General features: G+C 38.4%; 3 protein-coding genes across 3 annotated transcripts; 1 reads left to right on the top strand and 2 right to left on the bottom strand.

Annotated features, from left to right (window-relative positions):
• Window positions 1-23,536: 23,536 nt before the first annotated feature.
• Window positions 23,537-24,520, top strand: LOC306854133 (olfactory receptor 52K2-like; the record flags this gene model as incomplete). The annotated part of the gene is made up of 1 exon (XM_079391959.1): window positions 23,537-24,520. One exon carries the CDS (start codon window positions 23,537-23,539, stop codon window positions 24,518-24,520), a length of 984 nt encoding a protein of 327 aa, XP_079248085.1.
• A 21,965-nt stretch (window positions 24,521-46,485) lies between these two features.
• Window positions 46,486-83,562, bottom strand: LOC306853842 (beta-arrestin-1). The gene is made up of 16 exons (XM_079391494.1): window positions 83,127-83,562; window positions 58,386-58,416; window positions 57,688-57,748; window positions 57,295-57,339; window positions 56,715-56,911; window positions 56,522-56,581; window positions 54,905-54,972; window positions 54,237-54,372; window positions 52,982-53,066; window positions 52,823-52,895; window positions 52,594-52,731; window positions 52,425-52,508; window positions 50,557-50,580; window positions 49,833-49,903; window positions 49,507-49,558; window positions 46,486-49,012 (listed from the first exon to the last, which is right to left on the bottom strand). Exons 1-16 carry the CDS (start codon window positions 83,144-83,146, stop codon window positions 48,901-48,903), a joined length of 1,257 nt encoding a protein of 418 aa, XP_079247620.1. The 5' UTR covers window positions 83,147-83,562; the 3' UTR covers window positions 46,486-48,900.
• A 2,841-nt stretch (window positions 83,563-86,403) lies between these two features.
• On the bottom strand, window positions 86,404-138,136 carry LOC306854228 (protein Atg16l2-like). The gene is made up of 18 exons (XM_079392065.1): window positions 137,880-138,136; window positions 136,808-136,877; window positions 136,498-136,549; window positions 135,898-135,971; window positions 134,218-134,469; window positions 133,391-133,456; window positions 133,157-133,246; window positions 131,665-131,718; window positions 129,140-129,245; window positions 126,469-126,574; window positions 125,978-126,048; window positions 124,131-124,202; window positions 123,119-123,239; window positions 122,873-122,978; window positions 110,845-110,994; window positions 93,429-93,476; window positions 89,849-89,950; window positions 86,404-87,128 (listed from the first exon to the last, which is right to left on the bottom strand). Exons 1-18 carry the CDS (start codon window positions 137,998-138,000, stop codon window positions 87,035-87,037), a joined length of 1,755 nt encoding a protein of 584 aa, XP_079248191.1. The 5' UTR covers window positions 138,001-138,136; the 3' UTR covers window positions 86,404-87,034.
• Between the last annotated feature and the right edge of the window lie 6,043 nt (window positions 138,137-144,179).

Genomic DNA, 144,179 nt, shown 5'->3' with positions numbered 1-144,179 from the left:
TATAGCGGAAAGATCTGGGGCCTGTACCATGATGGTAGATGAACAAATTCAGAGTTATAGGATAAGTTTTGAGTTGATAAAACCAAACCACTCCAATCTGGCTTTGTTGGTACCATGAAGCTGATCATCAACTTTCTCTATCAACTCAGGCTTGATCTTGAGTTAATGGAGCGCGTGCACATGAATGTGTGACATCAGTGGTGGACAGCCAATCACAACACAGAGCAAGTGTGATTCACTTCTTGCAAGAGAGCCAGTGCGATTCAAAACTCTTTTGTTAAAGGTTAAGAGTTTAAGAATGAGGAATTTAAACATTTCCACTGAAGTACTTGTCCATGAAAGAGGACAAATAAAAGGAAATTATCTAGCTCTATCAGTGCAGTCACAAGTGAAACTTATAGTTGGAGCTGGTGATGCTGTTTGTGGGGTCTGTGCAGCCACAGTATAAAGGGGCGCCGGGAAAATACGTCATTCACTTCTTCGTCTGAAGCTTGCGTCCGAAGCGTCTCGTTCTCTACTCTGAGGGAACCATGGTTACATACGTAGCCTGAGAGGTTCCCTTTAGAGGGACTTCGAACTGCATCCTCTAGGGGTTGCTATGGGGAACGGAATACCCACGCCACCATGCTGAGGGGAGTGCAAGCAAAGCACAAAAGCCAAGCACTAAGTACCAACTCTACTCCAGGAGTTGCCCCTGGGACGGTACGATGGCTCTCAGTGACATTTTCCCCTTCGGCCAAAGGCCTGAGCTGCATACCCCAGAACTTACCTGTTAGGGGCCAGGCCTCCCGGACCCAGGGTAGAGCTCAAAGGCTTGGAATCAGAATAAGAGATTCCTTTAAGGGGATACGACCAAGCGCTTAGGATAGTAACTAAGTCTTGGCCTGTCATCCAGTGGCTACTGCTTGCTCTGCAAAAGCTCGCTGAAGGAACTGTCTCAACAGATCCTTGGTAGCAACACCCTGTTCAAGTAGTATCACTGGGGATACATAGGTAGAGTGGGGCCCAAGGTGAAACCGGGGCCTGACCGATTCAAAGAATGGGCACGAAGCGCAGCGCGTAACCCATACCGTACAGGATTTTAGAAAGACAGCAAAACACTTGGTGTACGATCTTACCACAACGTGGCTTTCAGAAAGTGCACAGAGACATGCACTTACCATATCATAGATTTGAAATATTCTCGGGAGGGAGCAGCATGCTCATAGGGGACCCTCCATGCTGAGGGGAGCAAAGCTAGCTCTAGCAACAAAGAGAGCAACTTTACAGGGAGGCAGAGAGAAGCCTAACAACCTGAAGTTGCTGACTCACAGAGCTGAATTCTTTTCAGATGCTCCTCTCAGCATGAGAGGGCACTCAGCACATACATAGGTAGAGTGGGGCCCAAGGTGAAACCGGGGCCTGACCGACTCAAAGAACGGGTACGAAACTGCCGCGCGTAAGCCATACCGTACAGGATTTTAGAAAGACTGCGAAACAATTAGTGTGCGATCTTACCACAAAGTGGCTTTCAGAAAGTGCACAGAGACTAGCGTGCGCACTTACCATAACATGGATTTGTAAACACCGTCTTTTCAAATGCTCTGGAGGGAGCAGCATGCTCATAGGTGACCCTCTAAGTTGAGGGGAGCAATGCCAGCTCGACCAACAAGGAGAGCTTGGGAGGGAGCAGCATGCTCATAGGTGACCCTCTTTAGTGAGGGGAGCAATGCGAGCTCTACCAAGGCAGAGCTCTGGAGAGCGGAGAACTTAACTCTCAGCATGAGAGGAAACTCAGATGCTCAGAAGGGAGGGGCATGCTCATAGGTGACCCTCTAAGTTGAGGGGAGCAATGCCAGCTCGATCAACAAGGAGAGCTCGGCAGGGAGCAGCATGCTCATAGGTGACCCTCTGCTAGCTCGTCCAACAGTGAATCACAGAGCTCCGGGGATCAGAGAACCTAACTCTCAGTATGAGAGGGAACTCAGACGCTCAGAAGAGAGCAGCATGCTCATAGGTAACCCTCTATAGTGAGGGGAGCAGTGCTAGCTCAACCAAAAAACAGCCTACCAGGGAGGTAGAAGGTGGCCCAACAACCTGGCATGACTGCTAACCGGAGCTCTAGAGAGTGGAGGCCTAACTCTCAAAATAGGAGAGGGACTCAGACGCTCAATTTTGGGAGCGGTGTGCTCATAGGTGACTCTCTAGGGTGAGGGGAGCACTGCTGAGCTCAACCAACAAGGACAGCAACCTGACAGGGAGGCTAACACATACCACATTGTTCACTATGTAGGTGTTCCAATAGTGTCAGCACCATGACACGGCGTTGAAGTTCCCTCAAAAGGAATCCTTATATAATTGTTGTGTGAGCAAAAGAACAAAATTCCAATCTTAATCCAATGATTCTCCTCAGTAGCAAACTGTTAAAAAAAATTGTCAGTAAAAAAAAAAAATCTAAATTTGCCGCCTCAAAAAGTGTCATGACAAAGGTTTTACATTAGTGATATCAAATTCTCACTGAAACATGCTTCAACATGTCATGTTTCAGCTGATGTACAAGTAAGTAGTCAAGTGCTGTGTTAATGCTTATAATAACACCAATTGAAATCACCACAAACATTTCTGAGGAAACATATTAACTATAAGTACATTTAAAAAAAAAAAAAAATTCCAATTTCTTTTTTACAGCACTTCAAGTTAAGCCCTTCCAGGTGAAAACCACTGGATCAATGTTAAAAACAGTTGATTTATCAATGTTAATGACACTGAATTAATATCACTTTGGCACCCGCAATTAATTTTGAAAAAAAATTGAAGTTTCAACAAACCACCATTATTGTGATCCGTGTTTGCTTTAGTTGGGCTATTGATTTTTGCTTTCCATTAAGTTTATTCTCTTTCTGTTTAAAATAGTGTCTCAATATAAACACTTATGCATTAATAAAGAAAAAGATGTTTTAAATTGGAGTATAAATTGCTTTTAGCAACGAATGTCAAACTGTAATAAAGTTGAGAAAGAATACTGAAAAATGTTGAAGATGATCTTTTATGAAGTCGGGGAAGTCGTGGCCTAATGGTTAGAGAGTTGGACTCGTGATCCAAAGGTTGCGGGTTCGAGTCTCCGGCCGGCAGGAATTGTAGGTGGGGGGAGTGAATGTCCAGCGCTCTCTCCACCCTCAATACCACGACTGAGGTGCCCTTGAGCAAGGCACCGAACCCCCAACTGCTCCCCGGGCGCTGCAGCATAAAATGGCTGCCCACTGCTCCGGGTGTATGTTCACGGTGTGTGTGTGTTCACTGCTGTGTGTGTGCACGCGTGATGGGTTAAATGCAGAGCACGAATTCCGAGTATGGGTCACCATACTTGGCTGAATGTCACTTCACTTTTATTATTAATGTAAATGTTACACAAATGCAAAGACACTGTGGCAGAATATTCAGAAAGTAGGGATAGGTAGATCGACACCTAGTGTCGAAACGCGTCTCGAGTTTTCAACACACTACTGCTTCGAAACAATGTTCTGGAGCATTGCTTGAATTGAGGCGGTCACGTGACCTGTGTAAATGAAGCTTCGTTACCTCACTGACACGTCACGCAGGGGTCAAACACAAAGCGCATCGATTGCGCTGTCCTATATCCATTTATAGTAATATAATAATTATATCCATCATGTCATGCCTATATGTATATAATTGTTTTATTACGAGGTGTATTACTGTTGATAAAAATACACAACTTTGATGTGAGTACTTATGAACAACAGAAAGTCTGTGTCATGTATAATGCAAAAAAGAAAAAAATTAGGAAACACACACGCCACCATCTTACTAATGACATGTTTATATACAAATAAACCTTACAATGACATCCCAATTAACAAATCATCTGAATGACAGTTGGTGTAGGAATTGTTATTGACTACCAGATGGTGCAGTACAGCACTATGTCAAAAGCTTAAAAAAAATCTACATAGTTTGTTGTAAAAACCTCACTGCTTCAGAAGTTTCATTCGGCACATCCTGATCAGAAAGATTTAGACATGAACACTCATCATACAAACCTCAACAATGGTGACAATCATCAAACTAATTCAGATAAACAGATCAACTGCAATGCATGTTGGGAGTCATGAATGTGTTTTGTAGTATGTTGATACCCAGCATGCATTTCAGCATAAAATTTTATTTTGTTGATTGTCAGCATTGTTGAGTTTCATACACTGATTATTGATGTTTAATTGAGTCAGCAATTTCATGAGTCTTTTTTGGGGGGTATTTTCTGTTAGTTCATAGAAGTATGTTAGCCACACCACTGCTTTAATCTCACACTGTAGTATCACACAGAGGTGTAAATTCCAGGGGTCAGAAAGTAAAAGTCCTGCCATATGTTTATTCTAACCATGAACCCAGCAGCTGATTTCACCAGAGGTGGGACCAAGTCATTCCTTTCAAGTCACAAGCAAGTATCAAGTCAAATCCCAAGTCCTCAAAGAGTTAATGATATAATTAAGTGACTAATTAAATGATGATTGTGTATTGATGTTGATTGTTACCAGCAGGTGTTCATCACTATTGAAGAAAAGAGAAACACAAGAACTACAACTGACTTCAGCCACAGCCTTGGATGGAATCAACTGTGACACACACACACATGGTACTACCATAACTTTGGTCAAGGTTTGCTTTCGTTTGTCTCTTGACCCTTTTAGTAATTCATAAATAAGCTAAACCTGCTGGGCCTTAACAATTCCCTCTGTAACTGGATCCTGGACTTTCTAACTGGAAGACCTCAGTCAGTCCGTGTCGGCAACAACACCTCGAGCACTACAACACTGAGCACAGGTGCCCCACAAGGCTGTGTGCTCAGCCCGCTGCTCTTCACACTGCTGACCCACGACTGCACTGCCAAGTTCAGCTCCAACCACATCATCAAGTTTGCTGATGACACAACAGTGGTAGGTCTCATCAGCAACAACGATGAAACGCACTACAGAGAGGAAGTGGCACAGCTGGCTGAATGGTGTGGCACAAACAACCTGTCCCTCAATGTGGAGAAGACAAAGGAGGTTGTGATGGACTTCAGGAGAAACTCCGTTGACCACCCCCCACTGACCATCGACAGCTCGACTGTGGAGAGAGTCAGCAGCACTAAATTCCTGGGGGTGCACATCACAGAGGATCTCACCTGGACCACCAACACCATGTCACTCTCCAAAAAGGCACAACAGTGCCTACACTTTCTCCGCCGGCTGAAAAGAGCAAGTCTCCCTCCACCCATCCTCACCACATTCTACAGAGGCACCATTGAGAGTGTGCTGACCAGCTGCATCACTGTCTGGTACGGGAACTGCAGTGCTGCTGACCGCAAGACCCTCCAGCGGACAGTGAACACAGCTGCAAAGATCATCGGTGCCCCTCTCCCCTCCATCCTGGACATCTTCCTTACACGATGCTCCAGCAAAACCAACAGCATCGTGAAGGACTCCACCCATCCCTCCCACAGTCTCTTCCAGCTCCTACCATCAGGAAGACGGTACCGGAGCATCAGAGCCCGCTCCGCCAGACTGCTCAACAGCTTTTTCCCCCAGGCTGTGAGAGCCCTGAACTCAAACCACCCCGCCCCCCTCTGTAACCTCATGCAAACCCCTACCTCCTGAACATGGACCACCCCCCACACCAAAGAAAAACTGTATGGAACTTTTATATATTTTTTTATTTATTTTATTCTTATTTTTCTTTACACTATGGACACTCTCCTCTATGTGCACTATGGACACTTTACACTATGGACACTCACACTTTACACTATGTGCACTATGGACACTTACACTTTACACTATGTGCACTATGGACACTCACACTTTACACTAGGTGCACTATGGACACTTACACACACTGCTGCGTGTGCACAATCTCACAAAAAACTCAGCAATATATGTATGTTTACATGCTCTTGCACTACAAATCATCCTGCACTGTTCCCCAACCAGCTGCTGACTCAAATGTCTCTCTTTGCACATGTACAGTTTGTATTTTTTGTCTTCTATTTTTTAGTTTGTATAGGGTAATATTTATGTGAAGCATTCGTATAGTTGTATTTTTTATCCTTTATTCTTTTAGTTTGTATAGGGTAAATACTTATATATAGTATACTTATAGTTAAATCTGTTAGTAGTGTATAGGTTTATAGTGTTTTTTCTTACTTCATTGTTGTATGTCTGTATTTATGTAGCACCGTGGTCCTGCGAGACACGACATTTCGTTCCACTGCATGTCCCCACATGTAGCGGAATGACAATAAAGCTCAACTTGAACTTGAACTTGAACTTCAAAGTAATTTACTTCTAAGCAACTGCAATAGTGTTCCAAAGCAAACACTTGTGCTTTACTGAATCAAAAGCTTCAAGTAACAAGTTAGCTTATGTTTTCTGCTTGGAACTCATTTGAATGAACACCATGAAGTGTAGTGATGGGTCGTTCTTGAACGATTCGTTCATTTTGAATGAATCTTTAATGTGACTCGGGAAGAACGAGTCGTCTCGGGGAGTGATTCGTTCAGTCGCGCATGCGCATTGCACAGCATTCTCGGGTTTCGTTCGTTCATCACGTGACAGCCCCATACGCTTAACCAATGCAGCCTGAGCCGGAAAGAGAATTGATTAGTTCGTCTATATCGAGTCTCGGGTTTTTATTATTATTATTATTAGAATTATTAGTATTCAAACCCAAGACTCGATATAGACGAACTAATCAATTCTCTTTCCGGCTCAGGCTGCATTGGTTAAGCGTATGGGGCTGTCACGTGATGAACGAACGACTCAAACCCAAGACTTGATATAGAAGAACTAATCAATTCTCTTTCCGGCTCACGCTGCATTGGTTAAGCGTATGGGGCTGTCACGTGATGAACGAACGACTCAAACCCGAGACTCGATATAGACGAACTAATCAATTCTCTTTCCGGCTCACGCTGCATTGGTTAAGCGTATGGGGCTGTCACGTGATGAACGAACGACTCAAATCCGAACACTTGTCAGATAAGAGGTGGTGCGCTAATCATAGACTAAAGACCCAGGTAAACAATTAAGTAATATTTTCTGTTTCTTATAGCATAGTTTTGTATTGTTTGTAGTGTGATAAACGTTTGCATAAGTAGTAGATGTGTTTGGAAAGTAACAGATAACATTTGAATTATATTTTGCTAAAATGAACGAAATGAACGAAATGACTCGAAAAAAGATTTGTTCATTTTGCTGAACGAGACTCAAAGGTCCGAGTCGGTAAAACGAGCCAAACTTCCCATCACTAATGAAGTGGTCTATCTCTTTGATTTATTAACTGACAACCAGCAATTCTAGAACTGCAAAAAAGCAATTAAATCAAACAAATATTATGCTTCAAAATTTAACAAATAAATGAACTGTCTTGGCTCAGGCTTTTAGATGAACACTTATCATACGATCCTCAACAGTGGTGACCTTTTTTTTTTTTTTTTCACACTACAGTGCATGATAGGAGTTTTTACTATGGTGTTACCCAGCATGCATTGCAGCATGAAGCATTTTGTTGATTGTCACCATTGTTGAGATTCATATGCTGGTTCTAGATGGAAACCAGAATGATGTGTGTTATTGTGTGTCCAAATAATACTGAACATCAATTTTTTGTATATTTTACAAAGATTCAAAATTCACTCATAATTATTAGAACAGCATTTTGTTTGCATGCTGTGATTTCACAGAGTTGGTAATGCAAAATTTACACATTCCAATGTATAAAAAATAAAAAGTTATTTTGAGCACAACCAGGCCAGCGTTGATTATCTCATCATATAGAAACAGCTAATAGCCACTCACTGTAGAGCACTGATATATCTGCTCCACAACACCACATGCATTGCTACAGAGTGAAATCTAACATTGGAAGTCAAGGGTCCAGATAAAGAAAACAGTGATCTCCATGATGGTGGCCTCATTTTAACCAATAAAACATCAACATCTGACCCTCAATAACAGCAGGTGTTCATCACTAATGCACAATCATCATTTAATAAGTCACTTAATTATCTCATTAACTTTAACTCTTTGAGGACTTGGGATTTGACTTCAGACTAGTGATGGCCAGATGAATCATGAAGCTTTTCAGCCAAGTGGTTCACAAAAAGGTTAATTTCTGGATGCTTAATTTGCTCACAATACCACCTGGTGGACAAAGAGTGTAAAACAAGCAGATATATTACAGACAGAGATGTAAAGTCCAGTAAATCCAGTAAATTTCTGTCAAGCCATGCGAGACGAGCTGTGGTGTGAGTACATCCAGCTTCTGCAACTGGATGAGCTGCAGAATGTCATCAGAGGTTTCAAAACCCGGTGGGGGTTCCCTCAGTGCGCTGGGGTCATTGATGGGAGCCACATACCAGTCATCGCTCCATCTGAGGATCATACTGACTACTTTAATCGAAAAGGATGGCATTCTGCAATTTTGCAAGCTGATGTGGACCACAGATTTTGGTATGTACAGCATATAAAAGTAATTGCACACCATGGTGAAATATTGTCATCTCTTAAGCATCATCCTAACATTCTTACATTTACATTTAGCTATCATCCTTAGCATTGCCTATCCAGGTATATTATCTGTGCCTACCTTTTCATCTCAATAGTTTCACAAACATCAATGTTGGATGGCCTGGAAGTGTTCATGACTCCAGAGTCCTCAGGAACTCTTGACATTTATGATAAGGTAGAAAGCGGACTGCTCTTTCCCAACGTAAGTTACTTTTCCATACATGCAGTGACAGACTGATTCTGATGTTCTAACCATCTAAGACATAATTCAATATTTTTATAATTTTTTTATGACACTTCAAATTTCTATTAGGATTTAGATCATGATCTTCATATGCTATAGATATCATAATATAATTGTTGTTTATGTGCTAAAATACATTAAAAACATGAACATGAATTGTTAATGCTCATGATCTGTACATTGCCTGCAGTTAAGACATTTTCTGATATTTTCACTCAGATCACAGATGAGATCCAAGGAACACAAGTGCCCATCATGCTGCTAGGAGATCTAGCCTACCCACTAAGGCCATGGCTCATGAAGGGTTACCCTGATATGGGAAACCTAACTGAAGACCAGCGCTACTTCATCCAGAGGCTAAGCAGAGCTAGAATGACTGTGGAGTGCGCATTTGGTCGCTTGAAGGGTAGATGGAGATGTCTAGCCAAACGTCTTGATGTTGACATAGCTTTGTTCCCCACTGTTATCGTTGCCTGTTGCACACTGCATAACATTTGTGAGCAGCACAATGAAGCATTTGGTGAGGACCTCCCTGCAGCTGGCCCTCATGAAGCAACAGGTGAGGAAGGTGACCCAGTGGGTGCTGACACTCAACCATGGAGAGTTCGGAAGGCACTGACCCAGCATTTTGCTGCACAGCGCTGAACATGGCAATGCGCCGACATAAGAATGTATGAATACCTTGCAAATACCTTGAAATCATTAGCGTTCTTCTTCCTCTTCTTCCGTTTCTTCTGCCGGAAAATGAATGGCAGCCCATAGAACCGATTGCGGGAAAGTTGTAAAATTTGGCACATGGATAGATGATAATGCCAATAGTAACCACAGCAAATTTGGAGTCTCTAACTCAAACTCTCTAGCGCCACCACTTTTTTATGCTAATAACTTTTGAACCGTAAGCCACAAAATGAAAATTTTCTTCTCTGAATCCTTGGCTCAAGCCGTCAAATCAAGTCAAAAATCGTAAGGTTTAGTTTTTTCACTATCTTCAATTGTTCGTAAAACCTACTTTGTCTAACTCATCCTAGACGATTTGTCATATTCTCACCAAAATTGGCTCAGATCATCTACAGATCATGCTGGCAAAAAGTTATGGAATTCAAGTCGATTCGTCCAAGCGTTATCGAATACCACACTAACGAATTCACCAAAAAGCAGACAAAAATGGATCTGAGGCTACATCACCGCAAGAGTTTGGCGTATTGGCACGAAACTTGGTGTGTGTTATAACAAGCATGACTTGAGGCGACCTGCAGTGTTTCGGCACTGTGCCACCTAGTGGTCAGGAGATATGAAAAATGCAATGTTTTGTTTATAACTTGGTGAATGGTTTGGCAAAAAAAAAAAAAAAAAACTGGTCTCATTGGATTCGGTGCATCATGCTGAGTCGAACCATATCCAATTTTCCCATGTCAGCCATTTTGGGGGTCGGCCATGTTGAATTTTGTAGTAAAATGCTATATTTTACAAACGCATTAATGTATCATTATATTTTACAAACGCATTAATGTATCATTACGAAACTTGGTATAGGTAATCAGCATGATGCCCTGAAGGAGCCTCAGATGTTTCGAGGCAGCGCCACCTAGTGGTAAAATCAAATATTCAAATGCTTATAACTTTGGGTGGGGTTGACTTATTATTCAAGGGAGTCATCTTTTTAGACTCCTGAATCGTTGCCGAGTCCAGCGATACCAAACTTTCCAGATTTTGCCTTATGGTTTGTGCTACGTTCACACTAACTAATGATTAAAAGTGATATTATTAGTAAAATTAAAGCCAAAGTAGCCTTAAAAGACATAGTAGGATGACTACAGCACTTATTTAATTTCATATTAACAACACAGTCTCCGGTGGGGGATGCAGCTCTCGTGGGGTGCTCGCGTTATCAGCAGCAGAGAGGCTAGTGCATTTGATAGCACTGGATCCTGTTACTAACAGCACCTGCTAACATCATCGCCACTGTTACAACATTTAGGATGGACGCGTTTAAAAACATATATAAAAATATAATTAGTTGCACAAATGCCCTCAGTTATATTTTTAGATTGCACAGATTAAATTTTGGGATCATATGTGATACAAACGGTCACAATTTCGAGCCTTCAAGCAATAGTGCGGGCAAATAAGGCAAAGTAAGCTGTGGTGTTTTATGGAAAGCAGGCAAAACAAGCTACCCGTGTGCCTTTGACAGGACTCTGGAATTAGAGATCATGTTAGTGTACTTTTGCATTACTAAAGCAGATGCACAGATTTGACTGTAGAGATGTATGTTTAGTAGTCTGTCTGATTTTAGAGATTTGATCCACGTTTTTTTAATGCTGCATAGTCAGTTAATGACAGATTTTTGGTTGAAAAAACCCTAAAACTATTTCTAACCTATTACTTCAATAAGTTACATTTACCACTGATTTTTAACCTTATTCTAACATGCATTTTCCTGGTCTTTAGATACCCAAGCGCTTTTGTTACCTGGGGTCTTCAAGCTTCACATCCAGGTAAGAAAAACTTCAGAATAGATACAATTACAGCTATAACTATTCCCAGGTAAGTAAAACGTAGGTAAAATTGCAAACAATAGTGTGGGCTCCAAACAATTACATTTCTGAAGATGTTTTTATGTACCAACCACCAATAGAAGGCAGATATGATCAGCTTTCTGTCTCCTCCCCACAACAAACAGTAAAAATCACCAAATAGAGCAGTTTCTTATTATCAGTCAGTCTTTCTCTGAGGCAGTTTGGTAAGCTGTCAGTTGCCACTAACATTTACTCAACTTTTTTCTGTGATAATTTAAGATCCTGACATGTGATGACTAAAATCCTTAACCTAGTTAAATATACTGCACAACTAAAAACTACCAGGCTTTAAAAAGTGTACCATAAAAATTTTATTGGAGAAAAAGTCAATTAAATGTGGCTTCAGCAGACAACCACAACACTGACGCCTGCACGTAGGGGATGCTATAATTAACAGGTGACCAAAATGTAATGCGCCATTACACTGAATAAAATGACAGATTTCTTTAAAATTTGATCTTGTTGAAAACACTTGGAATAATGCAAGTACACAACTAACATATATATATATATATATATATAGAGAGTATAGAAATGTTTTTTTGTAGACATTTTAATACAAAAAGTTACATATTGCTTTAAATTATTTGTTGGTTAATAGTCTTGGCATGAACCTGAGGGGTTTCCTCCTTGTATCATTCTTATCCTTAAAATTTGAAAACAAATGGTGTGCCTTCACTATTGTAACGGCAAAGTTTACCTAAGAAGTCATTAATTTGCCTTTCATTTCCTCTCTAATTTATTTAGGCACAGGTAAAAATGAGTTGGATAGGCAAAAGAAGCAGTGACCACTTACCAGAAGTGACATTTTGAAACATTATAGACTCCATCATAGAACCTTCAACCATAGTCATTCATTACCATGCATATACTTGGAATGTAGAGGTGGAAAGATTACGAAAATAATTTACTCAAGTAAAAGTACAAAATCAGCAGTTTAAATCTAGGCTAAAGCAGAATCAGATTGTGCAAAGGACTCATCTGGTTCCTGTGGTCTTGTCCCGATTGTCTTGGAGACAGGGTCTTCACTGGGGATCAGTCTCTGCGGCTCATCTAGGTGTCCTGGCTGTAGAGGTCATCTCTAGGTGCTGATCCACCATCTGATCTGGATACAGTCTGGATCTAGGTGGCTACGGTGACCACGGAATAAGAAAGAAACAGACTAAAATTAGCATAGATGCCATTCTTCTAATAATGTAACAAGTACATCAGGTTTTTGGGAAGTGGTCCGGGTTCCAGTTGACCTAATTAATGCAGCCTAACAATCCTTTAACGGATTTGAATTATAGAAATGCGATAGTGTATTATGTGTGAGCCAGGTTAAAGAGATGGGTCTTTAATCTAGATTTAAACTGACAGAGTGAGTCTGCTTCCCGAACAGTGTTAGGTAGATTGTTCCAGAGTTTGGGCACTATAGGAAAACTATCTCCCGCCCAGTTGATTTTGATATTCTAGGTATTATCAAATGGCCAGAGTTTTGGCGATCGCAGCGGACGTGAAGGACTATAATGCAATATGAGCTCACTCAAATACTGAGGTGCCAAACCACTCAGGGATTTATAGGTAATTACACTGTAAACCCGGATAAGTTGAATAAAAAATTTGAGGAAACTGGTTGCCCTAAAAAAATTAAGTAATGTGAACTTAAAAAATTAAGTTGATTTAATTTAAAATGTTTTGTGATATCAATTAAAAAGTTCCGTTTATTTAACTTAATATGTTTTGCAATGTCAGTTAATTTGAGGTTATTACACCTAGTATATTTAAGTTCAATGTACTAATTTCCAAGTTAAACCTATATCGGTTGTTTTATTTTTCCAATTTGTTAAACTTGAAAATTAAGAAAAAAAAGCAAACAAATAAAAGGGACATTCATGCAATTTTCTGATTTATTTTAATTCAATTCCAAATGTTAATTTGAAAACAACAAAACGTGAATTTTTCATATCCTGAAAACATTTCCCCATAAAACATGAAAAAACTAAATAGTTTAACAAATTAACTTATTGGCAAGCACACAAACAGTCTATCTCAGAATCACAACAAACAACATCAAAACTACGTTTTTTTTCCCACTCTGCATTCACAATATTGGCAGTACTGAATTTTAGGTGCCAGCTCATCTTTTCCGAGGTTGAGCATTACGTGCTGAATGAAATATAAACTGCTTTTCATACACTTAGGGAAGTCCGGGTGCAGGTCATAAATCAGTCTGAAAACAATGGACATAGAAGGCCTGAGACTGGTCAGTTCATTCATTAGCAAACTTTCTTCCAAGATGATTCCCAGTCTAGATGGGTTGAGCTGTGAACTTTCTTGATCAACGCTGAGGATTCTTACTGGAGTCTGTCTTGTCAGCTGCATCCTAACAGAGGTAGAAACAGATCGACAAAGACAGTATCAAGTCAGTTAGATAATGCTGCTGTCAAATACTCCCCAGGTAAAAAAAAACAAAAAAACTACACTTCCATAATATACTTACAGTGCTATAATTTCACACACTAATTTTGTGCTTAATATAATTAACTTAATATAAATTTAGTATACTAAAAATTATTCTTTACTACTTCTTAAGATAAACATAGCGTGCGAAAATAGAGCGCTTTAAGTATATTATGGAAGTGCACTTTTTTGCCTTAGTTAATTAAGTTATTTAAATAGCTTTTCTAAAAATGCCTTAAAAACTTTACTTGTGTGCATCTTGATACAAGACAATGGCACTGACACATTTTAAGATGGCATTACAAGGTATTTTCAGTTAAGACAGCATGAACATGCATTTTAGTCTGGGACTAGCCTTAAGCCTTGTCTGTGAAACCGGGGGGGAAAATGTTAAAAATAGCTGGGCTCTCTTTTAACAGTTATGAGGGCCATACTTCCACAGCATCGCTTCCATTTCTTCTTCCTTCCAAAACAAGATAGTCGTTCAGAGGGCTCTGAACCTAGACAGAACAGAAGTATATTCATCCGTATTTGTATTTATACCTTAACTTAAATTTACTCTTTCAAAAAAAAGCCATGTCTAAAATTAAACATGGTAAATTATTGCACTCACCATATTAGCACATCGACTCTCCTCCGCTGGAATCGCAGCTGTTGTAGGACTACAACCAAAGACTATAGAATACCCATTTTTTATGATACCCATATTTGCTACAACTAAATTTGTTCATAGGTTCAAATATTTCTACAAATTAGTAGAATATACTTATATCTTATAAGTAATGCAGTAAAACTTAAACATTTAGATATATTGTAATTAAATGGTTTAAATACAAAATCCGGGCTTACAGTGTATAGCAAGATCTTAAAATGTATACAATGTTTAATAGGGAGCCAGTGCAGTGTTGACAGAACTGGGCTAATGTGGTCATACTTACTGGTTCTAGTAAGAACTCTGCATTTTGAAACAGCTGGAGTTTGTTTATTAAACGTACAGAGCAACCACCCAATAATGCATTACAATAATCTAGCCTCGAGGTCATGAATGCATGAATTAATGTTTCTGCATTTGACATTGAGAGCATAGGTCGTAATTTAGATATATTTTTAAGATGGAAAACGCCATTTTACAAATGCTAGAAACATGTTTTTTGAAGGAAAAATTGCTATCAAAAAGCACTCCTAGGTTCCTAACTGATGACGAAGAATTTACAGAGCAGCCGTCAAGTATTAGACAGTGATCTAGGTTATTACATGCAAAAGTTTTTGGTCCAATAATTAACACCTGTTTTTTCAGAATTTAGCAGTAAGAAATTGCTAGTCATCCACTTTATTATATCAACTATACATTCCGTTAGTTTTGCAAATTGGTAAGTTTCATCAGGTCGCGAAGAAATATAGAGCCGAGTATCATCAGTATAACAGTGAAAGCTAACACCATGTTTCCTAATGATATTTCTAAAGGGTAACATGTAAAGCGTGAAAAGGGGCCAAGTACTGAGCCTTGAGGTACTCCATACTGCACTTGTGATTGGTATGATACCTCTTCATTTACTGCCACAATTTGATGGCGGTCAGATAAGTACGATTTGAACCATGCCAGTGCACTTCCTCTAATGCCAACATAATTTTCTTGTCCATTTAAAAGAATGTTGTGGTCGATAGTGTCAAACGCGGTGCTAAGATCCAGTAGCACTAATAGAGAGATACAATCACGATCAGATGATGAAAGCAGGTCATTCGTAACTCTAATGAGAGCAGTCTCAGAACTATGATATGGTCTAAAACATGACTGGAAATCCTCATATATATAATTTTTCTCTAAGAAAGAACATAGTTGTGCATAGTGTGATGATGCTACCTTTTCTAATATCTTTGATAGAAAAGGGAGATTCGAGATCAGTCTGTAATTAAGTAATTATTTGGGGTCAAGTTGTGTTTTTTTAATGAGAGGCTTAATAACAGCCAGTTTGAAGGTTTTTGGGACATATCCCAATAACATTGATGAGTTAATCATATTCAGAAGAGGATCTATTACTTCTGGAACCACTTCTTTTAGGAGCTTAGTTGGAACAGGGTCTAAAATACAGGTTGTTGGTTTAGATGATTTAACAAGTTTATACAATTCTTAATTTCCAATAAAAGAGAATGAATGGAATTGTTCCTCAGGGGATCTATAGTGCACTATCTGATGCGATATTGTGGCTGACAGCTGCATGGTTACAATTTTATCTCTAATAGTTTCGATCTTGGAAGTAAAGTAGTTCATAAAGTCATTACTACTGTGCTGCTGGGTAATGTCTGCACCTGCGGATGTTATATTTTTTGTTAATTTAGCCACTGTATTAAATAAATACTTGAGGTTATGTTTGTTTTGTTCTAAAAGAGATGTAAAGTAAGCAGATGTAGCAGTTTTTAATGCTTTGCTGTAGGATAGGGTACTTTCCCGCCAAGCAATACAAAATGCCTCTAATTTTATTTTTCTCCAGCTGCACTCCATTTTCCGGGCTGCTCTCTTTAGGGCCCCGAGTGTGCTCATTATACCATGGTGTTGGACTCTTTTCCTTAATCTTCCTTAAGCGTAAAGGAGCAACCATATCTAAAGTACTAGAAAAGTTAGAGTCAGTAGTTTCTGTTACATCATCAAGTTGTTCTGAGTTATTGGATATGCTGAGAAATTGAGATAAGTCAGGAAGATTATTTATAAAGTAGTCTTTTGTGGTAGAAGTGATGGTTCTACCATATTTGTAACAATGAGTTGGCTTTACAGCTTTATCTATATGGAATATATACAAAACTAGATAATGATCTGAGATATCATCGCTCTGCTGCAATATTTCAACGCCACTGACATCAATTCCATATGACAGTATTAAATCTAGAGTATGATTTCAACAATGAGTAGGTCCTGAAACATGCTGTTTAACACCAATGGAGTTTAGAATGTCTATAAATCTGATCCCAACGAATCCCTTTCATTATCAACATGGATATTAAAATCACCAGCAATTAGAACTTTATCTGCAGCCAGCACTACCTCAGATAGAAAAATCAGCAAATTCTTTAATAAAGTCTGTATGGTTCCCTGATGGCCTGTATACAGTAGCCAGTACAAACATTGCAGGGGATTTATCATTAACACTTGTTTCTTTGGATAATGTTATATGAAGCACCATTACTTCGAACGAATTATACTTGAAACCCGACCTCTGAGAAATACTGAAAATATTGCTATAAATTGTGGCAACACCTCCACCTTTACCTTTTGGATGCGGTTCATGTTAGTAACTGTAATCTTGGAGGGCAGACTCGTTTAAAATTATGTAGTCATCTGGTTTTAGCCAGGTTTCTGTCAAACAAAGCACATCTAGTCTATGGTCAGTGATCATATTTACAAAAAGTGCTTTTGTAGAAAGGGATCTAATATTCAATAAGCCAAGCTTTATCATTTATCTGTATAATATCTGTTTTTTTATTTGTTGAACAATTAAATTGTTACTCTTACTTTGGTTTGGATGTTTTCTGTATTTTCTAGTTTGGGGAACAAACACAGTCTCTGTAGTGTGATTTCTAGGTGAAAGAGTCTCTATGTGCTGAGAATTAACTGACTTCTGTGACGTGAAGCGGCTAGCAGACGGTCGGTTTAGCCAGTCTGTCTGCTTCCTGACCTGGGCCCCAGTTAGTCAAGTACGAACTCTAAGACTATGTGCCATATTTCTAGAGAGAAGAGCGGCACCACCCCAAGAGGGATGAAGACCATCTCTTTTCAACAGGTCAGGTCTGCCCCAAACATTCTTCCAATTGTCTATGAAACCCATGTTATTCTGTGGGCACCACTTAGACATCCAGCCACTGAGTGACGACAGTCTGCTATGCATCTCATCACCCCAGTAAGCAGGGAGCGGACCAGAGCATATTACGGTGTCTGACAGCGTACTTGCAAGTTCACACACCTCTTTAACATTATATTTAGTGATCTCCGACTGGCGAAGTCGAACATCATTAGCGCCGGCGTGAATAACAATCTTACTGAATTTACGTTTAGCATTAGCCAGCATGTCAGGCTTGGACTATAGTGGCTGGTGTCTCTATTTTCCCGTTCCGTACAATAGAATCGCCAATAACTAGATCACTTTCATTAGGATTCTCAGTGGGTGAGTCACTGAGTGGGGAGAACCTGTTTTATGTTTTGATCGGAACGGAAGAGTGGTGTTTTGACCCACGACTAGGTCACCTCACAGTCACACAGTTGGCCTGCTGCACGGGCTCTACCGGAACGAACAATGTACAGGACTCCCTGAGCTAGTCGCATCCAAAGCAGTATCTAAAGCCCTCACGTTCTTACTGTCCTCAACTAAAATTTGCATGTCTCTAATTCTGAAATCTTCTGTCAGCCTAACTATTTCCCTGCATTTATCACATGTGAATCCCTTGTCGTCGACAGAGAGAGATAAACTGTACATGTGGCAAACAGTTGACTCAACTTAAAACATCCTATGCGGCCACTTGCCTCACTTTTTATAAGTTAGATCTAGGTGTTCACAGTGTAGAAGAATAAAACATCAGCACTTGCTAGTAGTGAACAAACAGAGTCACACTTTAAGCCAGGCTCACACTACAGGATTTTTGGCTTGATTTTGCTGTCGTGGACAGATTTCTTCAGTCTGCAACAAAACCCCTGGATCTTCACCAGATCGGTGCTCATTGCGGTCGCAGAATCTCGTTAAGTATAAGCAGGTCAGCAACGTGATCCGAACCGGTCTCGAGCTATCACAGAAGCTAGGACATTTTCAAACCTGTTTGATATTATCGCCACTGATCTCGTAATGTGAGCGACACAATGACAAGGTGGAACTAATCCAGCCAATCACAGTGCAGATGGTATAAACAGTCTTATCATGCATGTTTATGAACAGAAATGAAAAGCCACAAATCAAATCAACTAACTAGAAATAAATTTAACCAATGCATAGATTGTGTATATAATACCACGTTTCATTGTTCTGTTTAATTACCTGCAACTCTTTCTGCAGTACTGACAGTCCTTGTTGTTGTAATGAGGGTGAAGCTGAGGCTGTTAGAATCCATTTACAGAAGTTTAATGAGGAACAATTCAACAATCCAAATCGTGAAGCAAAAATCAGAGTCGTGGTCACAGGCAAAGAAGTCGAAATCACAGCATTCAGTCCAATCGGCAAGCAAACAAGAGGGTAATCCACAAGGCAAAAATCCATAAAAACAGGCGATAAATCATACACGTAGCAAACAAAATAAGACAATGGAAACGCTCGGTAAGGCAGTGAAACTGGCAATACTTCGCAAGGTCAGTTTGGCCTGGCCATGCTTAAATGGCTGCCAAACAGGAAGTGATCACAGAAGCAGCAGAGGGAGTGGTACCAGTCAGTACTCGGGCGAGGGCTCCCTCTGCTGGCGTGGCGTTACAGTTGTCCACATCTTCCAAGGCATATATATTCTCTACATTCTCTTTTGTTGTAGTTTCTTCTTTCTTTCGGATAAAATAACAGCACAGACCAATTGAAGGGCCAGTTGATCGTCCATGCTTGAAGATATGGCCTATAATTGCTGTAATTTCTCGCAAGGAATTATATGAGAAAACGTATTTTCACTGATGGTCGGAACGCCTCTTCACTTAATGTTTTGTAGTGTGCGCACCTGATTAGCATTATGTTGTGTAGTATGCACACAGCTATGACAAGACGACGACAGATGAGAAGAAATCTTGTGAGCAACACAATGATTTGGCTAGTCTTTCAATCATGTAGTGAGCTTGCCATTAGCAGTTGTAGTTTTTATGTGTGATGAAAAAAGTGGAAGCGGCAAAAGAGGAAGGGATAAGAGCTTGAGGTAAGCTGTTTTGTTTAAGCATCACATTTTTTTTCATGTCGCATTTTTATTGGTTGGTCAGTAAACGTGGATCGTAACAGCAAACACACTGTGCGATGATCATGCTGTATCCTTGACTATCTTTGGTCACAAGGCCCTGATAACGGGTGTCTTTGAACCTATCTCACTGTATGACACAGAACCACCGAATAGGAGCCACGATCACAGAATTTGCCACGATTATTTCACAATGCCAATCTTTTATCTGGGACAGCCGAAAATTGTGTAGCGTTTCTCGGGCTTTAGGTTATCTATTCTGGTTATTAAATATATGAATCAAGATTCATGTTTTGTATAATTGTTTTATTGGTATCCAAAGGCCAAGGTGGTATACTGGTGGCTTCAGTCCAGTAGGATGGTGATGGGATATTACTGCAAGTGTCCTAGTCTAGTTGGTACCTGAATTCAACTTACAAACAAATGGACGTTGTAGGACAAATGCCATGAATGGTTGTCTTTGTACATCCAGGTGCTGATAGCTTAACCAGAAAATTGAAGAGGCAATAGGACTGAGTCAAATCTGTTGCCAAGACTAAAAATAACTTAAAAATTTAAAACTTTAAAAAAAAAAATCTTTTAATACACCATTTCATTTAATGCATTATATTACAATTATTTATTTGTTGTGAACTACAAATATGGCCAAAAGTTTTGTCATTACAAACTTTATTTTTAAACACAATGTTGGTCGCAATCATCAGCTGACCTAAAACACAGGTATGATAATACTTTTGATTGGTCAAATTCTAATTACTATCTTTATATCTAAGATAATTGAGCCCTTATTGATGTCAACTGTGCCTCATGGTCCAATCTAATCTTAAACCTGTGCCCCCTGGAGTGTTTACTGGAAAAGTAGTATCTTTGACCTTTATAATAATAAAAAAAAATTGTGGCCAAATAAAAGTCCAGTTATTAGTAATAAATTAGAGCAGTGTTTCCAAACCTGTAGACCCAATGCTGCACATTATGCACGGCTTCTCAAATAAACACACCTGATTCAGGTCATCAGCTCATTAGTAGGGACTCCAAGAACAAAAATGGTTGTCAGTCAAAGGAGATATACAAAATATGCAGTGTTTAGTTGGGAAACAAAGAAATTAGAACTTTCTACATTTACATAACACTGTTTTCAACTGAAAATCGAAAACTTTTTAGTTTTGACTGTTCATTTACATGACACAGCATTTTGGGAGGCCTGAAAACGCATGCAAAAATGAGAATTTATGAAAACTGTGATGCCATGTGCTTGCATATTACATGTTCAGTCTATACATACGTGGACAGACGCATAGTTTCTTTACAAGTTACATTGCCAACTACTAGCCTGACATGCATAATACATCTTTTTTAAGTGTTTCATAGATCCATGTGAACTTTCCTGTTTTTAAGTACATCGTTGTTGTGTAAGTTTACATACCCTAGACTTATCTGCAGTGTTGCCAAGTCCGCGGTTTCCAAGTCCACGGTTTTCCCGCTGTAGTTTTTAGTAGCAATTGGGCTTCTTTTTATTAAACCTGGCAACCCTGCTTATCTGCTTTTCGTCATATATGGGACAAAGGTAGAGTTTTCAGTTCTACACAATTTCAAAACTACACTCAAATAAACTGAATTCTGAATATACTATATTTGCTGATAAACTCAGTTCATCTTCACCTCTGCATTTAAATCTGAAAAGGCCCACATGAAGGCCTTGGACACTTGTATTACTCGCAACATGATTTTCATCAAGTAGTTTGATTTTTCTCAAATTGTATTTGTCATACTAAGTAAGAATCACTTTTTGTACTAGTGAGTTGTTTTAACACACTTATTATTTTAAGACTTGTTATGGTTTCTACTAATACAGAAAACAATCAGAAAAGCACTTCCCTTGTATTTTTCCTCATACATATAATGTATAAAACATGAACACATGATGGCAGATTTATTTATTTATCTATCTATCTATCTAGCTAGCTAGCTAGCTATTTTTTTATATTCTTCCGGCGTAAAAGTAACTGGAGTTATTGATATGGCCTACAAAATACTCTCTAGAGAAGAAAAATATTCTACCCTCGTACCCTCTTTACTCGATTTAAGTGCTTTCCTTGTGAAAATACAATTATGAGTTAAATCTGTTTTCCATTAGTGCTCACTTACTGTAACCCCTTCTAATTTACGCAATTACAAATGCTTTATATTCTGTTTACACAGTAGTAAAATAGAACATAAACCAACCTGATGGCCCCCTTTAAATGATCCCCTGAATAAATTTGCCACATACTGTAATTAAATTAATGTCAGAGCTGTGGCACAGTGCTCAGAGAGGCTTACTCATGGGGACAACGTGTGTCTGTCCTGTGTTATGTCTCAGATGTTACATTTTATGTTATTAAAATGTTTATTGCATTATTTTAGTGTCATATGTGTTACTATGATGTTTTGTCTTTTTGTGTCTGACCCTGTGAACGTCTATGCACTAGTATTGGCCATATTTTATGGACCGGCCACAATGAACTCTGATACATTGGTATATTAACATTATATCACTTAATTAAATTTACAGTTATAAATTTTAAAATATACATGCATCAATATGTAATCCTGTAATACCTGAAACATTGTCACCATATTTTTACAGTGAATTTGTGCCAATCACAGAAACCATGACTACTGTAAATTTAAAAGGATTTCCTTCCTTTTTTTTTTTTTTACCGTTACTGTGTAATGTAAATGTAATGTTATATTTACTATTCATTAAAACTCCATTTAGAACACATATAAATATGCCAATGTATACATTAAATACCCTGGTAAGTATACGGTATGTTCATTTTTTATTCTCAATATTTATATTTAGATATTTAATACTTTTCTAGGTGTAGGACGATGCTTCAATGAAGCAATGGAGCTAAAATATATTTGTCAAGGATGTTGCAAGAGTTCAAGTTGCCTTACTGACCCTCAAAAGACCCTCAGCAGAACTAATTAACCCGGACAAAAATGATCAGGTAATTGCTTCATTATTCCTGGAACAATACTTCATGCTTGTTTAAGTGGATGGAGTGAGGCCATTAGAAAATATATGATGTCAGTGGCTGTATAGTTGTTTTGTCTTATTCCTATGGGAGCAGCGATCAAACTCAGTGTATATATGTTCCCATTCAAATAGCCTCAGGTCTTAATGGGGGCCCCTGCTCTACAGGTGAATGACCAAACGACAGAGAAACCAAGGAACTCGGGCACGTACGTTTCACCATGCAGTGGATTCTGAGCAATTATGGCCAAAATGAACAGAAAACGGACCATGTATTTTATTTTTTAATGTAATTGTAGGAATTAATGTATGTATGTTGAAAATAAACCAGTATAACTGAGAATTCTCAATGTTTTGGGGGTTTACTTTCCAATTTTAACTTTCACAATTACTTATTTATTTGTTTTGTTGAAAGGTCTTTTAAATCTAATTTACAAAGAGTAGTAAATGCATTGTTGTAGTTAATGCCTGTGCAGCTATGATGAGAAAAAGCTTGGGTACAAAGATGTTAAGTGCCAACAAGTATATGGTTCTAGAAAAGACTTTAAAATGCACCAGACAGTTGATAGATATTTCATAGATGATACATTTGCTGTAATTTCAAGTAATTGTGTCTAGTTTCCATGTCAACAATTTAGTGAAATGTGTGACAACGAACATGTAATATAGAGTTCATGATGTGTTGCTGAATTATATGGCTCACCACAAACATGTATTTGTTATGTATTTAATTACCTGATAAATAATAATCATTTTGTACTTACCCTATGAAATAGGTTGCTGTCACCACATTCAGAGTGCCATGATTGAGGAACTCCAAGGAGCAAACATCTCACATACAAAATTCTTATTTATGGGATTTCCAGAGATCTACAAATACAGACGTCTGCTTTTCCTGCCATTTTTTCTAAGTTACGTTTTGGTTGTGGTGGGGAATTCTTTGTTACTTTCTGTGATCAGAAATACCGAAAGTCTTCACAGTCCTATGTACATACTAGTGTCTGCTTTGGCGGTTGTCGACATCATTGTACCCACTGCCATTATCCCAGCAATGCTTCTCGGTTTCCTCTTTGACTTGAATGAGATATCTTTAACCGGATGTTTGACACAAATGTTTGTTACTCATTTCTTTTCTTCTGTAGAATCGACCATACTTTTAGCTATGGCTTTAGATCGCTTTGTGGCCATTTGCAAGCCATTACATTACACTGAAATCATGAACTCATCCATGTTTTTGAAAGTGCTTCTTTTCACACTGATCAGGAGCGGCACTATAATGTTTGCACTGGTCTCTTTGGCTGCACCTTTGTCTTTTTGTGAGTCTAATGTTATCCATCATTGCTACTGTGACCACATGGCTCTTGTTAGCTTGGCCTGTGATTCAATAAGCAAAAATAATGCAATGGGATTGGTTGTGATTATCTGTTTTGTGGGAATTGACATATCTGTTATTTTCTTCTCCTATGTAAAAATCTTGCATGTCGTGTTGGGGGCTGCAGCCGGAGAGGATCGTTGGAAAGCATTTCATACCTGTGGTACACACTTAATGGTTATGATGTGTTTTTACTTTGTCGGTAGCATTACCTTTCTCTCTCGAAATCTTAACATTCCAATCCCAGTTGATGTTAATACCTTTCTGGGTGTGATGTATATAGTATTTCCTGCAAGTGTCAATCCAATCATTTATGGTGTGCGGACAAAAGAAATAAGGAATGCTTTATTGAAGATGTTCAAAACAAATATTAATAGAATTGCCATTGAAAAGGTTTCAACGATAAAGATTTGAGTGTCTGGGCAGTCTTTAAATTTGACACTTTGTCTACCTAGTAATCACAGCTAATGAAACAGAAATGTTTGTAGTTCTATAAGTAGTCAGAAACCGATCGTAACCAAATACACCATGTTAATCGGCACTCTGAGAAATTTAAGTCCATTCAACTATGAGTTTCAGATAAACACCTTGTTAGTAAATAAGAAAACTTTTGTTAAACCACTCTTGATTTACTAACCATGTTTACATGTAATAAACACTGTAATAAATGGATTAAATAGATACACTGTAATATTTTTTTTTCTATGAAATGGGCATTTCTATGAAAATTAATAAAAGTAAATTCAAAGAAATGGAAACAGTGTGCTTGCACCTTTAAGATTAGATCCTTCCTGCTAACAGGTGTGTTCACACTTAAAATAGGATGACCCAGGTAAAAGAGGTACAAAGATAACAATCCTGTTTTATTACAGTTGGGTACATAGGAACAATCCAAAGATTAGGAGCAAAACATTATCATCATTCTCATCTTTTCAGCAAGTAATATATGTTTTTAAATCCATTTAATTTGCAAAATGTATTACGAAAATTAATATTTTAGGTATTTAGTCATTACTCTGATGCCCTGATATTGTGCCCTTTAGCAAGCTACTTAGTCCAAAGCTTTATCCAGTATGACTGTTTCTGCATTTGGTATTTTGAGAAAAAAAAACGTTTAAGTTATACTTTATAGTTTATATACTTTAAGTCCTAATAAAACAAACTTAATTAAATTATCATGAGACATTTTATATATTGTCACTGTTTGTTTACATGAGAAGGCACAGGTTGACAATTTGCTCAAACTTATTATACTCATTATGTTAACTCCAATGAAAGAGCTCTAAATTAAACAGTGACAACAGAATAAATGAGTTTAGGGATCATCAGAAATCCCCAAAGTGATCAAGTGTGCAAAGAGAGGAACACTTCTAACCGCTCTAGAGCTAATTAAATAAAAGTAAAAAAAAAGTAAAGTCGTGACGTATTGTCAAGTATGGTGACCCATACTCGAAATTGGTGCTCTGCGTTTAACCCATCCAAGTGCACACACACAGCAGTGAGTAGTGAACAAATGCACACACACACACACACACCGTGAACACACACCCGGAGCAGTGGGCAGCCATGCTGCGGCGCCCGGGGAGCAATTGGGGGTTCGGTGCCTTGCTCAAGGGCACCTCAGTCGTGGTATTGAGGGTGGAGAGAGCGCTGGACATTCACTCCCCCCACCTACAATCCCTGCCGGCCGGGGGCTCGAACTCGCAACCTTTCGATTACGAGTCCGACTCTCTAACCATTAGGCCACGACTTCCCCAATAAAATAAATAACCATCTACTTGACACAGCTGCAAATAATTAGCCACTCATGACCAAGTTGCTCAAACAGTAAATGTTAATGAATATAAACTGACTTACAAAGTAAACAAAAGGCCAATTTACATGAAGATTCCCATGTGCGCACGTTTTCAAGTTTGCATGTCTGGAAAAAAAAAAGTGGGAAGTTCATTAAATTGTCAAATTTAGGAAACCTTTAGGCAGGGAAACACCCCAGAGATGCTGCATGTCTTTGAATTGTGGGGCAATACACAATCAACACAGCTCAACCCTGAAAGGCTCAGCCATGACTTGCTCTGAGGTGGCAGTGCTACCCACTGTGCTACTCATGTATTTTGTATATTAATATGTGAAACATGTTAACGTTTTGATATATATGTGATATATATTTTGCAGAATGGCCATGCTGCTTTTACCATACAATGAAAGTGAATGAGACCAGAGATCATTGATTTGTTAGTGATTTTGAATAGTATCTAGTAAGCAGCCTAGTTCACCACTATTTTTCAGTTGTGTGGGGCAGAGCATGTTGGGAAACAAAAATCATTTACTTTTTCTTATTTGATTTAGTTAAATCTGAATGAATAATGCTGACAAGTATATTTTTTATATTTTTACCATGCCATTCATTTTCAGTTTCTTAATTCTTTATTATTTTATCCTGCGAAGCAATTAATTCATACATTTTAGTATGATTCCCAAATAAATTAATAACATTCTTTAATCTCTATTCATCATTGTGCATCAGCTACCCATATACTGAATGTATTTATTAACTGCAGCACTTACGTTGAATGTCGGATGATATATCTGTACTTCCAAACAATCTTTCAAAAAGCAATTTTTGAAAATATTTGTTGTGACTAGATGGGGGGGCGGGGCAGAACAAAGACAGATACTGTATAAGACATACTGTTTTAAGAGAAGACAGCAGAGCTTTACACTAAATATGAATAACAATAATTTAGCTGATTTCTTCTTGATGATTTTTTAAGCTTAATACATTTTATAGGTAACCATGTATTTTCTTTGTTTTGTTGAGCTATGCTTTAGATTGTCTTTAAAATGTTAAAATTGTTATGTATTTGAGAATGAGATTAATATATTTATTAAACATATTAATCATTAATATGATTAATAAATACATTCAGTACAATGAGATTAAATGGCTTACAAATTCTGAGGAATAACTGCTGTTTAGTCATGTTACTTAATTTTTGAAAGACGGCACACTTTTAAAAAGCGGAATGGGTGACCGATCAGTCAACTTCTCTTTTACTGAATTCCAGTTGATTGGATTCACAGACCTAAAAGGATACCGGCCACTACTCTTCATTCCTTTTTGCATCATCTTAGTGTATACGTTATTTGCTAATGGCAAATTTGATTTACCACAGTTTCTGTGAGCATACATCAGTTGTTAATCTAGCTTGTAATGATCTTACTAAAAAATATTTAGCTCTTACAGTAGCTTTCGGCATAACACCCCTTGTTATTCTCTGTAAATATTATCTTCAGTTTGTTCAGTCTTGTGTTTGTATATATTTTCCCGTGGTATTCATTGTTTCCTCGTGAGTTATCTTCATTTTTGTTTATAATAAAAATTAAACCACGTTGAGATCCACCTCATCCTCGTTTGTCTACCTGCTGTGACAATCAAAATGTGCATACATTGTATCGTCATTTCCCAGAAAACTGAATAAACAATAGATGCATTCATTACATTTTCAAATTATAAAAAATAAATAAATAAAAATTGATTATTGTCATGCATGTCTATAGATGAGACTATTGCTTGTGGTTGAATATGTTTAATCACTGGCAAGAGTCAATAAATCAAGTCAATATTATTTGTATAGCGCTTTTAACAATGCAAATTGTGTCAAAGCAGCTTTACATCAGCTTGATATAAAGCTGGGTGGCTTTATATCTGCTTTTCATTAGGATCAAGATGGCGCCGGTGTACGTGGCATGCCGTCTGGCCTCTCTGCTGTTTGGTGTTATCTCTGTTTTTCTATCCGTGTCGAACTGTTACTCCCCTCTGGTCTATGATCGCCAGTTACTTCTGGATATTAAAGACTCTGTTGTGACTACCTACACCTCAGAGTTAGCAAGCTCTGTGGTTAAATCACAATCGTGTTCTCCAAACCTTATCTCGGATATTCCGGATCATCTGCGCAGATGGCTTCCTGATATTTCCTGGAGAAAGCGTCGCAGGAGACGCGGAAAGCGCAGAGGGGTTGCTGTCAAACTGAAAGTGGAGTTACGCACGGGCCGTGTTTCCAGCTTTCTCCGTATGACGCGGACCTTAGGCGGTGGCCGCTGTGCTATCTGGCGTTCGCTGGATCATCCTGCTCGCTGGCTTCGACCCACTCACATGGACTCTCCATTTATGACCTCTTGCTACTCTCCTCTCCGTGTTTTCCGCGGTGGAGTTAATCTTCAGAATCTTCGCTCTCTGAACAGAGCCTCTGCTCCCATCATCTCTCCACAGCCTTCTAGGATGGCTCTGATTAATGCTCGGTCGCTTGTTAATAAGCCGATTTTACTAAATGACTTTTTCATTACTCATGCCTTGGATTTTATATTCATCACAGAAACTTGGATTAAGGTTGGTGATCTGAGCCCTTTCTCTGACCTGGTTCCTGTGGACTGCACATTTTTTTAATTTGCCCCGCTCTTCTGGCCGCGGGGGTGGTCTAGCGGTCATTTTAAAAAACAGTTTTAGTACCCACTTTAGCTCTGTTCCATCTGCTGCTTACAGTAGCTTTGAAGTACAGTTGTTGCGATTGGAATGGAATGATCCGGTTTTGTTAGCGTTGGTGTATCGGCCTCCTCACCTAGTTAAAGAATTTATAAATGAATTTACTGCCTTTATGGGTGATTGTATAACAAAGTATGATAATATTCTTCTACTAGGCGATTTTAATATACATGTGTGTTGTCAGTCCAAACCTCTGGAAATGGAGTTTCTCAGTTTGATTGAGTCATTCAATATGGTTCAGTGGGTGAAAGATCCTACACATACACACGGACATATTTTGGATTTGGTTCTCTCTTACGGTTTTTCTATTACTGATGTTCAGGTCTTTGACACTCTGCTCTCAGATCATATACCTGTATTATTTACGTTGCCTTTCTGTCAGTTAAGCTCTAATACTGCTCCTACTGTACAAATGATTCGTTCATTTTCTTCTCACTTTTGTGATGACTTCACAAACTCCTTTAACAAGGTGTGCTTGTCTCTGTCCTTGGAGTCATCTTTACCTGACTTGGATGCTGAACAGCATCTTAGTCTGTTTTATAATGCCTGCTCAGAGGTCCTGAATACCACTGCTCCTCTTAAACCCAAGAAGTCAAAATCTACAACAGATCCATGGCTCAATGATAACATCCGCTCTCTGAGGCAAGCTTGTAGAACGAAAATGGAAAAAGGACAAATTGCAAATTTCATATGATATGCTTAAAGACGGTCTTGCTGCTTTTCAGAAAGCAGTGAAATCTGCTAAGTCTAAGTATTTTTCAAATTTAATTGCAAAGAATCACCATAGCTCTAAAGCTTTATTTTCTGTTATAAATTCTGTGTTAAATGTGACTCCTGCAAATGTGATTTCAAATCCCTCAGTGTCATTATGTGAAGGTTTCTCAAGGTTTTTCTGTGATAAGATTACTACTCTGAGATCTCAGTTACAACCTTTTGTTGTATGTTGTTACTCTTCAGCTATATGGAGTGATTTTGATCCAGTTGCTCTCCAGTCTCTCAAAGAAACCATCGACCATTTGAAACTGTCTTTCTGCTCTCTTGATGTTCTCCCTCCACGTATTTTAAATCAAATTTTCGACTCGATTGGTCCCAGTCTGGTGTCTTTTCTGAATAAATGTCTAATTTCAGGGACTATACCTGATAGCCTCAAAGAAGCAACTGTGACACCTCTTCTGAAGAAATCTTCTCTTGATACTAGTAATTTTAATAATTTCGACCCATCTCAAATCTTCCGTTTATTACAAAAGCACTGGAGAAAACTGCTTTTTCAGTTACAGTCTTTCCTTAGTGCAAATCATATTTTTGAAACCTTCCAGTCTGGTTTTAAGCCTCTGCATAGCACAGAGTCTGCTTTATTACAAGTCCTAAATGATATCTTATTGGCGACTGACTCTGGTGACTCTGTTGTCCTAATTCTGTTAGACTTGACCTCGGCTTTTGATACAGTTGATCATAAAATTATTTTATCTTGACTACAATATTCTGTGGGAATCCAGGGAACTGTTCTTAGGTGGTTCAAATCATATTTAACAAATAGAAGTTTCACTGTCAGAGTGGGCAATTTCTCTTCATTGCCTGTTAAACTTTCCTGTGGAGTGCCGCAGGGTTCTATTCTTGCACCAATTCTTTTTTCTTTGTATTTACTTCCTCTGGGCTCTATTTTCAGAAAGCATGGTGTATCATTTCACTGCTATGCAGATGATACCCAAATGTATCTACCTCTGAAACGAAATAAACATGCTGCTCTGGAATCTCTTTTTGCCTGCCTGGATGAAGTGAAAACATGGTTTTCTCATAATTTTCTATTTCTAAATGAATCAAAGACCAAGGTTATAGTCTTCGGCCCTAGTGAAAACTCAGGGAGCAGAAGTGTTGATTTTGTCTACCTTGCTCCTTTTACTTCTTCCTGTATTAAGAACCTAGGTGTTTTCTGGGATCAGAGTCTTAAATTTGATAAACAAATAAATGCGGTTATTAGTTCCTGCTTTTTTCAGCTACGCCTTCTTTCTAAAATTAAATCGTTTCTTTCTGTGAAAACTTTAGAGATTGCTATGCATGCGCTCATTACAACTCGTCTGGATTACTGCAACTCTCTCTATCTCGTCATTTCTAAATCTTCCATTGCTCGTCTCCAATTAGTTCAAAACGCTGCTGCTAAATTCCTCAAAGGACAACGTAAATTTGATTCACACTTCTATTCTGAAATCGTTACATTGGTTACCTGTGCATTTTAGAATTGAGTTCAAAATTCTTCTCTATGTTTTTAAATCTATAAATAATCTGGCACCGAGCTATTTATCTGACCAACTTTATCTTTACAACCCTAATCGAAGTCTGAGATCTGGTGATCAAAGACTTCTCTTTGTCCCCACATCTCATTTAAAGCATAGAGGGGATAGAGCCTTTGCGGTTGCTGGCCCTAGGTTGTGGAACAGCCTTCCAGCCTATATCAGATCGGCACAGTCTTTAACGGTTTTTAAATCTTCTCTTAAAACCTATCTTTTTTCTTTGGCTTTTAATTCACTGTGAATTTATGGTATGAATCTGTGGGCTATTTTGTGTTTTATGTCTTTGTTTGTGCAGCACTTTGGTCAGCTGTGCCTGCTGTTTTTAAATGTGCTATATAAATAAAACAAACATGAAACTTTAAAGTATTTAGACGGGGAAATATTTTGTCGAAATAGTGTCATTCTCCTCTGGCCAGACAAAATCAGCAGTTTAAATCTACGCTAAAGCAGAGTCAGATTGTGCAAAGGACTCATCTGGTTCCTGTGGTCTTGTCCCGATGAAGAAGAGAAGAACTTGTGTTACTGTACCAGGCACTTCTCTGTGAATATGCTTAGTGTGTTATTACAGTGGCCATTGAGATTACCTTTAGACTAATGTAAACCATCTTTAGAAACACGTATAACCTCATTACCTTCACTGATAACCTCGCCTATAACTACAACTACTTATTGATGAAATTTTACAATGAAAGTACCCTCATTGTATCCATTACCATAATCTCTTTATTCTCACAAAATAAATATAGGCCCACTGTATGCCTACTATCGATATGTATTATGAGTATCAGAAACTGAACTGCATCACTGAATTTAACTTCTCTATATACATTATAATGCCTACATGATGCCTTATGATAGGCCTATGTTACGGTTTTTCATCTTCTGTGAATGAGGCCACGCACTTCAGACACTGTGGTATAACTGCTTCATCAAATGAGGGTGTCCCTCAGTGTCCTTAAATTAGTTTTTGTCAGATTTATCTCTGCTGGATACACATTTATCACCAACATATAGGTATACACACACACACACACACACTAGTCATTTTATTTCCCCCATTTCTTTTTTTCCTCTCTCTTATAAGAAAAAACACCAGGAACTCAAACTCCCAACTGTAATACCCTGTGCATGACTTAGACTGGGTTAATATTATAGGCTATATAGGATATAACATTACATGCAGAATTACAATTATAACACAATTTTAACACTTAAACAATAAATGGTCATATCTGGTGTTCTCTAGTGCTCGCGATCAGTAAAAGTGCGCATTCATTTTTAAATCACAACAACTTAGGCTACATTTACAGTGCAAAATACCAATGCAAATATTAGACCATTTTTACCTGTAAACGACTTAAATCGGCACAAAATAATAACAAAGCATTTATTCACCAAACAGACAGCATTTAATGAGAATTTTCTTAAATAACCCTTAATAAATAACAGTTTTATTTCTGCTCCTCCTAAAAGTAGGCTACAGTAAAAATGACTAAAGGCCCGTTCACACCAAGAACGATAACGATAAAGATAAAGATATAGTTCTAAAAATCGTTCTCAGTATTAAAGAATAGCTTCTACACCACAACTATAACGATAAAAGCACAAAGAAACGATATCATTGGAATCACTTCCAGAACGATTTTTTCCAGCAGATGAACGATAAAAACACTGACAGCCAAACAGAATCCATCCTGCTATAATGTGCTCGAGAATTTAAAGACGCACATGCGCTTGGAATAAACAGACGATATCGTTCGCTGGTGTGGACGCTAATATAGTTATCTTTATCGTTATTGTGCTTGGTGTGAACAGGCCTTAACGCTACGAGTTTTGCTGTGCAGAAGCCCCACCCTCCGGCCAAAATGGTCCAATCATGTAGCAGCTGACCAAGGCACTCTGGCAGCAGTGGAACGTTAATTAGATTGTGACGTCACAGATACGGGTTCATATTAATGGATCGCTTTGTATATTAATGGATGTTGTTTACTTTACTTTAGTAATTGCTTAAATTCAGAGGGAAAGGAGAAGTCCACAACACCGACTCAAGTCAAGATGAAAAAGTGGAAAAGAGGGATGTTCTTCCTGTGAGGAGTCCTGATGGTAAATCAACTGTCCATGTTATGAGAATATGTCACTCCTTTTGTTTACTGCAGTCGGCACGTATGTCTACACTTGTGTTTAATGGTTTTCTGGAGACACACACAGATTAAGTTCAGTTTTATAACAACACAAAACAAAATACATATGCATAAGCATGAATTAAAAATGGAAATGTACTACAGAATTCAGAAACATGACTCAGCACCATATCAGACATTACATAGTTTCAAATTCAAATTTTCATGAAGACATGTATTTACACAGAAACTGAAATGCATTACCTCATTACCTTCATTACCTTTTGCACATGAATATTAATTGTGTGACATTTAAATTCAATTTAATGACAGAGGACACCTAATTAAATGGCTCAAAGGAAGATTTAAGACAAAATTTAAACAATATGACCAAATCAATATTCACACATGACTCAGTGGGCCTTAATATAGGGGCTCTCAATACATTTGTGCTTGTGTTACAAGAAAAAAACAAAGAATTGTGAATATGAGTACTCATTAATATGGTTATGTAATATTTAATAAATGTTATTTGATTAAAGCAATCTTTTGGTTCATATCATTTCTCCCTTCAGGTCGAGAAGTCGATGATGATGACCTTAGCGTTGACCTTTCCCTGGAGGAACCAAACACCAGTCACTTTCAAGTCAGTGATAACTGGAGTGACGGCGTCTTCCAAGATGTAGTTGGTGATTTGTCTGAATGGACATGGCTGACGTCCTCCAAGCGCTCGATGGGTTAGCGTCCAAATTTAATGACAACTCCCTTCAAACTACAGTCCATGTTGCACCTGACTTGAGTGTCGACATCTCTCAAGCTCCAGTCAACTGCAACTGTTGACTGTAGAGTCATCGACCCCCAAACAACAGTTTGTGCTGTTCCTGACTGTTCAAGTTCAAGTTCAAGTTCAATTTATTTGTATAGCACATATACAACAGCCTCCAGGCTGACCAAAGTGTATTACAGATTATACCACATACACAGAAAACAGACCAGACAAAATTGAATATAACCCGATTAAAAATTAAAAATGGCCATATCACAGTAGTCAATACACTAAGGAAAACAAATACGTTTTTAGCAGGGACTTGAAAAACAGACAATGAAGGGGCCATTCTAATCTCTAGAGACAGGGCATTCCAAAATCGATGCCCTGCCACTGCAAATGCACGCTCACTTCTACGCTTAAGCCTAACGTGAGGGACTACCAACAAATCCTGGTCACAGGATCACAGGCTTCTGGACGGAGTGTAGAGATGAAGAAGTTCAGAGAGGTAGACAGGGGCTAGGTTGTGTAGGGATTTATATACAAAGAGGAGACTTTTAAAGTCTATTCTCTGACAAACCGGCAACCAGTGTAAGGATTTAAGAACTGGGGTGATGTGTTCATGTTTACGACACTTTAAAGGAAGTCTGGCCGCAGCATTCTGAACAAGCTGAAGACGTGCAATTTGACACTTTGATATACCGCAGTATAAAGAATTGCAGTAATCTAGACGAGACGTAACAAAAGCGTGAACAGCCATTTCTAGAGTTTTAGGAGTGAGAAAATATTTAATTTTAGACAGTAAGCGAAGCTGATAAAAACTGGATCCGATAACAGAAGAGATATGTTTATCAAATTTTAAATGCTGGTCAACAAGAACTCCTAGGTTCCGAACCCATGAGGATCTAAAAACGGATAAACTTTCTAACTCAGGGCTTATACACTGAGAGTTCTCATTGGTGCCGAAAACAATTACCTCGGTCTTGTCTTCATTTAGGAAGAGGAAATTTTGGGCTAGCCATAATTTAACCTCTTCTAGACATTGCAGAAGAGAAGTAATCGCAGTGGAATTTTTTCTTTTGATTGGTAAATAGATCTGAGTATCATCTGCGTAGAAATGAAAAGACACGCCATGTTTACACAAAATAGAGCCCAGAGGAAGCAAGTAGAGAGAAAATAGAGAAGGAGCTCAAATAGAGCCTTGAGGAAGGCCACAGGACAGAGGTGCAGGGGAAGAGGTAAAATTACCCAGCTTCACTAAAAACTTTCTGTCAGACAGGTATGACTGAAACCATTTCAGGACGTTAGCTTTTAGACCTACCCAAGACTCCAATCTAGATAATAGTGAGGAGTGATCTACGGTATCAAAAGCGGCCGACAGATCTAGAACAATAAGTGGAGAGGTAAATATCATTTAACATTCTCAACAGTGTGGACTCAGTGCTGTAAGCAGACTTAAAACCAGATTGAAAAACCTCATAAATACAGGTCCTTTTCAAAAAAATAGCATATTGTGATAAAGTTCATTATTTTCTGTAATGTACTGATAAACATTAGACTTTCATATATTTTAGATTCATTACAACACAACTGAAGTAGTTCAAGCCTTTTATTGTTTTAATATTGATGATTTTGGCATACAGCTCATGAAAACCCAAAATTCCTATCTCAAAAAATTAGCATATTTCATCCGACCAATAAAAGAAAAGTGTTTTTAATACAAAAAAAGTCAACCTTCAAATAATTATGTTCAGTTATGCACTCAATACTTGGTCGGGAATCCTTTTGCAGAAATGACTGCTTCAATGCGGCGTGGCATGGAGGCAATCAGCCTGTGGCACTGCTGAGGTGTTATGGAGGCCCAGGATGCTTCGATAGCGGCCTTAAGCTCATCCAGAGTGTCGGGTCTTGCGTCTCTCAACTTTCTCTTCACAATATCCCACAGATTCTCTATGGGGTTCAGGTCAGGAGAGTTGGCAGGCCAATTGAGCACAGTAATACCATGGTCAGTAAACCATTTACCAGTGGTTTTGGCACTGTGAGCAGGTGCCAGGTCGTGCTGAAAAATGAAATCTTCATCTCCATAAAGCTTTTCAGCAGATGGAAGCATGAAGTGCTCCAAAATCTCCTGATAGCTAGCTGCATTGACCCTGCCCTTGATAAAACACAGTGGACCAACACCAGCATCACTGACTGTGGGTACTTGACACTGGACTTCAGGCATTTTGGCATTTCCCTCTGCCCAGTCTTCCTCCAGACTCTGGCACCTTGATTTCCGAATGACATGCAAAATTTGCTTTCATCCGAAAAAAGTACTTTGGACCACTGAGCAACAGTCCAGTGCTGCTTCTCTGTTCAAAAGTGGCTTGACCTGGGGAATGCGGCACCTGTAGCCCATTTCCTGCACACGCCTGTACACGGTGGCTCTGGATGTTTCTACTCCAGACTCAGTCCACTGCTTCCGCAGGTCCCCCAAGGTCTGGAATCGGTCCTTCTCCACAATCTTCCTCAGGGTCCGGTCACCTCTTCTCGTTGTGCTGCGTTTTCTGCCACACTTTTTCCTTCCCACAGACTTCCCACTGAGGTGCCTTGATACAGCACTCTGGGAACAGCCTATTCGTTCAGAAATTTCTTTCTGTGTTTTACCCTCTTGCTTGAGGGTGTCAATGATGGCCTTCTGGACAGCAGTCAGGTCGGCAGTCTTACCCATGATTGCGGTTTTGAGTAATGAACCAGGCTGGGAATTTTTAAAAGCCTCAAGAATCTTTTGCAGGTGTTTAGAGTTAATTAGTTGATTCAGATGATTAGGTTAATAGCTCGTTTAGAGAACCTTTTCATGATATGCTAATTTTTTGAGATAGGAATTTTGGGTTTTCATGAGCTGTATGCCAAAATCATCAATATTAAAACAATAAAAGGCTTGAACTACTTCAGTTGTGTTGTAATGAATCTAAAATATATGAAAGTCTAATGTTTATCAGTACATTACAGAAAATAATGAACTTTATCACAATATGCTAATTGTTTGAAAAGGACCTGTACAGTTACCTGACAGAAAACATTGAAGTTGATTCAGCACAATTTTCTCCAAAACTTTTGAAATGAAAAGTAAGACAGAAATTGGCCGAAATATTTTTAGGACAGAGGAATCCAGTGAAGGCTTCTTGAGCAGAGGAGTGACAGTAGCGACTTTAAGACTGGCAGGAACAGAGCCAGTTTGGAGACACTTATTAATAAGAGACACCAAACCTGGCCTGATCGAATTGAAAATTAATTTTAAAAATCTCGGGTGAATGATATCGCTAGAACAGAATGAAGGTTTAAGCTTGCCGATCACCTCCTTCAATTCCTGGAGATTGATAGGTTCAAAAGCATCGAAAACAGCAGAGGCAGATGACATTATTGGAGAGACAGTTAAAGTTAAAGTGGCAGACGCTAAGTCTTAAGTTAGTAATTTTGTCACTGAAATATCTCAAGAAGCTTTCACAGAGAGCAACAGAGGCAACAGGCAAAGTATTAACAGAAGGATTAGTAACAGATTGAATAATTGAAAACAATACCTTAGGTTTAGAGTGATTAGTTTGAATTAAATTAGAAAAATATGCAGCTTTCGCAGACTTAGCTACAGTCTGGTAAGATGTCAGAGAGTCTCTGAACATTTGAAGAGAGATATGCAGCCTGTCCTTTTTCCATTTTCGTTCTGCCTTTCTACAATTTTGTCTTAGGAGACGGGTGTCAGAGTTAAAGGATTAGTTCACTTTTAAAAAAACTTTTGCTGATAATTTACTCACCCCCATGTCATCCAAGATGTCCATGTCTTTCTTTCTTCAGTCGAAAAGAAATTAAGGTTTTTGATGAAAACATTTCTCCATAAAATGGACTTCATTGGGACCCAAACGGTCCTTTGTTTGTCAGAAACATGGCTTTAGTCCTTGGTCCCGGACACTGCTGTTATGCCAAGTGATAACTTCTCTGTTTTTCGGACGGACAGAACAGCAGAGGCCGGTAAATCCAGGGGCGGAGGAGTGTGTTTCATGATTAACAAGAAATGGTGTGATCCCAGGAATATCTCCATTCTGGAGAATGGAGCTCGCCTCATCTGCTCGCCTGCTCGCTTCATCTGGAACATATTTCCATTATTTGCCGCCCATTTTATCATTTTTATCTAGTTTTCATCGATCATTGTTACTGCTGTGTACATTCCATCACAGGCAGGCACTGGCTTGGCTTTGTCTAAGCTTCACGATGTGCTCAGCGGCTACATTAACAAACATCCTGACGCTGCCTTTATCATCGCAGGGGACTTTAACAAAGCCAACCTCAGGCAGGTCATGCCGAACTTTCACCAACATGTATCCTGTCCAACTAGAGGACCAAACACACTGGATCATTGCTACTCTCAGTTTAAGAATGCCTACAAAGCCCGCTCACTACCGGCTTTTGGCAAATCGGACCATGCCGCCATTTTCCTCACACCGGAATATAAACAAAGGCTCGTTCAGGATCCCCCGAAGAGAGTAGTGACGCGCTGGTCCTCCCACTCAGAAGCTATGTTACAGTCGGCTCTTGATGACGTCGATTGGGACATGTTCCGGGCGAGTTATTCTGACGTCAGCGAGTTCACAGATGTAGCATTAAGCTTTGTAAACACGCTAACCAAGCAGGCTACAGAAACAATAACTATAAGGACATTCTCCAATCAGAAACCGTGGGTGGACAGAACTATCCGTGATGCGGTTAACACACGCACTGCCACTTACAATGAGGCTCTTCTGATCGGGAATATGAGCGAGTACAAAGCATCGTGCTATGCTCTCCGACGCGCAGTAAGAGCCGCCAAACACCGATACAGGGAGAGAATTGAGTCTCATTTCCAGCTCAATGACTCTCAACGGATGTGGCAGGGACTGAGGACCATCTGTGCCTTCGGGAAACAAATTCTCAGCAGAGGTGAGAGCAGATCCGTTGCTGGCCGACGAGTTAAACATCTTCTATGGCCACTTCGATTGCAACGGCGGCGGTGCGACTCTGCCGTCCAGCGCGTCAAGAAGCAGCAGGCAGAGCAGCGATGATCCTGTAATCACCGTGTCGGAGGATGAGGTTCGGAGGGCGCTAAAGAAAGTGAATATCAGGAAAGCAGCCGGACCTGATGGGATAACCGGCCATGTTCTGAGGTCCTGCGCCTATCAGCTCGCTGGTTTGTTCACTTCCATCTTTAATGAGTCCCTTGCTACCTCCGTGGTTCCCACCTCATTTAAAAAATCCGTCATTATCCCTGTGTCAAAGAACAATAAACCCTCTTGCCTGAATGACTATCGCCCAGTTGCCCTCACATCTATAGTCATGAAGGTTTTTGAAAGACTTGTAAAGAGCCACATTTGCTCCTCCATACCTGATACTTTGGACCCTCTTCAGTTTGCCTATCGCCCAAACAGATCTACTGACGATGCCATCTCTCACGTCCTCCATTCTTCCCTCACACACATGGACAGCAACAATGGGAATTATGTAAGGCTGCTATTCATTGACTATAGCTCAACTTTCAACACTATAGTCTCCATCAAGCTAGTATCTAAACTCTCAGACCTCGGCCTAAACTCCTCACTCTGTGACTGGATTCAAGACTTCCTCACCGGCAGACCTCAAGTGGTGAAAGTTGGCCAGTTCACCTCAAACTCCATCACCCTGAACGTAGGAGCCCCACAGGGCTGTGTCCTGAGTCCCCTGCTCTACTCTCTCTACACGCATGACTGCGTGTCCTCTCACAGCTCCACATCTATTGTCAAATTCGCTGATGATACTGTGGTTCTGGGCCTCATCTCCAACAATGATGAGACTGCATACTTGGATGAGGTAGAGAGGCTCACATCATGGTGCCAGGAAAACTGTCTCTCTCTGAATGTGAGCAAAGCTAAAGAGCTGATCATGGACTTAAGAAGAGACAGCAGCGGCCCTACACTCCTCTTATGATCAGTGGGACCCCTGCAGAGAGGGTGAGTAGCTTCAAGTACCTCGGTGTAAACATCTCAGAGAACCTGACTTGGACTACACACATCCAAACACAGGTTAAGAAAGCCAGGCAAAGACTGTACCACCTGCGACAGCTGAGGAAATTCAGGGTCTCACCAGCAATCCTGAAAACTTTCTATTCAGGGACCATAGAAAGTGTATTGACTCAGTGCATTTCAGTGTGGTATGGAAACAGCTCCAATCAGGACTGCAAAGCACTACAGAGAGTTGTGCGCTTAGCTGAGCGCATCTCAGGGTCTGCTCTCCCCTCTATGCAGGACATCTACCTCAAACGCAGCAAAAATAGAGCTGTCAAAATCATCAAGGACTCTAATCACCCTGGTAACCATCTATTCACTTTGGTAAGTACCTCATATTGCTGCTATTTAAATACCCTGTACAACTTTTTTGCACATTCTTTTGCACATTCCTCTTTATTACTATTTAAGTCAACAACATACTGACCTGCACATTTATATCTATATTTTTTTATCTTTTATTTTATTTTATTCTTTTATTTTTTCTACTTTTCTTTTTCTTAATATTTATATTCTATATAATTGCACTGTCCTTGGAGCGGACCTGACTTACATTTCACTGCTGGTTATACTCTGTATAATTGTGTATGTGACGAATAAAAAATATTGAATCTTGAGTCTGGAGGAAGACTGGAGAGGCACAGAACCCAAGCTGCTTGAAGTCCAGTTTGAAGTTTCCACAGTCAGTGATGATTTGGGGTGCCGTGACATCTGCTGGTGTTGGTCCATTGTGTTTTATCAAGTCCAGAGTCAATACAGCTAGAGAACTTTATGCTTCCATCTGCTGACAAGCTTTATGGAGATGCTGATTTGCTTATCCAGCAGGACTTTAGCACCTGCCCACACTGCCAAAACCACTTCCAAGTGGTTTGCTGACCATGATATTACTGTGCTTGATTGGCCAGCCAACATGCCTGACCTGAACCCCATATGGAATCTATGGTATATTTTCAAGAGAAAGATGAGAAACAGTCAATCCAAAAATACAGATGAGCTGAAGGCTCAATAGTGCCTCAGCAGAGCCACAGGATGATCGCTTCCATGCCATTCCTCACTGATGCTGGAGTTTGTGCTAATGGAGCCCTGACAAAGTATTTAGTGCATAAATGAACATACTTTAAAGAACTTGAACTTTTCTGCTTTGGAAAAAATTTTTTTGATTGATCTTAGGAAATATTCTAATATTTTGAGATACTGGATTTTGACTTTCATGAGCTGTAAGCTCTAATCATCAAAATTAAAACAAAAAAAACTTTTGAAATGTTTTACTTTACATGTAATGAATCTAAAATATATATGAAAGTTTCACTTTTTGAAATAAGCTTAAAAAATGCAGTTTTTCATGATATTCTAATTTTTTTAGATATGCATACCAAAGATGGCTTGTCACAAGGTGAGATCTGCATTTTAACATAGGATAATTGCATTTCTGAAGCTTACTAAATAGAGCAAAGTAACAGAAGGGCAGGAAAGGGAACATCTGAGCTTAATGTCTTAATTAAAGATGGTCGTTTTGATCATTTGACTGTTGATCGAAGAGATCAAGTGTGAGGTTCAAGGTAATAATCAGACATGTCTCTCTTTTTCTTCACAGAATGCTGCAATTTTACTTGCTGTTGTCTGCAGATCGACCTAAAGCAGCGGATTGAACTGGAGAAAGTCAGTCTCCACAACTGGTTTATGGTAAATACATTTTGATGATTTTGAAGTATTTTTGATTTGTTTTGGTTTAAATATCAGATTATAGACACAAGCTTTCTTATGCTACCTTTCAATACATGCTGCAATTATCATATAGTCAATCCTCATACACTGCACAGGTGACAAGTTGTAGCACTATATGTTTAGACTTTCTAAAATATTTGTATCTGTTCTTAAATTTCCATTTTTTAAACTTTAAGAATGTAGCCTCTCTTTGTTGTGCATTTGTTTTCTATGCATTATCTGTTTTATTTTAAGACCTAATAAACCTGATTTCTGTTTTAGATCGCAGACATGGAGAATAATAATGACAAGAGGACAGTTATTGGTTAGTTTGGTACCATAAGCCTAACATACAACACACACACTTTTGAGACAATTGGATAGATTAGGACCTCGCGTTTTTTACGTAAATACAGACAGTGTTATCTTTTCATCGAAAGAAGGCGAATGGATGCCTCAAACAGGCTCATATCTCAGCGAGCTGACGAACGAGCTTGACGTAGATGATAACATCACGGAATTTGCATCTACCGGCCCAAAATCGTATAGTTTTAAAACTGCAAAAAATAAAGTCATTCTTAAAGTGAAAGGGGTCACGCTCCATTCTTCAAACCCGCAAATCGTTACCTTAGAAAGCATGATCTGTCTGGTACATGGCTATGTGACATCACGTGACATGACCCCCCTGCTCACACGTACAGAAACCATTGTACGGAATAAAAAGAAGTTCACATTGCATAATAGATCAGTTTTGAAAAGATTCAAAGTGGTTTATGACAAACGGGTCCTTTTGCCCGACTACACAACTTTACCTTACGGATATTAACAATATGCCCAGATCACGCAATGTGTATGTTGAAGAAGGTTTTGACTTTCGTTTTCAATTCCCATCTCCGGGCCTTCGGACAGCGGAAAGACTGTCTTTGTAAAACAAAAAATTGTTATGTAACGCAGATAAGCTGATCGATGTAAAAATTTATAATGTTGTGTTTTTATACAGCTGTTGGCAACCTTTGTATGATGAACTCTTGTCATTGTTTGATATTAAATTTATTGAAGGTATTCCAAAATATTTAATGGATGAAAATGTATTACCTCCTAATAAGAAATCTATTTTAATTTGTGACGATTTAATGGAATTAGCATATTCGAACGATGAACTCTCACGAGTGTTCACGAAATATGTTCATCATAAATCATTTTCCATTATATTGATATCCCAGAATCTGTTTTTTCAAGGTAAAACCAGCAGAACTATTACACTGAACACACACTATATTATTTTGTGCAAGAGCCCGAGAGACTCAATGCAAATAATGATTTTAGGTCGTCAGATTTTTCCTGGGAATACAAAATATTTTATGGAATGCTATCAGGATACGACCAATCAACCATTTGGTTTCCTTTTGATTGACTTTAAAGCTAAAACGCCTGAGCGCTTTCGCCTCAGATCAGGTCTGTTTTCAGATCATCAGGTGGTGTACGTGCAGAAAAGAACGCGGTAAACTTTGGTGAAAAATAAGAAAATGAGCGACAGGCTTTGTAAAAATCTACCTCTTTTGAAACTGTTATATCAAGCTTCACCAAAGCAATGGCGCATCATTTTACAGTCGGCATCAGATCAACTGATTTTATCCTTGTGTGAGATGGCTCTTAACGTGCTCCGCGGCACCATACCTCTAAACAGTTCACAGTTCTGAAGATAAGAAAAGAGAAAAGAGGAGATCAAATACGCAGCGAGTAAAAAGATCAGTGTCATAAGAAAAAAATGGCTGATTAATCAAAGAGGCGGTTTTCTCGTACCCCTGTTAAGCGTGGCCATACCGTTTATCACAAGTTTAATATCATCATTAGGAATGGAATATGCTGAAAAGCATTATGTAATTCCACAGAACCAGTTGGATAAATTAAGGGCTAGGAATGTTCCCGAGACAATTCAACAAGTTGTGGAGAAAAATTTGAATGAATGAATGAATGATGCATTTATATATTTTGGACGACGCTATAAGAAATATATTACAAAGGACTGATTTAGATCCACATGGGAAAGCTAAACTTTATTCCAATGTCTTGCAGAGGTTTTTAACTATAGTAAAGCAGGGCGATTTGGAGAGCGGATCTTTAACTCTTATGGTCCCAAAACAGGATGCCGTACATAACGACGCGCCTGCTACCGCACCTGTCCCGCCGCCTAATAGCGATGATGGAGAGGATCAAATTGTCAACGAGATCTTAAACAATGTGCCACAAAGGAGTTTAAAAAACATCAAATTCATTTTGAACAAAATATCTAATGATAAGCAACTGTCTTCATGAACAGAATCTTGAGAGTTTGTGTTTAAAGGACGTGTAATCGCAGGATCACACATATTGGATTTGGTTAAAAGTATAACAGCTCCTCATACGATCCATGATGAGTACAGACCTCGTGGTTGGAGCGAATTTCTGGATGCCTTTGCCGATTTAAATATACCGTATTTAATCCACAAGTTAAACCCGTGGTCGAGGTCCAGAGAATTGTTCTGGAATGTTTTTTTTCCAGATTGAGCAAAAAACGTAGGACTAGTTCACAAAAGTAGGTTTTTTACATCTTCTCAATCATTTAACAAACTATTTGATTGTCAGCAGTGGTTCTAGAGGCAAAGTTGTCTGGAATGAGGAGTTTGTATGATATGAATATTGTGCGTATGTGCGAAAATACAAACGTTTATGCCCTTGAAAATGTGATATCGCCCCCCCAGTGGCTGATTTTTTTCAAATTTCTCTCAGACATTTGGGGCCGTGAGTCGAACAGGCCCACTGAATTTTGTTCCAATCAGCCTTCTTTAACCTTGTCATGCATGTGCAGACAAACTTAGAGCTCAAAGTTAGTCGGCCAGTGGCGGCCATGTTTTTTGAGATATGCAAATGTAATTATAGACACTTGTGGCACTTTGGACCAAGACTTTGCACACCAATTTTCATGTGGACAGAACAAATGGGTGCGCAGTTACAGCCATTTTTAAGTTTTTTTCCCTCTTATAGCACCACCAAGTGGCCAAGCTCCACGATTTTTTCCCTGTGACCTCCGATTGAGCTCTTACATAATTGTTCAAAGTGTGGCGAAGATATTTCATTTCGTTCAGAAGTTAAAGGCGTTTTACTAAAAGTGGCCCTGCCCCTTTCAAACATTTTGCCATCCCTTTCCGACTGTGAGTTGAAAGTTCAACTTATTATTGATAATTATTGATATTCACTATCCAGAAGATCTCTCTGCACTGGTTTGGTTCCAATCGAGCAAAAAAACTAGGACTAGTTTGCAAAAGTAGGGTTTTCAAAAAATTCGAAATACCCAAAAATTTCACCAGGCTCATGATCAAATCTGGTGTGCATTGTTCGGTGTGAGCCAAGGATTCCAACAACATAAGACACGAGTTATGAGCGATTTCGTACTTTTGATCACTGTAGCACCATGTCAGGCTGATTGGGACGAGCCTAGGTTACGTTGTAGGTGGTGTGAGTACTATTATCCATCCGTTTCAAGTCTCTACAACTTACAGTTTGGTCTGCACGATCAGTTTTATGTGGAGATCAATGATTCATGGTCATTCTAACAATTAAAATAGGGTTTCAGCGCTACGTGCTTGCACCCCTAATAAATTTTAAACATTGTAATGTATACAGTGAAAATTATAGTGATACATTGGTGATCTCCATGCACTGCATCCCTTGTGCATCCACTGGAGTGGTGTGGAGTGCTGTTACATCCTTCATGCTTGTGCCACAATGCAGCCTCTTCCATTTTTGGAATGAGCAATCACATTGTGCTCATACTCAACAATCTCACTCTGACTGTTTCACCATAATCATCACAGTGAAACAAAAAATATTGTCTCAGACATTCATATTTATGTATTTGACAGATGCTTTTATCCAATGCAAGATTGCATTCAAGGTAAACATTGTTTCACACAGTTCTTGCTTTCCTTGGGAATCATGCCCATGACCTTGGTGTTGCTGCAGTGCCATACTTTACTGTTCGGGCTACATTTGAACTGATACAAGGAATTTAACATTTAAAACAATGACACAATTAGACACAATTAACTGAGATTTCCTTTGTGGTTACAAGGACTGCAGTGTAGTGCAATACATTAACTGTTTGATCCACTGACGACGCATACCACAAGTGTCCAAATACTGTATGTTGTACCTATATTTGTATCATTTGATGTTCCATTAAATGTAAATACATAGAATATAAAGAAGAAACAAAGACTTTGATATATAGAGTATAATATATTTAATCTATTGTAATTTTGTCTTACATTGAATCATCAATACCATTTCTTGACACAACTTGCCTTATGCCGGTAATCAAGTTTATTTTATAATTGTGGTTTATCCAGCACATGGGAATTATATTATATCAGTTCACTTAACAATCTATTTTAATTTAATCATTCTCTTTCTTTCTTTCTTTCTTTCTTTTTTTTACAAAAATGTTTAATTCACAAAACATACAAATTTTTGACATTTCATGCAGTAAATCAAGGCCTCATTCATATAGAAAGCACAATAATCTTTGCAATGTATACATGGCTACATTTCCAATCAAATTGCGTTTTAGTGGCTCTCCAGTTCAGAGAATTACTGAATGGGTCTAGAGGAGTTTGGACATGAAACTAAAAGTTCGCCCAAAAATGTATACTCGTCATCATTTATTAACTGTTATTTTGTTTCTAAACCTGTACGACATTATTTCTTTCATGGAACACAAGAAAAATTTAAGGAATGTGCTGGTTGTTTTTTCAATGCATTTACAATGGGGACTAGAGCTTTCAAGCTTCGAAAAGGACCATATGAAGAAAAAGCGTCTTGAAAGTATCACAGAAACTTTCCATGTGAGTCTGTGTGATTTGTCTTTTTGATTTGTTAAAGTCAAATCAAGTCATCTTTATTTATATAGCACTTTATACAATACATATTGTGTCGAAGCAGCTTTACAGAGTTAAACAGGGAAATAGTGTTCCAATAATACAAACAAAATTCAATTCTGCTGTAAAGCAGCTCTAAAAAGAGCACAGAAGTAAACAGTTGAGCTAGAACTGTTCAGAGAAACAGTCCAATTGATTCTCCAATTCTCAATTCAACAAGTTGTTCTTTTGAGTCTGATCTATTCAGTGAATTGACTGATCCGGTTCACAAGACCGAATAATGAATTATTAAAGCTGCAGTCTGTAACTTTTTTTGGTTAAAAATAGTCCGAAATCAATATTTGAGAAATTACATAACCGGCCAGTGTTCAAAACTATCACTTTACTTTAGCCCGATTCACAACGTTTAGCTTATAATAATGTTTTCTAATTTGAGTGGTTTGAGCATGGCACTGCGTCATTACGTCACGTCTGTAAACATAAAGACGTTCTACGATCCTGCAGGTGCCGGATCATATATAGCCTTTTCTCACAGCAGCTAGAATAATTAAATTTATCATTTTGATGGCAGATTGTAATCCAGAAATAATTATGTGTTTATGAAACACATGTGAATTCAATTAAATTATATTCCAGTTTTAAATGTGCTTCTGATTACAGATTACTGATTAGCCAACGTGGGATTACACAAAATTTTGTATTTTAAATAGAACCAGTTTGAAGTAAGATTAATTTGCTTTTTGGATTAAAACTATTTCTTAATATGAAATGGTATGACAATTAGATATTAGACTGTACAAAAATTTAAATCTACACGCTAATACTATGCTCATAGTCACGCAATGCTGATGTTGTTAACATTAATAATTTGAGAACAAAGTATAACAATGATTATACTTTGCACAGTTAGATGTGATATGAGCTAACTGATCTTTTGATTTAATCACCATTAATAGCATGATTTATTGTAATGCGTTTTCCCTCAGTTGGTCAGAACAAACGTGGCAGACTTGTTCAGATGACAATATACGGTGAAAATTCTGATTTGGGTCATATGAGACATAGGCTAGAATCTGTGATTGCGAAGTACAGTAAATATCCACACCGGTGCGGTGACTGACAGCTAAACTTTCACCTCAAAACATTAGATTCATCCGCGCTGGAGCAGTGCCGGAACACCGGATCACAAACCTGCACACGAAAGATAATTCCGCAAGAAACTGCAATTCCAGGTTTTCAAACATAGAGGGCGACAAAGAGGTAAAAGTTACGGACTGCAGCTTTAAATAATTCATTCAAAAATTGATCCAGTTCCAGAGTGCTGGAAAGATTATTCATGAATGACAACTTAAATGTTGGTTTCTTCTTCAGACAAACCTATTAATTCAGAACAATTCATACAATATGTACATGGCACAAGTTGAAGGGATGATTTTTCATGATACTTTGGAGCTTTTAAATTAATTGTGATAGCATGGAAAAAAATATATCAGAACATTCTTCAAAAGTTATTTTCTGTTCCACAGAAGAGACAGATTTAAGCATTCATTTGCTTTATTCAGAATAGAGACTATAACTGGAATGTTTGTAGCTCATGACTATTCATAGGTGCTCTGATTGAGAAGCTTCATTTATGTAAAAATATCATATAGTAATATATAGTCCCCTTAAAGATATATAGGCATTGTTAATAATTAAATGATTTCATAGAAACCCACTTTTAGAAATAATAGAAGACTGTTAAGAGAAAAAAATAATTTTCATAAATGGTTGTTGCATTGTGTCTTTTTTATCAGTAGTGTATCCATAACTTTTATTACTTAAGATAGCTTTTAGATATAATTTTTATCGAAAAGTGGAAAAAAAAATACTTTCACTCTGCATGACTGATCCAAAAGCTCTCAGTTGAGACATTAGACATTATAAAGATTATTCAATTTGGCAGCTTTTATAATAAAAATACTAAATCCAGTTCCATTTACAGTAATTAAAACAATAAATTCCATACATTAAATATGATTCAAAACTAAATCACGGCCCTTAAAATCTTCCTCCGTTCTAACCAAAGGAAGAATCTATAAAACAAAGCAACAACAAAGGCATGCTACCACTGACGTTTGATTTAGCTAAGATTAGAAGCCATTGCCTCAACCCTAAAAGACCCTCAAATACCTTGAGGCACTCAGTGGCCGGCCTATCAACTAAAACCTCACCTTCTAATCGCTTCGACAACAAGGTCACATTTTCTACACTTAAGTTTTTACTGTACACCCTTGCAGGATGGAAGAGACAAATGTGAACAAGAACACAACAACTGCACCACTGTGATTGTGTTAAAGGGTGTCCCATTTTGTCAGGTTATCTCGAAAGGGTCTCTTGTATCGGCACAACACAGGAAACTCTTATCTGCAATCTATCTGTCATTCAGTTTGGGCGAATCGGCACCCTCCTCATCTTCGTCTTTGTCATCTTTTGCCCCGATCAGTCGTTGTCGAGCAAAGTCCTCGAAGATGATGTCATCATCACTAGGGAAAAGCAATTAGAGAAACATTCATCAGTTGTTGTGTTTCCCTGAATGCATTTTTGTGTTGTGCATTACAAGCGGTTATTTTTTTCTTATAGACATTTCTTTTCTTTTTTTCCTCTTCAATTAGCTTTGGTAAAATTCAAACAAAGAGATTTTTTGTAAAGAACGGGAATCACTTTAGTGGAATAGAATCTGAACCAGGATCAGGACCGTTTCTTGCGATTCCTCTCCCACGGTTCCATTGGGTTTCACTACAAATTGAATTTTCAGCATTATTATTCCAGTCTTCAATGTCACGTGATCCTTCAGAAATCATTCTAATATGCTGATTCGGTGCCAAAGAAACATTCCTTATCCTTATCAATGCTTAAATCCGTTGAAAGATCACGCGACACTAAACATGAGTAATGGAGCAGCATAACTATGTATAACCACAAGACTCAAGAGCAGTTTAGCAGGTTAAATTACACCAAGGAAAAGACTTTCACTTACTTTGTGTCAAATTCAATGAGGTTTGTGTCAATAGGGGCATCATTTTCTGGAGCTAAAACAAGAAGGTTGCAAAAAGAATATTGATTGGCACTCTGTAGTTAATGGGCATAATTGTCCACTTAAAGAACCCCTTATACCCCTTTTACAAAGGTGTCTGCATATAGATCTTTTCATTTGACAAAACTGTTATAATTTTTGAATTTCTTTGCTATTAAAATCTCACCCATTTGCAATCAAACAACCACAAAACATTAGTTGGCAGTTTTTAAAAATAAACCCTACTTAGAGAAATATGAAAGCAGATAAAAAGGCAATCTGTAACATACCATCTCTGTACATCGATTCCTCCAATGGTTTGGGATGCATTAATGTAAAGGGGAGCTCAACGGCAACATCACTGGAGAGGGAAACACAGAATATGAGAGTAAGGCATCCAAGAGGCATGATAACCAAATAAACCCTTACCATTTAGGATACGCTGCACCCAAACCTCAATCCCACCACTCATGAGGTGCTAACAGAGTGCTGGAACCACTGGCCTAAAAGCATCAGCACAAATGGTCCAGTAATTGATGGCCTCTTCTTAAGTGTCTGAGCCTGTCTGTGCTTCCAGCCAAAGGCTTGGCTACTTATAGGAATCTCTAATGAGCACAATTGGCTGGAGTCAGCTGTGTAAGACACACTCTTCAGTATACGGTCAGTCCTCGGCAATAAAATTCACTATGGAGCAGCCTTGAGGTCATTGCACACTGAGTCCGAAATTAGGTTAAAAAATAAATACGACCTCACGTTATGTCAATCATGTTTGCACACTGCCTCCGAAACTTTCATCCATCAAAAAAAATTCGGATCAGTTTCGATTTTCTGCATTTTCGCATCTTTCGCATACATTTTGATAGGAAAGGATGGGGAATTCGAAAAAAGAAAATTTCAAATTTCAGACTCAGTGTGCAATGACCTTCAATCCCGTTTTCAAGGGGAGGGTGTTAAACAATTGCACACACTAAAAAAATAAGAATTTCTGGTAGGAATAAACAAAGATCACAGTACCTTGACGCAAGATCTCCAAGCAGCCTGAAAAAAAATTAAAATAAATAAATAAAACATGATCTTATTATTGAATTACAATAATAAGCATTCCATATTTATTTAGCAAAGTAATTTCAATTTAACCCTGGAATGAATAAAGGGGGTTAAATCTATCTGTCTAGCCACCAGTCACCTAACTTATTTCATATACCTACAAGTCAAGCACACCAGAATGAATGTTTCTCATGATGCAAAAGATCATTTGTGTATATATTTTGTGTACATATATGTAAATCTTTCATTACACTGAAAATAAAGATAAACCTAGAATCTTCTCTTTTAAGAAAACAACTGAATCCAATATTGTTCATTTTGACCCCGTTAATACATTTGTGCAGGTTTTTGGGTGATGCACTCTAAAAATTCCCTTTTAACCAATTAATGATAATGATAACTAGATTTTTATTTTATGGGATTTGTGAATGGTCCTTGCATTTGCTAAACACTGCTACAAAGTCAGGGAGTTGTGGATATTTCTAGCATGTTGCTAAGCAGTCGCTAGGGTTTTTTCATTCTCACTTGCAACTCGTCACATATATTGACACTTGGTCAGGACCTTTGGGTGGCACATTTTAGCGCATAGGATTAGCGTTCATTTTTCAATGTGCAGGGTAACCCTTTGCTGTCAATATGCAGACGCGAAGGGCATGAGAATTATATCGTTATGATGAAATTGTATATTGCCTCATAATTGTTGGGGTATAATTTTCAATTTAAAAAGCCACAGCAATTTTATTTTCATTATATTACACTATTTAACATTTATGAGCGTGCAACCCAACCCTTACCCCTAAACCCAAACACATGTCAATCTAAAATACAGGATATAACAGGCAGACACTACAGTCACAATTATTCCAAGTCTTCTGGTTAAATGATTTATTATTATCTCCATCATCTGCCGTACAGCACATTCAAAAATTGCTATCAGAAAAAAATGTTACATCACCTCTGGTTGTGAAGTGCCATTGGCTCTTTGTGTGTCTCGTGACTAATTGCATCATGCCAAAGTTCGGATGTTAACAGTCCGGACCGTGTTAGTGGAGCGGGACCACTTTCAGTGATTAAAACCCTATGTTTCATTTTGTTCTTCACAAAAGATTTTGTTTGGCTTCAGAAGGCTTAGGACCAGATTTATTAATAGCTTAAAACTGTCTTTTAGCATTAAAAGAGTACTGTCAGGGTTCACAAAAGGCGCGCAGTGAAGAATAAGCACTGAAAAGGCATGGACACAGTTATTTTTGGGCCTGACCTTATTGAATCCCTTTCAGACACAAAATGTATGGGAGGAGAGTATTAAAATGAATCACGCAATGCAATTTACTAATGTTTGTGCTCATCAAATTACTGCTATGTGTGCATTATTTAATGCCCAAAAAGCATGTCTTAAAGCAGGCAGTAATTTGCGCTGCCCTTTGTGGATTGCAGATTTTTGGTTAGTTTTTGCAGTAAATACTTTTGACTGTACTTTTATTTGCCTGTTACGTGTTTTATGTTGTTGAGAAGTGGGTAGGTTTAGGGTAGGGTAGGGTTAGGTGCTCAAAATATCTGTGAAAGTACAAAAGTAAATAAAATCATTTCTATTTTTACAAATGCATGCAAAGAATGAAACATGTCTTGATCTGATGCATAAGGCAAACAACTGAAAGCAATGGAGTGTGCATTAAAAAGTGATGCCAAGGGGTCCTGACCAGGAATCAGTATGTGACAAGTTGGGAGTGAGAACGTGTTCCAAAATGCTTATGTGCTATCAGAAGTAGGACATTTGTTTAATTTTAAAGTTTATTCCAGCAGAACACACCACACAGATGACCAAAATGCACACTTACCCTCCACGAGACACCACCAGCTTCACTTTCACCTTATAAGAAACAATGATGCCCAGAATTTCCTTATTGGCTCCCTCTCTTAACCTTATGAGAAACAATGCCATGGAAAGGTGAATTAATAAACCTTACAAGAAACACAATCCACTTTCAAATGAGAGACTGTACTTACAATGTACTTGAGGCTAAATTTGTGTCTTCATGTTTGAGTTTGCCATCCAGAGCCAAGCCACGTTTCTCTCGGTTATTCGCAAGGAAAGGCGTGAGCGTGTATACTTTACAAAACGTAGCACTGGGGGCCACAATATCACTAGAACACGACACAAAGCAGAGAGCAATTATTCAGATGTCAACTTGTGTTCTCATACGGTAGCTGAATGTCCGGTTTGCAGAGGACTTACTCTGATTCCTCTATCGCCACTGGACACTTGTACTGGGCAGTGTTGAAGAGGCAGATATCAGCATACTGACGCACTACAATAATAGAAATAAGTGTTATTGTTTCTTAACTATACACTAGTGAAAATACAAAGTCTGTTCGCTGTGAATAACTGAATGACCTGAAATCTTCATTTTTTTTACTGTCTTGTTTGTGTTGTTTGTGACGTGGACGTTGACACTAATTGGTTCACCATGATAGTAAATCTGAAAGACATTAAGCACAAAGAATGTCATGCAAGAGTAAAGGGCAGTACAGGAAACAAAAATATCTGCACTATGTGTACGTGTTTGTAAAAAAAAAAAAGACAGTATGGTCTAATATCGTAATTATATTATTTCTACATTCGGCCTAAATATTTAAAATGCATGTATTTGAATTAAACCATTTTAAAATAACTTAATGTGATGCATATTTGTCAGACACGCATAAAAGAAACAGGCAAGACTTCTGTTACTGTACTAATGAACCAAATGTGTTGAAGACACAACAACCAGGTTTATATATTTCTCATCAATAAATCCCATTTCTTTCAATCTCATATATTTTTAGCTGAATATTGCTGGTTTCCCAGCTAGCCATATTTTAACTCTGTTCATACTGAAAACAATTAATAGTTTTTACAATGGACAGATTTATGCTGATTCTAACTGATTCTGAAAATATGATTATTTCAATAAAATAAAGAATTTTATACTTCATGAATATAGTTTTATAATTGTAATAATTTCTTACCTGTTACATTTTCATACTTAATGATAAAATTATGTAATCCAAATGGAGATCTATATATATATATATATATATATATATAATTTGTAGTTAATTAATTAATTCTGTTTCTATTCTGTTCAGTTAGTGTTCCCAGGTATTTCTATAAAATATGTAACAGTGTACAGGCATTCCATTTAATAACATGCCAAAAGTTATTAAGGACATACTGAGATCCCAGGTCTAAAATTATAACTAAATAAATCTAATTAATTTTCAGATTCATGATTTCTGTGAATGCATTGCAGATTGTAGCATTATACATTTATTATTATCTTTAGTATAAAGCGTCAATAATGTCTGCATGAGTTTTCATAAGGTCAACAGAACATATTTAAATTTTTTTTTTAAATGAGTAAGTTAAAAAACAAGTTCTGTTATTATAATTATTACTACTATTGTTATTATTATTATATACTACTATAAGTAACAATTGTGCGTGCAGGATTTCAGTTGTAATGCCCTGGTTCCATCACTAGATGTGCCCGTTGTCTCTGGATTAACTTGGGGTACTAATAAGCAGAACTCCATCTGTGATGTTGTCTTTTCTCAATAGTCAGATATTCAATCTTATTCAGACCAGCTGAGTAACCAGACAATCCTACCTCTTTGTCAAGTGAGGCCTCCAAGTGTAAAGGTTTATCTGACATGAGAAACTGCCTTGTGGTTTCAGCCATTGGCTGTGGGCCCGGCTTCTCTGGAGCATACTGCACTTTTCTGATGACAAGACGCACTGAATTCCTGTAAAATGGCAGTTAATGGGGCATACATATCATAATGTGTGACATTTATTGACTTTTACTAAATCTATGTTGTGAGTGGTTGCCAGGACAGTGTGATGTGTAACTAACGTGAGCGATTTTCTAGCATGTTGCTTCGGGTTTGTAGAGTGTCCTTATATAAGGACATTTTATCTTAACTCTGATTATTTAAGAGTAATAGCACATCATTCCTCAACAAAATACCCTGTTTAAATATTTCTATTCATGGCCCAAATTGTGTGAGGCTTGATGTGAGTGTTAAAACAGTAACAGTGATTGCTTTACAAAACTAAATAATAAATAAATATTACTGCCTGTTAGACAGACCACTCATTTGAATCTGACAAAAACCCAGACATCATAATAAGACACTTTCTCAAATGTATTCAATTGAAAATCTCGTTTCTCTCCCGTATTTTCCAAAAACACATTCCGACATATGTTTAAAAGAAAGGTTATGTTTTATGTGTTGCTTTGTGTCAGTTACTTGGTGCCATTGTGAAAGGCTGTACCTTTTGTGGATTTTTTCTTCAACGTTTTCTGCACAGAAAGCCTTCACTTCAAAGTCAACCCCGCAGGCCTTTGCAGATAGGAATAAGAAAATGTTACTAAAGCGTGTGAAACTCGGAGAATTCTGCAAAGCCCTTTTACTTACCGTATTGACCCAAACATAAGATGACCCTTATTATAAGATGAGCCCCCTTTTTCAAGACCTTTTGGAAAAGGCATTTGAAAACCAAATGTTGTGTTTTATTAAGAATTTTTTTTTCTTAAATTATTTTCATATTGCATATTTTTGTTTTGAATGTTTAGTAAATACTGGTAAAATGTACCAACAATCACATTTAAAATATACACTTTTTGATAAACCATAAAAATAACAGGTAGCCCATCTGAATTATATAACAATTAGTCCATCCATCTCATAGTAGCCTAGCAAAATGTCATTATCAGTAGAAGTGAAATCTTATTGTAGTCTTCAAATCTGGGTAGGCTACTACGGAAGCGTATTGCATTCACTTGAGGGAAAAAAATCTACTCTGTTTTTCTGAATTAACGACTTAATTATCTCAGAATTACGAGGTAATTTTTCATTAAAAAACTTTTTTGCTCTGTTTTTCTGAATTAACGAGTTAATTATCTCAGAATTACGAGATAATTTTTAAAGAAAAAAAAGTTTTTGCTGTTTTTCTGAATTAATGACTGAATTAAAGTCATTAATTCAGAAAAACAGAGCCAAAACTTTTTTTCATGAAAAATTATCTCGTAATTCTGAGATAATTAACTCGTTAATTCAGAAAAACAGAGCAAAAACTTTTTTTCATGAAAAATTATCTCGTAATTCTGAGATAATTAAGTCATTCATTCAGAAAAACAGAGCAAAAACGTTTTTTTCTTTAAAAATTATCTCGTAATTCTGAGATAATTAAGTCATTAATTCAGAAAAACAGAGCAAAAACTTTTTTTCATGAAAAATTATCTCGTAATTCTGAGATAATTAACTCGTTAATTCAGAAAAACAGAGCAAAAACTTTTTTTCATGAAAAATTATCTCGTAATTCTGAGATAATTAAGTCATTAATTCAGAAAAACAGCAAAAACTTTTTTTTCTTTAAAAATTATCTCGTAATTCTGAGATAATTAACTCGTTAATTCAGAAAAACAGAGCAAAAAAGTTTTTTAATGAAAAATTACCTCGTAATTCTGAGATAATTAACTCGTTAATTCAGAAAAACAGAGTAGATTTTTTTTCCTCAAGTGAATGCAATACGCTTCCGTAGGCTACTGCCTTACATTTTAAAATCACTTACAGAGGAAGTTTGTTCCCATCAGGCTAACATGACAGTCACGACTCATGCCGCTGTACGCTTTTCTTTTTCTTTTGTTTTCACTCGCGATCTTCTAACATTATTACAACACACATTACATTACATATTTCTTGGCACACGCGTTTTATGTATTTGGCGCCACCTATTGTTGTGGGTGTATTATTAAGTCTAGACACAGAATATAAGACGACCACGTTTTTTCAGATGCATTTCCAAAAAAAAAAACATCGGCTTATATTCGGGTCAATACGGTATCTATCAAAACCAACATCAAGGAACATTATTTGAAGGAAAATGTACCTTTCCTGTATCCTCTGGCCCTGGTTGTAACGTGACAGAACAGGGTAAGTTTGGAGGAATCTGTGAGAAAATGTTTGACATTTAATGTTGAGACTGAAATCGTAGCACAAATATGACAAAGGTGCCAAATGTAATCAAAATTTAACTCAATTTCACATACTTGGCATCATGTCAAGAAATTAAGAAATTTCACCTCAAAGGTGAAGGGGTAAGCATGTTCTCCAAGTTTCTTTATCAGTCGCTCTTGTAGACGTGTCAAGCTCTTTTTCTCTTCAGGCACAGGAGGAAATGCCTGGATGTTGGCCACAAAGAGGTCTTTGCGAAACGTCAAGCCAAGAACGTCCAAGTCCTCCCGTCCATAGCGGAAAGCACATGTCAAGGTCACAAAAACTGAGGAAGAATAAAAACAAACTTCTCAATAACTGTACGGTTAATGGATTTACAGTCAACTTTGTACTTCTTGTTCCTAATGAAAGAAAACCATCAACAAATGGGAAAATTATTGACATACGGTAAGTGTACACAGCTATATAATTGATGTAGAAAGCGCAGCTCGGATATTAGCCTCGGAGACAGATGTAATGAGTGAGGTTTGAGTTCTGAGATCTCTGATTTATGATTGCTGGTATCTTTCAAATCTGAGCACAGTTTGTAATGCAGAGATCTCTTCTGAAATTGTAGAGGGCGGGATGAGGAGAAAAATCTGTGAGGTAGGGAACTTCAGCAAAGGCTCTATTTGGTTATTACTATACTGTGAAAATAAAAAATCTCACCTTTTCTCTCTTTTAAGTACTCTGGATCAATTAAAACCACACCATCTGCAAGAGCAAAAAATACATAGCTAAAAAGTCAAACTTATACCTGCTTAGCTGTGAAATGATTGTTATATTACTTAAATTTTTAATCCAAAATATCAAACTCTATTTAAAACATGAAGTGATCAAATGAGTTTTCTTTGATGAATAATTTAAGTTTGAATAATGTAATAGATTAATTACATTAGTAAATTAGTCATTTTAATCAATTGTATTTGCAAGCAGCTTCATTATATAATTACAAAGTGCACATACATATTTATGACATGTTAATTACAATGTAATTACAACGTAACATGCTCACTACATAAAGTGAAACTATAAGTTAAGATTGTGTATCTTATTGCCTACCGACAGGCTCCACAAGATCCACGTGGTCGACGAAATCCCTCTTACCAAGGTACACGGTTAACTAAAAAGGCAATCATAAAATGACAGTATTAGCACAACACATAAAACAATTCAAAGACAGAACAGTTTGAACTGAGCTGAAATGTTCATTTGTGCCATTGTGCATTTATCTATCATTAACCCCTGCAAAATTAATGCTTTTATGAAGTTATGAGCGCTAAATTGTCTTTTTAGTGCATTTTTCTATCAAAGCCCATTACTGAGTTGTACCATTCGACTATATGTTTCTGTAATGATTGTGTTGTGCCGATCCTGTCCCAGCTTTGCAGAAGGCTGGGTGCTGAGTCACATGCTCCTCTTTCATATTCGCCCCACGCCCGCTTCCTGCTCAAGGACTGTTGCGGCACACCGCTCGTCTCCCTGCTAATGATACATATAGATTTGTGTCTATATGCTAACCGCACAGCCATTGCAAGCTGGGACCCATCCGCCTGGCTAACCGTGTCGCAAGCATCAAATCAAATTTTGGAACAAGAGGTACTTTGTAGCTCAATATTTGTGGTTATTCAGTCATAAACATTTCATAACAGGCTGTGCTGCACTCACTGACAGAAAACATTTGCAGGATCAGAATCAAAACAACTGACAGTAACACTGCTGTTAGAAATGAAGGAGGGACAAAATGAATGTAATATTACCTTTCCATTCGGACTAGCCTTCTTGAACACCCTGTGGAAACACAAGAGTATTTTAAGATGATAATATACACTCAATTTTGCTAAGATGTAGCTATTTAAGGGCACTCATTTCTGTTTTCTGTGTGTGGTTTATTTTTGATATCATGCAGAAATTTTGAGTACTTCAGCCATTATATCAGCAAATCAGCCAAACATGCACCCGTTGTGTTGACTGGTTTTCTCCCAAAGTTTTTTTTTTTTTTTTTTTCTCAATTATCTAACATCACCTGGAGTTTTTCATTCCTTGCCTGTGTATTGTACATTAGGGAACTAAAGATTTTATAAACCATGTACAATGTGTTATGCCATAACTTTCAATTGACTGGGGTGGGTGATATGATTAAAGTTTTAACCTTCTGTGCATCATTTAACCATGACAATGATACACATCACCAAATAGTAGGCTTGTTACTACACCAAACTGGTATTACTGTAATTTGAATAAAACCTTACAGGTTTCATAATCCTCAATACCACATAAATGAATAATTCCAACAACTACCATAAGTATATCCAACTTTACCCACATACATACTGTACGTATATTATCTCACAGCTCTGTATATAAATTATGATTATAAGTACAGTATATAACTTTACCCACAAAGATGCAGTATACTCAAAGCATAATATATAAAACTGCTTAATTGTTTATATTCATGTTCATAAACCGCTACAAATAGGCCACATTTTCTGCAATATTTACTAAGAAATCATTAGCAGTTTGTCTGTTTGTTTTCTGAGACTTTTTTTATACTAATTTGTTCTTTTTTCTCTATTTCTGTAGAAAGATTGGCTGCCTCAGTGGCACTGAAATAATAACACATCTCTTAGCTCCTCGTCCACAGTTCAGCCATTCCTTTCACAGACAGCACCCTACAGCAAAACAACAATAAATGAAGTCGTAAATCAGCCTTGCTGCCGATGTGATGGCCTACATTTTTAAAGGCTGATTTACGACTTCATTTATTGTTGTTATCTGTTTGTATATGGCCTAAGCGACACAAAAATGGATTTGTTAGTGGGCTAAACAAAACAAAATTAGATTTTTTTTCTTTATGCACAAAGACTAAGGGTGCCACTCTTTGTAAACAACAACAAAATAAATACATTTTCATTTCTTAACATTTTTTAAATGGATAAAAATGGACTAACCTAAGGTTAGACATAGGCTATGTTCATACTGCATACTGCAATACTTCCTGCACATGCTTCCTTTATTTAACTGATAAACATTAACATTGTAGCATACTATTATCAGATGCGACATGCACTTTTACAAGTTGTTTGAACTAACATGCATGTTGGCAGTGTGTGTACACAACCACCCTATAATGATAAAGATCCACCCAGTGCTTTTTTTTTTTTTTTATCTTGTTAAATCATTTCCTCTTTCGCATATCAAGCCATTCTCAGATGCCTGTCTTGTGTGACCTCACATTGTCGATTGTCGGTTGGCACTAGCGTTTTACCCGCCCTGAGTGAGCTGTAGACAGTCCACCATTGTTTCGACAACCGAGCAGATGTAAAGAATGGCTTCTAAGCGATTGAGGTGTTTTGTTGTCGGATGTAATAATGAACATCGCAGTCTTCATTTACTCCCGACATCTGAGCCGCTGAAAGTGCAGTGGTTTAGCTTTGTTTTTGATGGGAATGCCCCCCCCCCCCTCCGATCTACCTAAATGCGTTTATGTTTGCGCAAATCTTTGCAAATTGCCTTTCCTAATAATGTGCTAGTTAGCAAGTTCCGCAGCTAAAGCTTAGCTAAAGTTTACAGTCTCATGAGAACGGCTCATCACCCCATGGAAGAGAGGGGCAGGGTCAACAGAGCTCATTAGCATTTAAAGGAACATGCACTAAAACGGGCTGCTGAAAACAGAGCTGATTTTGACAAGGTTAAAAGGGTGTTGTTTTACACTATCATTGAGAAATTTTGAAAAAAAACTAAGTATGTTGTAGACTTTTCATTAAGACCCTAAAGAATCATATCAACTTGTGGAAAAATGGGCATCCGATGACCCCTTTAAATGAGAGATGTAAATAAAAATTAAAAAAGTTAATTTTGTTCAAATATACTTATTATTTATCTTGAAAGGACAACATCAAGCAAGCAAGTTTCAGCTTCCATTTGCCATAGTTTATGTGCTCTATGTATGTGCACTGATTAATGTCGTGTGAATAAAAGTGTAAAGTAAATCTGTTATATCGTATAAAGTGTTTGTGTTTCCTAAACCACTCAATTCAGATGATTTTCAATGTGTCTTTATGAACTTTTTGAAGCATCAAAGTTTGGAAGGAATGAACTTTCATTGGGCGAACAGAAACATTTCATTAAAAATATCCTCAATTGTGTTCCGAAGATGAAAGAAAGTCTCATGGTTTGGCATGACATGAAGGACTAAATGATGACAACATGGAAGTTTCTGGGTGCACTGACCCTTTAAATCTTGGCAGTGTGATCACATATAGAAGCAGATCAAAAAATATTACTCCCAGTTCATTTGTGACATTGGAAATGAAAAGTCTAATCAAGCACATTGCATTGTGGGATACAGTACTCAGTTTAGTGTGATAGATTGATTGTAAGAAGAAGATAGAACACTGTTAAACAAACAGTGTTAATATCATTCCTAAAGTTCTTGCTAGCCAAAGAATTCTTGCTCAGGCAAGACCTTGCGGTCAATGCTAAAGTTTGGCAGGTGAAGCACAAAAGCTTCTCAGCATTACACTTCTCAGTCTTTTCACTGCCATATCTAGTGATAGCCAACAGGCATGTTTGTTCTAGTTAAAGGGCTTCAATTAAATTACCCAGCTTTCCTCTCTGTTAAGTTCTAATGCTGCTGTAAATTAGCCGTGGTGTCTCCACAAATCCCGCTGACCACCAGCATATCCTCTCAACTTTACATCCTTATTAGAGGAGTGTCCTCATTAATGGACATTAGGCTTTCAGAGGAAGCATTTTGGTACAATAAAGAGAGTGTAATGATGGAGATCTTGGCAGTTAGCAAAAAGCTGCTTACTATTAAAGCAGTGAGTGTGAATCATTAACGTCTTCAAAAACACAAGTTTGTGGGGTTTTTATGGCTTGAGCATTAGAAGACAACATTTGAAGTGGTTGTAATGGCACTGATGTGCAACCTATTTTGCACAAAACAAAGAGTTGTTATAAACCACAGTATTAGCTTCACAATATTAACCCCAAAGGGGCCTTAAGATGACTTGAAATGACTTCATATAAAATAAAATAAACAGAGCTAAAACAAATCAAGTCAGTTCCTATTCTCTGAGTTATGGAAGACAATGTAAAAATAAATAAATAAAAATACTACTGTTCCTATCCCTAAATGTTATTGGCAATGACTTCTGATAAATTGCTGTTTTTTCCCCCTCACGTGTAAGCCAGATAACAGCATCTGATAAATGTATAAATGTAAATCAGTGACTGTCACTTAATCCTGCGCTTCATCCTGCAGCATCTGGACAGACCAGGGACTTATGTAAGGATCCTGTTTGTGGACTTCAGCTCGGCCTTTAACATGATCATTCCAAACCTCCTCCTGCCCAAACTAACTCAGCTCTCCGTCCCCACCTCCGTCTGTCAGTGGATCAACAGCTTCTTGACAGACAGGCAGCAGCTGGTGAGCTCAACATGCTCAAGACAGTGGAGATTATTGTGGACTTCAGGAGAAACCCCCCTGCTCTATTGTCAAAAAGGCCCAGCAGAGGTTGTACTTCCTTCGCCAGCTGAGGAAGTTGCCACAAGAGCTGCTGAAACAGTTCTACTCCGCCATCATTGAATCCGTCCTCTGCACTTCAATAACTGTCTGGTTCAGCTCAGCTACCAAATCTGACCTCAGAAGACTACGGAGGGTAGTCCGGACTGCTGAGTGAATCATTGGTACAACCCTCCCTACTCTCCAAGAACTGTACTTATCCAGAGTGAGCAAAAGGGCTGGTAAAATCACTCTGGACCCCTCACATCCAGCACACTCCCTCTTTGAACTGTTACCGTCTGGTCGACGCTACAGAGCTCTGATCACCAGAACGACCAGGCACAGGAACAGTTTCTTCCCTCAGGCAATCCATCTCATGAACATTTGAACTCTTAACAATAAACATGAAACACACATCATACTTTTTTTTTTAACACACTTATTGTATTTCAAATTTGCACCTAACATACCTGTACATACTATATTGTCTATTTTGTATATTGTGTTTGTGCTATTTTGCACATTGTCTATTTTTTATTATCTGTGTCCTGTCCTGTCGCTGTCATTCTGTTGCTCTGTGGAGCTTCTGTCATCAAAACAAATTCCTCGTATGTGTAAACATACCTGACAATAAAGCTAATTCTGATTCTGATTCTGATTCAGTGAAGTTTCTCTGTTTAAGTTACCATGGTACAGCTGGCATTGCTTAAATAGAGAAATGTATTCTGAAAGCACACTGGCATTCAGTGAAAGAGACCCTTTTTTTTAAATATAGTCAGCATGGCAATGAATGATGCCTTTTAACATTTAGTGCCATACCTCCAATTAAATTGCTTTGTAATGCAAATTACCATATTAGGGTACTGATGTTAGTAATATGTAAGTAGCACTTTATTCCTATGGCATATTTTCCAAATGTAACACAGAATAAATGTTTGTAAATTAATCCAATCCTATAAACACGCAGAAATGCAGTTGAAATGGGTTTTCCACTTGCAATATCGGATACAAAGAAAACAAAATGAACAATGTTTATTTATTTTGGGAAATGCAAAGTCACTGTATATTATATTTCAAAATATATGTGACCCTGGACTACAAAACCAGTCATAAGTTGCACTGCTATATTTGTAGCAATATCCAGCAATATTGTATGGGTCAAAATGATCGATTTCTCTTTTATGCCAAAAATCATTAGGATATAAAGTGAAGAATATTTTGTACATTTCCTACCGTAAATATATCAAAAACTTAATTTTTGATTAGTAATATGCATCACTAAGGAATTAATTTGGAAAACTTTAAAAGTGATTTTCTCAATATTTTTATTTTTTGTAACCTCGGATTCCAGATTTTCAAATAGTTGTACCTCGGCCAAATATTGTCCTATTATCATAACAAACCATACATCAATGGACAGCTTAATTATTTAGCTTTCAGATGACGTATAAACCTCAAACATTGACACTTGTGACTAGTTTTGTGGCCCAGTGTCACATATTTATAATTTATATTAAAAAAATTAATCTGTATAAGCATAACTTTACATACTGCTATGATTACCATAAAAATTAATTAAATATTCCTACTACTAATAATAATGACCCTGCAGCAATGTTAATTGCTAAATTACTGTAAGTTTAGCCTTCTGTGAGCTGCTAGTGAAAACTCTCTACAATTATCAAGTAAAAAGATTTTTGCAAGAATGATTGATAAGCAGACAGTCTTTTCACATATAGATACTTTTTTTGTTTGCTTGGGGGGACTAATGCCCCTTTGGTTTGAAAAAATTGACAAACAAAAATCCAGTCTGTCTGTTGCATTTGCAGCTTCATCTTGAATCCTAAGGGTTCCTCTTCAGTCAGCAGCTGGGAATGTTAGTCAAGAGCCAAAAAAGTCATGCCATACTACCAAATGTCTTTTGGAAAAGAACTGATTGGAAGCTACAGCGCTGGGAAGAGAAGCAACCGTTCAGCTGGCCTAGCTGAAATCTCCAGAGTCAAATTATCTTCATCTAAATAAATGCCTCATACAGTGAAGCCTCTTATTACAGTCCCTTAGCTCAGGAACTGACAGCATAATAATGACAGACAGTGATTTAGATCATTTACAGCAATTACAGTGAAAAATATTCAGCCTTTTCGCACCAAGCTTTCCTGGGAGAAATAATGAGGAAATGATCAATAGGAAAAAAGCAAAGCTCTTGAGTAACGAAATATTCATGAAGAGGAAAGGGCAGGGTGTGAGATCAAATGAGATGTGATTATAACTAGAGATTCTTCATCATAATAGTCTGAACATTTACAAAAGGTGTCTGTTTTTAATACGCTGGGGAAGCTATTTTATTTATTAATAAGGATAACAATTTATTATTTATTAATAAGGGTAATAATTAAGATGACAGCATCAAAATAAAAACCGCAGTAGGTAATATCTTGGCCACTAACGCCACCGAATGAAACTGCAAAAACACTTCCGAATACGCCCCCACTCCATCAACCACTGATCGATACCCTCGCCCCAAATCACACCAGTAGTTGAGTCAGTGTTGATTTGTAGGACTATACTGGTTGCTTAAACCAAATAGGGGTATTTTCATAGCAACTTAGAGACAGTGTTCACAGTTTACCAAAAATTAGCCTAAGAATGCCTTATTTAATGGGATAGTTCACAAAAAGAATTCTGTCATCATTTAGTCACTCTCAAGTTTTTCCAAACTTGTATGAGGTCCTTTCTTCTGTTGAAAGGATATTTTGAAGATTGTTTCTGATCCCATTGACTTCCACATACTGGACCACCAAATGCTTGGTTACCCACATTCTTAAAAATATATTTTATGTCCAACAGAAGAAAGCACATTTAATATTTACTTAAAGCATGAAATAAACGTGAATGAACATTAGAAGGTATTTTATTTCAACCACAGAAAGATGTCAATTCACACCATTTTTCAAGTTTAACCAAAGTTAACCTACCCTCCTGTCTGATTTGTTTGTCGGACAAAACGGCGGATTTGGCATTATGATTGGTCAGATCACCTGTGAATCAAGCTCCCTGTGAAGGGTCAATTGGGATGTATATCTGAGTGAAATGGGCATTCTCAAATTAGAAAAAAAAATGTTGTGTGGGATTTAACTCTAAATCTAAAAGAGTCCAAAGAGATTATATCAGTCATAGCTTTTGGGGAGAAAGATTAAACTTTATAATGCACATTTGATGACTGCATGTGTTTGCGCAGACAATCAAATCAACTACTTTACAAATACTTTAAAATGCATTGCAATCGCTGTATGTGCAGTAAGAGGTTGACCAATTGATTGGTTTTGCCTATTAATCGTCACAGACAGTTGATCGCTGGGACAATCGGTTATCAGCAAATATCCATACCCATCAAACACTAAGAAGGATTGAGTCCAAACAACACAGAACTACTGCAGCACAGTGACAAAAAAACTCAATATTTCACACTAAACACCCTGTTTCCACAAAAACCAACCACAGAGAACTTCACAATGCAAACATCCTGAAAGAACTACAATTACTACAACTTTAATCACAGGCACCAATGCTAAAATTATAATAATAATAATATATGATAATAAAACCTGGCAGCTGGACCAAGATGAACTCGGTGCAAACAAATCACCTGACTTGAATATTATCAAACCCCTCAGGACAGTTTTGGGGAGAAGTGTGAGAAGCCGATTCCCTCCTACATATCTGAAGCGACAGGCAGATGTTTTGATAAGACAGCAGTCCAATGGTGAATATTTATTGTATGAATCTAGACGAATAAAGAGGGTTGGAGAGGGAAATAATGATAAAATACTTTAATAAAGAAATATTGCCTATGTCACATGTTCACTTTCTTTTGTCCAACTTTATCTGCTTAATAAAAAGCATCTGATTCAACTTCTTAGGCTCTAAGTAGAGAATTGAAGTCCTGAAATCCAAAACATGTACCATTACTTCAAAAAACAATATCTTGCGGATTTAAATTTTCCATTTTTATTATAAAGAGTATCACCAGACGATAACAGTTCAAAGAGGGAGTGTGCTGGATGTGAGGGGTCCAGAGTGATTTTACCAGCCCTTTTGACTGCAGTGGAGTCATTCAGATTCCTGGGCACCACCATCTCTCAGGACCTGAAGTGGGATATTCACATAGACTCCATTGTCAGGAAGGCCCAGCAGAGGTTGTACTTTCTTCGCCAGCTGAGGAAGTTCAATCTGCCACAGGAGCTGCTGAAACAGTTCTACACCGCCATCATTGAATCCGTCCTCTGCACTTCAATAACTGTCTGGTTCAGCTCAGCTACCAAATCTGACCTCAGAAGACTACGGAGGGTAGTCCGGACTGCTGAGCGAATCATTGGTACAACCCTCCCCACTCTCCAAGAACTGTACTTATCCAGAGTGAGCAAAAAGGCTGGTAAAATCACTCTGGACCCCTCACACCCAGCACACTCCCTCTTTGAACTGTTACTGTCTGGTCGACGCTACAGAGCTCTGAGCACCAGAACGGCCAGACACAGGAACAGTTTCTTCCCTCAGGCAATCCATCTCATGAACACTCAACAATAAACGTGCAACACACAACACTATTATACATTATTTATTCACCACATACACTTATTTTATCTTTATTTTCTCATTTCTAATTTTCACATACTTGACCTGTATATACATATTTGTCTATATTATATATTGTGTTTTTGCTGCTTTGTACATTGCCTTTTGGTTAATTGTTGTTATTGTTTTATTACCTGTGTCCTGTCCTGTTACTGTCTTTCTGTTGCACTGTGGAGCTTCTGTTACTACAACAAATTCCTTGTATGTGTAAACATACTTGGCCAATAAAGCTCAGTCTGATTTTGATTCTGATACATGTATGATGCTTACATGATTTATTAATTTTTTGTGATTCTTTTTAATATGTCCTGGCTGCTTCTACAAATTGAACCAGGAAGGAATTAAAAATTAATTATATTAGCTGAGCACATAACGTTCTCATGCCATAAAACCATGAGTCATCTGGGCGGAAATTTGGTTCCCAGCATTCATGTCCTGTAATAATGTGTTTATGAAAACATGTGTGCTTGACATGCAAATCACCATTGACTGCAGTGACGTACAATGTTTATTAACAGAAATGTTATGGCTGAATTTTAAAGCCAACCACAGTGATTTCTTTTTTAATAATCAAGTTTTAATTCATTAGAGGTGATTTATGATTTCTAAAAAATGTCTACCAGCACCAAATGTAATTGCTAAATGAACGATGTTAATATAATGCCACAAACTCACTGTGTTTGAGGGAGTCAGCCAACAATGGATTACAGTAATTAATTGACAAACTGTTCACAAGGTGACCTTTAGCCTGAGGAAGGCAGGGACAATATTAGCTTTTTAAAGGTGCTGTGAGCCTTATTTCTGGAATATCATGCATAAAATATCCCTACTATCTGAAATTCTCTCTGCCTGTCAGTCATTCTGCCCATTCAAGTTTGCTGATACATCTTTGAAAATCTCACTGGAAGAAATACTCCTTGAATTTGCCAGTTTACCAGGTTCAAATATGTTAAACAAGACATTTATATTTTATGTATTAAAAAATGCATTACATTTTCCACAAAAAAAAGTGTTTATTATTAAGAAATACTACATTGTCACTTCTTTTTTCTTGAGCATCAAATCAGTATATTAGAATGATATCTGAAGGATCATGTGACGCTGAAGACTTGAGTAATGATGTTGAAAATTCAGCCTAAATAACATTTTAAATATATATTCAAACAGAAAAGTTATATTACTGTTTTACTGTAAAACTAATCAAATAAATGCAGCATTGGAAAGAATAAGAGATGGTATAAGTTAATATATTGTTGGGGTATAATGCATTTACATAAACCTGACCTTAAAAGGCATATAAAAACAACATCTTTTAATGGAATCTTTAAGTGTCTATGTTTCAAACTGCTCTTTTATTACTTAACATTTATTAATATTACTATACATTTCATATTAATAATACTGTAAATGTTGGTGAAATGTGACATTGTGGTGGTCTGGCAAAGGGGACACAGCTTCTGAAGATGCTCCCTACAACCACATAATGCAGATTCAAGCAAATACAACATGATTTATGTCCAAATTCTGGGTCACCGAAACACTGCACAATAGACCTCGCCACATGAAGTCATAAGTATTCAATATTTTCTCAGAATAAATAAACAAATACTGTCAGCAGTCTCTCTGACCTACATTTAGCCTCATTCAAATAAGGCAGATTAAACTCTTCTCCCATGATGGCAGAGGAAAGGCGTTTTGAGACGCATCAAAAACAATATATTTGTTCAGTGATTAACATTTTTACTAGAACTTACACAGTATTGAGAGAGATTATAGTTTTCATATATATAACCATGAGACCAAACAAATCTGATTCTGAGAATAAATAGAGTAACAAATATATATTTATATTGAGTAATAAATGAATAACCTTTGAGAAAGGTTCCCAGATTTGTGATTACCTCAATATTATTTTAATCGTATGCATGTTAAAACATCAGCAATGTGTAACCTAAATGTTATTTTATAGAAAGCTGTATTCAATTCCACACCCACCAAAGCTCTACAATGGCTGATTTGGCCATACATAGACACCTGGCGTTCCATAAAAGCATTAGATTATGTGTTAACATAAACATGTCACAGACAGAGGCTTCATGAAATTAAACCTGAGAGGCACCAGGAAGCTTTCAGCCCATAATGTGCTTTCTCACTCCAAGTTTTAATAGCCAGGGAACATACAGTAAGTGATTTCAAAGTGTATGTATGAATTTTTAAATATGGTGTATGCAAAAGTATATGCAATATTTACTGTACTCTTAAGCTAAAGCACCAGGACTGGCTACCGGTGTAGTTAAATAAGTTAATTATTTAGACCTTGTTCAGACTGAATTAGTTCATGTGTTTTCTTTATGAGGGTAGCACGTTCTGAAAAAGGATCTACTGTTTTCATACAATTATTCTGAAGGCTTACTAACTTAAGTAATACTGATTTACCTCCATGTTGTTGCAAAACTGACTTTCATCAGTTGAACACAAATGGAGAGGTTCAGCAGTTTTTTCCTCTTGAGAGTGAATGGGGATGGATGCTGTAAATCTATGAAAATGATGATGACTGTATAATAAAAGTAGTCCATTTAACTCAAGCTTTCTGAAGCCATACAATAGCATTATATGAGGAACAGACTGAAATGCAAGCCAACGCTCACTAAACATTGTCCATATTTCTCATCACTCGAAGAAAACGAAGTACTGGGCTGACAGAATAAAAGCTTTTGAGGGGGAAGTATTTGCCATTTTATTGGGTTCCGATGTGTTCATTTGATGATCATTTATATACACTATATCAGGGGTATCCAAACGTGTTCCTGGGGGGCCACTGTCTTGCTGAGTTTAGCTCCAACCTTTATTAAACACACCTGAACCAGCTAATCAAGGTCTTCAGACAGACTAGAAACTTCAAGGTAATACGGAGCTCACACTGCACGATTTTCCAAGTCCTCGCATCGCTGCTCTTCTCACACTGCACGACTGTCTGGATCGGCGACAGTGGATCGCACATTACACAACTTTTCAATAGGAAGAATCACAGACAAAATACTTGTATACAAACTGTGTTTCACAACCAAACACGTGAGAATTGATCTGGAAGATAACGTAAGAATGTGTGAAAGAATGGATTTATTTAAGCCAGCAAAAAAGCTTGCAATCCTTTTTGTCTGTACACTAATTTGCAGTGAAAAATAAAAAAATAAAGACAAATCTGAAGAAGAGAATGGTTTCTTGCTGATGTTCTGTTGAAGACAGATTACAGTATCTCACAGAAGTGAGTACACCCCTTACATTTTTGTAAATATTTTATTATATCTTTTCATGTGACAACACTGAAGAAATGACACTTTGCTACAATGTAAAGTAGTGAGTGTACAGCTTGTATAACAGTGTAAATTTGCTGTCCCCTCAAAATAACTCAACACACAGCCATTAATAAACCACTGGCCACAAAAGTGAGTACACCCCTAAGTGAAAATGTCCAAATTGGGCCCAAAGTGTCAATATTTTGTGTGGCCACCATAATTTTCCAGCACTGCCTTAACCCTCTTGGGCATGGAGGTCACCAGAGCTTCACAGGTTGCCACTGGAGTACTCTTCCACTCCTCCATGACGACATCACAGAGCTGGTGGATGTTAGAGACCTTGCGCTCCTCCACCTTCCATTTGAGGATGCCCCACAGATGCTCAATAGGGTTTAGGTCTGGAGACATGCTTGGCCAGTCCATCACCTTTAGCAATGCAGTGGTCATCTTGGAGGTGTGTTTGGGGTCGTTTTCATGTTGGAATACTGCCCTGCAGTCCAGTCTCCGAAGGGAGGGGACCATGCTCTGCTTCAGTATGTCACAGTACATGTTGGCATTCATGGTTCCCTCAATGAACTGTAGGTCCCCAGTGCCGGCAGCACTCATGCAGCCCCAGACCATGACACTCCCACCACCATGCTTGACTGTAGGCAAGACACACTTGTCTTTGTACTCCTCACCTGGTTGCCGCCACACACGCTTGACACCATCTGAACCAAATAAGTTTATCTTGGTCTCATCGGACCACAGGACATGGTTCCAGTAATCCATGTCCTTGGTCTACTTGTCTTCAGCAAACTATTTGCGGGCTTTCTTTGTGCATCATCTTTAGAAGAGGCTTCATTCTGGGACGACAGCCATGCAGACCAATTTGATGCAGTGTGCGGTGTATGGTCTGAGCACTGACAGGCTGACCCCCCACCCCTTCAACCTCTGCAGCAATGCTGGCAGCACTCATGCATCAATTTCCCAAACACAACCTCTGGATATGACGCTGAGCACATGCACTCAACTTCTTTGGTCGACCATGGCGAGGCCTGTTCTGAGTGGAATCTGTCCTGTTAAACCGCTGTATGGTCTTGGCCACCGTGCTGCAGCTCAGTTTCATGGTCTTGGCAATCTTCTTATAGCCTACGCCATCTTTATGTAGAGCAACAATTCTTTTTTTCAGATCCTCAGAGTTCTTTGTCATGAGGTGCCATGTTAAACTTCTAGTGACCAGTATGAGAGAGTGAGAGCGATAACACCAAATTTAACACACCTGCTCCCCATTCACACCTGAGACCTTGTAACACGAGTCACATGACACCGGGGAGAGAAAATGGCTAATTGGGCCCAATTTGGACATTTTCACTTAGGGGTGTACTCACTTTTGTGGCCAGCGGTTTAGACATTAATGGGGGGGGGGGGGGGGGGGGGCAGCAAATTTACACTGTTATACAAGCTATACACTCACTAATTTATATTGTAGCAAAGTGTCATTTCTTCAGTAATGTCACATGAAAAGACATGAATGTGAGGGGTGTACTCACATCTGTGAGATACTGTATGTCTCCTGGCTCCCACTGAACTTTCCCTTACCCTGTATCGTGCTCTCTCATTGGCTGTAGGTGCTTGTAGATGTAATTTTAAGTCAAAATACATTTCACATTGCAGGACTGCGAGTCGCTGACAGGTCAAGATTTGTCTGCGATTTCCACAAAACTATCATGATGTGAAAATTGGGGCGAAAATCATGCAGTGTGTGCCTGGCATAAGCTGGGTGGAGCTATAATCTGCAGGACATTGGAGCAAAAGCAGGATTGGACACCCCTGCACTATATGGATAAAGTACTGGGAAGCGTGATTCGTCACTCCACAGAAAACGTTTCCACTGCTCCAGAGTCCAGTGGTGGCTGCTTTACACCACTCCATCTGAAGCTTAGCATTGTATTTGACGATGTGAGACATGCATACAGCTGCTCAGCCACTGAAACTCATTGCATGAAGCTCCCGCTGCACGGTTTTTGTGTGGATATTAATGGCAGGGAAAGTTTGGAACTCTTCAGCTACTGTATGGAATCAGGAAACGCTTTGTGGCTTTGTTTCGCTGCTGTCCCTAAACACTTTCACTTACCAATAGTGCCATTTACAATAGACCATGGAATATCTAGCAGGAATTAAATGACTTACTGTAATGGAGGCATCCTATTATAGTACCACATTTGAATTCACTGAGCTCTTCAGAACGACCCATTTTTTTCACAAATGTTTGTGAATGCAGATTGTATGGCTAGGTGCTTAGTTTTATACACCTGTGTCAATGGATCTAATTAAAACAGTAATTGGCTCCTGAAAATTCAGCTGATTCATTAGCTGCTATAGGTAACACAGTGTAGTAACTGGTAAAACTATTTGTGCTACAAACCAGTGATTACAATCAAAATACTTTTATTAGAACAAATATCATTTTGCAAAATCAAGTAACATAAAGGAGAGTTTTTTGTACAGTTAAAATAACTGGAAGTGAATGACAGCGGAAAGCCTCAAACATTCAAGCTACAAATGACCACACATTAAAAATAAGTTGGATAGCTACAGTCAGGAGGAGACTGGTCTTGTTTTTGACACACCAAGCCTGCAGTAAATTGCATATGTAACAATTTAGTTTAGAGAAAAAATCTTACTATTAACTATCAGTAACATGCTTATTTCTAGCATAGATGCTGTTTATTAGTACTTATACAGCATATATTAATGCCTTATTCTGCATGACTATATTCTAGATCTCTTAATCCTACCTCAACTACCTTACTAACTATCAATAAGCACATCTGGAGTTTATTGAGGCAAAAGTCATAGTTAATAGTTAGTTAATAGTGAGAATTGCTCCCTAATAGAGAGATTTGTTTGGTCCTGCTTGTTTATCGTGGTTAATGCCAGTGTATCCTTTATACTGATGACCTGCAAAACTTAGCTGGTAAAGCTGATTAACCAAAGAAGATTGTTGGTTAAGCATGTTAAGAAGTCCCATGTTGGTTTTATCAGTATAGATTATTAATCTCCTTGAATCAAAAATATATCAGTTCGACTCCTACAGCGGATTGTCTTTTTCACAGCTAAGACCATTATTTAAATAGCATCAAGCATTGGCTCAAAGCTCAGTCACAAGCTGTACGTTTAACCACTAAACGCATTCTGCATTTCCACTGCGTCTAAGAACAGGTTAAATCTGTGTTCAAATGCATCCTCTTCATCCCAGGCTCCAGTCCCCGGCCTCTGAAGACACAGGATGTGCGGCCCAGGAACAAAGAGCATGGGTGGGATCGAGGCAGGTGGGGGTTGACTGGGGGAGGAAGCGGAAAGGATAGATGACAGGCCCTCTCTGTTTAGCACGCTAAGCATGACCGCCATGCTTGCTTCTGTTGGTCTTACGCATGCAAGTCTTCATTCTCCTGACTACATGGACATCAGTATCCATTCCCACAAGGAGGAAAGTGTAGAAAACACTCACACACCATCCTAACAATACAGCCTGGCCATGGTCCGTGATAAAATAGGCTGGAATGTTTTCAGTTCTACAGCACAGCAAGAAGCTGTCTCACACTGTTTGGCACGTTGCACTGCCTCACTTGTCTCGACCTTCTCGACTGTAACCAACAGTGAAAATTGTACAACGATGTAACAATATTGAAAAACTGCTGAATTTATTTTAATTCCAAAAACTAATTCTAAAAACTAATTTAAATTGAACTTATTTAATTGATCAAAAAAGTTATGTTTAATTGTCTCTCACATTTATAAATTGTCTCTCACATAAAATCAAATTATTGAAATATTCCTTAAAACGGTGACATCTAGAAAAGTAACACTGAATCCTTTTTACATTATGGTGGACAGACAGATAAATAATTTAATTGCATTTTGGCAAATTTTTCAATTATATAAATGTATACAGAGCCTTGTGAAAGTATGCATACCCCTTTATTTTTTCATGTTTTATGTTGCTGCCTTATGTTAAACTGCTTTAAATTACTTTTTTCCACATCAATCTACCCTCCATACACTATAATGGTAAAGCAAAAAAACATCTTTGCAAATTTATTAAAAATAAAAGACTTAAATGATTCCATTGCATAAGTACTCATAGCCTTATCTGGGACAGTTGAAATTTAGCTCAGGAGTGTTCATATTGCTTGTAGGTGTTACTAGACTTTGAGTGAAGGTAACCTGTGGCAAATTCAATTGAATGGGTATGGTTTGGAAAGGCACGCACGTCTTAATAAAAGGTCCAACTGCTGATAATGCATATCAGAGCAAAAAACAATCCCTGGGGTCAAAAGTGAAGTGACATTCAGCCAAGTATTGTGACCCATACTCGGAATTCGTGCTCTGCATTTAACCCATCCAACGTGCACACACACAGCAGTGAACACACACACACCGTGAACATACACCCGGAGCAGTGGGCAGCCATTTTATGCTGCGGTGCCCGGGGAGCAGTTGGGGGTTCAGTGCCTTGCTCAAGGGCACCTCAGTCATGTTATTGAGGGTGGAGAGAGCACTGGACATTCACTCTCCCCACCTACAATCCCTGCCGGCCCGAGACTCGAACCCGCAACCTTTGGATTACAAGTCCGACTCTCTAACCATTAGGCCACGACTTCCCAAAAGAACTGTAGAGCTCAGAAACAGGTTTGCATCAAGCCACACATCTGGGGAAGATTTCAGAAAAACATTCTGCTTCATTGAAGGGTCACAGAAGCATGTACTCTCTGTTGCCCTTAATGGAAGAAGTTTGAAACAACCAGGATTCTTCTTAGAACTGGCCTCCTGGCCAAACTGAGCAATTGATGGAGAAGGGCTTTGGTTAGAGTGGTGACGAAGAGCCTGATGGTCACTCTAGTTGAGCTCCATGATCATATGTGGAGATAGGAGAAATCTACAGAAGGACAAACATCACTGCAACACTCCACCGATCTGGGCTTTATGGAGGTGTGGCCAAACTCAATCCTCTCCTCAGTGAAGACAAAGGAAAACAGACTTGGAATTTACAAAAAAAGCACCTAAAGGACCCTCAGACTCTGAGAAACAAGATTCTCTGGTCTGATGAACCTCAATTCTAAGCATCATGTTTGAAGGGAACCAGCTCTGCTCATCACCTGCAGAGTACCATCCCAAAAGTAAAGTGTGCTGATAGCAGCCTCATGCTGTGCAGCTGTTTTTCAGCGGCAGGGACTGAGAGACTCATCAGAATAGAAGAAAAGCTCAATGAAAACCCAGTCCAGAGCATTCAGAACCTCAGACTAGGCAGAAGGTTTACCTTCCAACAGGACAATGACCCTAAGCACACATCAAGAGTGGCTTATAGACAACGCTGTGGATGTCTGTGAATGTCTTTGAGCCTGAACTTGAACCCAATCAAATATTTCTGGAGAAACCTGAAAATGTGCGTCTGCCCCCATCCAACCTGACAGAGCTTGAGAGGTGAAGAGGTGAGGAGACAAATGGCAGATAATTGTCAAATGTTGATGAGCAAAGCTTGTTGCATCAAACAAAAAAGACTTGAGGCTGTAAAGATACTTCAGCTAAATATTTAGTTAAGGGTATGAATACTTATGCAATGTACTTATTTGAGTTTATTTTTAATAAATTTACAAAGTTGTGACAATTCTGTTTTTGTTTGTCAATATGGTGTATGGAGTGTAGATTGATGTGGGGGAAAAAAGTAATTTAATGCAGTTACATAAGGCAGCAACATAACAAAATGTGAAAAAATGAAGTATGAATACATTTGCGAGGCACTGTATGTATACACAAAAATGGTCATTCCTGAGTCTATATGCATACAATCTACAAATGATTTTTCTAAGTTGCAAAGAAAACTACTAGAAAACTACAAGAAAATACTATTTCATTGTTTCCACTTCATAATTTCACATATAATTCAATGTTTTACTTGTTGTTTCTATGTTTTCAATATATATATGCTGTATGTATGTATGTATGTATGTATGTGTATGTGTATGTATATATATATATATATATATAGACAATTAAGTAATTAAACCATTTAAAATTGTAAACAAACAACCTCCTGACCTCCTGAAATTGATGATTAACATTTTCTTAAGGTTAAGCACCTCACTGACCACTGCTGAAAAAGAAAATTACTTTTACTTGTTTGTTTCAGACCCTATTTGTGCCCTATTCATGGAAAGTGTCATTTACATCATTCTTTGCAGGCCGGAGTAAAGCCAAACTGCCACGGCTGAGAGAGAGGTTAGTAGGTCAAGGCGATCACTGACTAACCTCTGCTGTAGTGAGTTGTGCTCATTAAGATAAGCTAATCAGATGGTAAAGATGAGAAAGCCGTTCTCCAGCGCTCCATGAATAAATAGAACAACAGGGGAAGACAACCAGTACATTGGAAGCTGCTTGAGACTATCTAGCTGTGGCAATAGATTTTGCTCACGGTTATGTCAGAGGCTTTCAGGCCGAATCAATAAATGAAGTCAGTGCTCTTAACAAACAGCGGTCGTGCCCTTTCAGATGGTGGGCTGAGAGCAAAGCCCCTCTACTCACACACCATTCACAGACTAACAACTTCCACCTTTATTTCAAGTGAATAGAGGTGCTTATGCTAATCATCAAATTAAATGGAAGTGGTATTTATTGTGATTAGAGCATCTAAAATCTGCAGTTTAAAGTGAAAATAAAACTTCCTAATGCTGTTAAAATGGACTGAAATGATATACACTATAAAAAAACTGGCAGCGGTGACTGCTAGAACTTTACTTTAACAAATAGAATGAGAGATTATGGACTGTACATTTTAAAGGGATCGTTCACCCAACAATGAAAATTCTGTTGTCAGTTATGATTCCAAACCTGAATGAGTTTGTTTTTCCTTCTGAACACCACAGATATTTTACAGAACGTGGGTAACCAAACAGTTTATGATAGCTATTGAATTCCATATGATGGTAAAAGTACTCTGGAAGTCAATGGCTACTGTCAACTAGTATCCACATTCTTCAAAATATCTTCTTCTGTGCTCAACAAAATAAGTTTTCATTTGTTTTGGTATGTACATGTTTTGTCTTATTACCTGTAAATTATAAACGATAAGCAATTTATCATTGTTTTACATAATTGTATTTTAGTATTTTATAGTGCATGTATGTGTATTGCCTTGCTAAATATTATACAAATGTAACACATATGGTAACATACAATACAGTTAATCACTTAACAGGCCATAGCATTTTTAACATTTTGGTGGTGTTGTTTTTTTCTGCTCAAAAAATTATTTTCTTGTTTTTTTCATAAGTACGTGTTTGTCTTATTAACATATTAGTTGTAAATTATAAATTACATACTTTTTTATATATTATATATTTTACTACATTTACACGTCTTGTTAAATATACAGTTTTGAACCATATGATAACTGATAGTATAGTTAACAGGCAGTTTTCAGTTCAAATTACCAATATTAATTACACCATACATTACCATTGTGATGTAAATAAATGATGTTTTGCTTGTGACCAACACGAAACACATCTGAATTCTGGGAGCAAGATACAGTACCTGTTTGCATTTTGCTGCATCAGCTGCTAATGGCTTCCTCATGTCATGCAGGTCAAAAGGTCAATAGAATAAATCCAGCAGTTTGACATATTTGATGATAAATTTGTGTCAGTCATCCTGTTCACAGCCAGACAGACATCTCCTGTCTGATACAGTTGTGTGTGGAAAAATACTAAATGGTGTGTTTTTTGTTGCATTGATTGTGCACACAAATTTATTACTGACTGAACTGAGTGATTGTTATTTTAGCAATAAAAGGGTTTCTCTCTGTAAGCTTTGTTTAGGGGTGGCTGAAATGCAACTTTATGCACAATATAGCAGTTTAGGTGTTATTCACCACGAAGAAGAGCGACATACAAAAATTACACAAACAAAAGCATTATAGGTTTAAAGACATGGCGTCTAATATTGGATTCCATATCAGTTTCATTTGCCTCTTAACGAATCACGCACAACTCATTCTAGACAATGAAACTGTGATTCAAGTAGTCAAGGGAGATTCAGATCGGCAGGAGAATTCAAAAGGTACTGCAATGATCACACTAAATGCACAAGCATACAAATCATTCAAAATGAACAATGGATCACATAGAATACTTACTAGATAATAAGTGTGGGCAGCACACATAGGATGCCCATCCTGAAATCACTGTATAGTAGATACATAACAGAACAATTGTAGGCTTTTGAAGTAAAAAGCACTTTAAGTAACAATAAACCATTAAAGGCTATAAAGATTTCAACTTGCTTACTGCTCCGGAAACTCATAAATCAACTCTGAATTTTAAAAAGCGCATCAGTGCTGATAGCCTGATACTATCGTAAATTAGATTAAGTTGGGAAAAATGAATTTTTATCTCGCAAAAAGCATGAGTTGCGGATACTGCAAAACTTTATCACACCAAAACTTCAACTACCGGAGAGGCCTGAAGCCTAGTTTCTAGAGGCCTAGTTTAGTAGTGTGTCGGTTCAAAAGTGAAACAAGGCTAATCAAGTCCATAGATTTTCAGTGGGTTGTATGTTTCTGAAATGTTTAAAGAGCAGAAGTAGAATTGATTCTTTCATGACATGATTTATTTGCAGCGTCTGGCTCTAACGGTCAAAGAAGTGACACAGGGACATTGATGACTCCACATGGGACTTTCGTTTGTACATTTTGTGTGATTAACTCTTATTTTCTTTCTTTCTTTTTATTTATGTCTCAGTTTTAATGTAAGGACTGTAAATGAGCTATCCTGGTCACTCCAGCATTGGCCACTAGCCACACTGAAAAAAAAAAAAAGTTTCAAAAAATAGTTTCAACTTAAAATAATTTGTTACCCCACTGACTTAAATTTTTTTGTTTAGTCAACTTGAAATTTTAAGATACGCAATGTTAATTTAAGGGACAACTGGAATATTTTAGTTGACTAAACCAAAAATTTTAAGTCAGCGGGGTAACAAAAGTTGACTAAACCAAAAATTTTAAGTCAGCGGGGTAACAAAAGTTGACTAAACCAAAAATTTTAAGTCAGCGGGGTAACAAAAGTTGACTAAACTAAAAAATTTAAGTCAGCGGGGTAACAAAAGTTGACTAAACCAAAAATTTTAAGTCAGCGGGGTAACAAAAGTTGACTAAACCAAAAATTTTAAGTCAGCGGGGTAACAAAAGTTGACTAAACCAAAAATTTTAAGTCAGCGGGGTAACAAAAGTTGACTAAACTAAAAAATTTAAGTCAGCGGGGTAACAAAAGTTGACTAAACCAAAAATTTTAAGTCAGCGGGGTAACAAAAGTTGACTAAACCAAAAATTTTAAGTCAGCGGGATAACAAAAGTTGACTAAACTAAAAATTTAAAGTCAGCGGGGTAACAAAAGTTGACTAAACCAAAAATTTTAAGTCAGCGGGGTAACAAAAGTTGACTAAACCAAAAATTTTAAGTCAGCGGGGTAACAAATTATTTTAAGATGAAACAAAAAAAAAATTTTTTTTTTTTTTTTTTTTTACAGTGATTACAGCAGTTAGCTACAGCCCCCAAATTCGGCATTCAAGGAGTGCAGATATTTGTCCCAAACACAATGAAATATTTGACTATAGTGATAAGTTGACTTAACTTAAAAATTGAGGAAACCCGTTGCCTTAAAATTATTAAGTAATTAATAATACTAAAAAAAAGTATAAGTTAAGTGAATTGTCAATTGTCACAACTTTTTTTTTCAATTATTATTTACTTAATAAATTTAAGGCAATGGGTTTCCTCAATTTTTTTAAGTCAGCATCACTTAGCATAAGATTAGCATAACAAGGTTAACTTAAAAAAAAAAAACGAGTACTATATGAATAAATATGGGGAAAATAAAAAAAAACATCATTCCTAACCTGGGGTTCACTACATGCGATTCACAATGATTCATATAGGGCATGTTAGGTTTATTATATATTAACAAATTTATTACTATTTATACAACTTTAAATTGTAAAAATGCATTAGTATACTCTAAAAAAAATGTAACAACTGTGTCATTCATTTAAAGTTCGTTATACAAATAATAAACATCAAAGGGTATATTTCACCCAATAATTTAGTAAACAATCGAAATGGAAAAAGTTGACTAACAAAAAAGTTTTTAGTTTTATCCTGTTGTATCCTGTTTATACTTAAGTGTAAATTCTACTTTCATATTATAGTTAATTTTGTATAAAACATAATACATAAAATATAAAACATATTTAATTTTGTAAAAGCCAAAAATTATTAATAAAAATAATTAAATTGATCTATATTAAGTAACATTTTGGCTTATGTCTAAAAAAAAACATTAAGTGTGTATGGTCTTTATAATGATTTTTTAAATATAATACATTTTTTACCTTGTATAATTGTTTTGGGGAAAAGAAATATCAATGAAAATGTAAGGTTTGAACCAAGCAGTAAATCTGAATAAAATAAAATAAGAAATGGCTGTAAAAAAGTTGAGTATTTTTAACTTACTATTTATTTTTTCTAATATTAACTAATTGAAATTTACTGGAAAGTATTACCAGAATGTCTTGTTAGTAATGTTGTCTTAGTTAAATCTTATAAAGACGTGGTATAAACAGAAATCATTTTTGATAAGTTATGCAAGGTAACACGACCATGTAAAGCAACAGAAGATGCACTTCTTGCAAATATAGTTTGTCATGAGCAGATTCAGATGGCTCATAACAGATCTTTCACTGATTATCTAAAGCATAGTGCACACAAAACTGGCTGTGCTTTGCTTTCTCAAAATGCCAAGCACCAATCTGTTGGGGTTTACAGTGTCATTTAATGACATAATCTGTTACAATAAGCACTTGCGAGGAATGACTAATCACTGTAATTTCCAACTTTTGCGAGATTCACACATTACATCTTTGTTAGATGTTTAAGAATTGTTAGCAAGTAAACAAGACATTACTAAGCACAGCTATTCAAGTCTTTGTATAGCGCTTTTAACAATACAGATTGTGTCAAACCAGCTTTACATCGGCTTGATATAAAGCAGGGTGGCTTTGTATCAGCTTTACAGTATTTAGACGGGGAAATAGTGTCTTTCTCCTCTGGCCAGACAAAATCAGCAGTTTATCTGATTGGAGTCATTGCTATTCCACTGTCCTCTAAGATTTACATTTTTATGTGTATCATATTACTGCGCTGATCTGATACTCTATCATATCAGTCGGATACGGGCCTTTTTTCGGATCAAGTATCAGTCTGATGGGACCGATCCAATATGATTCTGTGCATTATGGTTGTTACTGTTAAGTTCAAAAAAGTGAAGACTGTGAATTAAAAAAAAAAAAAAAACTAAGCATGAAGGTCCTCTAACCCCACCCTAAACATCACTGGGGCATGAGCAGATAATAAGAAAACACCAAAAAAATCATATGAATTCACACAAATTAGCCACCAAATCACCAATTCCGAATTGCCATGAGATTGTGTTGTTCTTCATTCAGCACTCAAACAGCACGCTGAGATCGGTGACGACAGTCAGCACAGAAAAACTCTCTCTGAGATGCTCCAAGGTTCCCGTTCTCTTGCGTAAGCGGATCATAAAGGCCTGTGCTTTTGTTTAAACAGACTGTATTTTGCTGGAGTTTATTGGTGATTCTGAATGGTGAAGTACTCAAATCAGATGTCTGTAACTGGAGTAGCGAACTGAATTAAATTTTCATCATGGAACAAGGTTCCACGTGACTCTGGTTTAAATTGTGAATCATCACGTGCCCAGAATATGCTTAAGCACTTTTGTGACACTCTGCATTGGAGAATTTCATATTGTTGCAATCGAAGATAATTAATCTTTGGCCTATTTCTTATTAAAAAAAAATCTACACAGTACATTCTATAGAAGCGCTTATATGTAGCAATAACTATTAAAAATTCAATGTTGTACTATAAAGAAACGGAAAGATTATGAAACAAAATGTGTAAATAACATCAGAATTTTCATTCAAGTAGATGACCAGAATAATCAGTAATGCATACCACTCTTTATGCTGACAGTCAATAGTCTTTCGCTGACTTGAAAGTTGGAGGTTTAAGGGGCTCAAAAGTATTTCCTACCTTAATAAGGAGCACTGCCCAAGAGTTTGGACATACAGTAACTAGCTCAATGGTTAAATACAGAGTAACAAATTGGCTCTTTAAGAAAGGGTGACCCATTGGGGACCCAAGGGTCATACACTCCTTAAAATTCCAAAAAAATTAAAATTTTCAAAGCAATAATACATATTAGAATTCCCGAAAGACGTAAACAGGTCTTAAAAGAATCATTTTTCTCAGTGTAAAGAACATTTTTAATCTGATCAACTTTTTTTTTTTGCCACCATGTGTGTTGAAAAGTTTCCATGGATGTTAAAGGTTCTTCAAGATCCCAATAAAAAATCTTTATTTTCAAGGGTGTAAATGAATTGTTATTATAAAGCTGTGTGCTTTGCACTGGTTCACAACCCTGCTGAGAGTTTTGAAGGTCCTGGTCAAATGTGCTCTTGTGTGAAATGTCAAATATCAATGGAAATGCCGCTATGCCAAAACAGTGTGATACCTCCACCGCCTTCTAAAGCCTTCCTAGAGAGAACTGAGCAAATGAATAACAGATGGAATACATTCATGCAGTGGTTTCTGATGGCTTGCAGGTCTGTTCCTGATTGGGTCACAAAGAAATAAATGCAATACAGCTAACTGTCCGTTTAGCATAGCAAATAGGCTTATTTGTAGTGTTCATGAGGGAAGGGTCAAATCCCAAATTGTCCCCGTCCCACTTTCTCCATGCACTTTCCAGACCTGTTTTCAATTGACCAATATTTAATACAATTTAAAAGGTTAACTAATCATAGACATCTCATCCTAAACTTGGTGTGCACTGCCATGCAATGGGCTACTGACTGCTTCGGCCACTGTTATGTTAAAAGACCAATTACATGCAGAAAAACATGTCCTTCAGTACCAGCTAATCCATATGAAACACACGGCTTACCTTGTGCCTTTATCACCCATCGCGAGGATCTGCGTGCGACAGAAACTCTTCTGCTGTGGGAAGAAGATGAGCCGAGGAAAGAGAGGGAGATGGAGCTGAGGGGAAAAGAGAAAGATGAAGAGACAGGCTGAAAGAAGAGGATTTACTCTGCTGCGTTAGAGAACCGCTGTCTCTTAAGCAGCTCTCCTTGCGGTTTGAGCGCTTTCCAGATGAATCCAATTACAGGAGCATCTCCTGACAGACAAACCCCGCGTTTCCGACATAAAACAAGCAGCTTTCCTGAGCTGCTCTGCTTTAGGAGTCCTTCAGGTGGGAATGTTTGAACAATAGACGCTGTTTGGGAAATCCTAACGCTTCCGTTTGATATCCACACTATCTAGCAGAGCTCTTCCGCGGTGTTTTCCTCTCCTCTGTCTCACATAAACTCGCTATCTCCCGCCTCTCTGGATGCGTGATGATATTCTCTCAGCTCGAGGCTGAGAGATGAGCGTTATTTACATCTCCACATTGACATCGTTTAAAGTGCTGTCACACTCCCAAAGCAATAAATCGATAAAGCATATCAATCAGCCATCATGAGGGTTTAAGATGGTTTTATTAAATGAAAAAGCATTTTTTATTTATTTGATTTTTAATCATGTATCAGATAAATAAATCAACCTCATTAAGGTACTGCAAATACGATTCTAAAATATAAACATAATAAGATGATTATGAATGATGCTGAAATTAACACCCACACACAATATGACATGACAGCAATGCATCATCAGACTTTAATGATAAACGTGTAAAACTCCAAAATACATGAATTCTCAAATAAATGCTAAATCGTGTCACATTGACACTTTCCACAAGATACACTTTTTATTACGCACAACGTTTTTAATCTAACAATTAACCCATAATGAAAAGTAGTTAAACTAAACATATCTCAAATATTTATTAAAGTTACTGTAGGAAACAAATATGAAATAATAATAATACAAATTAAATAAATATAAATTATCACAACTAAAATAACCCGCTATACAGAGTGACATTTTATTTTATAAAATGTTTTATTTAATTGTTACGATTATTTAAAGTAAAAAACAACAAAATCACTTAAATTGGTGTATCAACAAGTTTTGGTGTTTCAAGATATACAGTATTTTGTACCCCGTTCATGGAAAGCGCCTGTTAGAACATAGATAGACTTATTCCTATTTGCTCTTTGTCTTTCATTTTGCATGTAAACAACAGACTTAATAATCAAACTCACTTTTGGTCCTTGCATTTTTACAAAAAATGAGAGTAGTTAACAAATATACCGCTGTTCCCTTGATAACTGTGCTACTTTGAGAACAAGCCACATTTGGAAAGGCACAGTTCTTTTACTCAGCAACAATAAAATTAAAAAGAAAACACTTTCTTCTAAAAAAAATACAACAGCGCTTTTAAGGGCAAACAAATATAAACTTTATAAATTAACTACAAATCTGTTGCTCCATATAGTGCCACCAGTAAACATCCCTGTTTTTTTTTTTTTTTTGTAAGAAATTTGCTGTTGAAATTAATTTAATTGTATATCAGTTATAGTCAACCAAAATATCTAATAGATAAATATAAAAAAGATGCTTATCTGTTACTTAATCTCATGAAGTGTCTTTGGTTTACTTAACCCCTGTATTTCAAGCAGGTCAAGGTCAAATCTTTATGTTCAATTCAAATATTTAATCGATTTTTGCATTGCTTTTCATGACAATTTTGCAATTTACGCGACCCAAATTCTCATTATTGAATTTTGAAAAATCTCGCTCTTATTACCATAACACTTCTTATATAATGTATTTTTAACATGTAAAGTTCTAATAATGATATAATTTTTTATACTGACATTATGCTCATATTAATTAAAAAATATGAAATTAAAACTTTATATTTTATAAATTTTTTCTAGATTTTGGGATGATTTGAACATGTTCTTTGTAGCGAGATTATATATCACTATATATATATAAATTTCATTAACATACAATACAGTGATCTACAGTAACATCAGAGATTTCTGAGGCACATAGTATTTCATCATAGCAACTAGCACATAGGGTTTTATCTTAATAAATATTCTAGTCTCTACATTAAAACTCCTCGGTCCAACAGTTGACAAGTGTAAGATGGGCATTAGACTTTCCTCATCTAACCTGTAATTAACATGCAAATGAACACAGCAGATAGAATCACATGGCGGTCTGTGCGTTACGCTGGACTCGCTTGATCTCTGATGGCAGTAATTTGGGTGTTCAAAGTCAGTCAGAGTGTGTGATTCTCATCAGACACAGGGCTCTTTTAAATGCTAATCTGAGTGCAATTTAGCAGTGAGCATACTGGGTCTCTATGGCAGCACTAAAGAGTGTGGCGGAGGCCAAGGCTTCATCTCATTCATTTTTCAGTCCCTTTTTATAATAAATTACTGGAGTCAGTCCAGTAGAACTGAGCACTTCCACGAGGCAGTGATTAACAACATACAGCAGGGTCTAAAAGTCTCAGCCCACTAGTGAAAATGCTTCTATTTTGCTGTTTTTATATATATAAATTATAAATCACTTGCATGACAATTAGAGTGAATTTAAAAATCAACAAACACAATAATTGGTTGCTTTAATGACCGCAGCACTCAAGCTATATGAAATCATCCTGTTTCAGAACAGGATATAATCATTATCATAATGATGATTTCACAATTTGCTTGAGTGCATTTCATTAGTGATCTAGAAATAGATTGATATGATGTTAAAATACATCATAATGGTCCAAGATTTTCACTAAGACAGCTGAAATATAAACACTAGCATTCAAACGTTTTGGGGTCAGTCTTTGCTGCTCACCAAGCCTGCATTTATTTGATAAAAATGCAGCAAAAAAAGTAAATAGTGTAAAATACTATTACAGTTTAAAATAACGGTTTTCCATTTTATTTAGTTGTTTTTAAATGTCATTTATTTCTGTGATGCAAAGCTAAATTTTCAGCAGCCAATTACTCCAGTCTTCAGCGTCACATGATCCTTGAGAATTCATACTAAGAAAAATTTCTTATTAACTTGAACAGTTAAGCTAATATTTTGGTGGAAATCTTTTTATTTTTCTTTCAGGATACTTTGAAGAATATAAAGTTCAAAAGAACAATTTATTTAAAATAGAAATCTTTTTAAATTGTAAATGTCTTTACTGTCACTATACTAATCAAATGAATATCAGCATTGATTTCATATACAAATACTGACCCCACAGTTTTGAATAACAGTGCTTTATTTTTCAAATTTATGATATTTATATCTCATTTTATATTGCATTCAAGAATCAGTCACTGTGCGACAATATAAAATGGCCTTTTACCAGGCATTCAATTTTGTGTTTTGGTCTCTAAAAATAGGACTGACAAGCGAATGCATTGGGGTCGAGTTTCCACGTATTCAGAAATGTGTTGTCATGTTCCTAAAACAGGCTGAATCCATTTTCTTCATGCTTCCCTTTGATATCAAATCCCAGCGATATCTGGTGTACGTCAAGAGATCTCAGATTTTAAAGTTGCTGACAATTATAGTACGAAGTCAAGCAACAGGAAGGCCTACAAACGCTTTGGCACATTCTGCATCGGTAGTTCATCTGTAACAAGGTTTCAAAACAAAACCCAGACAGCTCTGCTCAACAGTCGCCAGACCCCTGTAACATTAGCGCATCTGTCTGCGTTTTGGATGACACAGCCTCTTAGCAACAAAGACTGTCACAATACTAAGGATCCTGCTATTGACGGAGTGCAGAGTGTGAGCTTTTCCCAACACGGTTGTGTTTCGATGACATCCCTGAGTGCATTTCCAGGAGTGACTTCAGTTGATAAGATGGAAAAAGGCAGTCCGTGTCTGGTCTCAGATATCACTCCAGAGCACAGCTCGACGGCTCTTGTCCACGCTTACCACATATTCACCCGACAACGACCAGGCCACAGCGCTTATTGAAGCTCTGCAAAAAGAATTTCATCTTAGAATTCAATTTGAGATAATTCACAGCATCTCACCCAAAAAAAGCAATCAGCAGTGGAATTATTGACACAAAAACCTCCATAACCATCGTCCATGCAACTAATATGCTGTATTCCAATTATCCTGAAGCCATATTAAAAACTAAAATATAGCTTCGTGCAAAGAACAGACTGAAATTCAAGTCAATATTTGCTTAAAATCTTTCCCGCACTTTAAAACCTGTGACAAATTTTGACATAATACTGGCTGATTGTATATTATCCCTTATTTGAGAGTGACTTGCAGTAAATAAAGCAGGAAAAGAAAGTAAACTAATCAACCCGGAGTGCATTTCCTGTACAACAACGTAACTTGCTGCTTAAATCTTCCTTTGCCCCAACGCTTCCACGCAATTGACGGAATTTTCCAGCTTTCTGTATTTTCACTGTTATATGGTAGAGGGCGCTAATACACATCTTGTGAAAAATTACTGAATGTCTAGATAAAACACAAGTGAAGAAGAAGCAGAAACAAGCGATCGTGTATGAAAGCAGGTGTGTATGTAAAATAAAGCGATGATCAAACAGCATTTAAATCAAAACTACCAAATGTTACCAATGTGAAATGAAATGTTGACCCATGAAGTGGTTTAGGACTGTGCAAGCCTTGGGGGTGATGATGGAAGAAATCGACTCCAATGTTTTGAATCATCGTTCTGAATCCAATACTGCAAAAACATGATTTTCTCAGCTTTTCTTTCAAAATGTAAAAATGTAAAAAAAAGCATGATGTTAGAATAAAACTCTCTGAGGCTCTGTTCTTTCTTTTCTTTAGACATATTGCATGTTCAGATATTCATACCAGAAAATATTCGGGGGGCCATGAAAATTGTGAAAGTGACCCAAAGTGCTGGCAATGACTTGCAAAAAAAAAAACGGCTGGGAGTAATGCTGGCTTCACGTGCTATTGGACATTTCCTATTTCCCACTTATGAAGTCGTGATTACGAGCTTGTCGTATTCAAGTGCTTTAATGTCGGAACGAATAAAATGTAGCATCCCATTGGTTGACAATCATATAAACAATCACCGCGCTATACATGCAGTTTGCTGACAATTCTGGCATTTTGGTCAAATACATGCTTATTTCACTGCTTATAAAACATACAATATGCTTCGAATGATTGTTCATATCTAGCCTATAAATACACTACTTTAGCGACAAGACAAAGGGATGTAGTTGTTGTGAGAACAGCATTGACAGCAGCAATGGTTGTCCCCTCAACCATGTTTAAAGTTTATGACCCGCCCAACTCGGAAACTCTGGTTTTAAAATTATCTCTGAATTTCCTAGTAGTAAATACCAGTGTGGTATCAAGTCAAATACGACTTGAGACGTCTGTCTGAAACTACTACGATACATGATTTAAGGAATAAGCTGAGGTAATCAGTAACCAAGTCTTTGATTTTCCATATAAGAGAACCAATCATATCAGAGGAAAATGGTGTAATGTGACATGTTACCTTTGCTATGCACCTTTTCTATAAATACTGTTGTATCCTTGTTGCTGGGGAATTCTCTGTGATTGAGATGAGATCCTCCCGGCCATGATTAAAGCATATTCAAGGGCATTGTTTGGAGTCTGTCTGGTAACTGCTGCGCAGCAGGTTAGTCGTACATTAGAGATAATAGTCCCAAGTGATAATGTTCATAGGGGGCGAGATGTCACCCGACTCAACAGGGTGTCGCTTGAGACGCGCTAAAGAGTATACATTTGAGTGTCGCTAGAGATACCCCCGATTAAACTCAGTCAGGTGTCAGGTGCGTAGGCGAATTTCTACCGCACTTGAAATGAGCACAAATTTGAGCAAAATCTGCGTGGGCAACTTTTGTCATCACATAATCTCTTTGATTCTGCGTGAAATGAATGAAATTTGCCAGTGAAATTTCGCTGAATAATGGTAAATTGACATTATAACAGATGAAACAGCCCAAATAGCCAATCAAATCAATCAAATCAAGGCTGAGAAGCCTTGTTGCCATACGCAAATTTTGTCAATCAAGCTTTGCTGAACTGTCGGACACATACAAACCATGCATAATACAATGAATCACTGGAGAAATTAACTTGCTAGTCACGACTATTTTCTGAAATTGCAATAACTTGGTTGCACAACTGTTATTTAAACCACACTGGTTCAGTAATTTAGAACTGTAGTAAATGACATCGGGGTGGTGGAGTTGTAAATTTGATTTAAATTTGAATTAATGTCAGAATATTGCTGTAATTATTCAACATGGCATCTAAGGACTACTTCGCTATTTTGTTCTCCATTGTTTCACTTTATTTTCAGATATTTGATTCAATTGCAGGTTTTGTATTATGTTCCGCTAGAGTCACACGTGCACTCTTTAAAGATGGTGCTTTTATTATCTTTATACACTAAAAGATGTAGAATGAAAATCTGGAATGACATACTGTATATAGGTTGTACTGCATATTAGCCAGGCCACATGTCAACCCTAACAAGAAACTATGCTGTAGTTCTGACCACACAATTCTGGTATGCTGTTGCAAATGTGTGTTGGAGCTATGGTTTTGGAAAACACAGAAATACTGAATTATGTAGGTCACGACAGAATTGGTGATCATAGTTTGCTAACGATACTTGTAGGAAATGCACCCCTGGTTGGTTGTCCGTGGTGGCCATCCCTGAGTTACCTGTGCATGTCAGGAAGCCGTTTTTCCAGGTTTCCTGTGTTCACATTCCATATGTAGACGGCACCGTCTGCAGAGCCAGCTGCCAGGAAACTGCCATCCGGACTGAAAATGAGAGAAACCGTCCATTGTGACTGATGACTACAGACTGAAACACATTACTCTGTGGAACTGATTCTCTCATGCCGTATAGATCCCTCGGACCAGTGATCTGATATAAAATTCACAGAAATGTCAGGAAACTATACAAGACATATCTGTTCTATCCGTTCCTAAACCAAGTCAATGAGACTGCAAGACTGCATTTTAAGGAAGAGTAGCTTTTATAAATGTATGCTGAAATTATGCTGCCTTCAAAAACCTTATTTTGGACAAATTAGACATGGCTTTAAATGTATACCTCACATTGTGTGTGTGTGATCGCAATGCCACAAGCGCAATGACAAAAGACAATAAGATAGTGGACAGAGTCTAAGAGCATTAGCTGAAACCAATGTAGTGTGTTTCAAATCCGTTGAGGCTCCATTTCAGACAGCAAGCCGTCTTAGAAGATAGCTGCCCACTGTTTGTAGACAGCAAGAGTCATAAACTATAGTCAATAACCATCTGGACACAATTTTCAATGCTTTTGCTCTTTTCAATGATACTGCATCTGATATGAATCGATGGACTTCATAAGATACTATAAGCGATTTCAGCCTTGCAAACATTTGCTAGACTACATTAGATCACACTATCCCTTCAACCACACGCCCATGTGCTCCAACGATATGTCAGCCAATCCAGTGTCAGCAATCCCAAATGCACTAAAAAATGAACGGGCAAAGAGTATTTCTCATTGGTTGGTTTTAAGATTGGCTAAAAACGTTTTTGTTACAGAGTCTAGAGACAGGTTTGAATTCTTTGGACACCTATTTCTGTGATATTCACCTGGTTGTAGGGTCATTTTATACATAGTATGTCAAAAATATCATTCACAACATCTTTTATGTTATCCATGACTGGTGAGGACTGGTTTTATTCTAAATATTATGGATAAAACAGTTATAATTCCCATTTGGTCCTACATTACCCCTCAACTTTTTTATTCAGTTTATGCCGTTTTATTCAGAATTATGCATTAATTGATTGAACTTGACAGTCAAAGTCATTCACATTGTTAAAAAAAATTGCTGTTCTTTTGAACATTCTATAAAAATTGTTTTCACAAAAATATTAAGCAGAACAACTGTTGATAAGAACATGAAAACATTGAGCACCATCGTTATATTAGAATCATTTCTGAAGGATCACGTGACACTGAAGAGTAGAGTAATGATGCTGAAAATTCAGGTTTGCATCACAGGAATAAATTACATTTTAAAATATATTCAAACAGTTTTCACAACAATTTTATTATAACTATTTTCAATTATTACAATATTTCTGTTTTACCGTATTTTTGATTCATAAATGCAGCTGTTAGTGAGCATAAGAGACTTCATTCAACAGCATAAAAACAATGTACAGACCCCAACATTTGAAACAGTAGTGTATATATATATAAATCATTCTTCACATACTGTAATTTATCAGATAATAAAAAGAAATGAATTTTAAGCGAATTCAACTCAGATCAAGTAGAAGGGTTTTTGTTTTTTTCTCAGTGTAGTAGATAGTGTAGTAGATATGCTTTGTTCAACTATTAGTTTGGCATACACTGTTTCCTATTAGCAGTGGGCTGTTTCTACCCCCGCAGTCTGAAAGATAAGTGCTAGTCAACGAGGGAAGATGTTGAGTTATATGCCTGGCACAAGGGGAGAATGTTGCAGAGTGAAGGTGTTGATGAATGATGAAGCGACCATTAGGTGCCTGCTAGTGACTCTCTCTCTTCTTTCAAGTGCTCGTGCCAGATCCATGTGTGAAAAAAAGCCATAGCGCGTTCTGGCCTAGCTGTCTCCATGGAAACTGTATATGCCTATGCAGGGAAGTGCTAAAACGACTCATCTGTAAGACTGGTTTCTCATCTCACCTCATATGGAACGTGTTGCATTTACTTTCTAACAATGCTCAGAAAAATTGCAGGGGCAGAATAAGCAGGAGGATATAAAGCTGCAACGGCTCTAGGATTATTGAAAATACATCTGTAGTAGAGGTACAGCACACCATTTTTAGGCTAGAAATTGAAAGCATCTTTCTGATTCTTACGCTGTAATCTAAGCCTCTTCTTCTAATTTGGCAATGAAATTAAGTCTAAAGCACAAAATAAGATACTTTGCATAAATATAAACAGCCAGGTTCCAGTTGTAAAATTATCCAGTTGGATTATTTTTTTTATTTGAAAACTGATTTGGGGCTTCTAGAGAAGCCAGTGTGATTTCACGGTTGCATATTTGAAGAACTACAAACTACATTTTTCAATAAATTTCCATTAAAATTTTATTTTATGCGAGTAAAGAAGTTTTTATTGTAATGCCATTTTTTATTCATTCCTGTTTTATTTATATATTTCTCTTTTTATTTTGTTTATTTTTATTTCTTCAGAAATAAAAAATATTTTAAATTAAAAAAATGAGAGTGAAGACATTTGTAATCTCTATATATTTAATTAAATGCTATTCTTTTGAGATTTCTATTGATTAAAAAAATCCATGGTCTCCACATAAATGTTTTTTTCTATAATAAAAAAATGGGCATCGAATCAGCATATAAGAATGACTTCTGAGGGATCATGTGACACTGAAGACTGGAGTAATGATACAGCTTTGCATACATTTTAAAATATATTCAAATAGAAAGCAGTCGTTTTGAAATTCTAATTCAATTTCAGTTACTGTTTTTACTGGATTTCATATCAAATAAATGTATGTGATCATGAAATGTCTTTAAAAAAAACTTTTGAATGGTAGTGTAACTAAACAATAAAATAATGTAATATTATGAATTTGTTTTTTTCCCTCAGCAACACCAATAATCTAGTAATTATTTGGAAAATGTGCTCCAAAAATTAATTGAATGAAAATAATGTCACGATACAAATAATCTAAAAGATAAGCTTAACATTCATGTAAAATAGTCTTGGAAAATAAATAAATAACACATCTTATTTTCTTCATTTTGAGGTAAAATATGACCTGCACAAGTTCTGTACGTTTCACCCAGAAATATTATGCAACTGCACGGTGAGAATAATCCAGGCTTTTACCTGAGAGAAAGCAAGATGTGACTCCCACTCAAACTAGAAAGTGACAAGAGTAACAAATGAAATCCATCTTGCCAGCTATCTTTACTCAGGGAGGTCAGAGCCGTTCCCCGTTCATTACGCTAGCAGAATTGGATTTTCCAGCTACGTGTAAATCCACATGACCTCTCCAAAGACTAAAAAAAAAAAAAGTCAGCACTGCAAAACAGGGTTGGTGTGGATGCAAGAAGCGCTCAATAGTACATCGGTACGTTTCAGGGGTTGTAAGCATCACACCGCATGCCATCTTGAATGAGACACAGCCCACAGACATGTCCTATTACTGCACAGACAGTGGTCTGCAAACTCAATACTGATGGATGGCTAGAGATGGCTCATAGCGTCCTGTTTGATTTCACTCACCTGAAGATGGCCTTGGTGCTGTCACTTCCACATTTGAATCCCTCCGCTCTGAAACAAGCAAGAAAAAGAGAAAGATTTGTGAGTGTTCTGTAAAATGAACAACAAAATTAATCAGAGTGCTCATACAGGTTTATATAAACACACTTTTTAAATGCCTTGGGCCATGCTCTGTCTATATAACTAGTTTCCCTGTTACCGCATTTAGAATAGCCTTAAAACAAAGGATAATGCTGAAGGGAGCCGTTCTGTCATTGGCGTCAGGATAATGAATACGCATGATTGATGGTTTAAATAACTAATTTATTTCTTTGTCTCTTGGAACTTTAATCAACTATGTAAGCCTATTGCAAAGCCTTTGCAATGGCTTTCAGAAAAGCTTGTTTCTCAATTTAAAAGGGAAAAAAAAAACTCTCATTGTAGATGATAATAAAAGCTGTGTCTGTATTAAGAAAAGTGCCACTGTCCTCTGCCGTGTGTATATTACCATTCAAAAAGCTTGGGATAAACTTTTAAAAATATACACATTTTTATACAGCACATATATATGCTACCTAACCCTAATTATACATTTTTGGCACATATAGGTGTGTGTGTGTGTGTATATATATATATATATATATATATATATATATATATATATATATATATATATATATATATACACACACACACACACACACACGTACACACACATATACACACACACTTACATTTAGTCATTTAGCAGACACTTTTATCCAAAGTGCAATAATACGTAAGTGCTATAACAAGTCTCAGTTAGCTTACAGTTTTTCTCGATTGCTAAGACACATTTCTTGAAAGCTGCTATCCTTTTCTCTAAACTGTGAACACAAAACCCAATTTTCAAGCTACATTCACAAAACCTCAGACTCTTCTTGCAAAACCAAACTTTCACATCAAAAGTTCAATCTGTGCTCAAAACTGAACTGTGTTGTCAAATCGTGCCCCGAGTCAATCAAAATTAAAAACACTACTGAACAGTCACTAAACACTACGTAGAAAAATAGAAAACACAATGCTCAGGACATGAAGCTGGAGAAATAAATGTTTATTGTTCACTGTAGGCTAAATGCATGTTGCAAAACAAAGAAAACCTGTGCATAGCACTTGTAATAACAACCAGAAATCTTATGCGTTTGCCACTTGTGTACAGTAAGCCCATGTAAAAATAAAGTACAAAAATATACATGGAATACTAGGCCTACAAACAGTTAGACCAACCCTCCATTACAATACTACAGTACATTGGTACAGTGATGTACTGAAACATATTTACTTACAGTATACTGTGGTACAGTATATAGAGCTGGTAAGTCCCGCCCATCCGTAAAACCCCACTGAACCTCTAGATTGAAAAATCGTCAATGCAAGTGAATGTGAGAAAATAATTATTTTCTCACATTCACTTGCATTGACGGTTTTTCAATCTAGAGGTCCAGTGGGGTTTTACGGATGGGCGAGACTTACCAGCTCTATAGTATGTCATACAGTAATTGCTGTCAACATTTACATACTGTACTATAATGTCAAAAATAGGTAATTACCTGTTCTCTTCTCTAAATCTTCGGATTATGGTGGACACAGTGAATCTACTGATGTTTGGTTGTACCCTTTGTCCAGCCTCCCTCATGCTCATACCATGGACAAGAACATGGTCAATCACAGTAGCTCTGATTTCATCAGATATTACTGTTCTTTGTCTTCGCTGACCACCTCGACCTCCTCTCACACGAACTCTTCCTCTCAGATTTCTATCCATTGTAGGGCCTCACAAACCAGTGCTCTCTGAACTGGCTTACTGTATATGTTCCCTCACATCATTAGCCACAAGTGTGATCAGTTTTGAGTTGTTGTGTTCAAGTGGTGACACCTGTGCTTTAATTGTGTTTGACTTTTGTCACCTGTGCTCACCATTATGCAGCACGGGTGCATCACAATGAAAATGTGTTGGCAAGTTGTGTCTAAACAGGTGAAAAAGTGCTTATGGTTTTGCCAAAAGAGTGATTGATTCAATCAGCGGGTTCAGGCAACTGAGCATTTGGTTCAGACAATAGGGTTTAGTGTTTTAGCAATTGAGAAAAACTGTAACATAGTACATGTAGCAAGTTTTTTTTTTTTATTATATAATAAATAAAACTGATAGAATATAAACTTTTTTTTTTTTGCTTTTGTTAACTGTATAATAAATACAAATAAAATAAATAGAATACAAAAAGAAGAGAAGCTAGTTTCTTGAAGGGAAGGGAAGGGAAGGGAAGGGAAGGGAAGGGAAGGGAAGGGAAGGGAAGGGAAGGGAAGGGAAGAGAAGAGAAGAGAAGAGAAGAGAAGAGAAGAGAAGAGAAGAGAAGAGAAGAGAAGAGAAGAGAAGATTTAAAAGTCGGTGAAAGTGATTTTGTGCCTCTTTGGGATGGCACAATAATGCAACGTTCACCTGCAGAACGCAAGCTTCTAGAGGCACATTAGTCTGAAGTAATGAATTTAGGTAAAGGGGTGCCGAGCCAGTGGTGGTTTTGTAGGCAAACATTAATGCCTTGAATTTTATGTGAGCAGCTATTGGTAGCCAGTGCAAATTGATGAACAGAGGTGTGACCTGCGTTCTTTTCAGCTCATTAAAAATTATTCTGGATAAATATTCGTTCTGGATTAATTGTAAAGGTTTGATAGAACTGGCTGGAAGACCTGCCAAGAGAGCATTGCAATAGTCCAGCCTGGACAGAACAAGAGCTTGAACAAGGAGTTGTGAAGCGTGTTCTGAACAAAAGGGCCTGATCTTCCTGATGCTGAATAAAGCAAACCTGCAGGACCGGACAGTTTTAGCAATGTGGTCTGAGAAAGTCAGCTGATCATCAATCATAACTCCAAGGTTTCTGGCTGTTTTTGAAGGAGTTATGGATGATGTGCCTAACTGGATGGTGAAATTGTGATGAAACGATGGGTTTGATGGAACCACAAGCAGTTCTGTCTTCTTGGCAAGGTCGAGTTGAAGGTGATGGTCCTTCATCCAGCAAGAAATGTTCGTTAGACAAGTTGAGATGCGAGCAGCTATCGTCGGATCTTCAGGATGGAATGAAAGGACCTATCTGAGAGGTAAAACTCAAACCACTGGAGTGCGGTTCCTGAGATGCCCTTTGCCAATAGGGTTGACAGGAGGATCTGGTGGTTAACCATGTCAAAAACAGCAGACAGATCCAGCAAGATAAGTATTGAAGATTTGGAATCCGCTCTTGCCAGTCTTAGGGCTTCAACAACTGAGAGCAAGGCAGTCTTGGTTGAATGTCCACTTCTGAAACCAGACTGGTTGCTGTCGAGGAGGTTGTTCTGTGTGAGAAAGGCAGAGACTTGGTTGAACACAGCTCGTTCAAGTGTTTTTGCAATGAAAGGAAGAAGGGAAACCGGTCTGTAGTTCTCTAAAAGAGATGGGTTAAGGGTGGGTTTTTTAAGTAGTGGGGTTATACGAGCCTGTCTAAATGCTCAGGGAAAAACACCAGTCTGAAGGGAAGTGTTAATGATGTGAGTGAGTGCAGGTACAACTGCAGGAGAAATGGCTCAAAGGAGATGAGATGGAATAGGATCAAGCGGACAAGTAGTAGGATGATTAGAAAGGATGAGTTTGGAGACTTCTGCCTCAGAGAGAAGAGAAGGATGTGAACGAGTGTATGTTTGCTGGTAAGATGTGCTTGACAGATTGGGCTGAGGAAAATTGTGCACTGATGATTTTAATTTTATTAATGAAGAATGTGGCAAAGTTGTTAGCTGTTAGAGGGAGGAAAATTAAAGAGCATGCGAGAGTTAGACAAATTGTTCATTTTATTATGATAGTATGTCCTTTTAGCAGTGGAGACATTAGCAGAGAAGGAAGAGAGGAGTGACTGATACACATTATGGTCAGTAGGATTTTTTGATTTGCGCCATACCCTTTCAGCAGCCCTGAGCTTAGAACGATGTTCGTGGAGAACATCAGACAGCCAAGGGGCAGAAGGGGTGGTACGGGCTGGCCTGGAAGACAGGGGCAGACGGTGTCTAAACGAAATGTAAGAGTGGAGCAGAAAGTATCCTTAGCAGTGTTAGCATCAAGAGATGCTAACTGTTTAGGGGGAAGAAGTGAAGATAAAACCATAGCAGATACACGGGAGGGTGAGAGTGAGCGTAGGTTACGTCGAAAGATGACATTTTGGAGGGGTATGTGTCGTGACAGGAACCATGTTGAGGTTAAGAGTGAGGAGGAAGTGATCCTAAGTGTGCAGTGGAGTAACCAGTACATGATCAGTGGAGCAGTGTCGTGTGTCGTAAGGTACAGTTGGTTGCCTGATTTGTGAGTAGCCGTAGTTAACACTCTCTTGTGATCAAAAGAGGCAAGCAGAGTGTGGAAGTCTGCAGCCTGAATTGTTAACCAAAGTATGTTATAGACTTTTCATTAAGACCCTTAAAGGGGAGAGGACAAATATTCGAAAACTTTCTGAAAATACAATATGAGAATTATTATTATTATTTTATTTTTTTTCACTTTTGATCAATGTTTTTTATTTTTTATTTTTTTTATTATGCAAGCAAACATGCTATTTACAGGTGACAAATCAGATACAGAGTAACCAGGGTCAACAAAACATACATGACAGCCAACATGGTTTGTGTGAGTATGAGTGTGTGTGTGTGTGTGTGTGTGTGTGTGTGTGTGTGTGTGTGTGTGTGTGTGTGTGTGTGACTGGGTGTTGGGTTTGGAAGTATACTAAACAAAATAATAAAAAAATTAAATAAATTAATCAAAAAAAAAAAAAAAAAGTACAACAGTAATGATAACAGTAATAATAATAATAATAATAATAGTAACATTAATAACAAAAATTAGAGGATAGTAATTAATTAAAAAATAAATAAATAAATAAATGTGGGGAAAGTTGGAGGATTAGAAAGAGGACAAAATAGTAATAATAATATTAATAATAATAATAGTAGTAATCATAGTATTAATAACAAAATAATAATAATATTAATAATAGAGAGAAAATAATAATAATAATAATAATAAAGCTAAAAAGAGTAAGATATTGTAAGGCTGCCTCTGGGGCCCTCCGTGGGCAAGGCATAGTTTAGGCCCAGGACGAGCCATCTAGGAGAGGAGCTGCAGGGCACAAGGACCAAAGTCTCAGCCCCGGCCGCCACTCACATGCCATGTTTACCTCACATATGTACTGTATATGTATTGTTAAGTGTATAATGCATTAAAAAAGTGTGACGTGCAGTGTGGAGCCAGCCCAGTGCAAAGCCCAGGCCCCCATGCTCACGTCCCACTTACCCTGTGTGTGTCTGATGTATGCATTTTTTTTTCTCTCTCTTTTTCCCCTTTTTTTTTTTTTTTCTCTTTTCCCTCCCCTCCTCTCCTTCCTCCTCTCTCCTCTTCCCTTGCTTGTTTTAAAATAGATGTATGTATACCGTCTAGTGATGCATTAAAAAAAACAAGGCATGTAGTGCTGAACCTGCCAGAGGCAAGAAAACCAGGCCAAAGCTGGTACAGGTTGGAGATACAAGGCCCCCGGCCCCACAGCACACCCACCAACCACTAAACCCAACCACACAGGGCCACAGCCAACTGAGGCCCAGAGGCGTGAAAAGAGAAAGAGAAAAGAAAAGAGAGAGAAGAAAAAAAAAAAAAAAATTAAAAAAAGTGCAGATAGCAGAAAGCAACCGTAAGAAAGGATAGAGAAAGATAAAAAAAATAATAATAATAATAATATTAATAATAGAAAAATATTTTAAGTTTTTGATTTAGTTTGATATTAGCCTTTGTTGCTACCTCTTCCTAACCCCCCTCCCCCATAATCTTATGTAGATATTGATGAATGGTGTGTTGTTGAGGGTGGCTTCAGACAGAGAGGGTCAACGGATTCATGATTGATGGAAGTTTATGAGAGATAACAAAGAGGGGTTCAATTCTGTTGTATTATTTTGAGTGGAAGTTGATAGGTTTTCCATGGAGATGTAGTCTGTTATTAAGTTTTTCCAAGATGAAATATGTATGTTATTCCTTGATTTCCAGTTCATGAGGATAGTTTTCTTGGCGATAGTTAGAGCTACTAAGAGTAATTTACTATCTGTATCGTTTGAGTTGATTATGGATGTGTCACCTAATATACAGAGGGAAGGAGACAATGGGATGTGACATCCCATATGGTTGGATAGTGACTCAGTAACATTTTCCCAAAATTCTTTAACTGGGGTGCAATGCCACAAGGCGTGAAGATAGGTGTCTGGGGTGTTTTGTGTACAGTGTGAACATGTTTCTGAAGTAAAACCCATTTTAAATCATTTTCGTCCAGTAAGGTGAAATCTATGAAGTATTTTATATTGTATAAGTTGAAGATTGGCATTTTTCGTCATGAAGTAAATGTTTTTGCAGATCTGTGTCCAGAAAGTGGCATCGGGGGCAATAGATAAATCTGATTCCCATTTAACATTTGGTATACCTAATGTATTGTCCGATTTTGATATAATTCTGTATATTTTGGAGAGTAGTTTTTTAGAAGAAGAAATATTTAATAGCGCTGATATTGGGAGGGGGAGGTCTAGATTAATTGTCCTAGTGTCAATTTTTGATTGAATTGATGATTTGATTTGTGAGTATTCCAAAAAACAATTGCTCCCAATGCCATATCTCTGAACCAAGTGGGAGAATGGTGCCAGGTTATTATTATGAAAGATGCTGAAGTTGTGTGATTCCCTTTTCTGCCCATGTGCGTAAATTGAGTGGCTTCTTGTTAGCTGTAAAATCTGGGTTATTCCAAATTGGGGTGTATTTAGATGGTGCAAGAGGAGAGTTTGTGATTTGATGGAATTTCCACCAGGCTGTCAGAGCTGCTGCTATTGTCGGCATTTTAAAACAGTGATGCTTTTTGATTGTCTGATTGTAGAAGGGTAAATCTGAAGTATTAATGTCCTTACAAATTGTTTGTTCAACATCTAGCCATGTGCTTTCTGATGAGTTAGGTTGAATCCATTTGTGTATATTTTGGAGCTGATTGGCCAGAAAGTAGTGGTAAAAATGTGGTGCTTCCGGTCCTCCTTGTGTTCTCTGTTTCTGTAGGGTGGTCAATTTGATTCTTGGGGTCTTGTTTTTCCAGTAAAATTTGGTAATTATTGAATCTAGTGATTTAAACCAGGAAAGGGTGGGTTGTGTTGGTGTCATTGTAAATAAATAGTTTAATTTAGGGAGTATAGTCATTTTAATTGTTGATATTCTGCCCATAATAGATAGTGGTAGGTTCATCCAGCGTTGAAGATCCTCGTCTATTGTTTTAAGTAGTGGAGTGTAGTTGAGTCCAAACAGCTCTGACAGCCTGGGGGAAACATTAATACCTAGATATTTGATATGATCGGTGCACAGAGGAATTGGTAATGTATGGGATGTCACATCCAAACTAGTGGAATGTAATGAAAGTATAGCAGATTTACTCCAGTTGATTGAGTATTCAGAGATATTTGAAAAAGAGTCAATGAGTTTAATCGTTTCTTGTAAGGATGATGGAGGATCTTGTAAATATAATAATATATCATCAGCGTAAAGACTTATTTTGTGGTGTATATTTAGTGTTTGAATACCTTTTATGTTGCTGTTTTGACGGATGGCTGCTGCTAATGGTTCAATGAAAATGGTAAAAAGTGAGGGGGAGAGTGGGCATCCTTGTCTAGTCCCGCGGTGCAGTGTGAAGCTACGTGATGTTAGTCCATTGGTGATGACAGTGGCTAAAGGTGATGTATATAGAATTTTAATCCAATTAATGAACGACTCCCCAAAACCAAACCTCTCTAATGTGGAAAACAGGAATTTCCAGTTTACTCTATCGAAAGCTTTTTCTGCATCAAGAGTGACTATGATGGTTTTGGCTTTGTGAATTGATGAATAATACATTAAGTTAAAAAGTCTACGTGTGTTGTTAGATGCAAGTCTACCTTTAATGAAACCAGTTTGGTCTGGATGTATTATAGATGGTGTGACTTTTTCTAATCTATAGGCTAGTGCTTTGGCGATGATTTTAATGTCTACATTGATTAGGGAAATTGGACGATAGCTTGACGGTAGTGTTGGGTCTTTATTGGGTTTAAGAAGAAGCGAAATTGTAGCTGTGTTCATATTATCTGGGAGTTTTGATTTTTGTTTTGATTCATTTGTCATTCGGATAAAGAGTGGTGATAAGATGGACCAAAAGTGTTTGTAGAACTCAGCAGGGTATCCATCAGGACCTGGTGCTTTATTATTCGGCATAAGTTTGAGGGCATTAAAAAATTCATGTTCTGTTAACGGAGATTCAAGAGTATTTATTTGATGTTTACTAAGTTGAGGTAGGTTGATATTGTTGAGAAATGAATTGATGTCTTTCTGAGTCGGGTGTTTTTCTGAAGAGTATAATTTACTGTAAAAATTGTTAAAGATTTTATTTATTTCTTCTGGTGAATTGGTGGACTTCCCTGCTGTGTCTGTAATAACTGCTATTGTTGTTTTTTCCTTATTTTGTTTGATTTGATTTGCCAAATATTTACCAGATTTGTTACTGTGATGGAAGTTTTCTTGTCTTAGCCTTTGTATTAAGAATTGGGTATGTTTATTGATTAATTCGTTTAACTGAAATTTATATTTTCTTAATGTGTCCTGTGTTTTTTCTGTTGGATTATTTATATTGGAGTCTTCTAGTTCTTTGATTTTTTGTTCCAATTCTGCTTGTTGTTCCTTCTCTTTCTTTTTTTTGTGAACGGAGAATGAAATGATTTTTCCTCTTAGTACTGCTTTCCCTGCTTCCCACAGAAGAGAAGGAGATAATTCTGGGGAGTCATTCATCTCTAGAAAGCATGCCCACTCTCTTCTAAAATAACTGTCGAAGTCATGGTCTCTCAGAAGGGATATGTTAAATCGCCATCTAGTAATGGGTTTATGTGGACTATTTATGTTCCATTTTAATGTTACTGCGGCATGATCACTAATAACTATTGGATGGATCTTTGATTCAGAAATATTTGATATGATAGAGTTACTGGTGAGAAAGAAGTCAATGCGGGAATACGATCGGTGGACTGGTGAGAAAAAAGAATATTCTTTAACGTTAGGATGCTGTGTACGCCAACTATCGCCAAGACCATGGTTTCTGCAGATTTCCAGATACGTGTATTGTCTGAACTGTTAAATCTATCTATTGTAGGGTCTAGAACTGTGTTGAAATCACCTGCTATTATGACTGGGCAGTTAGAAAATTTTGAAATGGTGGAAAAAAATGTCTGAAAGAAAGATGGGTCATCTATGTTTGGGCCGTATAAATTGCCAATTGTAACTGGGCTATTATTAATTGAGATGTTTATGATAATGAAACGTCCCTCGGGGTCTATAATTGTAGTGTTATGAACAAATGAGATTTTTTTACTTATTAAAATGCATACTCCTCTCTGTTTTGTGTTGTAGTGAGCCGAGAATAAATGACTGTACTTTGATGATTTAATTTTGTTATGATCAGATTCTGATAGATGGGTTTCTTGCAGAAGGCATATGTCGGCTTGTAGTTTGTTTAGATGACTCAAAACTTTAATCCTCTTTGTCTGAGAGCCAAGACCACGAACGTTCCAGGTTACAAAATTGATAGTTGACATGTTTTAATAGAGAGTGAACAGAAATAAATATTAATGTGTGGGCCTGTTAGTACTGTATATGTATAAATGTGTGTGTATGTATTTGAAAGGATACAGCAGTACATATGTGTGTGTGTATAACAGTGCAATGTTGTTGGCAAACTGACAAAACTACAGATACATAATTGACAGAATGTACACAGCAGGACAACACTAACAAAACAAAAACCATTAAATACAAACATAAGGTGGAATATGGGAGGGGGGCACGAGACCTAGGTGCAAAAACAAGATCACATCTTATATATTAGAGAGAGAGAGAGAGAGAGAGAGAGAGAGAGAGAGAGAGAGAGAGAGATTGTCCTAATGAGAGTTATCGGGAGTGAAATGTTCAGAAAAGCCAGGGAGTAATGTCCTTATCGCGATATAGTTGTCCATCTATGTATAATTTGTCCACTGTAATGATTGCTCTTTTTCCTTCATTTATTTTCTGTTTTCGGATTGGGAAAAGTTGCTTTCGACGGTCGAGAATGTCCTTTAGGTATTGTTCCTTGAGTCCATAGTTTGTTCCTTTAAGTTGTCTGCCTTGTCTCTGAACCAGTTCTTTGTGTTTGTAGTGTTCGAATTTTGCGATGATAGGTCGTGGTCTATTGTTGTTGTTTTGAGATCTGATACGGTGAACACGGTGAAAGGTGATGATCTGTACAGATTCGGCTGGTAATTTGAGTTGTTTTATCATAAAGTCCTTTAGTGATTTCTCGGGGTCGTCTGGAGTTTGTTCCGGGATGCCTGTGAAGATTAAATTGTCCCTCGTGCTGCGCGTTTGCAAATCTAAAATGTTTTCTTTCATGATTTTGTTTTCTGCGGCGACGGAGGTGAGTTGATTGGTAAGTGCGTGAACTGAATCCTTTAAGAAGTGATTTTCTTTAGTGAGAGTGTCTATCTGTTCTTGGCTGAATTCTAAACTGTGCCGCAATTCCTGGAGATCCTTGTGTATGACTTCTATCAGTGCGATCCTGGTGTCAAGTCCGGAAAGTTTATTTTCGATGGAGAATAGAATGTCACTTACCTCAGTGCAGCACGGCGGTTTAGGTGATGTGGATGGTGTTTTGCTTGGACTGGAAGGTGAATCGGGACGAGGTCTCTTGGAGATTGGAGTGGGGTTACCTTTGCTTTTTTTGTTGTGATCTGGTTTGTCCCTATTCATGGTGCAGCAGAGTGTGTTGTAGTGTGCGTCGATATACTCCTCGAGATAATCCAGGTTGTAAAACAGTATAGTCCAGTTTTGAAACGAGTTGAAAGAAGTTTATGAAAAGACGAGAGAAAGAAGGAGGTTTACAATCTAGCAGACGGGAGCCGCCATCTTAGATCACGCACCAGGTCTCGTGGGTTCTCGCGTTACTCAGCCATCTGTTTGTTTACAATATGAGAATTAACTGCACAATTACTAGAAATGTGTACCTTGGATATTATACAATTTGCATACACGTTTTTTTGGAAAAATACATTTTCCAAAAGTTTTCAACTCTGACTTTGGACCAATTCTCTAGAATGGCCCATATATACATATACAGTGGGGCAAATAGGTATTTGATACACTACTGATTTTTCAAGTTTTCCCACTTACAAAGAATGGAGAGATCTGTCATTTTCATCGTAGGTACACCTCAACTGTGAGAGACAGAATATAAAAAAAAAATCCAGAAAAATCACACTATGATTTTTGAATAATTTCCATTTTATTGCATGAAATAAGTATTTTATACAATAGAAAAATAGAACTTAATATTTGGTACAGAAACCTTTGTTTACAATTACAGAGGTCACATGTTTCCTGTAGTTCTTGACCAGGTTTGCACACACTGCAGCAGGGATTTTAGCCCACTCCTCCATACAGGTCTTCTCCAGATCTTTCAGGTTTTGGGGCTGTCGTTGGGCAACACGGAGTTTCAGCTCCCTCCATAGATTTTCTATTGGGTTCAGGTCTGGAGACTGGCTAGGCCACCCCAGGACCTTGAAATGCTTCTTACGGAGCCACTCTTTAGTTGCCCTTGCTGTGTGTTTGGGGTCATTGTCATGCTGGAAGACCCAACCACGACCCATCTTCAATGCTCTTACTGAGAGAAGGAGGTTGTTGCCCAAAATCTTGCTATACATAGTCCCATCCATCCTCCTCTCAATACGGTGCAGTCGTCCTGTCCCCTTTGCAGAAAAGCACCCCCAAAGCATGATGTTTCCACCCCCATGCTTCACGGTTGGGATGGTGCTCTTGGGATCGTACTCATCCTTCTTGATCCAAACACGGCGAGTGGAGTTTATACCAAAAAGTTCTATTTTGGTCTCATCTGACCACATGACCTTCTCCCATGCCTCCTCTGGATCATCCGGATGGTCTTTGGCAAACTTCAGATGGGCCTGGACATGTGCTGGCTTTAACAGAGGGACCTTGTGCACGCTGCAGGATTTTAATCCATGACGGTGTAGTGTGTTACCAATGGTAACCGTTGAGACTGTGGTCCCAGCTCTCTTCAGGTCATTGACCAGATCCCTCACCTTTCTCAGGATCATTGATACTCCACGAGGCGAGATCTTGCATGGAGCCCCAGTCCGAGGGAGATTGACAGTCATCTTGAATTTCTTCCATTTTCTAATAATTGCGCCAACAGTTGTTGCCTTGTCACCAAGCTGTTTGCCTATTGTCCTGTAGCCCATCCCAGCCTTGTGCAGGTCTACAATTTTGTCCCTAGTGTCCTTAGACAGCTCTTTGGTCTTGCCCATAGTGGAGAGGTTGGAGTCTGATTGATTGAGTGTGTGAACAGGTGTCTTTTATACAGGTAACGAGTTCAAATAGGTGCAATTAATACAGGTAATGAGTGGAGGATAGGAGGGCTTCTTAAAGACAAACTAACAGGTCTGTGAGAGCCAGAATTCTTGCTGGTTGGTAGGTGATCAAATACTTATTTCATGCAATAAAATGGAAGTTAATTATTTAAAAATCATACAATGTGATTTTCTGGATTTATTTTTAATATTCTGTCTCTCACAGTTGAGGTGTATCTACGGTGAAAATTACAGAACTCTCCATTCTTTGTAAATGGGAAAACTTGAAAAATCTGCAGTGTATCAAATACTTATTTGCCCCACTGTGTGTGTGTGTGTGTGTGTATATATATATATATATATATATATATATATATATATATATATATATATATATATATATATATATATAAGGGGTGGGAATCTTCAGGCACTTCACGATCCGATTCCAGATCTACATTTTTTCCCCAATTAATTCTTCTGCTGTGCAAATACATCTTTACAACTTTAGATCTTAACCAAAATCTCTGTGTGTCAGTCCTGCCATCTTAAAAATAGGGGTGTGACTCTTCACTGATTTCACGATTCAATTAAATTACGATTATCATTATCAACTCAATATCACAATGCGTCAGATTCTCAGTTTTCAATATTACTGCACATGGCTACATTTTCATTTAAATTTTAAATCAAATTTACTTTGAGCAAAATGTACTTAATTGTTTTTATTATATAAGCAGGCTACTAGTTAAAACAATTACTTATTTAAAATAAGTGTTCTTTAAGTATACGAAAGTTTACAGACAATAGCTTTTCTTTTTTCCTCAGCATTATTGCCGTTTGATTATTACTGATGAGATCATAGACAGTGGCAGCTTTAACAGGCTGCATTAAGACTAATGCACAGATCTATTTCGTTATATCAGATGTTTTGTCCTGCTCTAAAAACATAACTGACTGTGTGTAGCCTACATTAATTTCGTATAAAAGTATTAAAAAAATGCAAATGCATTTAACCGCAGCTGCAATCGAGCTTCAGGACAAACAAATACAAAGCGCACGTGAAAGTCTGTTAGTGTGCGAGTTTCGTGCATCTAATAGTACATCATTCCAAACTGTATAAATGAAAGCATATCTAAAGTAAAACACGGTGGGTGGAAGCACACACTGTCAAGCAATGTGCAAGTGTCTCACAGCGCAAATTCTTTGCAATGAAGCCCGCCACGTCTCTAGCACGCGCATGTGCCATATGCGGGGAAAAAAACAAGCTTAGAATTGATTCTGAAATATTCAGAATTGTTGAAGAGAGAACCACGATGCATCGGAGAATCAATTTTTTCTCCCTCCCCTAATTTATATATGTGTGTGTATATAAAAGTATTTGTCCCAAAAAATGTGTGTGTGTGTGTGTGTGTGAGGGCAAAACTGAATAAGAAAAAAGGATTTTATAAAATTTTACAGTCACTTTTTAGTGATATACAGTATCTCACAGAAGTGAGTACACCCCTCACATTTTTGTAAATATTTTATTATATCTTTTCATGTGACAATACTGGAGAAATTACACTTTGCTACAATGTCTGCTTACAGACAGGAGGTTAAGGAGCTGGCTGTCTGGTGCAGTCTTAACAACCTGGAGCTTAACATGCTCAAAACTGTGGAGATGATAGTGGACTTCCCCCCACTCACCATCATGAACAGCATGTGACTGCAGTGGAGTCATTCAGATTCCTGGGCATCACCATCTCTCAGGACCTGAAGTGGGATATTCACATAGACTCCATTGTCAGGAAGGCCCAGCAGAGGTTGTACTTTCTTTGCCAGCTGAGGAAGTTCAACCTGCCACAGGAGCTGCTGAAACAGTTCTACTCTACCATCATTGAATGCATCCTCTGCACTTCTATAACTGTCTGGTTCAGCTCAGCTACCAAATCTGACCTCAGAAGACTACGGAGAGTAGTCCGGACTGCTGAGCGAATCATTGGTACAACCCTCCCCACTCTCCAAGAACTGTACTTATCCAGAGTGAGCAAAAGGGCTGGTAAAATCACTCTGGACCCCTCACATCCAGCACACTCCCTCTTTGAACTGTTACTGTCTGGTCGACGCTAAAGAGCTCAGTGCACCATAACGACCAGACACAGGAACAGTTTCTTCCCTCAGGCAATCCATCTCATGAACACTCAACAATAAACGTGCAACACACAACTATAATACACTATCCATTCACCACACTCACTAATTTTATCTTTATTTTCTCATTTCTAATTTGCACATACTTGACCTGTACATACATAGTTGTCTATATTATATATTGTGTTTTTGCTGCTTTGTACATTGCCTTTTGGTTAATTGTTGTTATTCTTTTATTATCTGTGTCCTGTCCTGTTGCTGTCTTTCTGTTGCACTGTGGAGCTTCTGTCACTACAACAAATTCCTTGTATGTGTAAACAATAAAGCTTATTCTGATTCTGATTCTGATGTAAAGTAGTTAGTGTACAGCTTGTATAACAGTGTATATTTGCTGTCCCCTCAAAATAACTCAACACACAGCCATTAATGTCTAAACAGCTGGCCACAAAAGTGAGTACACCCCTAAGTGAAAATGTCCAAATTGAGCCCAATTAGCCATTTTCTCATGTCATGTGACTCGTTAGTGTTACAAGGTCTCAGGTGTGAATGGGGAGCAGGTGTGTTAAATTTGGTGTTATTGCTCTCACTCTCTCATACGGTCACTAGAAGTTCAACATGGCACCTCATGACAAAGAACTCTCTGAGGATCTGAAAAAAAGAATTGTTGCTCTATATAAAGACGAGCGTAGGCTATAAGAAGATTGCCAAGACCCTGAAACTGAGCTTCAGCACGGTGACCAAGACCATACAGCGGTTTAACAGGACAGGTTCCACTCAGAACAGGCCTCGCCATGGTCAACCAAAGAAGTTGAGTGCACGATCTCAGCGTCATATCTGGAGGTTGTGTTTGGGAAATTGATGCATGAGTGCTGCCAGCATTGCTGCAGAGGTTGAAGGGGTGGGGGGTCAGCATGTCAGTGCTCAGACTATACGCCGCACTGCATGCACTGCATCAAATTGGTCTGCATAGCTGTCGTCCTATAAGGAAGATGATGCACAAGAAAGCCCGCAAACAGTTTACTGAAGACAAGCAGACGTAAGCCGGGCTCACGCTGTGCGATTTTTTTTTTTTTTTTTTTTTTTTTTTTTATCCTTTAAAAAGTCCTTTAGGATTGTACTTTTCAGACTGTACGAACATGATGATCATGTCACACTGTGGGATCTCAGTTGTCATTAATGTCAGACTGTATGACAGTCAAGACGAGTTAAAAATGGGTGCGCGCAAGAAAACATTATAAACCCATACACTTCCAGCGACTACGAACTGCATTGCACGCGGGACCGAAATGTTGTCTATCATGAAACGTATATGAACGGCGGCAATACCGGCATATTTAAGAAGAATAGTGTATGCAGCTCTACACACCCACATGAAAACAGTGGCACAACCAGTGTTTATATAGAAAAGGCAACATATCAGATGAATTCCGTGCGCGGAGGACAGGAGCGCTGGAGTTTATGGCTAATAGAATAATTCTCTAGCATTAATTCTGATCATAGCTTATCTTGAAAAACGGAGACACTTTGACATTCATCGTAGGAGAAGTCACACTGCAGGACTGTGTGCCAAATCTTCTGACACTGCCAGAATTTCGTCGGAGGTGAAATTTGATCGCAACAGCCATTAATCGGCTGTCGGTGAACATGTCAAACCAGCGATCAAAGACTATAGATTTTAGCCTAGGATTATAGGAATCTTTTAGGATTTTAAAAATTTGTCTCAGACGACCAAATCGTGGCCAAAATCGCACAGTGTGAGCTGGGCTTAAGGACATGGATTACTGGAACCATGTCCTGTGGTCTGATGAGACCAAGATAAACTTATTTGGTTCAGATGGTGTCAAGTGTGTGCGGCGGCAACCAGGTGAGGAGTACAAAGACAAGTGTGTCTTGCCTACAGTCAAGCATGGTGGTGGGAGTGTCATGGTCTGGGGCTGCATGAGTGCTACCGGCATTGGGGAGCTACAGTTCATTGAGGGAACCATGAATGCCAACATGTACTGTGACATACTGAAGCAGAGAGAGACTGGGCTGCAGGGCAGTATTCCAACATGATAACGACCCCAAACACACCTCCAAGACGACCACTGCCTTGCTAAAGGTGATGGACTGGCCAAGCATGTCTCCAGACCTAAACCCTATTGAGCATCTGTGGGGCATCCTCAAACGGAAGGTGGAGGAGCGCAAGGTCTCTAACATCCACCAGCTCTGTGATGTCGTCATGGAGGAGTGGAAGAGGACTCCAGTGGCAACCTGTGAAGCTCTGGTGAACTCCATGCCCAAGAGGGTTAAGGCAGTGCTGGAAATTAATGGTGGCTACACAAAATATTCACATTTTGGGCCCAATTTGGACATTTTCACTTAGGGGTGTACTCACTTTTGTGGCCAGTGGTTTATTAATGGCTGTGTGTTGAGTTATTTTGAGGGGACAGCAAATTTACACTGTTATACAAGCTGTACACTCACTACTTTACATTGTAGCAAAGTGTCATTTCTTCAGTGTTGTCACATGAAAAGATATAATAAAATATTTACAAAAATGTGAGGGGTGTACTCACTTCTGTGAGATACTGTACATGTTTATGATAATATGACAGTGAACAATCCTCAAAACTCATGAAATAAAAATTTACTCAAATATGTTGCAGTTCCTAATTAACTTACTGGCCAGTTAGCAGGGTTTTTTTGTTTGTTTGTTTTTCTCGCTTGCCAAAGGCAGGCTTTGTTACTCAGCAAGAGTTAATTTTTAACCCTGCATAAAATCTATTTCTGTGTATTACGCTGTTAAAAATACACTGCCACCTGTGCCTAACCTCCTCTGTGTGTGTGTTTCTACCTGAAGGCCACCCTGTCGTTACTCTTTCTCAGGTCAACCAGCTGCAGGATGTCATCTCTGGAGCAGCTGAGCAGCTGCCTGTGGTTGGGGCAGAGGTCCAGTGATGTCACTCTGCCCTGAAGAGGCACTTCCTGTGTGCAGGTCCCTGCCCTACAGAATACAGACAACCACATTTCACTTTACCATCATATCTTAGTGCATATCATATCTTGTTTTATAACTGCTTATTTTATTACTTTTATTTATTTTTAGGGATGGGAATAATACAATTCTACAATTCTGCAATTAATACCTGCTGTTTAATGCATTAAAAATGCCTTGCAATTAACACAGCATCCAATTTTCAATTCCTCAAGTAGCTTGTCATTTAACTTAAGTTACAAGTTGTAATAATATATTTAATGTTCTGTAATTGTCAACAAATGGAAAATTAAATAATAATAATAATAATAATAATAATTTGTTGTTTAGTCCTGGCCTTCGATTATACTGTAATGCTGAATGGCTATAATTACAAATTTTATCTCCAAAAATTAAAAACAAAATAATCCATTTAAACGAAGCATCAGTTTTAGTATTGGTAAAGGTAATACTTGCCTTATTAATGCTAAAAAAAAATGTAAAAATCATTAAATAAATATTTAAAACACTGTTTGTATGTTCTTTCTACAAGAATTTAGAGATTCAATGTGAAAATATATGAATGATTACAAATGTAAATGTTAAGTACAGAATGCATTTTAAATGTGATGTATTTAAAGAAACTCATTAAAAAAAAACTTAAGACATTTGATGTGTTCAACTATTTTCATGCTAATGTGAGAACATTATGGATTTTGACTTTCATAATTTTCTCATTATTTCAATAATTTCATGTAAAGTTTGTTAAATAATAGCTAATATCTTAAGATATCTCATAACTACTGACACAAATAAATTCAATTCAATTCAATTTTGAATTAAATTATATTTCATTTTAAATGAAATGAAATTAAATGAAATTTGTGCCTTTTAAATGCTTTTTAAAAGTGAACCCTGTTTGGGAAAAGTGCCCTAGTTGTCATTATTGCCATCTGGCCTCATATTATCTGCATGTTGTACATTAGGACAGATCAAGCACCATGATGCTTAAGGCCCAACTGAAAGTCTGAAATCTGACAAGTGCAGCTCTCCATCAAGCATAAGGAGACTGATGTCATGATAGTTTGTCTCATTACACTATGAGTGATGCACTTAATAAGACAAGGGAGGCGACTGCAGATGTGCAGCCTGAGGACACAGTCTGCTGTTTCCTTTTATATTCCAACAAGTTATCATCTGGACAAGGACAAGGGGAAAGATTGTGAATCTCAAGACATTTAACATTTATGATGTCCAGGGTGTCACTCGGTAAACCAGAGGAGCCTCGTTTTTCTGAACGTTGCGCAAGACAATGATTTGAATTTCAATCACAGAGACAGGCTCGAGTGTTTATTGCCTCTTAAAGCGACACACATATTGTACATGCTTATCATACAGTGAACACGTCTGTCATTAGACTGCCACTTGAAAGTAACTCTTCTTTCCCGAAAGAATCAAAAATTGTCAAAGTGTTGCATGGAGAAAAACGCAAATGTCATAATATAGCACAAATCCCATTACGACGAGATGAGAGGAGAGACAATTATGTGGGCTGACGGTTGCTAGGAGACAAGCGAGCCGTCGGCTCCTTGGCAGCTGAAAGCTGTGGTTGCTGGGAGTGAATGAGAGATGTCAAGGACTGAGACGTGGTGTAAATAATGGCTTTCTTTCTACCTCTGTGGCGTCATCTATATTGTCAGCTTCGTGCTGAAAGGTGAATTATGCTCGCCGTGAGGCTTTGTGGCCTACGGAGAACACAGCTTTGCTGGAGAAACATCCTTGGTGCTATTATTTTACATCTCTTATTCAATCAGAGCAATCGAAACCCACTGAGATTCTGAACAAGGAGGGTTACACAACAATTGAGGCGTATTATTGCAGGGTCGCTTCGACTGTTACCAAGTGATTTCCGAAGCAGCCTTATTCAAGAAAACTTGACCAGCTCCAGTGTGACATAAGATTTATGCAACACCATTAATATCAATCAAAGACACATGTTTGCTGTTGTTGTTTAAGGGAAGACACCACAGGCAAATAGGGTAACATCTTTAACTGATTTTTAACTGACTGATCACAGTACATTAAAGGGCAATTCTAAAAGAGCGCCGATGGGCATGGAAGTTTCTGCGGGTGATTTACTAACAATGCGCAAATTAAAGAACACAGATGCAACATCTCATTTACATATAGACCAACGCAATATTAGAGCAGTCGTAAATAAAGAACAAAGTAATAAAGAAGCCACAGCATGTTGAAAAGAACCGGAGGCCAAAAAATGCTAGAAGTTTCAAGAAGTTTAGACTCCTAGCTGAAGGTTCAAGACGTCTTTTATTTCCTGAAGCAAATCAAAAATAACATGGCTTAGCAAACGATTTTTTCATGTACTTCTTGCATTCAAAATAAATTATGCGTGATAAAAATCCTCACCCTTCTACCAGGCACTCTCTGTTCTCTGCTGCACCTCCTCCTAGCAACAATAATTGCAGCCATTTCAAGCGCAAAATAGTTTTAGACATGCTTTTTTGCGGCGTTAAATAATGGCACAAATACCAGCAATTTGACGAGCGCAAACGTTAGTAAAGCACGTTGCGTGATTCATTTGAATACTCTCCTCCCATAAATTTAGCATCTGAAAGGGAAACTCCAACAAATGCATATTCAATAAGGTCAGGAGCAAAAATAACTGTGTAAAACCTGACAGTAATATTTTAACGCCAAAAGACGGTTTGCGCTGGCGCAAGCTGTTAGTAAAACTGGCCCTTAGACTACTGTTTTGTATTACAAGTTTTCTGAAATGTTATGTTTTAAAAAGCGAAGGCATTATTTAATTAAATTATTTATTTATTTTTACACAGGGGATTTTGGATTTTTTTTAATCACTCTATATAAAATTGTTCAAAATCAGCTCAAAATTCTGCGGTGCATGTAAACCCAATAGTTCCTCTTCAGGAACTCGAGCTGCGTCAGGAGACGCTTTGGGGAACGCCTACAGCGTAACCGGCTCTGAATACCAATGAAATCTGTCCAATGGATGGGCTTGGAATATGGGAGAAGCGCAATACGAGCTGTGTGTTCCTCCCTGCAAACGTTTTTTGTGTGCGGGGGATACACACAGGTTGTGTGTGTTTGGCGTTCCCCCGGCGCTGCCCCGCTTCCGCTGAGGCGGAGCGAGGACGGCACTCATGGGGTTCGCATCGGGATCTGATGGAGGGATCGGAGACGAGTGAGTCTCTATCTCCATCCTCACCTGTCAGATCCCATGACCGCTCCTCGAGTTCATAAGCCCGCCTTGCGGTTACTTCCCCTCGGGCAGCAGCATCGGCGTTTCTCATGTCTTCCTCCAAGGAGGTTGACATGGGAAGCATCGAGCATATTGCACTCACTCTGTCACCCCAATATGAGGAGCTTGTGGAGTGTCTTGTTGAACCGCAGAGAGGGTTATACGAGCGTTTTCTGCGGTTTCAGACTCACCTCCACATCGGAGCCTGCCTTTTTTTTCCCCGACCTCCACACTGAGGTGTCGAGGTCATAGGGAAAAGATTTCGGCCCGCCTCTTCGTCCCCTCATTCGAAATTACTACGGTAATGTGATGGGGATGAGTGAGCGCGGTTACAGAGCGATGCCGCGTGTGGAACAGACGCTTGCGAGCTATCTGTCCCCTGACGCTGCATCGTCTCTGAAGGCAAGGGGTACGCGGCAGCAGGTCGAGTTGGCTTATGTCTGCACACCATGGTGGTGTTGCGGGCATGCCAGGCTGACCTGCTCAAGGAGTTGGATGAGGGCGAGGGATTTAGTGCGGAGGACATTCGTGAACTCCGCAAAACCGCTGATTTGTCTCTCCGCACCGCCAGGGAGACTGTCAAGGCGACCTGTGGCAGCGGCGGAGAGGCATCTTTGGTTGACCCTGTCGGATTTAAAGAATAACCGCGACAGGGTTTTCCTTCTAGATGCCCCACTTTGCCTTCTGGCCTTTTATGGTTCGGGAGGCAGGTGGCAGCGTTCCAGCGGCTTCTCCCTCACCGCTCTCTAGCTCACGGCGCTGCTGGGCAAGAGCAGCCCCTGCCGCATGCTGGCTCCTCGTATAGGCAACCTCGCCCCCGCGGGAGCGGGTTGGGGCGGTTAGAAGGGTGCGCGGTCAAGGACCTCCCAGCCAAGCAGGCGAAGAGGTCTTCGACCAAGAAGCCCTGATGTGAGTGGGATCAGGGCTTATGAGGGTAACCCCGCTGGGGTATAGCACGATTCACCACAGCGTACGGTGCTCGTCTTCCCCCAGTGCCCTCAGGAGATCGATCTGCTAACCCTGCCACATATGGTGTTTCAGGGCGCAGTGGTCTCCAGCGAGCACACATCTCAGTCTCTTCCGCCCGGAACCGTAGCGTAGCTGAGATGCTTAGTTCGGCCGTTCCCTGCCGGTGTGCCGCTCCGGTTACACCAGAGGCCAGTCTCGAGAGACTAGTTCCCTTAGTAGACTATTTCGCAGCATGGAAACTACTGCCAAATGTGTCTCGATGGGTCCTGCGCACTGTAGAGAGAGGCAACAGAATCCAGTTCGATTCTCTTCCGCCTCAATTCAACAGGGTGAATTCCACGTTTGTGGGCCCCGAGCAGGCTCTGGTAATGAAACAAGAGGTAGATACTCTCTTAACCCTTTGGGGTCGGCTGTATCGCCGGCGACACGAACTCGTTTTTTTAAGATAAGTGCAAAAGACACTAAAAATACTCTGTTGATTTTGGTCACACAAATAAGTGTTGTACATCAATCGAAACTGTTAAGTGTCTACTTTTTTTTGAGTACACTCATGATTACAACAAAACTTTGTGGTTTTGGGGAAAAAAGAAAACAAACAGGGTGCGCTCTCTGTCTTCTCCGTCTCCGCGATCTGTTTATAGTAACGCGTCACTAAAATTAAGTGTAACTCAGCAAATACTCAACACAGAAACATGAGAGTTATCTCTATAGAAAGCCTGAAGTATCTGCTTTCAACTGAAGTAAGTGTTGTCGAAAACAAATGTTCTGTGATAAAGTAATCCGTATGAAACCGACACGATGTTCAGTCTGTCCAGTCTAACTCATTATTTCTAATGTGATCCCGCCCCCTCGTGTTCACATGTAAATAACCACGTGACCCGTGCGCGCTTGGAGATGCCCAACAACATAAACAAACAGTCACGAGACTCTGTTCATCTCTGCTACTGTTCGTTTCTGGAAGAAGACGCACTGAGTAAAGGCTGGATTTATCGATCGATCTGATGAAGTAAGTAATGCTTGTTTTTTGCATTAGTTAGCGTGTTATTGTGACAAACCTGAACGCGTTTAGTTGGGTTTTTCCCAAACAACAACATGATGAATGCTACGCATCTAAGAATGTTTAATGTTCACAAATAGATTTAATATCGTGTTAAACAATAACAATTAGTTTCTCAGATATAAAATATCATTTTTTTTAATGGTACAAAGTACATCCTTTTGTAGTTCACAGCATACGTGAGTCTATGGCTGCAGAATCATAACAGCTTCTATAAAATCATACATACTAGACTATATGACTGCAAAATCATAGTTGTTTTTCTCCCAAACTGTAATTCCAGACTACAGTGTTTGAATATGATGGACAATTCATTGTATTTAAATTTCTTACGGCACGATGATGTTTTCATGCTCTATATAAAACAATAAAAGTAATATGAGAGTATATTCTAACATGATGAATGCTACGAGTCTAAGTATGTTTAGAACATGTTTATTATTAATAGTCTTCTCTGTTCAAAAATAGATTTAAATAACGTGCTAAACAATAATAAATAGTTTCTCAGATATAAAATATTTTTTATAGTACAAATTACATCCTTTTGTGGTTCACAACATACATGAGTCTATGGCTGCAGAATCATAACAGCTTCTATAAAATCATGCATACTAGGCTATATGACTACAAAAATCATAGTTGTTTTTTTTTGTTTTTTTTTTTCCCCCAAACTGTTGTTTTCATTCTCTATATAAAACAATAAAAGTAATATGAGAGTGCATTGTAACATGATGAATGCTACGAGTCTAAGTATGTTTACAACATGTTTATTATTAATAGCCTACTCTGTTCAAAAATAGTTTTTAATAACGTACTAAACAATAATAATTAGTTTCTCCGATATAAAATGTATTTTTTTGTGTACGATAGTACAAAGCATGCACGAGTCTATGCTCAAAAATGTTTTTGGTTGTTTGTATTTTTTTGAATCAGGTGCCTGAACCACAGATGAATCCTGATGACTTTCTTCAAGATGTTTTCCTCTGAGAGCGCTGTACCAACATCAGATATCCAGGGAATGGATGCTTCACACCGAGGTGGTGAAGCAGATCTGGAGAGTGTTTGGCCAGGCTCAGGTGGACCTCCTCGCTACTCAGACAGCGCAATGTCCCCTCTGGTACTCTCTACGTCATCCAGCTCCGAGGGGCTGGATGCCATGGTACAGACGTGGCCGAGGCTTCGTCTGTATGCCTTTCCCCCGATTGCTCTGCTCCCCGGAGTTCTGGAGAGAGTGCGCCGGGACGGACTCCGGCTGCTATTAGTAGCCCCGTTCTGGCCGGGCCGAGTATGGTTCTCGGACCTGATTTCCCTCTTCGACAGCTCTCCATGGGAGATTCCAGTCAGGAGGGATCTCCTCTCACAGGCAGGAGGCACCTTGTGCATCCCCGCCCGGAGTTGTGGAAGCTGTGGGTGTGGCCCCTGAGGGCTCAAAGCTTCCGGTCCCTCAACCGAGGTTGTTGAGACCATTCTCCAATCCAGAGCACCCTCTACGAGGAGACTGTACACCCTGAAGTGGAGACCCTTCACTTCATGGTGCGGAGATTGCCAGCTCGACCCAGTTAACTGCCCGGTTGGTACAGTGCTGGAGTTCCTGCAGGCTCGACTCTCCGCAGGGTTAGCCCACTCCACCTTGAAGGTTTTTGTGGCAGCAATTTCGGCCTACCACACCCTTCTTGGTGGACAGTCAGTGGCCAGACACCCGCTAGTTACACGTTTCCTCCGTGGTGCACTGAGGCTAAGGCCTCCAGTACGATCCCGGCCCCCCCCCTTGGGACTTGGCTGAGGTATTGATGCTCTCTGTAGGCCTCCATTCGAGCCTATTGAGGAGATCTCAGATCGCCCTGAAGACCGTGTTTCTTCTGGCGATTTCATCTCTGAAGAGAGTTGGGGATTTGCAGCCCTGTCAGTGGCCCCTTCTCACTTGGACTTTGCGAAGTTCCTTCGGTCACGCCACAGCCTGTCGTACTGCAGGCCTTTAGTCCTCCTCCCTTTCGGGAGCCTGACCAGCAAAAGCTAAATCGTATGTGTCCAGTGTGAGCACTGGATGCATACGTCCACAGAGCTGCCATGTGGAGAAGGGCGGACCAGTTGCTTGTCTGCTACGGTCCCCCTAAGAAAGGTCTTCCTGCTTCCAAGCAGACCCTCAGTCGGTGGATTGTGGATGCCATTCAGATGGCCTATGAGTCTTCTGACTTCCACTCGCCAATGGGAGTCAGAGCTCATTCCACGAGGAGTGTGGCGGCCTCCAGGCCTTTCTCGCAGGTGTCCCTATCCAGGACATCTGCAACGCTGCGGGATGGTCTACGCCCCTGACCTTTGTCAGGTTTTATGGCCTAGACATGCGAGCCACTCCAGGTTTTTCCGTTCTCTCGCCCTAGCTGTGCTCCGTATGGATACACACAGGACGCTGAAGAGGAGCGTCTTAGGTTACATATGTAACCCCAGTTCCTCGAAGGAACGAGACGCTGCGTCGCGAGGCCACACTTCCGGCATCCCTGTCAGCGCTTGCTTCATTCTAGAATCACTGCACGTGCTTTTATACCAGCTGGTCATTACGTCACCTCGCCCGTGACGTCCCTCCCATCCATTGGACAGATTTAATTGGTATTCAGAGCCGGTTACGCTGTAGGCATTCCCCAAAGCGTCTCCTGACGCAGCGTCTCGTTCCTTCGAGGAACTGGGGTTACATACGTAACCTAAGACATTTTGCCTGTAGTGTTCTACATAAGATGTTGTTGTTGCTTTCTTATTCAATGGATTTTAGCTATTACAACATTAACCATATTTGTGTCATTCTGTCCATTTAACATGATAAACAGGGCTGCAATTCTTGTGGAATGATACTTTTAAATATACTACACATATTAGTAATTATGTTACAGCTACATGTCAATTGCTCCTCAAGAATGGTAGGTCTATTCTGGGCTTGCATGTGCTTTTTGTCATTCAAAGTAATATTTGTTGTTGATGTCAAGCTTGTCATGGTTTACATGTAATGTCTATGTAATGACTAGACGTCACGTCACTTTAAGAGTAAACCATTAATTATAATGAGCAATGTAGTTTTGTCATGTGGCGTCACATAGCGCCGCTCGATTGCAGACTTGATGTGTTTGTGGTGTTACACACTATTATGCTGTTAAGAGAAAGGGAGAGTTTTCAACTGTATTTGTCAGCAAACAAGTTCGTTTTAAAAAGGAAAAATCGTTTTAAAAAGGAATTTCATAAAACTTTGCACTCTGCAAAACATTTTGGTTATCTTTAAAGGTGAATCATACAAAAACGTTGGTCTTTATGAGTATTAACAAACACAGTCAGTTATGTCTTAAGCGAATGAAACATTTTGGAGAAAATTAGACGAATCAATTTACTGGATCCATGCATTCAGTTTTAAATTTAAAGCAGCTTTGAAATTAGGCCAATTCCATATATTACGAAGTGCATATGAGATGATTTAGTGAAAATTATACTACTGTTATTATTATTCTACAAATAATCCCAAGTTTTTTTCTCAAAATCTCTCAGGAAAGGAAAAACAGACACTTTGGAGAAGGCGATAATCTTGTACTCTGCAAGTACAAGGAAAAGCAGCCCTGCTTGGCAGAAAAATTATCTTTTTTATTTGTTTCTACAGATGAACAAAGAGACATAAATGGAAAGAGTTAGTAAATTATATAATTTACTCACCCTCATGTCGTTCCAAACCTAACCCATAAGACTTTGTTTAATTTTTGAAACACAAATTAAGATATTTTTAATGAAACCTGACAGATTTCTGTCAATCCACTGAAAGTTCAGCTAACCAAAACTAGATCGTGAAGGTGTTTTAAAAGTATTGCATATGATTTGAGTTGCTTTATTTAAGTCTTGTAAAGAGATATAATCACTTTATATGTTTAATTTAGGCTTTTATTCACATGTACACACACATACATTTCATATGCATTTGTTTTATGGCGCTTTTATGACTTTTTTGGATCTTCTAAGTTCTTTTTACATGGACTGTCAGTGGAAGAACAGAAAGCTCTCAGGTTTGATTAAAAATATCTGAATTTGTGTTTTAAAGTCTGATGGGTTTGAACTACAGGAGGGTGAGTAAAGGATGACATGATTTGAATTTTTTGGTGAACTATCACTTTAAAATGAAGACAGGAAAACCTCATACACAACTGAAAGTCCTTGAATGCCCTGCATGAATATGCTGTCACTTCCCTGAAAAATGAAGCAACAGTGATGTGTTTCCAGTGAATTGATGTTTTTAAAAAGCTGTCTAAAGCACCAAATATCATGACAATTGTTTTGGCTCATTTATAAAATGTACTGAATTCTTTGAAGATTTTACAATATTGACCTTGCATTCTAATGTATTTTTCAAATCATTATTTATTTATTTATTTTTCAAAAAAGGAGACATTTAAAGCAGTTTTCACTCTTAACTGTTGTCAATTCTTCCTCGACTTTTTTTTAGTCCACCCAAAAAAGAATAGATTAGAGAATTTTCATACACACATTTACAAGAGGGTTTATTCACTTGAATAACTTTAACTAGTCAACTTAAAAACATAACTACAACATGGTTCAGGTAACATGCGCTTGCAGTGTAAATTTAATGGTTGTAAACCAAATGTATTACCTACCACACAGTATGCAATTTCAGATGCATCTAATGTATTCTGAAGCCAAATAACTTGTGTGCATAGAAAATAAACTATTTGCTTTTTTTGCTTTTTTACTAAAAATCATTACTTTAGGCCAGTTGTCACACGTTTATGAGAAGGTCAAGTAAAGTTCATGCTTGATGTAAATGTAAGTACATTGTGAGGTTTGTGCAAGAAGTGCATGCACTTCTCATATTAGCTTCACAATGAACTTACATTTACATCAAGCGTAAACTTGACCTTCTCATAAATGTGTGACAACTGGCCTAAAGTAATGATTTTTTAGTAAAAAAAGAAAAAAAAAGAAAATAGTTGTAGTTATGTTTTTTTTAAGTTGACTAGTTAAACATTTTATTTTTTGCCATATATCCCTTTAAAGAACAGTCATGTCCATCAAAACATTTAGCCTAAAGAAAAAAAATCACATCTGGAAAATGAATTCCATGCAGAGCAGCACAAACACCTTTAAGCGTCAACTGTCAACACGTGTGGAAGAGTTTCTGTCTGTACGACTGGGCCTGTGGAGAAGCCAATCTCACGCATTACCACAAAAGCGTTGACAAGCCGTCTCTCGCCAGCGATGACACCACACACACCTGAGGCTGCACTGTTTTAGGTCACCACACGAGCCAGATGTGGTGACAGACAGTGAGCAGTGCCAGTTCCAGCACTGCCAGCTGGGGTCATTATTCACATTTAATTGTCAGTCCTGGACGGTTGCTGTGAAAAGCACTACAGTGATCAACACATTAATGATGTGAAGTTTTCAAGGTTTTACACTGCTACAAAGCCATAAAACCACAGCTGGTTTAACAAATCCACCTTCAACTGTAAATTTTAAGGCAATTACTTTCGAACCAGAAAATTGTTTTTAACTGGTCTGTGTACACAAGCAGACTTAGGCCCTGTTTCCACATAGTATCAATATCCGATGTCTCAGGTGAGTGTTTATAACAGAATAATGCCTAATTTAACGTCAACAAAGCAACAGATATGTACTGCATTTAATTCATCAGCAGCTTATTTCAAAATCAAAGACTGCAACAGGAGAGAGAGCGGCATCAGCACTGGAAAGATAAGTTAGTCTTACCACTTTTAATGAAGATGATTGTGTGTTGAACATCTGCAACTTACTTTAATTTGTGTCAGTTTGCTGAAGAGATACTTAACTACTCATCCGCGGCGATACGTGTTGCATTAGCGCTGTCATATCTGACTGTAACATGTCATATAGCCTATAACACACCCTTACACATTTAGTATTTTAACATTTTGGGAAGAGTCAAATTTACATATGTGATTTCAACAACCAGATGCATTCACACTTGTCCAGTTTCATCTTAAATGCTTCCTAGACCATCTCCTGAAGAGGTGTGGCATCTCGAAAGTGGCATTTACACCTGGTCTTTTCACAATCGGATTACTATCCGATTAGAGAAAACGCATGAAGTGACCAGGTGTAAACAGGCCCCAAGAGGGCAGTTCTTAGGCCTCATTCTGCAAAATTCCTTAAATTTGTTTATTCTCTGAACAGTAAAATGTACATTTTCACTGTTGTCTGTGATGAACGTGTTCAGATTTGAATACTGACCTTGTGGAAAACATCATAAACAGTGAAGCATCCTATGCTTAAGTCTTATGTATGGTGATCCTACTTTTGTAGACAAAACTGACTGCACTCTAAACAGAATCAGATCTGACCATTTACACACGTTGTTTGAACAGTCTGTTTAAAAACTGGATTAAAGGATTTGAGTTTTCCCCAGCAGTGTGAACAAAGCCTCAACGTGAGCCACCTTTTATCCACATAGTCAAAGTCTGATCATGTCAGACTAAATAGATGTTAACATTTCATAAACATTCATTAAGATGAGTTTTTATGTTGTCAGAGATTTTTTTATGTTGTTTACGCAGTGGGTGTTGTTGTAATTGCCCTGTTCTTACCTGCTGTCCCAAAACCGTATTTTTCTGTCATAATGGCTGCTGATGATGAGGTACTCGGAGCACACAACATCACTACAGAAAGATAAAACCTCGATGGTTTGTATGCCTGTGAGAAGAAACGAGAGAGAAATATGGAAACTACTGATCTGTGCTAATATGTTGAACAAATTATTGCAGACAGATGCAGGATGTGCTCATTGTTAGTTAATGCATGAGTGATTAGTTGCAGATTTTTGTGACACATACATGCTGCTCGCTGGAGGTCCCATATCTTCACGGTCCTGTCCGCACTGCCCGTGACCACCTGCCTCTGACTGTATTTAAATCTGGCTGCTGTCACTTTACGAGAATGGCCCGTCAATGTAACCTAGAAAAACAAAATAGAAATCCTTTAATGAGAGGCAAAATAGAATCTCTCTAAACATATCAAGAACATTTCCATGTCATATTTCTCCCAAAATTAAAAAAAGAAAGTAATTATATTTTGTATAAGAAATACTATTGTGTGTGTGTGTGTTATTTAGATATGGGGGTAAAATATGACCCAGACATAATTTCTAAGAAATACATTCAAACATGTACTTTCTCTCTCTCTCACACACACACACACACACACACACACACACACACACGTAGAGATCAAATATTCAATCAATTTGACAGAATTTGGAGCAATTGTGCCTTGTTAAAGTAGTCTCCTCTCATTTTCAGCACGGCGAATTGGTTTTAAGGAGAGCAACTGTGTCTTTTTACCCTTTCTGTCATGCTAGTACATTTTCAGACACCTTTTTATATGACATATGAGACATTCCTGTTGTGCCAAACCCTTTAAACTTTGTACCTTATACAAAACTTTAAAAGATGATTTATAATTTGCTTTTCTATAAGAGTGTCACGTTGTTAGCTTTTTTCAAATTCGCCCCCATATTCACTTAATTGTATTTCCTAATATGATAAGATGTGAGATGAACATTTTATACAATATATTAAGACAAATATGCTGGGCCATATAAATAGCTGCATAGTAAGAATGACCCATATCTGGCCTGTTTGCATCAAAAATCACGCGACAAGCTGATTCCGCCCCATAAAACTCTCCCACCCCTCACTGTCATGTAAAACACAATGAAATTTTAGCAGGCACAGCAATAAACATGTTTAACGTGGTTCATACTGCTCTGTCTCATCTGATGATGCTCTAGAGTAATTCAGAGAGACAGACTAGCGCAGGGAGGTTTGGGTGGGTGAGCTCTGTTACCTTGGGAACGCTGTCCTCTAGCCTCCAGAATAGAGCCGACTTGTCATATGACGCAGCTAAAATCCGAGTGCCCTGATGGAAAAGCACAGTGACAAATCCCACAATGCATTAGAGCAGTAACCACAGCATAATCAACTCAACAGCCTTACAGGAACAGTCTCCTTATATTACTAATAAAGATCCTTCAGTAGCCGAGGGCTCTTATAGCTCAGCTCATTGGTATGTGCTAATTAGCAATAACTCAGTGGAGTCATTTGGAATGTTCTTCAGCTCATCTAAAGCAGGGGTTTTCTCTTTAGAGTTGCCGATTAGTTTTCCCAAGCAGTCAATGTAGCCAAACAATCTCTCTTTCATATCTATGCAATTCCCATTCCAACCTGGTACTAGGGCTGTCAAATTGGCTGAAAAACTAAATTCAAATTTGGTACTAAAATATTATCAATATTCAAATTTAAAAGGCATAATTTCTGTTAGGGGGAAAAAGCTTTTGGCTTCTCTCCTGAGGCCACAAGAGGGTGCACCGAGTAAAATATTACTGATGCACGTTTCTTCAGAGCAATAAAAATGACTATCTTTGAAAAAAGTGCATAATGTTTAAAATAATTTTACATGGCTTTCTAAACATGCCGCTCTCTTGTGCAAGACACGAGTGCAACGGTGATAGACCTCCCTCCAGAAAATGCGATAAATATGCATTCTATGTGAATGGCTTGGTTTCAGTTTAGACGTAAACAACATCTTCTCCGCATTGATGTTCTCTTTTTCAGCAATATTTTGAATGAGCAGCGCCGCATCCAGTGGGTTCAACTGGATAGGCTAAAAAAAGCATTCAAATGCAACGACACCTACATCGTCATCGCATCTTGTGCGCCACTGATAAGGCAGCCAAACAGACACCTAAAATTCGAATGCAACGCTTTTGCATTCGAATGTGGATTTTTATTTTAAATTTGACGAATATTCGAAAATACTTTTTTTTTTTTACAGCCCTACCTGGTACAGCTCAGTAGTGCGCACCATGAGAATTTTCTTTAGCCCTCCTCCTCCCCAGCACCACCTGTCTAGATCTGCTACAGTGTTCTCCGTTTTTACCTTGTAGCAGCATGTATCCTAATACCTAAGCATGTACTATTCAAAGCATGTTTCAGCAATATGTCTACACTCATCCCAGCAGCAGCATAGCATACTTTGGGGGGGGGTCCTTGGCATCAACAAGCCCTGAACTAAAGACCAATAAGGGGAGGTTAATTCACTAAACAGATATAGCAGCGCAAAAAACTGCAACGCATTCAAAAACCCCTCGCAATTCAGTTAAGCCAGCACTAATTAGTTCGGTGAGTAAATTGCAATTCATCAGAACATTATTGAAAAAGTTGTTTACATTATTTAATTTGGGTATACTCTTATTGCATCATAGTTTTTCCTACATTTTTTGTAGCAGTTGTACAAGCATTGCAGAAACGATCTCAGAAATGTCTGTTGTGCGCATAAATAAATCACAACAGCAGGTCCTAAAGAGCGAGTTTGAAGTCTGATCTGTGTTTTAGTTGCAGTGCACACAGAAATTACTGCTACAGAAACTGAAGCAAAATGCATGCACTGTTACACCCGATGTACACAACAAGCAAGCAAAGTGACAAAACTACAATGCTTCCACTATTACCAACAAAGAGTAGAGAATTTGTAAGCAGTGCTGAACTCCAGAGCTCACATATAAAGCTGTGCAAAACTGCAGAGAGTGACAGATTCAGGGATTATAATAGAAGCATTCTAGTATGTTGTCTCGCTACACTGCTCATTTTCTGTGTGTAATTTATTCAAACACAATGATTTGTGTGTGTTCGTACCGTCGGGTCGAACTCAATGCTGGTGATCCCCTCATTACTTCCATCCAACGTCCCTCTGTTCTGAAGAGTTCCTGTGAGGACAAAACACTGCAGTATGTTACATCAAGCCTGAGAATATGCACTCACTTCTGTTGTGTCTATATTAACTGTATAACAGGGCACATCAAATGAGATCATAGTTTATCTACACACAGTAATTCTTGTCTAAAATATAAATAAAAAAATGATTCCCCACTATTTCCCACCTCACAGACCTCACATCATTTTGAATAATTTATCAGAAAAAGTCAATTAACTGTCCCCTGATTAAGGGATGTTTTAGATATTAGAGTGCTGACATCTGCTGGTGGTCAGAGGCCGTCACATGTAACGGCAAGAGCATTCACTCTCACTCGACGTAAGCTTTTTCACTATATCTGAACCCTGTCTATATGGCTAAGGCTGACAATTAAACAGAAGCCATTTTTTTGCAGATCAGTTTTGTTATGTACCTGCTTCAATGCCCCACAGTTTGATGACTCTGTCCGTTCCTCCTGTAGCCAGCAGGTTTGAACTGGTACTGAACCTCACAGCATTGATTCCCAGCTCATGAGCATCCTGAAACCACAAAACACACATTCATTTCTAATACTTTACATTTACATTTGTGCATCTGTCAGACACTTTTATCCAAACTGATTGCATTCATGAATACATTTAATCAGTTTGCAAACCCTGACAACCACCTAGAGCACCCTAGCAACAACCCAGAATACCCTAGCAACACCGTACCAATTCCCTAGCAATCACCCAAAATATCCTAGCAATCTATCTATTAATGTTTTTGAAAGAAGTCTAACCAATACTGCATTTATTTGCAAAGATATAGTAAGGCCGTGTTCACACTTGGCGTCTTTTTTGACTAGAAAAAGTTGACAAGAGCGTTTTTTTAATGAAAAACAAAGCTGGCAGCGTCTTTTGTTGTCATAGCAACAGCTGTAACAGTAGCCTAGCGCTGTGTACTGCAGAAATGTCAAGAAAGAGTAAAAAGTTGGCTCTTGCGTTGGCTTTTGAAGTTAACGGGAAAGAAAATGTCGATTCACAACGACGTTGGTGGGTGCACGACATTATACGGGAAGGAACCAATATTATGATAGAGTTTTGTGCTCATATCATACAGCTCCTTGTGCTCCGAAACTAGTACGAGCAGTCTATCTACCGGCGCCTTCTCCATTTTTCTTCTTGTTGTTATGGAAACGACAGATCTCGCTACTCGCTTGTCATTGGTCAGCTTTCAAAAAGGCGCTTGACGTAGGGCGTTTTTTTCAGAAAAGTTGAAATTTTTTCAACTCGAAAAAACGCTCTGAGCTGCAGAAAAAGACGCCGGAGGTGGCGTTTTAAAAAGCGCTCAGGACTTTTTTGAAAACACGGTTTACTCCATAGGATTATAATGTAAAACAGACGCCGGCAGCTTCGAAAAAGACGCCAAGTGTGAACACGGCCTAAAACAGTAATATACTGTTATAATTTAAAATAACTGTTTTCTGTTTGAACATATTTTAAATGTAATTTATTCCTTGATGCAAAGCTGAATTCTCAGCAACATTACTCCAGTCTTCAGTGTCACATGATCCTTCAGAAATTATTCTAATATGCTGATTTGCTGCTCAAGAAACATTTCTGATAATAATCAATGTTAAAAACAGCTATGCTGCTTAATGATTACTGATTACTAATGATTAAAGGAAACTGTGATGCACTGCCATTTAAAAGTAACCATTAAAAAAATCAGACTATATTTTAATAAATTACATTTTAAAATATACTAAAATAATAAACTACTTTTAAATTATAATATTTCACAGTATTATTTTACTGTATTTTGGTCAAATAAAAAATGATAAGCATAAGAGATTTAAAAAGTGTAATTAATCCAAGCTTTTAACGCGAAGCCTTGAGTAGCCCTGCTCACAGTTTCGGTCTAGACCAGGGGTCTCCAACCCTGCTCCTGGAGAGCTACCATCCTGAAGACAATCAAACACACCTGAACCAGCTAATCAAGGTGTTCAGGGCTACTTGATAATTACAGACAGATGTTGCTGCAGGGTTGGAGCTGAAGTCTGCAGGACGGTAGCTCTCCAAGTAATGACAGAGACACATTGAGAACTTCATCTCACACCTAATGTTAGATGTCAGAATTGGTTTTACTCCGATGTCTATTAGTGGAAATTGCAGGAAATTACCAAATACCATGGTCCAACAATGGTATGCAACAATACTTATTGTTTGTGATATAATGAGACTCTATGTGTGTATCAGATTGTACAAATAACCATGTGTCTGATTTTGAGGAACTTAACTCCCTTCTGTTTTTAACACGGCACCAATAATAATAACTGTCGTGCCCAATCTTATTTTTAAACAGTACACTATAATGTGAAACTGCAGAAGCAGCTTTAAGGTGTAAAAATAATACAAACAAGAAGTGTATTACTTTACACTCAAATGGAAATATAACATGTAGCTAATAAGCACTTCAACTATTTAATGGCAAAAGTCCAGCAATTTGTAGAAATTTCTTTTTTTTTTAAACGACGAAATGACTAGAAATAGTACTTGAATTCTGATACCCCAACAACCAAAAGATTTCAATTCTGATACACCCACAACAAAAGATCAACAGGAAATGCAAATCATTCAATTGTGACACCTCCATTTAAGGAAGTGGCAACTCCTCTCCATACCACATCTCGGCTGGTTCCTGCAGTCAGCTATTCAAATGAAAACGGACGTGTGAAGCGGGTGGCTGCACATGATAGAGCTGCAGTGTACTATAGAAAGACACTGCTTCACAGCGACACACAGACGCTTTGTTCCACAGTCACATCATCCACAGACAGACCACCAGCCACCACTACAGGGAATGTGCTTTTAAAGATATCTTTAAGACAAGACCCATTTAAGAACAACAAGATCAATATTATAGTCTACCTCTCCATGTCTGTCTGTTTACTAGTTCATCTACACAACTTTTCCCCATCATTTTCAGGGTTGAAGGTTATACAGTATACATTTCTACTTGCTTCATAGCTCAACAGGACCAGAACTGGACAGAACATCAGCACAAAGCTTGTGAGAAGCAGATTTTGTTGTTTGATGTTGCTGTAAAAAAGCAACACGCACCATTGTACAAATTGCCTTGGTTGGGACTCTGGCAACCAGACAGACTCCTAATGGTATGTAGAGGTCTTCCTCTGATCTGCAAACTGATTTACCTCTCATCTTCCTCCTGGACACACAAAACAGAAGAACAATCAGTAATATGGTAACACTTCTCTTTCGGATGAGATGTTAAACCGAGGTCCTGACTCTCTGTGGTCATTAAAAATCCCATGGCACTTCTCGTAAAGAGTAGGGGTGTAACCCCGGTGTCCTGGCCAAATTCTCTCTACTGGCCTTTGTCTATTATGGCCTCCTAATAATCCCCATACACTTGATTGGCTCTATGACTCTCTCTCCTCTCCCCCTGTAGCTGGTGTGTGGTGAGCGCACTGGTGCCGTTGTACCGTGGCTGCCGTCGCATCATCCAAGTGGATGCTGCACACCTGGTGGTGGTTGAGGAGAGACCCCCCCCCCCCCACACACACACATACACACACACACACATGATTGTAAAGCGCTATATAAAATGCATCATTCATTCATTCATTCACTCACTTCATTTTAGGGTCTAGTTGATTATTAGCATGCATTTTACTAGAATATTAGCCATGTATTAGTAGTAATTAAGCATATATTAATGATGTTAGACATGATGCACATACAGCAACGTAATACCAACACATCACACAGTCCTGCACGTTAATATCATTTCTGGCGCGGGTCCGGGACGGGAAATCAGTAGGCTCAGGTGGACTGAAGATCCAATTGCCAAGACTATTTAGACTCAATTCGATAGCCGCTGATAGGTAACTGCTTTCAAACGGTCCCATGCTTATTTGTTTTCATGCTCTGTAGCCTGAAGACTGTAAAAATGGATTTGCAACACAGTTTGCAGCGTTGAGCATTGTGGCTAATCACGCTGCAATTGAAGTGAATGACAGCTTGATTATAAAGGGCGCGCTCCTTATTCGCTTTCTGTATATGAGCCATTCATAATTTGAATAAAAGTTTTATTTTTCATGCTGCTAAGAGGACCAACGGCCAGGTATACATTGAAGAGTGTGCGTATATTATCAAAATATAATTTGCATTTAAAGTGATACACACTAAAAATGCTCTTTTTTACACACACCCCAAAAATCACATTTTCCAGCTGTTTTAATACATTTGTTTGGTATTTTGAGCTGAAACTTCACAGACACATTCTGGCGACACCCTAGACCAATATTACATCTTGTAAAATGGGCATAACAGGTGCCCTTTAAAATAGTTAATAGTTAAAAAGTTAATGCAGGTGCGTCTTTACATCAAATAGGTCAGATCGGGAATGGAATTAAATTAGTGCTGTTGCCGGTTACGTACTGTGGGTGCAGGTTTTTACCAGAAAGGAACCATGCAGGAAACTGACACATAGAAGCAATAACATTTCCCACGCAAACAACTGCTACAGAGCTAGAATGGATGTTGTGACTCTATAATGAAATGAACGACAGAGAATGCATTCAATTGTAACTTCAAAATAATTTTTTTGTTCATTCAATATTAATTATTTAAAATGTATCAATTAAAATGTATTCAAAATAAAATTCAATTCAATTTTATTTTATTTATTCAGTATTAACATTTAACAAACATGCTTTAAATTTACGATTGGTTTATTGTAAATCATCATCTGTCAAATGGCATGATTGCTTTGTGTGTGTGTGCCTATAAAGTAAGTTCAGACTATACTGGGGTGCATTTCCCAAAAGCATCGTTAGCTAACTATGGTGGTAATTCCCATTGAACTCTATTGGTAACGACATTTGGGATATTTGGGAAACGCACCCCAGGTTTGTTCAAATCTGATTTACATTTTAACACCAGGTTTACTTTTCAAGCACATTAGAAAAAAAAGTTATATTTCTCATTTTAAACACCTATGTACACTAACACGTCAGCATCAAATATAACGTTCCCCTTCACATTCCCCTGTGAAATGCCTTAAAAAAGTTCAGACAATCACAACTTATGCTATAGAGTGAGTCATTAGTCTCACGTAGCCAGACCTTCAGACTGATGGCTGAAGGTCTGGGAACTTTGGCTGCTTTGGGTGGCCAAGGCCCGCCCAGGAGGCCATATGACTGACAAGTAAAGCAACAAATCACGTTTCGTTTTGTTTCACGTCATGTTTAGGGGCGTGGAAATGTCGCCACAATAACAGACCGTTGTGTAAAACTCTTGGACGTATTTTAAAGATTCTATGCTGCGAACTTTAAAAAGTTCACATATTTTTGAAAATTCAGCGTTTAGTTATTTTGTTGAGGGGGTTTGGCATCACGGCATTTTTGTTTCCAAGGCGGAACGTTAAAAAACGCGACACACACGTCTCCCGGAAATCCTGTATAATTCAACCAATCCAATGACGACTTCAAAACTCCTGAAGTGTTTCCAGATAAGTGTGCCATATGCAGTAGACGTTCAGCCAGCGGTCCGTGGGCATGACATGTCTGAGGCTGAGACTAGTGATTCATCAGCACTTAAAGAGCTTTCAGTGAGAAACTTACTCAAAAAGTCCTCTGATGGAGCTGATGATGCGGGGAGATGTAGCTGAAGCAGACCTGAGAAGAAAAAACAACTGTCGAGACTTGTGTGGATCACAATAACTTTTAAAAAATACATTAGGTTATTAATGATTCTACATGGAACTGATGTGAAAATTACTCAAAATTTGCCAATAGTTAGCCATAATCAGGCAAAATTATATCCTAGGGCAATCAACAGCAGGCCTCAAATGCTATACTGCCCTACAAAGGCAAAAGACCATAACTCGCTAAAGTGTGAAACTGAGAAAAACGTTTTTTACTTGTCCAGCCAAATTAATTATAGGTAGGACACTGGAAATTTGGCAATTAGATATGTTAGTAATGAAAATTATCTACATAAAAAAATTGTGAGCTCAAACTTGATTTTTACCCCTATTTTGAAGTTAATATACTCTGCCTTTGCATTATCTACAAAAAGTGAGAAGTCACACCAAGGCAAAAGGCAGTAACTTCCATATTATCAAATTTGATTGCTGATCACGATTTACAAAATCGTTATAGTAACACCTGTATAAAATCTTCTGATCAAATTGGCTACTGCATATAGAAATGTGACTGTATAAATTTTATTTATTATAATTTTTTTGACCGTAACAAGCAGACTAAAAGTTAAACAAGTGAGTGGATACCGTTTTGCAACCAATTTATTTGCTATGCTCAGTAATGTAAAATAATTCTAGACATATCATAATTGCTTACATTGACTTGAATTAAATAGGCCTAGCCTAACCTAAAAAAACGACTTGTGGCTGCTCAGAAATGCGTCTGGATTAAACATATCTAACGACATTCAGCGCTATGGATTGATTTTATCGGGTTACAAGAAAAGGTAGGATATGGATTTAATTGCGAACTGTTAGGCTACTGATTTTATGATGGATCATGCTACATGCTACAGCATTCAAATACACACGCATCCAACTATAAGTGACAGCCTGGTGAATAATCTGCATTACAAAGAGGGAAAAAATAATCTTTAAAGGTTATTCACGATTGTTATATGGAGCTGTTTGGTAGATCGCGATCTAATTAATTTGTCTACACTGTAATTAAAATGCAGCAGACTTTAATGGAGACTAAAAAAAGGCAGAACACCGTATAACTCCAAACCGGCACCGTAACTTCATTTTGACGCGCGGCTAAACAAAGCGAAAGAGCCGTTACTGGTGTTATACGTTGTTCTGCCTTGGTTTCTCCGGGTCTTTTTGAAGTTACGGTTGAGACGACCCATTATTTTCTCTGAAAAACAATTGACTCAAGATATTTATGTACATGATAAAGGATGTCTTGAATGTCCCAAAAATATCAATTCCTCATTTTCGACAAAAATCGAAGTTACGGTCTTTTGCCTTTGCACGGCAGTATAGGTAAAGCTCAAGATACACCCAAAATATTGCTTATATATTTTACCCACAATAATTACTGTATTATACATGAAAGCCCCTACTGTTACCTGAAAAGTGGTCCATGGGATCTCTCCAACCTCTGTGAAGAGTCACTTTTAGGGGATGATGGTTTGGGAGGTGACACATTTCCAGACTCTCTGACAGGCAAAAGCAAAACAATTAATTATATTTTTTTAATGATCTACATGTGATCTTTAATGATTTTATAGGATTGTATATGCTGCCCTTAGGGTTTGGATCGACATGAAATCATATTCACACTTTATACAGCTGGTACTTACTCATTAATATTCACATTCTTACTGGCAGCCATCTGAAGCTCTTTGTGAAGACTGGCCTCTCTGGCTCTAAGACAAAAGAGGAAATGTGATCAAGAAGAATGAGGTGTTTATGGAATGGACAATATTTGCTTTCAACATCTAGGAAAAAAGAACCTACAAATGATTTGCCAGCAGAATAGCAGAGCAGCAGAGAGAATATACTCAGTGAACTTTGAAATGTGGCCCTTCTTTAACACAACACTAATTCATTAACTACATTAACCATCTTCAAAGCCACTGAATTTTAACAAATAATGTTGTTTGACGTGGCCTCTGTGTCCTTTATTCCTTGTTGACAGATGTTACAAAATATTTGGACACTAATAAGAATGTAATACTTTTAGCTACCATATTGCAACATATTTAAAGGGAAAGTTCACCAAAATATTAAAATTATGTCATAATTTACTCGCCCTTATGTTACTCCAAACCTGTTTAATTAACAAAACAATAGCAGATATTTTAAAGAACATTGTTGCCCATACAGTGAAAGTCAATAGGGTTCAAAATAGCAATGGACCACACTGGCTTTCATTGTATGGACCAAAAAAAAAAAACTGTATTCTACAGAAGAAAGAAAGTCAGGTTTGGAACAGCACTAGGTTGAATAAATGACAGATTTTTCATTTCACTTTTCTTTAAACCCATTCTGCTGAATCAATGCACAACCGATGACATGAATTAGAAGACGGGAGATTATTGTTGAGAGTGCATTTTTTGGGGGGATTTGATTTGGTTATTCTAATGGCGCAACAATCACACATTTCACCTCCCATCATGCCTCTGACCTCACTCTCTTCTCATTTCGATGGTTCATGCGGACAGCAGCCTGCTGTTTTGGACGGATCATGTTCTCCAGGATCTCTGAGCTGCGGAGTTTCTCTTGTCGGTACGTCCTCTCCATGTTCTGGTGCTGCTCCAGCAGAGAATCATATTCTTGTTTCAGGAGTCGGTTTCTAGTCTGTACCTCTGCCACACGTTCCTGAAGCACGCTGTGCTCTGACGCCAAAACACTGAGATGGTTTTGGACCTCATATAGCCTAATTAAAAAACAAAACAAAAAATCATTATACATGCGAGATCTATCACAAAATGGTCCAAAATTTGGGATATTCAGGCAATTATTTTGCAACTTTATGCATTCCACAATGCACATCCAGACCAAGCTAAAACGTCTACAGCTATAAAAAGGAATAGTTAATGGAAATTCTGTATGATTTATTTTTCATCTAAAGAATGGAAAGAGATATGGTAGAATGTATACAATCTATACAATGAGAGAAGTATCTTTTACCTTTAGCCATATGTTAGCTTTGTGACCATTATTCATTTATAATATTGAGACAACAGCTTGTGTGTAAATAAATGCCACTTTCCACATATAGGATCCAAAATAGTATTAAGAGGAGTATTCACACCAGAGGTGTTCAGCTGGGATCAGGACTTGGCTTTCTGCAGACCAGTCAAGTTCTTCCACACTGACTCAATCAATCATGTGCTTTTGAACCGTGTCTTATACACAGAGGCACTGTCATGTTAGAATAGAAAAGGGTCCTGTCCAAACTGCTGCATTAAAATTAGAAGCACTCAACTCCCTAGAATATCATTATATGCTTTAACATTAAGATTTGTACTCAGAGAAATTACTAAAGTACTCAAACATGTTCATTAGAAGGGGGTGCCAATACTTTTGGCAATATAGTGTATGTATATATATATATATATATATATATATATATATATATATATATATATATATATATATATATATATATGTCTTATATATGTCTTATTCCTTCTATGCTGTAGAAAGAGTCCAAATAATGTTACTTGCATGTCATGAATTTTTAATAAAGCAGCAATCATGCAATTTAAAAAAAAAAAAAAAAATGTGTAATGTAATGTAATTTTTTTTTTTAATTTGTAATGTAATAAAGAATATGTCAAAATTATAACAATGTCACACATTTGGGTGTAGCATTTGATGTTATGACAGATAATTTATCAAACATATCTAATCATTTATGTGCCTCTAAACCTAGTCACCAAAGCATACCCTTATTTGTGGAAAGTGCCAATGATACATAATTTAAATTTTTAGGCAAATTAGCTCTTTAAATTAGTATCCATTCTGCTTTTTTTTTTTTTTTCGCTGCTATTACGAAAAGCACAAAGTCCCTGCCAAAGAGAGTACATCCAACAGAAAACAAGTGCCCGAAACACCTTGTTTGTAGTCCTGCTAAGTCATTCTTTTCATGGCTTAGCTACTTCACCGTGTTACACCATGTCACATGTTTCAGGCAGAGAGCAATGTACAGTATGAGAAGAATAATGTTTTTTCAAATGATATTAAATGTATTCTAGCAGACCCCAAAAACTGTAATTGTGAATTTCTAAATGAACATAATACGGCCACTGTAAAAGGGATGTTTCCTGTTTTTATGTCATAAAAGAATAAAGAGGTTTACTTGGTATGCTGTTCATCCAGTGTCACTTCCTTTATCTGGATTCTCTGCTGCAGTTCCACCACTTGGTATGCAAGCTGCAAGAGAAAAAACTCTCAATAATAATAGTAAAAACTAATTCAGACAGAGCAAATGCCCATTTGTTTATAATGTTAACATATATTTTACAGGAGTTTTTATTAGCTAAAATAGTTCGATATGAGGGAGAGGTCTTGTGTGTTGATAAAGCACAGATATGCAGCAGGTTTTATCACATACTTTCACAAAAAAAACTTTCCAACAGCTCTTAAGGAAGCTTTAATGAAAGATTAGGTGTAACAACTGGTTATTACACCTAATGCTCAGACCACTCTGATCATTTCCTAAGAAAAGCAGTCAATGAACAGAACATTTTCAGGGTATTTTTACAGATAGGAAGCCATCGGTTCTGTGGAACTTTAACATGCTCGTAGATTTGGTGACTGACAGTCTGCTAAACAGGTCACAACTTGTGCTATACAATTCAGTTTGGTTTATAAACGTTTGACAGAAATCCAATCATCTAACTGCTTTCTCACGAGAGAGGCTGATTCTGTTTTTCCCACATATCCCATCATTTCCTACCTCACCGGTGGTTGTTTTTAGAGATGTCAGCGAATCTTCAGATAGTGAGCGCCTGCAAGGGACAAAAAACTGTATTTTGAAATTAAAAGCAGGAAAAGTGTCTGCTGGTTGAATATGGTTGAATATGAAAAAACATGTTTGAATATGAAAAAACAGATAAGAATATATGCTATTACTATACTGTAATGTAATGTCTTACATTACAGTATTACAGTAATGTCTTAATTTAATACTGTAATGTCAAAATAGTATGCTCTGCACGTTTTCACTTTTTATAGTGTAGCATTAAGGCATATTATGACTTGTTTACCTTGACCCTGACCCCAGAATGCCTTTGGTTATGAGGGCTCTTTGCTTGGACTTCTCCAGCAGACTGTGATCTATAAGAAGAACAAGATGACAAACTATTTCTGAACAAGCATGATTTGTTTTAAAAGAGGCCAGCCGATGATTGCATTCACTCCAGGAGTGCTTGTTAATGAGATTTTCTTTTTGCACTTGAGTGTCAAGATTCACAGAACAAGTGAGAACTTGACAACTCTGAATTTAGTTTATAGCAGTCTTGATTATACTGAGGGTATGCAAATTAGACCTTCAGTTAAATTAGTTACATTTTTATCTTCTGTTCTCCATAATAATTAATAAAAGTGGAGCATACTTTGCATTATAATACTATATAAATTAAATCAAAATTTAATTCCTACGTTACGAATACACGAATATAACATATAATACAAATTTATATTTGTATTATATGTCATATAATATATATAATATTATATTGGCTGTTTATTATTATAAAAGCACATATTAATAGACCTTATTCTAAATCCTTAATCCAATTCTTAAACTTAACAACTACTTTGCTAAATATTAATAAATGGTAGTATATTGAGGCAGAAGTCATAGTTAATAGTGAGAATTGGACTCTAAAGTGTGACCAGAATAATTTACTTGAAAGAATTAAAAGAAGAGTTTCATGTCTATGTATCATTAACTTGTTGAGGTTGATATGGGATTTAGAAAGTCATTATTAATAAGTACTTTTTGGAGAGTGATTTGTACAGTAATCTAAATACACTGTTGAATATGTAATTAGTAACTAGTAATTAATTACTTTTTAGACTTACCCAACACTGAATATGATATTAATAAACCAAAAAATATTTTAGAATATTTAACTGTATTATATTGTATCTTTAAGTGCTTAAACATATATATTTACAATTAAATGATTTAATCAACAATACAGCAATAGGTAGATTTCTGAAATGCTACTGCATCCAAAACAACAGTTTTTTTTCTTATTTTGCATGACATAAGTTACAGGAAATTGCACTGGATGGCCTGAAATCACACAAAGCAGCATTAATAAAGCTTACATGACTCTATAAGATCCTGGAAGACGCTCGCCTGGGTGCTGTTGCGATATTTCAGCTGTCTGATAATGTGTCGCTTCCATGTTTCCCTCTCTTTAACTTCAGAGTTTCTCGCCGCCATCATAAATAATCATTTTAATACACTGACAGTAATCTACTTTCTTAGACATAGTTAATGGATGTACGCCCCGTCATCGGGAACTTTTGTTTTCCTTTCCTATGAAGCGCGCAGGAAAGCGACGCGTCAGTGCAGTGTCTGTAAACGCCTGCTGCTGTCGCTGATGAGTAATCAATGTCAAAACGCGTCTCAAGCCCAGACGCTTTGGTTAGGAGCGATGCACCAAATTATAATTCTCATAATTAATTCTTTAATGTGTATTTTCAACTCAGCGTATATTAAAGTGTACGACTGTGATTATATAGATGAGAATTAGTTTTTTTTAATTATGCTTGCGCAAACGTGTGACTTCTGTTACTTTTCTCAGCGATTTGTCAAGATGGACCAATCACAATCGTTGTACTCATTTCATAGATGTACTCAGGCACATTTTAATTTCTACGTCTGGTAACAATGCGTATAATTAAAATACTTCAAATGTTATACATCTACTTTACTAATGTTTCCCAGTAATCTTAAAAATTTTAATGCTGCTCATGAATTTCTGAGCCTCAAAGCGCCCTCTGTCGTAATAAAAATAGAAAAGTATTTGCTAGAAACATCAATGCAGTGTAGTGCAGCTGTCCAAACACTTCCCTCACTGAAACCTCAGCTCACACTGATTTAGTTTGACACTACTGGCAGTAAGTCACACATAAATGAATGCATGTGTGACAAATACAGTAGGAAGCACAAAAGTTAAAAATAGGCTTAGTGTGTATGTATGGGAAATATTGGAAAACTACCAAAACACTATGCGTATTACTTTGACACTAATCGTATTAACTTATTATTTATAAAACCACTTTTGATTCATCCTTTTTTCTACACCTTGCTTCACTTCTGTTTCAGTTTTTATGACCAACTCTTAAAATGTGTTTCCACATTTCCTCTGGCGCTCATCTCGGTGTCCTGGTCTCCACTGAGGTTCAGGGCTGTAGAAGTCGTCTTTGGGTGCTGATCCATCATCTGATCTGGATATTAACTGGATCTGGTGACTGCAGTGACCATCTGATCTGGATACAGATGGGATCGGGTGGCTACGGTGATCTCGGAATAAGAGAGAAACAGACTAATATTAGAGTAGATGTCAATATTCTTACGATGTAACGAGTACATCATGTGTTATGGGAAGTGTTCCCAGTTCCAGTTGACCTAATTAATGCAGCCTAACAATCCTTTAACGCATTTTAATAATAGAAGCGTATTAGTGTGTTATGTGTAAACCAGGTTAAAGAGATGTGTCTTTAATCTAGATTTAAACTGACAGAGCGTGTCTGCCTACCGAACAGCGTTAGGTAGATTGTTCCAGAGTTTGTGCGCTAAATAGAAAAAGGATCTGCCGCCCGCAGTCAATTTTGATATTCTAGGTATTATCAAATGGCCAGAGTTTTGAGAACGTAATGGACGTGGAGGACTATAATGCGATAAAAGCTCGCTCAAATACTGAGGAGCTAAGCCATTCAGGGCTTTATAAGTAAACAAGATTTTAAAATCTATACAATGTTTAATAGGGAGCCAGTGCAGTGTTGACAGAACATCATATGAGACATATAATCATACGAGACACGGTCTTTGATCTGAGCATCCTTAGTCTGACTGCACTTTTCTAAACATGTTGAACATACCCTTTTGACTCCTTCTGAGGCTATTACATAAAATAGTTCCATCACACAGTGCAATCCTAACAAACTGTGCCCTTTGCTTATGTCTGCTAATACACAACTTTCTTTTTCTATTGGTCTCTGGAATTGTCAGTCTGCAGTAAACAAAGCAGATTTCATTACATCTATTTCCAGTCATTCAAGACTAAACCTCATGGTGTCACGAAACTGAGGCGGAAGCAAAGATGCAGGTGAAGTTATATTTAATAGTCAGATACACAGCACAATACAGACAACAGTCTCTCGGATGATGTCGTGGCGCAGGGACCAGATGAACAGCGTGCAGGTGGAGAGTGTCGGTGATGAATCCAGTGCAGGTGAAGAGTGTCGGGGATGAATCCAGTGCAGGTGATGATCCGGGTGGGACGAAGACTTCTGACACACTCGAACACGAACAGGAACAGGAAGACAAAGGTACACGAAGAGACACTGACTGAGGCACATCCAACACATCCAGGAACATTCAACGATCTGACAAGGGAGAGAAGATTTAGTGAGGCTTTATAGCTGAGTGAATTGGCAGCAGCTGGTGTGGGAATTGAGATCAGCTGGCGCGCTGATCACGAGCGAGGGACACGCCCACTCGCACACAATACACAGACACAGACAATGATACACGAGACATGAAGGAGGCAGTAGATTAATATACCGTGACAGTACCCTCCCTCCTAGGAACGCCTCCTGGCGTCCCCAGACTCCCTTACCTGTCGATTGTAATCATCGATAAGGGAGTGATCCAGAATGTCTCTAGCAGGCACCCAACTTCTCTCCTCCGGACCGTAACCTTCCCAGTCCACCAAGTACTGGAATCCGCGTCCCCTCCGCCTAGAGTCCAGAATACGATCGACCGAATAAGCAGGTTCCCCTTCTACGAGTCGCGGCGGTGGGGGAACCGGGGCTGGCGGATTAATGCGGGAATAAAAAACGGGTTTAATTTTGGACACATGGAAGACGGGATGAATTCTCCTGTACACTGGAGGAAGATTGAGGCGAACTGCCACCGGACTAATGATTTTAGTGACAGCAAACGGGCCAATGAATTTGGGAGCAAGTTTATTAGAAACGGAGCGGAGAGGAATGTTCTTGGTAGAAAGCCACACTTTGGAACCGACGACGTATACGGGAGGTCTAGACCGGTGGCGATCGGCCTTGGCCTTGGTGCGCGCTCCCACTTGGAGTAGAGTCTCGCGGGCTCTAGTCCAAGTGCGATGACACCTCTGGACAAAGGCATGAGCGGAGGGGACCGCGACCTCGGATTCCAGACTAGGAAAAATTGGTGGCTGGTAACCTATACTACCTTCAAACGGAGATAGGCCCGTAGATGACACTGGCAACGAATTGTGGGCGTACTCCACCATTGACAGTTGTTGGCTCCATGAGGAAGGATTCTTGGAGACCAGACATCGCAACGTTCTCTCCAAATCCTGGTTGGCTCTCTCGGTTTGACCATTGCTCTGGGGATGAAACCCTGAGGACAGACTAACAGTAGCACCCAGCAATTTACAAAACTCTCGCCAAAATTTGGACACAAATTGGGGACCTCTGTCGGAAACCACGTCCGTCGGGAGGCCATGTAACCGAAAGACATGGTCAACGACTGTTACCGCTGTCTCCTTGGCTGAGGGTAATTTGGGCAAGGGAATAAAGTGAGCCGCCTTCGAGAACCGGTCCACCACGGTCAAAACTACCGTGTTACCCTGAGAGGGTGGGAGGGCGGTGACAAAATCTAGAGCGATATGGGACCAGGGTCTCGAAGGGACCGGCAGCGGTTGAAGGAGCCCATCTGGGGGTCTATTGGAAGTCTTACCAGTGGCACAAACTGAGCAAGCCAAAACAAAACTGTGAACATCGCGAGCCATAAGTGGCCACCAAAATCGTTGCTTGACTAAAGATGTAGTGCGACTGACTCCTGGATGACAAGCCACACTGGAACAATGACCCCACTGAATAACGTCGGACCGTAATCCCTCTGGCACAAATAACCGGTTCGGTGGGCAACCGACCGGAGGCGTTACCCCTTGCAAGGCCGTCTTGACCTTCGATTCGACCTCCCATGTGAGTGCGGAGATGATAAGGGTCTCCGGAAAAATACACTCGGGAGTAGACGGGCGATCGGAACGGTCAAAAATGCGTGATAAAGAATCGGGCTTGATGTTCTTGGAGCCCGGGCGGTACGAGAGAGTAAAGTCAAAACGTCCGAAAAAAAGTGCCCACCGAGCCTGCCTAGAGTTCAATCTTTTGGCAGTTTTAATGTATTCTAAATTCTTGTGATCAGTCCATACAATGAAAGGTACCCCCGACCCTTCCAACCAGTGGCGCCATTCTTCCAATGCTAGCTTGACTGCCAACAACTCTCTGTTACCAATGTCATAATTACTCTCGGCAGGGGACAAACGGTGGGACAAAAACGCGCATGGATGCATTCTGTCGTCTGCCGGAGAGCGCTGGGATAGCACTGCACCTACCCCCACCTCTGACGCATCGACCTCCACCACGAACTGACGTGATGGATCAGGGGTAATTAAGATGGGGGCTGAAACAAAGCGGTCCTTCAGTTTGGCAAACGCAGCCTCAGCTGCGTTTGACCACCTGAACGTAGTTCTGGGGGAGGTCAAGGCGGTCAGAGGAGAGGCTAGTTGGCTGAAATTGCGAATAAACCGCCGGTAAAAATTGGCGAACCCCAGAAACCTCTGCAGGGCCTTGCGGGAGTCTGGGCTTGGCCAATCCACCACAGCCTTAACCTTGTCAGGGTCCATGCGCACTCCCTCAGACGACACGATGTACCCTAGGAAAGGAACCGACTGTGCATGAAAAGCGCATTTCTCCGCCTTGACAAAAAGCCCATTCTCTAACAGCCTCTGAAGCACTCGTCGAACGTGCTGCACGTGCTCCTGGAGAGAAGAAGAAAAAATCAATATGTCATCCAGGTAAACATATATGAATTGATCGACCATATCTCGCAGCACGTCGTTGACGAGTGCCTGGAAGACTGCCGGGGAGTTGGACAGCCCGAAGGGCATGACCAAGTATTCAAAGTGCCCCCTGGGGGTGTTAAAAGCAGTCTTCCATTCGTCCCCCCTCCTGATGCGGACCAAATGATAAGCGTTACGTAAGTCCAATTTAGTGAAGATCGACGCTCCCTGCAACCTCTCGAAAGCTGAAGACATCAGCGGCAAAGGATAGGTATTCTTTACCGTGATGCTGTTCAACCCTCGGTAGTCAATGCAAGGTCGCAGTGATCCGTCCTTCTTCCCCACAAAAAAGAACCCCGCCCCCGCGGGAGAAGAGGAGGGCCGGATGAACCCCGCTGCTAGAGAATCAGAAATATATTTCTCCATAACCTCTCTCTCTGGAACAGAAAGTGAATATAATTTGCCCTTAGGCGGAGACGTACCTGGCAATAACTCTATGGCACAGTCATAGGGACGATGTGGAGGGAAAGAAGCAGCACGAGACTTACTGAACACCTCCTTCAGGTCTAGATACTCTGTGGGCACGTTAGACAAATCCCCTGCCTCCTCCTGCAAAGTGGAAACAGAAACAGACGGACAAGCAGACACAAGACAAGACTCATGACATTTAGTGCTCCATTCCGATACAGATTTCTGCTGCCAATCTATCCTGAGGTTGTGCTTGGTAAGCCAGGGGTGTCCTAAAACAATGGGTGCCAGGGGGGAGTCCAGAATGTAAAATGAAATGATTTCAGTGTGATTGCCAGATACAATGAGTGTGATGGGTCCAGTGGTGAAGGAAATGGTAGGCAAGGTTTGGCCATTGAGGGCGTGGACTGAGATGGTATGAGTGAGGGGTAGGAGGGGAACCTGAATTCGGAGAGCAAACTTGTGGTCCATAAAATTACCCTCTGCCCCAGAGTCCAATAGTGCTTGACCGTCGTGAGTGTGTGCTGTCCACCTTAGTCTTACCGGGAGGAGTGTAGATGTAAATTAGGTCTTTTCAGCGGAAATCCCACCCGACAGTAGCCTCAGATTCACTGCCGGGCTTGGCCTTTTACTGGGCAGTTGTATGCGAAATGTCCCGCCGTACCACAGTAAAGGCAAAGGCCCTGGGACCTCCGCCTCTCCTTCTCCTCCCGAGACAGCCGAGCTCGCCCGACCTGCATGGGCTCGGGATCGTAGACGGGGCTGACCGCGTCCCTGTCACTGGCTCTGAGTGTCGGCGTTTCCTCCGGAAATCGAGTAGGAACCCTCCGCCGTTCAACTCGCGAGAGTCGGGAGTCCACCCGAAGAGCCAGTCCGATCAGCCCATTCAGGGTGGTGGGTAAATCCAGCATATAGATCTCCCTCTGGACGCGGTCAGCCAGCCCATGCAGGAACATATCCCACTGCGCCTCCTCGTTCCACTGACACTCTGCCGCCAAGGTCCGGAACTCGATGGAGTAATCCGCTACCGATCTCTCCCCTTGTCTCAGATCCGCGAGGATCCGGGCCGCCTCCTTTCCCGCGGCCGCGCGGTCAAAGACTC

This window comes from Barbus barbus (assembly GCF_936440315.1).
Source record: "Barbus barbus genome assembly, chromosome: 34".
NCBI classification, from domain to species: domain Eukaryota; kingdom Metazoa; phylum Chordata; class Actinopteri; order Cypriniformes; family Cyprinidae; genus Barbus; species Barbus barbus.
The sequence above is the reverse complement of the archived record's forward strand: the minus strand, read 5'-3'. Positions and strand labels throughout refer to the sequence as shown.

Excerpts from the sequence above, each read along its gene's own strand:
- LOC306853842 (XM_079391494.1), bottom strand. The coding sequence starts at position 83,146 with ATGGGTGATAAAGGCACAAG. Across the intron at positions 57,340-57,687 it reads GGATCTTGTGGAGCCTGTCG|ATGGTGTGGTTTTAATTGAT; the intron begins GTAGGCAATAAG and ends TTGCTCTTGCAG. Across the intron at positions 52,896-52,981 it reads AAAAAAAATGAAGATTTCAG|TGCGTCAGTATGCTGATATC; the intron begins GTCATTCAGTTA and ends CTATTATTGTAG.
- LOC306854228 (XM_079392065.1), bottom strand. The coding sequence starts at position 138,000 with ATGATGGCGGCGAGAAACTCTGAAGTTAAAGAGAGGGAAACATGGAAG. Across the intron at positions 129,246-131,664 it reads TCCATCAGAGGACTTTTTGA|GAGGAAGATGAGAGGTAAAT; the intron begins GTAAGTTTCTCA and ends TTGTGTGTCCAG. Across the intron at positions 126,049-126,468 it reads ACTGTGGGGCATTGAAGCAG|GAACTCTTCAGAACAGAGGG; the intron begins GTACATAACAAA and ends TTGTCCTCACAG.